General features: G+C 44.5%; 1 protein-coding gene across 7 annotated transcripts; it reads left to right on the plus strand.

Moving 5' to 3' along the window:
- The first annotated feature begins 7,274 nt into the window (after positions 1 to 7,274).
- On the plus strand, positions 7,275 to 104,816 carry LOC143343663 (uncharacterized). Of its 7 annotated transcripts, XM_076768781.1 has the most exons (8): positions 7,283 to 7,356; positions 7,460 to 7,572; positions 15,015 to 15,382; positions 64,129 to 64,203; positions 97,841 to 98,134; positions 98,755 to 101,847; positions 102,571 to 102,914; positions 103,098 to 104,816. In XM_076768781.1, exons 3-8 carry the CDS (start codon positions 15,379 to 15,381, stop codon positions 103,638 to 103,640), a joined length of 4,353 nt encoding a protein of 1,450 aa, XP_076624896.1. In that variant the 5' UTR covers positions 7,283 to 7,356; positions 7,460 to 7,572; positions 15,015 to 15,378; the 3' UTR covers positions 103,641 to 104,816. The 7 variants fall into 7 exon arrangements, with proteins under 7 accessions (XP_076624892.1, XP_076624897.1, XP_076624896.1 ...); XM_076768777.1 differs by having other exon boundaries at positions 7,275 to 7,572; XM_076768779.1 differs by lacking the exons at positions 7,283 to 7,356; positions 7,460 to 7,572 and adding an exon at positions 7,693 to 7,832.
- The last annotated feature ends 32,913 nt before the right edge of the window (positions 104,817 to 137,729 follow it).

The following is a 137,729-nucleotide window of genomic DNA, read 5'->3' on the forward strand; positions in this document are numbered from 1 at the left end:
CATTTTAAGAGTCATCACTGTAGTCCCCTAACGAATGCTTCTACTTTTCCAGCCTGTGGCACGTCGAGTGTCCTGCTGCCATTTTCCGGAAACCGTGGGAGGCGGTGGAAAGACGCTCGCGGGGCAGAGAATCGGGATTAAATCTCGACGGTATCGTCGTCGCATGTTTGCTAGCGCGGGCCCGGCATGGCAGGCCGGCGCTCAATCGCAATTCGCCCGAAAGCGAGCTTTGTGCCTGCCACGTTTCCGGCAAACTTCGCCTCGTTCTCACGCGAACGTTGGAACTCGTGCGGAGTCATAGGCGTTCCAGGAAATTTCGAACAGCGGTTGTAGTCGGCCATGATAAGCCGCCCTCCGGGCGAGACGACCCGGCTGAGCAAAGGAACTTGCCAAACGAGGAGCCAGCGCACTATCTGCCGCCACGATCCAACGTAATATTACGGCCCGGGCTCCTGCTACTCCGCTGCTTATTATTCGGCCCTCTAGTGTGCACACAGAGTGCAGAAGTAGCTTCAAAACGGAAAGGAACCACCGCCATCGCCGCCCTAACTCTCCGCCTCTGTATTTCCCCTTTATGGGCGTCTGACGCATTCAAGGGATCACCGAACACCGCTCGTGAATCGATCCCGGTTCCTTGGCCGTCAGGATCTCCTGGATCTCGCTGGAACAGACTCTCGAGAGCGAACCGGAGGATCAATTGATGCGCGAGGGAAGGCATTCACGCGTTGCATGTACTTAACTCTCGCGTTTGTCTTCGGAGATGAAGCCTACAACGGAGGACACGGTACTATTTCGAGACGTCCAACTTTTCTCAACTTTGGCAAACTATGATTATCAACAGTACCGCGTCTCCCGGGTACACCCCATGATAATATCCGAGTCTCTATCTTCACATTGGTTCGAAACAAAAATTCCTACCCGTTCGAGAGTTTATATCGAAATACATAACCCTAGAAAGACAAATAAAATGGAGTGACGCAGGAGTAGGACACCTGTAAGAGTTTGAACAGTTGGTCTCAGCGGTGCAAAAAGCTAACAAAGCAAATTTATTACGAAAATTTCTTGGTCTTTCTAGAGTTAGCATTAACCGAAGTATTACGAACTCTCCGTTGGTACGCCAGGCGATCGACCCCGCAGGCGTTCGATGACTGAAAGCGGTCGTTCATTTCATAATGGTTCCCCGCGTGCTAGCGCCGATCATTTGTTTTTCCACTTGTCATCCCCTCCCACGTTTCGAAAGGTATCTTGGTCTACGGCTGAAATTTCAATGGTCGGTTCGATCGCGCTCGCCTACGTGCATGAATTGCAAAACATTGTCACGCCGTGTCGGTACACCTCCCATGGGCTTTCGGCCGGTGTGAAACAATGTTACGCCCGATATTCGATTGACTGGTTTGTTTGCGCTCGCAACGACGCCGGGGCACGGCCAGCCGCGGAATATCGACGTCGAAATTCATCCGTGGAAAGTGGCCGGCGAAAGTATCGCGCCAGTTCGTATTCACGAGAAGACGCGTAAACGCAATACAGCCGCGAAACAATCCGCATTGTTCCCCGGCTGCAGCTGCGCGCCACTAAAACGTGCAGCAAATTTTCTTCGATCCCGCGAATTTTCGACGCGTCTTTCGTCGCACGGAGACGCGATTTTTACTTGATTTCAGTTTGCAAATCTTCTACGAAACCCAGTATAATTTCAGATCGAAAAATCCTTGGTATAACATTATATCAAAAGCCCCTTTCTTGAAAACGAATTATTTCGCGTGGAGAGGTTTGGAGATGTTTGAACGTCCCGCAATCTGTTCACCTATCAAACGGCTTCAAACTGCTTCAAACGGTTTCAAACCCGTCAGAGGATCGAAGATTCTGCCTCCGAATGCTAGTCTTTCACCTTCCATTCGGATGTACGACGACTATTTTGTGATCTAAATATAGATTCGTGAAAAATGTCTGTGTTTGTTTTTGTGGAACGTAGTTCACTATCATGCTCTCGAAATCGCGTAGTTCTTCCCTCGTTCCGGCGGTTTCAACGCATCTCGTCGCCGCTGGAGAACACCTGGCGAGTACCCTCGGTCGAGATTTGTCGCGCTACGCTCCGGATTTATAGACGCCAGTGTCGAGTATATGCTGCCCGTTCATTGTTATTCATTGGCCGACGTAAATAACATCTAGAAGCAGCCGTTATATCTCGTTAAACAAAGCGAGAAAGGGAAAATTGCCGGCTACTGGAATATTCATACGGATAACCTCTGTCTCTTCGCTTCCTGGCTATTCTCTTTTCGCTTCTATGAGATGGTCGCGATTCATGCGCATCTATCGAACTAATAAATATTCATGCTTCGGCTTAAGTGTACTACTGATTCTGGGTGGCCTTCTTGCAACGGTCTCAAACGCAAACCTTGCCGGTTTTAATAAAACTTGACAGAGTGATAAATTAACATCTGCAATAAGTCAGCCAATTCGCATCACCCAATCAAATTTCAGCAAAAGCGAGATCCACGTCCGAGGCTTCCTTTGTTTCGGCTATGGCATTGCGATCTTGTTAATATTGTATCGGTATGAGACGAGGAATATCTATCATGGTCCAAAATTATCCACAACAGCTAATTGGAATTCAAACAAGAGAGACTAATTGGGGACGTCGAGTAGACACGGTGTCTATAATGTCCATATAATGATCCTCCTCTGAATGACCTAATTCGACTTTGATAGACGTACGCAGACACGTCGTGTTTCTAGTCGAACATTTTTAGACGTACGATACACGAGAATATTAGATATTACAAAAAAAATACACCGCGTAAGACTTGAAAGAATCGAGTGGACGGTGACGTGGCAACTACTGGTCGACGATACGCAATTTTTAATGCGATTCATAATTGATGGTGTCATCCATCGCCAATAGATCCGTGGTTCTGTACACCGTAAGTGTAACTAAATTTAGCTCGACTCGCGAGTTTGTACACCGTCGATGCTCTCCCTCCTTTCGTCGGCGATTTTCTCCGCCTCGACCTCTTCCCCCATTCCCAACCCGCCATACATTCGACGACGTGCAATCGTATTTCACCCGATGTCCGGCACTTCCGGTCCAACGGAGCTCGCAAGCACGACGGACGACTTTTTGTCCGAGCGTCACGTACGCGACGACAACGTAGAGAGTGGGAGGAGGGGATAAAGTGAACGCGGTTTTATATCGACGGATCGACGCGTACGACGTCTGCATAATCGTCGGCTGTCCCGCGGCTCGATGCTCCGTTCGACGCGTCATAAACACGTTCCGCTGAATCGGGGAACGCTTTTGTGAGGAGCTCCTCCCGCCAGACCGGAAATATTCTTGTTGAAGCTTCGGGGTTGGAAATGTCGAAGGATGTTGATACGTTGCGGTTGAACTCGGATTAACACGAGAATATAGATCTCGTATATAGGACGTGATACTTGGTTGTTTAGAATCCCCCAACATTGGAGCACTCGAGGCTCGGTTGCTTCTTATCGCTTTACAAGTCTTGAACAATTGGAGACTGATGATTCCAAAGCAATTGCTTTGTTAGTTGAGTGTGGCTCGAGCGTTTCTGAGCATTTTAGGTGTATTTTTAAGGATGTTCCCACTTGGTTCCTCTTTTCGAAGACTTTCCTTGCTTGCAGTCCTGTGCAACAGTCTGAAATCATGGTACCTTAGGGCTCACCATGTTGTATATGTGTCTAACCAGTCGACGGGGATGAAATTAGGCACAACGAGCTCACTTTTAGGGATGTTCCCACTTGGTCATCGGTTCTCCAAGATTTTTCGTAGGTACAGTACGGTGCAGAAGTCTGGGGTCGTCTACCGAGAGAAAATGCAGACGCTGGGTATCATTTGAACTCGTGTAGTATCCCTGTAGAGTGCTTAGCGAGGACGATGGCTTGAAACAGTGAGAAGCCCGAAACTCGCCTGTTCTTTGAAAGGGTCCGTGTCCCACCGCGTTGATTCCCTCTATTTGAGGCTAGAATCTTTCTCGGACTTTAACCCAGAAAATTTGATATTAACCTGGGCGTCGGAGACGCTGTAGTTTGAAAGACTGGCGCGGAAATTGCCAGCTGACCTAATCTCAGCAGAGCTTTTCAGCCAGCCCACGTAAAATTTGAAGCTTGCGGCTCACCGTGGCGTCCTTGTCTTTGAAGGGTGTCGGTGTGCTCGGGGACGACGGGGACCCACACAGTCGCGTGTCGTGCGTCTGGTGCGCGCCACTTCCTAAAAGCTTCTCCACCCAAATCGACCTAGTGCGCGAGCTGTCTCCTCGGCGTCGGGCAGGCTTTCGGGGTTCCCGGGGGAGAAGAATCGCGCGTTTCGAGCGTGCCGGCTCTGTTTGCCTCGAGCAGAGCTGTTTCATTAATTCCACGTATTTGTTTGCAGCGGAGTTGGGTCTTGATTGGACGACGGGGGCGGATTCACGGAGTGGGAGACATCCTATTTTGGTTAGAAAATGCAGCGAGCGACGCCACTTGTTAAATTACATTCGGGTGCGTTGCGTTCGCATGCTATCTTCCATTCTTTTGGCGTATCAAACAAAATGTAACCAAATATTTATAATTGAATTTTTCTGCGATACAACGCCGTGTTTTTCTAAAACTGATGTGTCGAAATAGTTCCTCGTTGCCGGAAAAATAAATTTCCGGTCTGGTAAATGGAACAGATACCAGCAGTGACTTGATTTATTTGAATATACATTGAAAATTACCGCAGAGTAGTCGATAATAGGAGAGTGTTAATTATACGAGTATGCGTACCAACCACATAGTTTACCAACGAATACCTGGATACTGGGACTGTATCAACAACTTCTACAGGCAACACAACCTCTGCTCCCACAAACTCTACGCTAACAAGCGATCGTTTTGTACAGATCGTCTAACCTGACCTTAAATCTTCGTCCGCGGTACCGCTCTATTAGACATCAACTGCAGCTCATTTCCGCAAAACACTTTCTACTCAGTTATTATTTTCACCTCTTCGTTGTGTATTCTTCAGTGACTGTCGTGTGTCTGTGTCAAATAAAAGAGTACTATTATCGACTCCGGGAAGCCCAATTCTTCAAACAACGGTAACCCAAAATTTAATTCCTCGAGTACACTTTCACAGAGCGTGCGATTGAAGCAGGAACCTCAACAACGAACGCAAACAACGCCGCGGCGCTTTGCGCCGGAATCGTTACCCCTAACCTCGACACCTTTGTCGCGTTTTCAAAGAGCAACTCGTGTTCACGATCGCGCGAATCGCGGGATACTCATTCCGCTGCCGAGCAACTACTGCGCCTACCGGAAAAGAAGGCTACGCTGTGCTGACATCCCCACTCTAGATAGTAGATCTAGCAGGCAGGTACTAGAGTGGAGATGTCAACGCAACCTAACCTTCTTTCCGCGTAAACACAACACTTAATACTTTTAACTCGAGCATCGATAGTCTATGACGAGTTAGTTATTCTGCAATCGGTTGGGTAAAAGATAATCGAGCATATAATATTCGAATACTACCAGAATGGAGAAGAATATTCCTCCTATCGTTATCCGTGCCACGAAGACATAGGTTCGGGGGATGCGCCATATTTTAGTTGGTGTAAGGATATCTTCCCTCGGGCCATTTTTGCTATTGAAGTCTAATACGACTACTCCAGGGACAGAACCCTCGTAGCAGGGGGATAAAAGATTCGCGCGTAGCTCGACAGCTGAAGGCCGCTTCGAAGATTACACAGTCTTGCGAAGTTTCGTAAAATATCGGGTATCGGCGCGAACGTGTGCCGCGGTTCCAAACTTCGCTAGCCTGCCATTGGTTTAAGACACGTTTAGCCGCGATCATAAAATTCCCGGATACCGTCCCGGCAACCGTCACGTTTTAGGTACACGACAAGACGCCCAAGCACGCCACCGCCTCCAGTTCTCTGGGAGAACTACGTCTACGTGATCCCTATTAAATCATGACGCTTTATAAAGTCTCGTAGACTTCGCGGAATCATCCGAGGATCTGCTGTTTACATTGAATGCAGACTCGAGGTTTACGACTAGAATAGCGAATTTAGAGGCGAGTCTGAATCTGGAAACATCGTTTCACGTTGAACCGAATTAATTCGTGATATTATTATTGTTCGAACGTAGCTGAAAATTTAAAATAGAGTATCCAATCTCTGGCGTTACAGTAATGATTCTTAAAATGAACACTACTCTGGAGTTGGTGTGTTCATCTTGCGTACAGCGGAGGCGAAATTTGACACCAGTCTTTCACGCTTCGCTGGGCCCAAGGGGGATCCCCCTAGTTGGAAAGAATAGAAATGTTCATTCTAAGAATCACTGCTGTGTTTCAGGAACGAATTGTTCGTCGCCACCGTGAAACTGTACCGATAAACTGCCACTGCCGGGAAAACGCGTCGAAGGGGAAACGAGCAAGAAAGGAAACGCATTAAAGGGCGAGAAGGGAAGGGTGAGTCGCGCCCGCGCGAGTGGAAACGCAGGAAAGAAAGTGGGAGTCACGAGAGGGTAGGGACGCGTCGAAAACGATGGAAAAGAGAGAAAGACCCTCTCTTTCCGTTTTCAAATGTTATTTCTATCCGTCCTCGTCGCGCTCGGTTTATGCATCACATTTTTTTGCCCTTTTCCGTTTCCCTCATCTCTGCGCCGTGTTTCCCGCTAGTGATGGACTCAAGATGCTCCGAACGCGTAAAATTAGAACGCCGTGACGTCCGTGGACGACCTGTCTCCATTCCTTTTAATCTATTTAGGCCTAGAAGTAACGTTACACTTGTGTGAATGCATTTCCAACTTATGAATCGAGATTTTTAAATTCGAATCAAGACATTCAAATGGTACGTGTGCCCTGTTCGCAGTCATCCTGCAGAAAGATCTTTAGATCAAGAACGATCCCAACCAGCCATAATCATCAAAGGCACGCTCAAGATGCTCCATACGCTTAAGACCCTTCAGTAGACTGAAATTGGTAGCGACTGCGATCCTCGATTCGACCAAATCGCTCGAAAACTTGTGACACAGGGAATCGAATGCCCATCGCTACTCACCCTGTCCCTTTTCCATCTGCCTCTCTCCGTCTGTTCCAGGGACCACCGTGCCCGTTCTCTTCGTCCAACGCCGCCCACGCCTCCCCAGACTCCTCGTCCAGCGTTCAATCGAGCCTTCTCCCTCCATCTGGACTATCTCGCTCTCACCCGCGCTCCCTCTTCCTGTCGCGACCCTCCTCGCTTCTCGCGGCGCCTCCACTGCTCCCATCTCGTCGGAGGCTCGCAGTCCGCCGGCGACTCTTCAATGAGAACGACGGCTGCGTGGCTGGCGAGCGTTCTCACCGGGTGTCACGTTTCCGTCGACGGAAATAAATGCGACGAAGTGCGTGTCCCGTAGCCTACAGCGTCCCTCGTGGTTCGCCGAACGTAGTCGCGGAGTGAGAGTTTTTCCCTCGCGCGGACCTTTGACAAGTTTCGATTTACAGAAGCGTCACCTGACCAAGGATCGCGCTCGTGTTTGCCTCACGCGCGTCACACGAGAACCGGGATGAATGGAGAACGCGAATCGGTCCTGTGACCGGTAATCGGGATTCCCCCGGTACGAAATCGTTCACTGTTTTCGACGTCTTCGACTAGTTGCTCGAGGGGGGGGGATTCAGATGATGGGATAAGTGGAGGGAACCGGAGCCGCAAATTCGCGGTGATCGTTGACGGGGGAAAGGGTTGATCGATGAAGATGTCGAGGATCTAATACTTTGCACAGTGGGGTTGTGCTTGGAGATTTTAGATCAAGTGGATCTTAAGGATTCGCGCGTGTTGTACTTGGGGTTTACTTAAATTGTGCAACATCGACTGGAGGTAAATTGGTCACAGATGTTGTGCAGACAAAGTGGATTCTCTTTTGGACTAACTAAATTATTGAGACTTTAACATTCGATGTGCGTTGTACCCGTTCAGTCTAGGCTACAGGCAAATGCAATAGTTCATCGACTGGTACCGTGTAGACACAGTGAATCTTAGGGATTTACACGATTAGAGGCAAACTCAATAGGTCAGTATTTGGACTAAGATTGTTCGAGACTGCAAGTCGATACAATTGGTCGTACAGGCCTTGATGCTCTTCGTACTTCTTTTGGACTAGGTAAACTGTTGCAGCTTGAGGCAAATGCAATAGAGCAATACCATGTAGTCAAAGTGTACCCCCAGGATTTGTATTGCCTGTTCTTGGCTAAACGTAATGCAATAGGTCATCCAGTCTTTTGTTCCCCGTAGACAAAGTAGATCCCATCAGTATTTTTACGTGCTACACTTGCCACGGTAAATCGACATAGTTCAGACTTGGCAAGCGACAAATGCGATAGGTCACCGAGTCTCTGGTACCTTGTAGAATGTAGTTTCAGGATTTAAATGCATTCTACCCATCGTGGCTAGGTACAGAAGCGATAGATCATTGAGTCTTTCAAACATTTTATGCAAAGTAAAACTATTATTATTCTACACAAGAGCAACTTTTGCATTTATATGTCAACTATAATAGGCTAGCGAGTCTTTCACTCTGATTTATGTGTATTCTGTCTACTTTAAACTTCTGCCTACGTGGCTCAGAATTGTCTAGAAGTAACAGATCGGTATCGCGAAGAGTTCGATGACCTAAAAATCACGGAGTCACTAGAAATCAGAAAGTAGATTGATCCCATCGTGTCTAGCGTACTTTTTACTGAGACCTGTCCTCGATTATGATCGCGCTAAGCTTTCAAAACACACTACGTACAATCTCACGTATGACTTTCCACAGTCATCAAAAATCACGGACGTAATTGGCTAATGGGGTACTTGAGCAATCGTACAATTACTTAAATATCTAAAAATCTAAGCTACCCCCATTCTTTGGTAAAGTAACGAAATTAAAGAATTCGGGTGTCGCGGCCAACGACAAACTCGAGCGTCGTAAAGCATTCCCCCGTCGGTTAGTCTCGAAAAAGAGGGACGAGAGATCGGAGACCTCTGAAATACTCTCGACGGCCGGAGACACAGCAAACCGGTAGTTCAATCTAAATTTAAAGTGCGCAGAGTCACGTTTCAAAAACGTTTGAACCTCGTTTACCTCCGAGGGTACAGGCAACGGCGAGCAAGTTTAATAAAGGATCGGAGCGGAGGGTGGGAGGCGAGGGGGGATGTGGAAGGCGGCTGGGAGGGTGTAGTTCGCGATGAATCTAACTTTCTTGCCGGAGACTTTTAATCTTGTGATCCGTCGGTCCGTATCAGTCTCGAGGAGAGGAGCGTCTCTGTGCGTCGCGCGAGGATGCTCGCGTCCGAGGGTGAGTCTCGTGCGTCAACCCTTCGGCCAACGTGGGGCGACGTGCACGCGCCCTAATTAAATTGCTTCCGCTGCGTTTAAATCGCGAACGCGCGCCTCGCCAACCGTGAAAAATTACGCGACTTTGATTCCTCGCTCTTGCGAGTCCTGGCGCGCTTGGCGTCTTTGAATCTCGATTATCTTTATTTACGAGCAACAGGGAGGAGGGGGCGGTTCCAGGAACATCTCACTCTTCAGCACCCAAGTTTCGACGATCTCAGAAATCTCTTTTATGCCCTTTTAACGAATCAGTGAACGGTGACGATTAGAAAGTGAAACGAAATTTAATCGAAGTTCTGTGGAATTTGGTTTTTTGGGTTTGCGACAGTGTTCGAAGTGAAGTGACTGAAGGGTGAGACGTTCTTGTGAATTCTTCCTCGAAATATGTGGATTCGCGAACGCTGGAAGAATCGTTCGAGAGCTCGAGGAAACGAACGTAAGTGCGAATAAAGAAAACGAAGTATTACGGTAAACGAAGACGTCGATTTTATGTTAAAATGTATACAAAGAGTTCGATGGAAAAGGAAATATCCATTGGCGCCTAGTCACGATTTATGAAATAAAATCCCGTGGTACGCTTTTCGATCAATCGTCGCGTGCATTCGTTTCGATTAAGAAAGCTGCGGCTCGGTCGTAGCACTCGTTATATGCATTTCTTCGAGTGGAAATGACGGGAAATGACAAATGAGGCGCGGAAAGTTCCAAACCAGTTGCCTCTACTATTGACAAAAGCTCGTGCTTTGCATTCTTCTTGGCAGCAACTTTTTCAAATATATTAGGTGGGAATTCTGTTCTAGAAAATTCAGAAATTCGATTTTCTAATCAATAGTTTTCATGAGGGCCTCTAAAATAAAATTCGTAAAGTTAGCAAAGCTATAGATTTGTAGATTTAGTGGTTCTGAAGTTTAGAGTGGTTTATTAAAAGTACGTACGTTTATACGTTACAAAAGTTCATTCGTTAGTTATGAACATTCAAGCAATTCATCATTTACAATAAAATGTATTTACCGTTGAAAAGCTAATGATACGTAAAAATTACTTCGAACAAAAACATTATCGATTGTTACAGAGTGGAGCAATCGAAATTGTATTATTTTCATGGAAACAAATTTATAGTGGTTTATTGTCAACTTTTCTTCTGTTTTATCAGCCATCGATGTACTTGTTGCTGAAATGTTTCTACAATTAATTGAAACATGAATATTTGCAATACGATATTTACATTCAGTATTTTAACTTTAAATGATTCGTGTTCTATACTTTCTGACTTTATAATTTATGAACGTAGCTTCACAAATAGTAGTCTATATTAGAATAATTATTATTTATTGAAGATTCACTGTGCTGCAGCGAAGAAATTTAATTCGATAAAATTAAAAGTGAATAATTACTAGAATCTTTAACAGAAATTAGTCAACCCTCGGTTGATGGCACGATAAATAATACTACCGTATTCAAGACATAAAAAGGTTCTCGCGACATTTAGAAAAATATTTTGGAAGACGAGTTGTTTTAGATGCATACCAAGTGGAACATCCTTTTCTTTTTTGCTCGTCGTTGGAACATCTGTGACCGTGTCGCTGTTACCATTCCCTTCGTTCTGTTTCTGAAGGTTTTGAAATTTTCGGTGCAAAGTCTCGCGCACACCTGTACTGATATGATTGCTTTTTTATTTGTCCCGACACTCTTCGCGTTACAAGCTTCCTAATAAAATGAAAATAGAATACCCGAGAATACGGGTGTCAAACGCGTAAAAATAAAATGAAAATTACCACGATTTACAAAAAAATCTATTCAAATCCAGAAACCGATAACCGAACAAATGAAATATTTCAATTCTCCTAGAAATAAATCTTTGTATACTCCTGTCCATCATCGAAGTGTCACGTGTTACGAATCACCCTGTGTATCGAGGAAGCAATAAGTCACCGATCAGTCAGAAAATGATTTGAAGTAACGCCGCGTCGGGCGTCTATCAGTGTCAAAAGAATGCCAACGGAAGTTTCCGTGTCGTTTCGTAGGGGGTGTAAATATTTATACGCATTATTTGCATCCCAAACGCGGAGGCGTTGCGACCAATCTTTGTCAAACCGATATCGGTACGATCGTCGAGAACGCGACCGATACTCGAACCGACGCGGCGACGTCAGGAGGATTCCGCCGGACGGAGCGGTATCAGGCTATCAGCACCCGAGCGAGGACTGCATGTTGAGCGTGCCTGCCTTCCCTTTGCGTTTTTAATAATGTATGCGCCAGCATGCGCCAGCGGACATCAACCGAGCGCGATGCACCGACGTTAATGCATTCTTCTGACAGACCGACGCATCTCTCTCAGTTAGGTTAGGTATCCTAAAAAGATCGAGACTCTTTCGAGGCTCGTGTTCCTCAAAAGACCGAGACACCTCTTCTAGGTTCAACGTTTCTGAAAAGATTGAGACTCCTTTGGGGCATATCCAAGTTGCAAAGTTCTTAACCCTGGAATACTATAGTGGGTCACGGTGGAAGTTTGTTTATCCGGACCACAGACTCACAGAGGCAGACACCACGCGTTCAACGAGTGGCGTCGCAGAATCCCTGCCCTTGTCTACGAGTGCTCTTGGTGGGGACAAGTGTTTACAGTTACAGTTGTCTCATTCATATTCGTACACCGGTAATGGTCATTCGATAAAAATAATAAGAACCATATTTTGAAAGAATCGACGAGATCGGTATGACATCGTTTGATACCTAAAATACTATAAAACACAAATCTGAAGCAGGGTTTCCTTTACTATTGACCCACAAATTTGAAGTGGTTTGAGCATGTTTGAAGCGGTTGTTTTATTGGTTGACACACCACGCACCCCGTTACAGTGTCCACGAGATTATGTATATGTGTACTATTGTAGGATTAAGACCGAAAACGTCCGGACCACGATCGTTTGAATTCAATCAGGATGATTGAGGAAAAGGCAAAAGCAATTCGACGGATACTGTGGGGACGGGATGCAACGGACATTGATGATCGACTATTACATGGTTATACTTCATCACATGAGACATTCAAATGGGGTGGTTGTCAGAAGACATCAAGTTTGTCTCCAAGTACCTACTTCCTCGGATCAATCAGCGGCATTTGGAAATAACAGTTTGCATAGAATCAGTTATGAATTTACGTCCTACTGCTCGAAATATACGATGTTCCTAATCAAAAAATGATCGAAACAACCGAGAGCCAAACTAGTCGGTAACAAGGGATCATCGTCTCGGACTAATCCAGGCCTCTAACCCAGATCGGTTCCTAGATTTACGTTTGCGATCGGTTCGCTAAATCCCGAACGAAGATGGCGAATAGCACTCAACTTAGTCACCTCTCTAATCAAAGAATAATCCGTCCGAGCCACGATATCCAAACTAGTTCGTAACGAGGAGTCATCGTACCAAACGAAACCGACGCAGACATCGAGACTCCATAATCCTATCAAACTTCTCGGGTGCTCCCTCGGACGTAGCGAATTTCATATTTTCCATGCGAAAGCGGCCAATGTATTGCACCTAGGACGATCAACGATCGGAACTATAAAACCGCGCCGACGGGATGGGTTGGAGTGTAGGATGGCGGGTACTTTCCCGCCGTTTTATGACTTCATTAAGGCTCCGTTACGGAGTGGATACCGGTGGCCGAACAAAGTGAGCGAACGGCGCCGCGATAAACCGCGCCGATTTATGAATACCGTGAGAGCCTTAACGGCCGTTGCTAATCATTTCTAGAACGTTGGTGTACCTCTACCCGGCCGCGATTACTGGGCGAATTCGAGAACGCCGGGATAATGACGGGAACGATGGAATTTTAGCCACCGCGCCGGGACTCGATAACGGAAGAAACGGGGGCGAATAAAACTGACGAGTCCGTCTATTGGTGCTTCTAGAAGCGCATTAGCCTACTGGACCAATACAGGGGCTGGCCACCGTCGTTAAACGAGATAACTGGGATCGCGTGAGACCGAGATTGAGGGAACTGAAGGTTGTAGAACTCTGGAAGCTCCAGCGATCAAGGTTCTTTGGTCCATGATGGACTTCTTGCGTCTTACTGATTAGTGATCAATTTTATGGTCTTGACCCTCGGTTTTTGCATCTATTCAAGCACAGAGGTTGTCGGGAACGTTTTAAATTCGTTTCTACCAACAGTGTATCGCTCAAAACTGTGACTCGTAGGGGTTAAGGTGCCCGCTTTCGAGTGAATAAAGTAGAACCGCGCGTGCCTCGATAGGCGTTCGAATTTCGAGTCAGGGATCTGTCGTGCGCGCGCACGCCAACTTCAATTAGCGGTCGCTGGCAATTAACAATGTACACGGTACTCGTTCGCCAGGACTGAAAATTCGGATACGCCGCGAATTAACGATTAAACCGATCGAATTCCACCCCTGGCACACCTCGTTTTCTCTCTTGTTCGGCCGGGCTCGCGTCGCCGATTTATCTTCGTTCGTTTTTCTCCTTGCGCGGCGGCTTCGTCGGATTCGCGGTTTGAAAAATGGCGCGAAACCTGATCGTTACACGCCGCGAGGAATTCCCGGGAATGTTCTCGGTTCTGAAATCCAGTTCCACGATTGATTGGTCGGCGAATGCGTGAGCTCTGGCTGTTTTCTCGCGTGAGATTGAGTCCTCCATCAATTCTCTGACAAATGGTCTCGCGAACCGAGGTAAAGTAGCATGGAAGAGCCTCCCGCCGAGAAACAATTTTACGCTGAAATCTATTTGCTTCGGTTTTTCCGTTCGCAACTTCTCTATGATGAAATCTCGATAAGAACGTCCCGAACACGGTTCGACTAAACTTTTAACGACAAAGAGAAACTTGCCTCCGACGGACTGATTAGGATTCGTCGAATTCAGTCGATTTTTCTGTCCGCGCCCAATGAATTCTTCACGTGACTTTTAACGAGTTCCATACTCGCTCCTTCCCGATCCCGGAATCACTGAATTCTTTATCGCGCAGGGAGAGCCGAGAGGAGCCACGAGGTCCTCGCGGCAATCATCTGAGGAATTCGAGGGATCTCCCGGCTGGAAAGAGCAAGGGAATTGGGAAATAGCTGGGTCAAGCAGTCACCAGCGAAGAGGGGAACCAAGTACAATCGATGCGTCGGAAATTGACGCGTTCGGTGGCTTCCGGGCACGTGTGGAAGGTATACTTGTTGAAACAAATATAAGCAAAATCGGAAAGGATGTAGGGAGCGAGGAGGGTAGAGCTCTTCAGCGCGTGGCGTTAATAGTACGGGGACCTGAACCGATTCCCTTTTAGGTGCTACCACTTTAGGGGTCCAATGAGCACTAGTGATGCCAAGACAACAAGTTGAGGGTGTTCTACTGATCTCTACAAATCGATTTGATGTTGTTCTTAGGAATCCTAGACGATGGGACTTGTAACTTGTGTCTAGACACTATCTGCTAGGCTAGAGAGCTGAATAAATTCTTTCAAAATCGATGTAAATTAAAAATAAAATAGTAACAAAGGCTAATACTGTTTTCGCCTGCAGCCATTGACTGAACTCGTGCCAGAGAATCGATAGGTTACTCGGTCAAACGTCGACAGTGGAGGGAATAATTCCGTTGCTTGAACACGGGGTGAAAATTGGGTCTTATAAGCGGAGAATACTGTATCGAACAACGTAAACTCGTCAACGATCCAGATAGACGTCTTTTTATTACAGAAAGATATATCTATCGATACATCTGTACTATGAGAACTCCCACGGAACAGACCGGAAGCTAGGTACGATGAAAATCGCGAGAACGTTTAGTTTGCGCGTAAGTGGGCCGAAGTAGAGGATGGTTGGACGTATTTTCGCAAAGTGACGTTCCACGTGGGAATCGATCGAACAACCCGGAAGGGTCATCCCTGAGCGATTATGCAGATCAAGCTGGAGGACTGTCATTAAAGGAAACAACGATGGTCCGTCGCAGCACGCGGTCGAAGACGATTGATCTTGGTGCTCGCGCGTGCTAGTGACTTGACAGTGTCAAAGTGGAATTAAGTGTGTAACGAGTCTGCCAGCCTGCCACCCGCTTCCGCTTATGGGTAAGTCTTTCCTTCGTTGCTTTCTAATAGAGGAAATTGTGAGTGAATATCCGATCCAGGATCGTTCATCCAGAGTGTCTGGACCATTCTAAAATTAGGGAGGATCAAGGATTACGAGGGCCTTGTGTACTTGTTCAGTCTAAGACCAGATCACGAGGGAACACGTTCGAATTAATTCCTTCGTATCAGGAATCATTAGTTAGCAAACTTTGATAAGACTAATCCGAGATAACTCAACATCGCAACGAATTCAATTTGTTAAAAGGACTTGACCCGATCGAGACATCGAATGTCAAAGGATTAGCGTGTTTCGATTCAGTTGAAAAGCATTCGGTCTATCGAATACTATGGCCTACGTCTACCTCCTACATACGTCTATGGTCGAACGACTCCCTTCTGTTTTTCTGACGTATTTTGCTTTGATGGAGTTTAATCCGCTTATATCCGCGAGGTCTAGTCCTGACTACCGAAAGAGTGCCGGCTGAAAATTTTCAATCAACGGATCGAGTATCCATTTGCCGGATAACTTGTTTTACCTTTGTTTGCGAACTCGGAATTCTCTGCGCGCTCGACGGCCAAAATAAGGCTGAAACCTCGTTGCTCCCGGCCGCAATTTTTGTTTCGCTATTTTCCCTAAAGGTTTCGAGCGGATAGAATTCACGTTCTACGGCAGATTTCGAACTGTGCGACGTGTTGGCGTCAAGATTAAGAAATTTCAAAATGTTCAGTTCGTCTCTATCGTTTAAAAGAAGATTCGAAATTTTATCGCGAATAGTTTACCAAAGATCCTGGAATAAAATCACCAAGTGAAAGTTTTGAGGTTATGTTTTTACTCTGTCTTTGAGACCAAGGAAATTGTTTTATTATTATTGCGTCTAGAATAATAAAAGTTTCTATAATATAAATTTGTCCCAGTGAGATGCACAATTTAATTAGCCAATTTACGAGGTTTCATACAAATACTTGTGTCTAATTTGTCGATTCAATTCGGAGTCAGGCAATAATGAACTTCGTTAAAGTTAAAGTGGATACACGAAGAAACCGAAATTAGAACTTTGAATGTTTACGCGTGCAATTAAAAGACAACACAATCAAGCGTCTTTCAAACGAATTGGCATCGCGTGCAGCATCTGTCGATGTTCAAGAGGAGAGAGAGTGCACGTGCACCAGGGTGTGGGAAATTGTTTTACATTCTACGTGCTCGCGGATCACACGATGCATTCGACCGACTGAGAGCGCGTAATGATACTTCACGAGCGTGACAAGCACTATTCGTCTTCATTTTCCCTCCTACCACGAATGCACAAACATGTACGAACTCTTTTAACGCGAATGTGTCTGTTCCGTATATTTTATAAAGCAGTATTTTAATAAATGGAACAAGCAATTTTTACACAAATCTATTTTAAATTATTTTAACGCAACATAAAACTAGTTTTATTAGCCTAAACCTGGCTATACTTCTAACTTGAGGAATCGAGTGAATTATTCCTGGTATTTAAAAATCACACGATACTCCAGTAAATTTTAATACCGGTAATAAAAGCTTCTGCGAACATCCTGTGAATAGAACTCCAGTACTTAATGGGTTAAATATAATCGTAATTGTCTCCTATATCAATGTAAAGTATAAAATATTCAAATCCACTGTTCGACGGAAAAATATAAAACCGGTGCCAGAAAAACCATTAAATCATCGCGGAGGATTTCGCCGGACGCGAAACGTTGCACGAAATTAATATTAATAATGATTATTTGTTTTGTTCCGCGCCTGTCAGTTGCAGACGCGAGAACCCGTGAACGAGCGTTTTCATCAAAAATCGCAAATGAATTAATGATTCGCCGAGTCTCCTGAGAGTAATTAATTTCCGCAGATTACATCATTAAATAATACGTTCGAGTATAAAACAATAACCATTGTCCAGTGTAAATACATTTCGCGAGGCCGGTGTGAAAATTGCCAAGCTCGAATTTCGACTGTTCGTTTGTTTGTCGTCAGGGCATCGATAGAAGCATCGCGATAAAATCAACGCTCACTGCGCGGCGTAAAACAAATATCTAATTAAATTTTTTCGCAGCGACAAATGGTGTCATAAACATTGGAATTTTCTTTTACGCGAACGTGTTAAAGGATTATGCCGGGTGTTCGACTGCTAACGGTAATCCGTTTAGGGGTTCATTCTACAGTCCAAAATAAATGTATCAGTGTCGAACAAAAAAAAAACTGTACTTTATTCGATAGACAAAATTTCGAAACAGTGAAAAGAAAATACGATCGTATGCTTTGACAAAAATGATTTACACACGACTATTTCGATAATGTTCAGACATGATCGAAACGTGGTAATACGGAATCCAGCTATTTATTTCCCTAATGAAGCGAATGGGCGCAAAGAGAACAAATTACGAACAACTTCCTGCATTCCGAATAAATAATTGACTGTCGTCAATATTTGAAAGTCCGCATTGGTAAATTTGGTTCTACGATTAATTGAATTAATTGCCATCGCGTAGCGAAGAATTGTTTGCCGACGTTCCGATGTCAGCCAGCAAGATGGTATTTGCTGGCCACTCGAAAGTGCACGGAGCTTTTGGTACGCAGCCAAAGGAACTTTGCAAAGCAAGACATCCACCATTTCGATGCGCCACCGTATAATTTATCTACGGATGCCGCAGATTTATGTACGTTGCACTGTGCATTACGAAATATGAGCTTACATTGTGCCCGCTTCCTGTATCATTTGACCCGAGTGCCAAAAAACTTTCCACTTTCCCCCTCTGGGCTACGCAATCGCCATTCAGCTTTTTCAAACTTTGAACGAGCATTCGAGTATCCAATATTTTCGTAGCAACGCTAAACGGTGTATCTGAACTACAGTCGATAATAAACAGCACAATTAACGTGATTACGCGCAAAATTAAGTGGAATTCCATCAGGTACAGTAATGATTCGTAAAATGAACATCGCTCCAAGGTTGGTAAGTTTGTGGCGTCGCCTCCCATGCTCGCCACCAGAGGGGTCGCGCTCTCACAAGCGCTTGACCGACCCCTCCGTTGCTATACAGGGTGTTCGGCCAAAATTTGAAATTTTTTTTCCGTCGAAAAATTTAGGCACCTACTCGAATTTTTTTCTTGAAAGTGGGTAGGATTTCGAGGGTATGTCTAATGACCAAAAATGATTGTAATTGACCCCCACAACTGACAATAATTTTTCGAGAATGTTTTGAGATTTTTCAATTTAATTTTTTAATAACTTTTTAATGAAGCCTCAATCAAGAAATTGGTATTCTTCATTTTCGTCTTATTTTGACCTCTAGAATCCTCTATTAGAATTTTTCCCAGGGGTGGCCGAACACCCTGTATATACACTCCTCGAACGACTTCCCAATATCCCAGTCGTCTGAGGCAGGGACTGCTAGGAAGCCTTACTGACTCCTTTCCTTTTCTGTCCTCCTACGTGATTCTCAGCGCCACACGTTCATTTTATATACAGGGGAGGAGGGATCCCTCACGTTGGGAGAGATAGAAACGTTCATTTTAAGAATCATTACTGTAGATCCAGCGCACCAGGGCCGAAATTTTAAACGATCGTAGAGTTTGTCGTCTAATAGATATTTCAAGTAAATCAAAGGGACTTTGATCGAAAAGGGGGATCGTTTGAAAGTGGAACTATTCAATTTCCAAGATATATTTTCACTCTCTTTCCAATGGCAGTGCAGAGTCTTTTGTAAAGTACGATCAAGAGAATTCTTGAGACGTTCGTAGACCTCCGGGCCTCGAGCCTCTGAACTCCTTTTAATGACACTCTTCTGCATACGAAACGGTTCCAGGGAATTACCGAAGCGAAACTGTCAGACGTCTGATCTCCCTAAGGGAATAGAGAGCAACGCGATGGTAATTGCGAAAGATCGTTGTTAAACGGTGCTCCAAGGGGTTTCCGTGCATTCCTCGGCGACCACAAGCATTACCGTTTCGACCGAATCTGAGCTCGAGAAAGCACCAGCAAAATTTACGCGCCTACCGCTGTGCAACCCACATTTAACCCGTACCTTAACGCGGATCTAGCACAGATCTGACCCGATTCATTCCCCTTAATATACAGTTAAAAATAATAAAAACAGTCGTCCAATCGGGTATATGCCCTTAGGGTATTAATTTTTGCAGTTACCCAGTCAACGTAGAATGAAAATGCGAGTAGAATATTCCACGAATTTTGCGCTACCGGTATGCGCGGTGCGAGGCGATGGCAAACAATACCGTAGCGACAGGAATTTCGAACTCTCAACAAGCATTGTTTCCCGCTACTGTACGAAACTAATTACTAAACTGCTAACGAATATAAGTTACATTTTAACAAAGTGATCTTGATGTGCTCGTTAGAGTATCGCTCGCGGTACGAAATTAACGTCCGTTCCTGATTGCCTGCTGCTTCTTGACTCATTGTTCGATTATTAACGATCTTAGTAACTGTTTGCGAACGCTTAACGGAGTATCCGGTGGCCGCAAACGTCGCAAAACCTCTTTACGCGCAGTCGATCACTCAAGTCGGTCGCACACTTGTCAGAATCGAACGCCTTTCAACCGATTTGAACAGAATCGAATTGGAGACGAAGGTTCGACCCGAGAAACCTATATCTCTCACGAACTGGAACTGATCAATTGTTTGCCTCGACTTTAACTGGCATCCTCAACTTCTAGGAAGAAAATGCGCTTTCTGTGTAACGTCGCGACGCCGTAACGTCATCGCGAGTTCAGTGTCTACACGATCTGGCCCATCATTCTTATGTGCCAACAGTTTTAAAAGAAATTGTGTCAAGGGTCGGAGGGACCCGACACTCTGAGACCAGCTCAAACAAGTCTCAAACCAAACCGAACATCAGCAATTCAGGTCCTCTAACATGGCATAGGAGTTCTACACTTGGAAGAATCGAAGCACTTGCTAGAGGCAATAATTAGACACTCTGAGACTGACTCAAATGACTCTCAACCGAGCTAAACATCAGCAATTCAAGTCCTCTAACATGGCATAGGAGTTCTACGTTTGGAAGAATCGAAGCACTTGCTAGAGACAATAATTAGACACTCTGAGGCTGATTCAAATGACTCTCAACCGAGCTAAACATCAACAATTCAGGTCCTCTAACATGGCATAGGAGTTCTACGTTTGGAAGAATCGAAGCACTTGCTAGAGACAATAATTAGACACTCTGAGACTGACTCAAATGACTCTCAGCCGAGCTAAACATCAGCGATTCAGGTCCTCTAACATGGCATAGGAGTTTTACACTTGGAAGAATCGAAGCACCTGCTAGAGGCAATAATTAGACACTCTGAGACTGACTCAAATGACTCTCAACCGAGCTAAACATCAACAATTCAGGTCCTCTAACGTGGCATAGGAGTTCTACACTTGGAATAGTCGAAGCAGCTGCTAGAGGCAATAATTAGTCAGGTCTTTTAAGACACTCAGACAGTTAATAGATCATAGATTGCTTTGACAGCGCAGTTGGTCTGATTAAACAACACCGCATCAAACTACACTCGTATTAGCTCTCTTTGATCGAGATCAATCGGTCTAGGGTTGCCTTTGCCGAACGTTTTACCGATTCCGAGACCAAAGCACGTACAGACTAAGGTTCGACATAGCCAAAGCTAGAGGTGGATTTCGGTGATTAGCAATCAGGTCGATAGGGTAAAAGATAGTCCAATAATTCATCCGGCTGGAGTTCGAATCGACCGGATCGGAACGACAACGCGGCAGTAGGTCTGCGTCTGACACCTGCAAGGCAAATTAATTCGCGACAGCTGTCTCGGTCGTCAGTCCAATTAAGTGCTGGGTGGAGCCGAGCGGTCGTGTAACAAATTAGCTCCGACCCACGTTGACTGGTTCGTACGTCGGTTATGCGCGCGGAACAGCGTGGAGAAATCGTGATCGCGGCTCGTCGGAAGCCGCGTTTTAGTCCGGGAGGATAACCTGACCGCTCTCCGATAAGCGAACTCTACGGTCGTGGGTTCATTATCGCGCGACAACGGGGTCAGATCGCCGCGATTCCTGCCCCCCGGAACGACGCTACGATCCATCGACACGATTCTGATAAAGTGTACCAGGGAGTTTTATAATCGCTAGGAACACCCGCTATCTCGAATCGTTCGGTTTCGATAATGCGCGCAATCGAGCGTGTGGCCAATCTCGGTGTTCGCAGATGTACCGATTTTTTTTTGCGTGCGTTCTCCTCCGCACCGCGATTCGCGCGAAAATAGACAGAAGGAAAATGCAGTAGAAGAAACGTTAATGGAAGCGCGACATTGTAACAACGAGATCGATTTTAATTAACTGTCATTGGCAGGTTACACTGTTGGTTAGATCGAACTTGGTCACAGCGTGCGATGGAGAATTAATGAGACGTTCATTATTGACAAGTATATAATAATTGCTGAAATAGATTAGGTAATTTTAGTCTGGGTTAGATTAGATGTGAGAAGTAACGGGGCTAATTACTATCACTCTTAACGACAAGTGAGATTGAGAAAAGGAAATTATGTTAGGTCATGCGTTATATAAGATTATGTTAATCTAAGAAACGAGACTCATTACCCTCAATGTTGACGATAATGTTTAAATAAGAAGAAAGACTCCTCCAGTAGTGTTCATTTTGTCCAGTTAAATGTTGAATTCAATCAGGTTATTTTGGGTTAAGTGTCGTTCAATTAGCCCAGATTGTCAAGTGTGAACCGTGCAAGTTCATGCCTTGCTAGACTAGCTTTAACCAGACCCAGATTTCGAGAGGTGATTTATCGTAGGTCTATGTTACTGCAAAGCAGAACTAAATTATTAATTTCTCGATTTACACGTATTTGCATAACGCAAAAAAGCACAAATAAATCGCTGTATATAATATTGTCGAACACGTGCTGAACACGACGAAACGTAACAATATTTAACTTACAAAGGCAAATACGAAGGCCAGCATTATATTCTGATACGATTCGATAATCGATAACGAACAAATAGAGCGTTAACCCGTTTACATAATACATCGATAAGATTGTTATACTGAAACTGATCGGTAAACTATAATAAAATCGTCGCGATAGAGTAGCAAAGTGGCAAGATAGCTCCTGGACAGACTCGCGAAAGTAAAGAATAGCGCATGATGAAGAATTATTCGTGGCTAGCGCAATATCATCCACAAACGCGCGAGAACAAGCGGTTCCTAGTTAACTTCGCGTTTCCCATACGACAAACAGGAATAATATTATAGTCAAAATTGTTCGTCCCATTTTTAGCGGTCCGCAATTATTGTTCCCTGGCACGGGAACGCAGATTTTCTGTCCGATTACGCGCGATTATACGCTAGAAACCTACCGTCACCGTATTTTCGCAATCACGCCTACTGTTGTTCGGGATTTCCATTTCAATGAAAATCATCGATATTGTTATTATGCAGAGGGTGGCAGGAACGTATTTTCGGAACGTCTCTTATGAAAACGGATTAAATGCACTTTACGAGCGGCTAGAATTATTCGCGATGCTAGGCGCGCGATTGCACGGTTAACGCGTGCCCGACAAACGCCGACGAATGGTGGAAAAAATTACTGCGTGAGTGCAATCAATCGTTTCAACTGGGACACGGTGAATTTAGCCGATGGGACGCGTAATATTCGGCACATTGTTTCTATATTGTCGTGCTTGAAGATTGAAAACGACGAGTTAAAGAAAGTGTATCGCAGAAAAGTTCTGGATGAACCACGGAAAATCTGGTGTGCCCCACAGAAAGTATATAGGGACCCACGGAAAATGCATAGCGCCCCACGGAAAACGCATGGTGGCCCACGGAAAATGCATGCCCCACAAGAACCGCGTAGTGCCCCACGGAAAATGCAGAGCGCCCCACGGGAAATGTATGGTGCCCCACGGAAAACGCATGGCGCCCCACGGGAAATCCAATTATTTGTGGATAGCGCATCGGCGGCTCTCAATCGCTGTCTCGTGAAAATGCGTACCTAACGCGGAAGTGTGCATCATAAAACACATTCGTGAAAACCGTAAAAATTTTGCATTCATCGCCAGTAACAAAGAAGATATAATAAAGTTCCGACAATGAATTCGCTGTCCGCGTTTGCGTTGATCCTGCGAACGAAAAATTCTAAACGCGAGACCGACAACTTAACCGCGACCCAGCCACAATTTCCCGCGTGAAATCAGCGGAGCAGAATTCTTTCATCGACTGCGGCGAACGAGTTTATTTTTCCGCACGAGATGAAGCAATGGAATTTAAATCCGAATAGGAAGAAGCCATGTTTGCTGAAACTGCGTTTCTATTGTGTGCTCTTTCGAAATGTCTTCATTAACTTAGGAAATAAACTTAACAGCCTTCTATTCGATTCAAACAATAAATTCCAAATGTGTTTGGAATGGGACGCTTTCAAAACTTGAACCGGGTTCTGATTAGTTTCACTGGCACGAAAAATAACCAAAATAATTTGGAACAAATTGTGATATTTACTTAAAACAACATGATCATTCTGCACTCGAGGTATATTCTCGATGAAAATGTTTAATTGAAAATCAATATACTTCTGTAATTTCAGTCAACGAGTACAAAATTCCAAATAAGCAAAATGTAACGTAAATTGAAATGTGTAATTGCAGCGTGTCTTGTTTCGCTGAAATACGTAGTTCCTCTTCCCTGTAATCACAAATTTGCGCGAGTTTGTCGCGAATGGAAGACCAAATAATTTGAAAATTAGTTGTAACAGCGAGAATAATGGAACCTCGAATAATTTATTGATACGTGATGTGTACGTGGAAAAAACATAAATTTGTTAGAAAGTTTATATCTAGTTATTCAAGCGCCACTAAATTTAACAATCTCTAGAGAGAAATAAAGAGTAATTCAGGGAGAAAATGTAAATTCGATATTGAAACTAGCTTTTAGTGAAAAGGCGTGAAAAAGGGTTGTACCATCGGTCTAACGGCCCACCAACTAAAATATCTCATAAATTATTAGTCGCCGGCACCCGAAACGAGCTATCATTAGCTCCACCTTTCCAAGCTCTATCACCGTGCAAAAGCTCATAAAAAAATCAGAGTTACACTTCGTGACCCTTCCTTGTGAGCAGCAGTTTGCGTTCCACAGGTGGTAGGCGTGATTCAAAAACGTCAAAATTTTTAAGGAGGATAATTGCCCTTCCAGAGTTTAAAAATTTGAAAAATTAGAACCGTTCCGTAGGGCGTCGTCCTGTATATTTTCATAATAATCGTCTTAGACCCCCCGCCGGTGAATCGCGCGAACGAAATAATCTCCGAAGAGGCGGTACGCATTTATTTTCGCGAGAACGGGCCCGGTTAATTAATTAGAAGCGCTATAGGGGTTACTTCGGGGTAATTACCCACCGGTACAGCGATACGCAGGTTACGCTCGATGCAACATCGGCCATTAATTTTATGAAAGTGCGGCAGGGTGAGGGAGCGCGCAATAGAAAAAGCAATAAGTTCTTTTCCTCTAAATAAAATGATATTCAGAAATTAGAGACTCAATGGCGGGAGGCTTGTTCGTTTTTTACGGGGACTAAGTAATTGTATTCCTCGTTTTATCGCGGTACGTCGCCCAACGTTCTCTTCCTTCCCCTTTGCCTCGGAGAACTGAAAAAGATCCTGATAAAACGGCACTCGCGGAGATAAGCGCCGGTTTGTCCCGTGGAAATTTTCTAGAACGTCGCGTTTCGATGCTCGCATTTCATCGGTCGATTGGTCTCTCATTGATGACGCGCGCGCGCCTTCATCGCGACCCTTTGAAACTCGTAGCTCTTACTTCCCCATTTTTCACTCTCTTTTTCCATTTATTTATCCCGCCTTTTTTACGAGCACTCGAAACGAAGAATGCCACCTCTCGTCGAGTCGCTTCGGCTAGAATAAATTTGAACGCTCGCAGTCAAACTCCGCCGCGAAATGAATGCGTCCATTCAACGCGCGCCATCGACGATGGCAAGGCCTGCGTTTGTTTCCGCCGCGTAAAAAGTTATATCGGTACGCGGAAATCGGTACCAGCGCGTCGACGTTTCCGGAAATTTCATCGAATCCTTCGGAAACAGACGATCGATCGCGCAGAAATGAGCAGAGTCTCAAATTAACTATTTAGTATCGTAGAACGAAGATATTTAAATAATTTTACCGAGGAGAATTATATATTTTAATCCCCGTGAACCGTATTCCATTAACTCGAACATATTGCGTAAACCTTTTCCCACGCCTTTCGTGTTAACATTGTAAAACGAAAATTCCGGGCTTGGCTTACCTAAAAACATATCTTTTAATCTTTACAAACCATTTACGTGAGCGTTTCGTGGCGCCCTCTCTGCTAATGTAATATAAAGAGTAGATTAGTCCAGATAAAATATATTTTAATCTTCATAAACTACATTCCCTCAGTGTAAACATTTCCTACACTCTCCGTACTTGCATTATAAAACGACGATTCCTAGATTAAACTAAACGCAACGTATCTTGTAATTTTTATCACCCATGTTCTACCGCCCTGATCTTGCCTTACAATTAACTCAATATTAATACATACTTTCAAATTTTCAAATACAAGTACAAAAGGTACTATCTGCAGACACCAGAGACTCGATTCTACATTCCCTATACTTCCACGGATGTATAGCACGTACCGACGAGTCGAAGACTCCATCTGGTTACTTTTTAATTCCCTAGATACGCTGATCGGATGAAACTAGTCGTTACGGTATAACCATCGCAAAATCCATAACCGAGTTCCATTGGATCTTTAAACCGCGTGCCATATTGTGCGTAATATTGGAACTGCGGTGAAGGGTGGTCTGGGCAACGGGGTCTCCATCAATCCTCTCCGCGCCGCGGTTTGATCGAGTGTCGACGGAGACCTGTCAACGGGAGGCCAGCATAATATCTCGCGTGTGATAATCGAGTCTCGAATTCGGGAGAATGGTGATCGAGGACTACAGATGATCGGTCCTTCGAATTACAGTACCGAGGCTTCACCCTTACCGGGGCTAGACAGTCCTCGTGCAAGGGGGATGATTTCCATCGTGTTCCCGCGCGTAGACTGTCTCTTAACGCTTTGATGGACGACCCGGTTCAAGGAAATACAATGTGTCGCGTCTACCGAAATTCCTGTCGATTCATGGACGAAGCGTCCACTGCTCGAAACACCATCGAAACGAAATTCGTCCGAAGTAATCTGGTGTCGAATATTTAGAACACAAACCATAACGTAGTCCACGAGGATTTATGGACACGTTACGTACTCGTGGCAGACGTGTCTAACGATTGGCCGGAACATGTAAATACGAGGTGTCTCTTGCTTTGAGACACAGAATGGCGAGATAGGCGAAGTTCGCTTCGTCAAGAGAAAGTTGCCAACTAGTGAATATTGAAGTGTGAGTGATGAGGTATAGAACGCCCCCCCCCCCCCATAGCCCACGAGGATTATATCCTGGGAGTTTCCTGAACAAAGTGGACGCGAGCAGTATCTTGCTTTGGGATACAGCGGAACAAAGCTCGTCGAGTTCACTTCGCCCAGGAAGAAGTTACTAACTGATGAATATTGAAGTTTGGCTAGTGAGATACAGGGACGTCCCGCATAGACCGTAAGAATTAACATCGAAGACACACGCAGCGAATGCCCTGAATAAACTAACCCTATATATCTTTTTAATGTAACGACTAGGTCTATAAGTGTGCAAAGTTTCAATAAAATCGGTGACCTCGGGTGTTTGGACCTCTTGCAAATAATGAGCACACAACATGTCCTACGAAAGCTATTACCAAACATGACCCTAAATGCACTATAATGCCGAAGGTCCAGTAAAATATATTTTCGGTTCCACGAATTGTGTGTTTATGCTTTGAAGAGTCCCCGACAGATTGAACACTTTGACGGGCAACAAAGCGATCCAAATCGAGTAAGCGATCCGTGCATCGTTTAAAACGTTGTGTCTACGGTCACGGGTATCGCACCGGGCTTCGACCGAAGGAGTCTCACGAATAGTCGCGCTTGTCGAGCAAAGTACCCTTTATACGTGTTCCTTTACAGCGTTGGCTTTTCAGCCAGCCACCCTCGAACCGGCGCGGCTGCCTTTCCAGCAGGTTACCTCATACGCCGTTTGATTAACACCGTGGAGAGTGTGGACGGCGTGGTTTCGGCATACTGCGCGTGACACTACGGGCCTACCATCCATTATTCCGTCCTCTCTTCGCGCCGCGAGTCTCGCATTCTCTTCGCCGGCTTAAACTGATTTTCACCGGTGCTCGCCGCGCCCGGTCCTCTTTCTTCCTTTCAACGTGCCAGCCCCCTTTATAATGCCGTTACTAATCGAGACGGCGAACTCGTCGCTTTTACTGTCGGTTTTCGCGACGACGTACTTGGTTTCATTCGCCGAAAACGTTGCCCGATTACCAACCGCCCTTTGTCGACGATTCTCACCCTTGACAATTTCCACGAACGATGTAATTAATCCGATGTGGTGTACAAATTAAATTTAGCGAGCCTATTTTCAACAGCAAAAGTTGAAATATCGAGAAGACAAAATAAACAATCCTTGCTCGTCGTGACGTTTTCCTTTACGAAACGACGAAAAAACGAATGAAATATTTAAGGTGGTCGTATTGGTTTTTCGTTCCACCGACTATAAGCTCCCAGCAACGGTATAATGAATATTTGAGAACGTCGTTTGTAATGTTAGGTGGGCCCGCGTTCAGTGAACTGGATCGTTTCGAAACAAGCGAAAGAAGCGTAAGCCACGGTATTCGAGCTTGTGCACAGGATCAACGGGCTTCCAGAATATTTTCCACCGAAGTACATGTTGAACACTTTTTTCGTCACGTTTCATCTCGCTGATTTTGAAACAGGTTTTAAAAGAGCTTCGCTTTCAATCCCTCAACCCGCGATAATTAATTCGACGATGCTTGAAGCCCGTACGTTGGAGGACAATGGCTGGGCTCTTTCAAATGGTTTCGACGGGCTTCGGGCGAAATAACGAAGCTCTATCTTGAATTCTTGACGTCCTTTGAGGGATGGCTCACTTACCGCTGGAAAGTAACTTATCCGAGTTAATGATGTTATCATAAATCCGGTCATTCACCTCTTTCCACGAACGCTCGGTAAAAACTGAATGAACGTTTGTGTGTAAAATTTTAATTAAAATAAAGACAACTACGGAAACCTAATAGACTACTGCGAAATCGGTGCAATTTTTCATCGCGATGAAGCATCTACTATATGTCGGAGACGGGCAAAATTTTTAATTTCTACGCTTATTTAACGAGTAATATATTTGACATTTTTATCTAGAATTTCGCTCGTCTTTGCTGACTGCAAATAATACTTCACAGTGATCAATATGAATATTTAGTTTCCCAATGTCGTCCCGAAGCTCAGGAGACCAGAAAAATTTGAAAGCTTATCGGTACAGGCTTTCGCTTGCTTTCAATGATCTTGAGGTCCTTATTAGGTTAAAACATTAACGTTTGAAAGTAGTTTATGCTGCTAAAGTTTCAGTTCTATCCCCAAAGTGGTTTGTAATCGCTTCTTGAACAATATTAGTGCCTTAATGTTCCTCTGAGAGAAGTTGTAATGGACGATTTACTTCTCGAAGTTAGTCCAATTTTAGGAATAATTACAGAGTATATTTAGTTACCTTTGTAAAATTAATCTAAATTAGGCTAGATTAAATTATGATCTGGTATATATGTAGGCCACGTCAGATTAGATATCGTTAAATTAATTTATATGGGCTCCAACTACATTGTGGCTACTAATGGCGACACCTATTGCACTCACCGCCAGATGGCCATCCAACCTTTACCTCTCTCACAAGTTTTCGACCTATAGTAGATCGATTAGATTTTGTTAAGTTAATCGTTGTTAAGTCTTGGTTAGACTAGATTGGTTTACGTTTGCTTGAATTTTTCACCATTATACGATCTCTAGTATAATTAAAACGTTAAGACAGACTCAGCTACCACGAATAACTTCTCGATCCCTGCTTTTGTCTGGGAATTAACTCTTGGCTACTTTCTTCTTACGGACGTTTATTTAGCGAAGGCTCAAGGGTGGAACTGCATAAACATAATAAACTCCGGACCGTTCTAGCGATTGCAACTGCAGACGCCGCTAAATCCGCCTTTTGCACCCCCGTTTTCATTATCCCTGTTCCTCCTTTCGTTTATGTTTGCTGTCTTCTCTTTTCTCCTCCGACAATTTATATGTACGAAGCTAATGAAGCAAACTCATCGCCAGATGCCAAAGAAGAAAAAGAACTGGCCGCGGCGATCTCTAAAAATAACGAAGTACCTGTGGAGTGCCGCGAGAGAGTAAACGCATCTTGCCCGTGGCGGCGGTTTTTTGATTTTGATGGATAACACTCCACCCGCGACGATCTTTCAAACTTCCTTCCTTCCTTCCCTGCTTTATTTATCGTCCGATGTTAGAGCGAAGCGAATGTCTCCGATGACAATGATGGACGCGAAATCGTTGAGCTGCTTGGATTTTTAACAGCTCCGCTGGAGGTGCTCTCGTAAATCTGCGAGTCTGAAACCTTTCAGCGCGGTATAATTTCAAAAATTTGTCACCGCACGGTTTGGAGGGCTCGTCGACAACGCACTACACGTCTCCTTTCTGAGGAATCGAATACCGGGCGAGTATTAAAACGAAAACGGTGCTCCGGCTTCGATGAAACGAAAATTGGATTGTTGATTGCAATTACCGCAGGTGCGATTCGTGATTCGATTAATGTCAAACGCAATTCTACGGTAAACAGGCTCCAAACAATTCCCAGCGCGACATAATTCTAACTTCGTTTTAGTTAATTGGATTAAATGACGCGTGTAATTATTTACGTTACTTTTAATTATCGAAAGTTGAAACAAAATATATTTGTACATATATTTTAGTCTAACTAAAACTAAGTCAGGTTTATACTTCGATCGTCATATATATTTCACAACGTGAACTTGTGGCTCCTTCTATCTAGGATTAATTCCCAACTCTCAAATTATTAATTCCCTAGGTACGCCGATCGGACTAGTAACCAGAGTTCATAGAAGTTCATAGTCCCTGTAATACAACATTTGTTTATCCACGATGTACATTTTAGACCTAAAGCAACAGTGTAGTGTTCTAATCAACACATTTCAGTACGAATACCGTGACCCATGCCTCGTTAGCCTTTTCCAACACCTAGTTCACAGGTGATTTACGGGTGACCCACGTTACCTTGAAGTGTCCCACTACTATGATTCATGTAGCCCTTTGTAAGGGAAGTACCCTGATCCACATTAGCCTGCAGTAGCGTATCACTGTGATCCAGGCGGTCGTGTGACTCCAGTACCGTGACCCACTGTTAACCCGGGTGGAACGTGCTAACGAATACAAGCTAGAACGGTTCGTTTCGTTGCTGGTGTAGAAGAAGGAGGGAGGGTGCCGTGTACGTGCGTCGGAACAGCTGTTTCCGCGCGATACGCTTTCACACATGACGTGAAGCATGCGCTATCTATCGGATATTCTTCCGTTGTCGCGAATTTTCACCTCTTGCTGCGCGTCCCGTCCTGTCACACCTGCCTGGCTCTATGTTCCGTCTCCATTCCGTGGAACCGGAATATCAACTAGAACGAAACTTTTCGTTCGAATTGACGGATGCTGAACTTTAGCTCGGGGGAAAAAGAACGACGAGAACAGAGTTTAGGGGGATGAACGTTGAGAATGCTAATGTGTTCCTCGGCAAGACTGTCCAACAAAGTTATTCTCAACCTAATGATTCTAGCTCAGGCCTAGCGCATCTAATATTCTTCGCTCCAAATACATAGTAATCAAGCAAGATCGATGTGCAATCTCCTAATTACGTTCACTTCTATTTGTCGGGATGCTAAATAATTTAGACGGTTCGACTAATCATAATGGAAGCTTGCATTATTTCAACGTTGTCACAGGTGAAAATGCAAAATGTCTTGTTCAATAGTGACAAATCGTTGGTCAATAAGTCACTATATCGAGTACTTTATAGTGTGATGGTGTGTAGGGATCGGTTAACTGTTCCTCTAGCGGCGAGCGTGACAATTATCGATATAGAATACACCCATGGTGGCGCCACTGCTAGTGCATCGGTATCGGGAATACCCAACACCCGAATCGTAAACAGAAAAAAGCGGACAATGGAAACGAAGCAGACTGAAATATCAATAACGAATGAAAAATAGACAGAGCCAGGCTTCCCGGCGTGATCCTAACAAACACCGTTTGATACACGTTTACGGTGAAACCTGCTAATTTCCAATCTATAGACGAACAGGGAAACGTCTCTAAGGTTTACTAACGAATATTCAAAACTTTTAAGTACTTCAAAATATTGTTGCGATATTGTAAAAAGAATTACAACGTTGCAACAATATTCCTGTAATGTACGATCTTGTATGGGATGTTTTAGTGCCTTCCCGGGATTAGCCCTCAAAGCCACGTCGACTTTCCGCCATTCTCCGGCCCTAAAAACACTTTGATCGACGCTTTTAACACAACCGTCGACTGGAAACCCCTCCAAAGAAACTTAAATCACGGCGGATTAAGATCCTTTTCACGGGTGACAGTGTTCTTGCCGCGACCTGGTCTCAAAGCACCGAAAAATGCGACGAACTTTATCACCAGGCGCATCTTCCACCCGGTTCTCCGACTTAACACGTTCCCCGCGGGTTTTTCACGGTCGCGCGCATTTTTCACCCGGTACGTTCATGCATTTAAATTGGTCGGGAGCTTTTATAAATCCCGCGGAGCCGTAACCGGACGCGTATCACCGCGAAGGAACTGGGAACCCAAGAGCCTGGCCACTTCCGTCATTCTCTTCCTTCTATGGGTTGGTTCAGTTACTCCATGTTGAATTATATGTTGATGAATTAGCCTGCTAGGCTAGACTAGGTCATACCAAAGTTTTGCATAAAATTAATTTCTATTAGAGTAGACTATGGTATGCCAATTTCGTTTGGATGGTACTATATTTCACGAATCCGTAACCGTGCGCGTATCACCGCGAAAGGATACGATTTGGTAGCGGGGAGCGGGAGATGTCTGTCATTCTGGCCGTTCTCTTCTTCCTGTGGCCCCGATTAAATCGTCCGGAGTGAAATTTTCACGAGCTACGCCCCTTGCCCCGACGCCCGAACTTCGGCCGCAACCCCGTCGCCCGTCAGTGCCGCCACTGAGAGCAGATACCGCGAGAACGCCGTGTGTTTTGCAGTCTATCGGGCAGCTCGATTGGCCGAAGAAGTCTTGGAACGGCGCCAGCAGTTTCCCGAGGCCGTGAGCTTTGGCTGACCTCGACTCATCCGTCCCGAAGAGATGGATTTTTGCTCCCCCGAGACCTTTGTCCCCGCGAAGTAACTCTGCGCCCGTGGCACGGTACATTCTTCGACGATCCCCGACTCCGTGCACACTTAAGTGCACCTCTGCTACGAACTTCAGGAATTTTCTTGGGTGTCCCCGACATAAACCTCTTTCAACTTTTTTACTAGTACCGTTCCACAATGACTGTAACAGTTTATGGGGTCCCGCGTAGCATCGAGTTCCTGTTTTCCGCTTGCTTTTCTAGCCTAGGATGCCCTGTCGTTTCTACTACGAAGCAGAGATTGCTTTCTGGATAAGGTTCGTATCAAATTTTCCACAGCCAAGCACGACGGCGTATCGGTAAATGAATAACTGAATAGATTAGCAACGAAGTTTCGAGAGATACTCCATTGCGATAAGTTATTTCTCATAGGGGCGTAAAGCCTGAAAAACGAGCCAACACGATTTACGAATTATCTGGAATTACGTTTTGCGCTGTTTCTTCGGTATACAAGCGGTTCGAGAGTTCACGAGTCGAACGGGTAATTCAGCCGCAACGGTGACCACGCGTAAAGTTCGAGCGCCGGGTATCTCTCGCTACTTCGGCTTGGTCTAAATTAGCGACAGATACTGGCCCCGGAAGTTCCCAGGTTTCCATTTACCATCGCGCGCGGAAACTTCGTGGGACGTTCCCTCGCCGCTATACGCGTTCTATTAGAAGCTTACAAGCGAGGGTTGATTAAACGCCGGTCATATTTTAATAGAAACTGCACCACGGGGCTGCTCCGTATTTTTCAAAGGGAACGCTTCTTTGGATCTAAATCTTCCTATCGCGTTATTTCGCCCACAGACGCGCAAGAACTCTCAATAAACTCGTGATAAATGACGTCAATTCCTTTCACAATAAATTATTCGAGCACGGTCCGATCGAGGAGTGACCAATTTGCAGGCGGTACACGAGACTGCACGGAATTTCAATTTAATCCGATTTACAGGGTACCTGGTGCGACTGACATGACCGCTTGTCAACTAATTTAACAAGACACGTGTTTTGCACTGTTCCTCGACAAGAACGTCAACGCTCGAACCATTAAATAATCGATAAAGTGAATAGAATCTCAAACGGATCAAGTTGGGTTACTACTTCGACGACATTTTCTGAATTATCCTTGCACGATCTTAACGATAATATCACTGCATCAACTTTTGCCGTTTTATTGAACAAAACAAGATACCAAACATCTCGATTGGTTCACTGAGAGGGAAAATATAGCAAAAGTATTTGTCGAAGCGATGATATCTGTTGTCCTACAGGTGGCAGCCATTATTAGTGTTAGATCTAGCGCCATCTGTCGACCGTCTTTTGTAATAAACAACGAAGTTTGAGAAACACTGCTCTATGCAATTTTCGAGCGACCTTTCCGAAAGAAACCTGACACTGGACTTAAATTTACCACAGTGCTCGACAGGGACAGATTGCGTTCTCTATCCACGTGCCACGGCCACGATCCCGCGAGCAATTTGACGCGTGACGCGCGAGGATAGGTGGGTGTCCCCGACGACGAAATTTCGGTTAACTGCGCCAGTCGTCGAAAGTAGCGTCGACGGACAAAACGCCGTAATTAGAGTAGTAATTGCCACGGCAAAAGGAGCAGAAACTAGAGAGAGAGAGAGAGAAGGGAGGAAGGGGGCGAAGCGAAATCAGGCAGGGTAGCGAGGCAATCATGGTAATTACTCGCGAGCATGTTCATTACAGCGACGCTGTACGCGGCTGAAGGAGCGGCTAGGAGCGGCTAGATTTCGTCCCGCCTCATTGCATCCTGTATCCTATTTTACCTTTGTCCCTGCTTGGCAAAACGAAGATCGAGAATTTATGGCGACGTTGCGGTTGGGACTCACTGGGGACAAGAATACAATTCGCACGCGTGTGTGCGTAATTTAACTCGAATGGCACGACAACGAGTGTGCGAGAGTAATTAGACGATGCAACAGTCCGTTAAATTCTCGCGACAATTGTACACGGTACCCTACAATGGGAAGTACTATTGAGATGGGGGCGATGATTGCACGCGAAAAAACAAATCGAAAACATTTCTTTCGGACGATGTTTCATTGTCGAGGAAATCGTACCGGCCAGGGACAATGTAGAGGACTTGGCACTCTATTTTTGTTCATTAATACAAGTGCGTACCAACGAGCCCTATAAGTATTCGTATAAATTTAACTAGGTACGCGAGATCGTACCAAAAATTGAAACAAGTACTCGACGAATCGTTGTGCTAATGGAAATGCCTCACATTTGATTTGATATCGCAACGCAGGGTCGGACGAAAGTAGGTGATTCCTCGTCGGTGATGTATGTCGTGACATCTCTATTAAATTTACATGAGAATCGCGTATCCGACGGGAATGGATAAAGAAATCAATAATACACGCAGCCTAGTTCCACTTTTAAACATCACAATAGCGCGCTAGCTACCCTAGCCGAAATAAAAGCTTCTCCGATCGGGGAATGACACAAAAGAACGCCCCCGGATACACCCGTCGAACGATTCCAGCGATTCGGCGAACGTGTTATTCCAGGTCGGGATGAAAAGTCTTCGAAGAAATACAAAAGGTAATTCACCGTTAATAATTCAGAAATATCCCGGCGTGCCCCACGGGGCCTCCAGCCAGACTACGCTTCTACAAACTTGTCCCGGCGGTAGTAATTTCCTGGTTGAAAGTCGAAACAGAGGTTCTCGCGTTGCTGAAAGTACCGTCGTTATTATCCCTGGCCGTGTAACGCGCCGCTCGCGGGGAACAAGGAGATACGTCATAATAGACGATGTTAGTTTTTAATTACACATTAAACATTTGCACAGCCGCGGGAATTCGTGTCGTTCCCACGGACGCTTCCACAACCAGTCCGTGCTCTCGAAACGCGCCCCTTGTCCGCGCTTCGATTCCTCGCAATTTTCGCCCTTGTTTACATCCTCTAGACGGTTATCGCGTTCCTCGTAATTTTTCCCGTTACCCCCCCTTCGTTCTGCGTGTATGTGTGCAGAGTCCGCCCCGCTGTCGATATTCGCTTTCGCCCAGCACCCCATCGAAACCAGCTCCACGGTTCACTGAACCGGGACTCGCTGGAACGCAGCTTTAGAAATGGAATAGTGGATGATACTGCGAGATTCTTTGCATTAGTGACGCGAGTTGTTGACACGGTTGCTATAATGCGAGTCATCGGGGAATTGTTTCATTGTGCCAGGGCAGAATTGCACTAGCTGTGCTAACTCGGTCGTAATGGGTCGCTGACAGCCGATGATACAGCTCTAACGAAACGGCTATAGCATTATTCCGACAGCATAAAACAATGTAGGTTTTGCTACAAAGTGCAACATCGTTTGTCCTGGAATCCATTAGCTGGATTCATTCGTAAGGCTTATCTCAAACCCTGCTATAAACGCGACGCTATTAATCACTTCAACAGTCTGTTCAAACAATTTATGTACTAATAAAGTACCCATTAATTAGAGACTGTTACAACGATTTATAGTGTTACGTCTAAGGATCTGCTAGATAAGCCTGCCCGACGTGTCCCGCTAACAGATGTAGACAGAAACGCAATTGCTCTTCGAAAAGTGTTATTTACGAGACGAGAAACGCATCAGGATAAATATAACCTAATCCCTGGGGGACGATTTTCAATATATTTCAACGAAGAGAATTTTCCATTCATCGAATAACAATACAGCTGCCACGTTGTTTCATTAAAATGTGGCCCAAAGTTTCCCGGTGCCCGCGTTCGGTCAACTTAACGATGACAGCAAGCGTAAAGAAACCGCAATGGTGGAACGAATACGTCATGGTAACTTTTATTAGAAAAGTTCGCGACGTCGCAACGAGTTATGCAGACGATGATCCCCGTCTTCGATAGCGAGGCTTTCGAGACAGAAGCCTCGGGATGACCCTTCAAATATTTCGCTAAGAGTTTAAGTATCGGTACTTTGACGTATGGAAATAGTTCAGAACTTCATTGGCATCGTCTTATTGTGGTCTGCGAAGCGGAAGCCAGATAAAATGAATAGCACAGATATCATGAATGTTCCATTCAGATAGTTTTGTCGCTTTTGTTTTATGGTAACTCTTGCGGCGATTGTCACGGTTCGACGCCGACAGAGGACAGAGGTCGCTGTCAATAGTTCGCACTGCCCACCGCCAGAGGTCTTCTACCTCCTACTGTTTCTCGCTAGTCCTCGTTTTCTCTCTTATTTTCACACATAATTCCAAATTTATCCTCTCGTCAATTAAGTTCTAAGACAGAGGTCATCTGCTTTGGCTCTACTAAGTCTTCTTGCCACTTCCAGCTCCCTTCCCTTTCCCCGAGCGTGCCCCACATGTTCCATATCATATTAACCCGACCCTAGGGGCACCATACCCTCGTGCGTTAATAAATTCAATTGCATCGATCAAAAGATTTTAAGTGTTCCGGATCTTACGTGCCCAAAGTTCCAGCGTCCTGTGCATCTTAACAATGGACTTCGTAATCTGGAATACGTTTCCTTGTTCTACGCGAAGGTAATTGCGCCATAAAACCTGATTACTAATCGACCCGTCCGTGCTTCTACGAAGCTCAAGTGCGATGCCGATTAGCCTGGATCTCCCAAAGGTCGCGGGCAAATCGTTTCCGGACGCGTTCCCCGTAACGACGCAATTACAGCGAGTCCGCACTCGTCGGGCGCGATTAAATTTCACACGCGCATCGGTTCGACGTTCGCGCAACAAGTCCTCTCCGTGGGGAATCGATTGGAAGCGAAACCGTCGTCGGCGTGCATCGACGGGAAAGTGCGTGGTCGAGTCCGCAGTCGGCGTATAAATCCAAGCTTAAACGACGCTCGCCGCCATTTATAAAGCGGTACCTCTGTCGCCTCGAAGTGCTTGCGCGTCGATTAATGGAATTCCTCGGCGACGTGCCGGGCGTTCGTGCGAATAAATTCACGAAGGGTCGTCGGAGACCTCGGGGGAAATGCGGAGAGAGAGTCCTACCCTCCTCCGACGCCCTGGTCGAAGCTGGTCGTTAATGGGTCTTCGACGGAAATTGATTCCGCGGAAGAGGATGGATTCGACATTTAGCGACGTTCGATCGCCGCTCGAGCATTCACGATACATTAATTCCCGCTTTCGAGTGACAATGTCGGAAGTGGCAATTCATTTAAAGGCAACTCGGTGATTTTATCTTGATCCGAGCGCAGCGTAGGGTTAAATCTCGTGCTTATGAATTCGGTGAAGCTTTCACGAAGAGTAAACAGAAAACATTCACCAAGGTAAACACTTACGAGCGCGAGGAAAACTTTTATCGAGGCTTACCGGCGTGGACAGTGGCCGTTTGGATTTGTTGACGCTCCTAGTTTAATTGTTTAGGACGGTAGACCGGTAAGCAGACTTAGATTCGATCTAAACTCTCAGCCCCAGAAAAATATTAATCGTTTCAAATATACAGATAACAAATTTGGGGGGTTGCAGATGGCCAATTTTATAGTACGGCGAACACGGAAACGAGATTTTTACAAAGTTCACCTTCTGATATTAGCACACCCTGAATCTCGATACATAAATAAATTTCTTAGGCCCTTGCCACTGATTGCCAGATAAATTACCATAATGTAACCTTGAGGGGTTTTTAAATTAGGGAATCATGAGGGGAGATATGTCAAGTGAAATTGGGAAATCGGTTGGTCTGCATCGTTAAGCAGTAAGTGGCAATCATGAACGTAGAACGATATCAATTATCTTGGTGAAAGAAACTGGTCTCGGAGCGTCCAAGTGTCCACGAGCTTCGCTAAGGCCATACATCGTGAATCAGGCCGAGAGAAAAGGCCGCGGAAAAGAGTTAAGCGATCAACCAGCAAAAAATGCACAAGGCGAAGGCTCGAAGCTGGGCGAAGCCAAATTTCTTGCTGGGTTCTCGCAAAGTCGGCCGCCACCGTCAAAGAGAGCGGAATTCCTGTTGCAATTAGCGACGCCCGGCGTGCACCGATAAAGTCAATTAACCAATCGACTTAATGAAATACTCGCTGACGATTAGCCCTCGTTTCCTTGCGCGGCGTGCATCGAGCTGGCTGATAAAGGAATATACGTGACTCAAATCCCCCATTGGCCCGACGTTATTTCTTCGTTTCCGCGGAATTAAAATGTTTCTCGCGCGCGTACGAAGATTATGGAGTCCCGTCTTATCTCTCGGTTTAACGACTACTTTGTACGTCTATCGTTGAAGTGGAAACAGTGCAGTCGATGGTAATCGCGGTGTTGCGAGAGAATTAATATTTGTAGCGACGTGAATTTTCTATTAATGTGCCAGTATCGCTCAGAACGGAATCGTGAATTAGGATAACGTCACCCAACGCGAAACAGGTTTAAATATCATTAGATACTTTCGAAATTAGCGAACTCGAGACAAGAAAATTTCAATCGTCGTGGTTAAACTTGAAATTTCCATGCTACGCTTCCGCCGGTGAAGTCATGCAAGAATTTCCCACTGAAACGCCTAATAACTTCGGAAAGTATTCGAGTAATTATGGAGCGAGGTTAGTATCCAGTATAGCTGTTGGGGAGTTAATTGCTTGTGGGAGGTCGGAGCTATCGAAACAAAATACTCTCCTGTTTTCCTATTACGTTCTAAGCTATTAACTCTCAATTAATCGACAATTATTCGAACTCGCAAAATTGATCTAAAATAGTCCAGTTTAATAAGGAAACAATACACCACGTTAGAGGCGATTGAACTAGTTCGGATGCTAGCTACGACATTGCATATACAAAAATACAAATTGTTAACAAAAATGTGGATATTTGAGTTAGAATCCATTCCTCGTGCTAATATAAAACGAAAAGTCCTTTTCCATTTTTCAATACGAAGCTTAGTTACCGAGATACAAACAGTTAAAGTTTACCGCAATGATCACGCGCTTGCGCAGTCACGCGCTCACGTTCGGGGAACACCCGCCCACGCGCTCGCACGAAAACTTTGACTGCCTGTATCTCGATAACGAAGCCTCGGATCGCAAAATGGAAAAGGACTTTTCGATTTATAATGACACAAGGAATTAAGCTTCCACATTTTCAATTTGTTCCTCTCACATTTGAGTCAACCTGTATACGATCAGTCGCCGGATCCAATAATACCTGAAACTATTCGGTACAAAAAAGCTAACAAATATAAATCAAATCGTCGTCGACATCCATCGCGATCCTCTCGATCATCGAATGGAACCGAGTGTCCCAAGACAACGAGACTGAACAGTTCGTGGGACGAGGATCTCCGCGGAACGAGAAACGCTTGTAGAAGCCACGAAAAACTCGGAGCGTGTTGCAATGTTGGTCGAAAGACGGTGAGTGCAGTGCCCTCGGGCGCGTCATCGAGTCTGCGACAGGGACGGTGCACTCTCCGCGACGAGCATCGTGTTGTCTCGGCCGAAGAGATATTCATAGAAGAGAGGGCTTCAGGGAACTTACGAGCTATTCGTGGTTTACCATAAAGGTCGACAGACGGAAGGGAGATCAACGCTGATGGAGGAAGCATCACTTTATTTTTGACGCGCGAAAATAGTGAGCCACGGATTGGAATAGGACCGTTTCACCTGCAGCGGCCATGTTCTGCTCAAGACTGACGCACATTTCCGTCACTGATAATTTCAGTCAACGACAATCGCTAGTAGGACGTCTCTATGAATTTTCTATTACGTAAGAGCGAGGTTAGGTCATAAAACTGAACCTAACAATATGGGTAAAGTAACAATAGCACAGCGCGTACCGTTGAAGGAAGGAACTCGGATCTCCTGAAACGGAGTCGAAAGCCATTACCATCTTGAGAGGTTAAACACAGTCGGCTCGAGCGCCGTGTTTCCCGCCCGGACCAATGTTTTAAATTTCCATCGTACTCGAGTCGCCAGCAAACGTGACGCCGCGATAAACTTTCTTACGAGCTGTTATCAGAGGGCCTCGCGTATTCGCTCAAACAAGTTTTCGCATGCAGAACATGTCGCGTCAGGCAGCCACGAATCCAAGCCGTTATCCGGGGAACAGTAGCGAGGCAGGCCGAGTTAGTGTACGTCCGGTGTGTCTACGCCTGGCACTTGACACTGCGTCAGAGGACTGAAAGCGGGCATTTATATAACGAGGCAACTTTATGAAATGCTAACTGCGAGCTGTGTCGCGAGAGCTCGTCGCCGGGGCTCCTTCAGCTGTTCGCAGGAGCGGCTGAGAATGTCGCGACTTCTTCCAGCCTCCTTACTAATCAACTCCTCCGGCTAAACAGTCTTCCTCTCTCTTATTTAGTAGGACTACTCGCTTCTCGAGTGGAATTACGATTTTACGTGTAGCGAAACTCTCTACTCGCTCAAAATCGTCGAACTCTTTGAAGAGTGTGTGTTTAGGTAGGCTGATGATTAGGAACATGAAATACCGTAGTTCCTAGTCGACGTTTGAAGAAGAAAATTGTTTTAATTAAAATCGGTAAGCGTCGTATCTTAAACAATCAGTGTAAACAGTGAATCCTGTCTAAATATTGTCACATGACACTGGAAATTGGTGAGCTGTTTATCGATTAATGAACAACACCGCCAATAAACTTTGATTCTATAATCGATTGACTACAATAATTCCTTGTATTTACTTTTAATAATTCGATACAATACCGTAATAAATTATTGTCGCGTCAGTGTCGGGTTGCAGATATTGCAGTAATTACCATCATCGCATCAAATCAGCAATATTATTATCTTGCATTCATCAACAATATCATTTGTGCTTGTAGTTGCGTTGCTAAATTCCCTGTTAATTACAGTTACGATCATGCGTTTCGAGTCATTCTCTCGAATTTCGCGTCTACTGTAATTATCCTGCAACAGTTGCTGAAATAATTATTCTGTTTTCATGTTTCGCGTTGCCTTCGACTTATTAACGTGTACTTTAATAATCGTTACGATTCCATTTCATTTTACTTACGCGAGCGGAACGAAATTTCAGTATAATTGGGACATGCTGCGAGCCGACGCTGGAGGGAGAACGAAGACGCAATCTCTACCCTTTGAATCGTTCCCGAAATTCCTTGGCAACAGAAATATCACGAGGTCAGGGATTATTCTGACGCGGTATTAAATGAGGAATCCTGAGATCACGAAATTGAACCGAGAAAACTCGAATCTTAAAATAGTGTTGTCGCACGGCGTATTATTTGTGAGGCTGTGCGTATTATGGGAATTCGTTTGAGCAAACCTGTATAGTTGTTTTTTTTCAATTCTATATTTGGAATTTGATAGCACTCTAAGTGCCTGGACAATATTTTTGGAGCACTCAATGCGGTGGCCATTCTTTTACGGCGCCCTTAGTGTATCGACAATAGTTTCACAGCACTCTCAGCTCTCGAACAATATTTTTACAGCATTCAATGCGGCGACCATTCCTTTACAGCACCCGTAGTATATCGACAATATTTTTACGGCACTTGGTAAGGCGATCATTCTTTTACGGTGCTCTTAGTGTATCGACAATAATTTCACAGCACTCTCAGTGTCCGAACAATACTTCTGCAGCACTCAATGCGGCGACTATTCTTTTACAGCGCCCTTGGTGTATCGACAATAATTTTACAGCACTCTTAAGAGCCTCAGCAATACTTTTACGGCACTTGGTGAGGCGACCATTCTTTTACGGCGTCTTTAGCGCATCGACAGTAATTTTACATCATTCTTAGTGTTCGAGCAATATTTTTACGGCACCCTTAGTGTATCGACATTACTATTCCGACGCTTTCTAATCAGTGAATAAAAGCCAAAAGAAAACCGCGATCAGGGTACAGTTTAATTATAAATTGAGAGTGTAAGATAAAAAATAATATATCAACATTGATAAAATCCCATATTCCCCAATTGTAATTTCCTTTTCATTTCCATAATTCGTCTCTCATTTTCAGGATTTTATATCACAGGATAGCTTCTTTGATTCCACGAGACTAGTCGTTTTCCACCTATTTCCACGTTCCCGGTAATTTCCGCAGAATCGTTAATTAACCCTGTGATTAAAAATCGTCCGTTCCACGCGAGAAAGGGATCCAATAAATTTCCGCAAACGAACGAAGCGCTTTCCTCTAGCCAAGTAATTAGAATGAAACGAACCACGGCCAACGAACACCTGACAGAAAGAAAAACCGAGAAATCGACGCTGGCAATCTCATCCTAGCGATCTCTAGCGCAGACACCGTCGTAGGTGTCGGGATCGAAGCCAGGATGGAACTATCGGGGAATATAAAATATAAAATCAGCAGTAGGTACACGGAACGCCACTCAGAAGTCACAGAGGGTCGCGAAGCGTCGAGGAACTGTCAAAAGAGACGTCACAATAATGTCCACGTGAAAGGGTCCAGGTTGATTCCGACGGTCGTCTATGGAAAAAGGAAGAGACCTCTTCTCGGCCCGCTCTTGAAAGAACCGAAAGCGAGGTCACATCCGACTTTTTGTTACCGGCTCGCGACAGTAATACTCGTTAATACCTGACCTGCGTGTTTCAGCGTATCAAGCGCGATTCCGTGACATTCCGAGGCCCGCTTTTGATGTCTCGCCCCTGATGATAAGCATAAAGGGGAACGAATGTGCGCGTGCACCGAGTCGCATTTGGGTCGAGGCGCCCGGAGCGACAGCCCAGCGAGGAAAGGCTCGTTCCTTACCCTCCTCGTTAGCGGCGTCGCGTTATTAAGGATTCATTATTCCGTACGCTGGCATTGACCGCCTGAATCGGCAGCGAGTAAGCTTCGTTATTTACGCGGGCAACTTTGATCGCTTTTAGAGCCATCCGGAGTCGTCGAGGAAATTAAACACACGTTCCTACGAAACACTTGGGTGGTCTGATCATCATTAAGAGCGCTCGCCTTTGTGCGGGATTTTCTAGGCTGCAGGGTTCACGGTTCTCAATTACGTTGTCGTCGAACGATCCTCGCGATATAAAGTCTCATAACTTGCAGCATCGAGAGAAAAATACGTAAACTTGTGCAGAAGTGTTAGGAATCTGGGCCCAATTGAGGATCAATGGTCCTTTTGATAAGAAAAGCAGACGATATCTGAACTAGCGAATATTTTTAAGAATAATCCAGCAAATACAACGGATCAATAACCGCTCGATGGAATTTTGGACTTTAATTTTGGGCTAGTGTATATCGAACGCTTTAATTTCATTTCAACGCCATCAATCGACCGAGCCAGTGACAAAGCAATCGGTCCAACCTTCGCCAAATGAATTTCGAGATCAAGCAAATCAGAGAGCAACCTGTACATGTGTTTGAAGTTAGTCCTCTCAAACAAAAGGGGTTACGAGTGACACAGGACGCCATTTCACAATACCCTGCGGCCACAAACGGTACCATTGGCGATCGTACATCGAGGCATAAACAAGATACAAGGGGAAAGGGGACTTTGCTCTGAGAGTAAATACGAGTAACAGTTACCTAACTCAACGAAGAGATACGGGGGACACTTATGAAACAAAGTAACGTCGCATTAAGTCCCCTCCGGCTTCGCGGCTCCCTTTGTCTGGGTTAGGGCGAACCCACCATTCCCTTTCGTCTGTTCATCAACGACTCCCGCATTATCTCGCGAGGGAACTGCTCCCGGAGAACGTTTGCGAATCGTACGTACGATAAGTGACGACAAAGCCTCTGGAAAGGTTAAAAGCTTCAAGGATTGAAAAGAACTTTCACTCTGAAAGTTGAGTGTGCTACGATTTTATCAGGTTACCGGATGTTGGAAGAAGTCTCCATATTGGCACATATTTACAGAGTGTTAACCCCACAGTCCTGTTTCTCGCATGAGATCTAATGATTTATTTACCTCAAAGGTTAATCTCAATTGACCTATAGTATTCATTGAAAGAAGTTAAAACGCCGAGTCTAATTAAAACAGCTGCTACTTGGAGATAATAACTAAATGGCAGGAGCATCGCGTGGCCTTAGAACTGAACGTAAGAGAGTCCTTTGTAACCCGAAAATTCTTACAATAATTATTGTGATTCTTATTGATACTTATACATCAGTATATTTTTATCTAAGAGAATCTTTTCGAGCTACATCTGATAGATAATAACAACGAACGTAGAATAAAATTATTTCATCTCCGTAAGAATGTTGAGGTTATCGTCCTTTGAGACAGATGGAAAGACATTTCCTTGGCTTTATTCCGCCCACAGGAAAGAAATATCTACTACAGCAAGATAATAGAAAATGGAAATGGAGAAAGAGAGAAACGAGATGCTTCTGCCATAATAGTAACCGTTGGATCATGCGTTATGCCATATCAGAAAATCTATCACACCCAGTTAAACTTCTAGGTGTTTCTTTTACAATAAACGATAATATCTTGGAAATCATCTTTTGACCCAGACACAGTGAATATTCTTCGGATCCTGAACCTGTTTTCTAACGTCTAGCGAACACATTTTACAACGTTGACGAGAAGAAGCTACTATTATATTCCAACTGTATTCAAGTATGCAAGGTCTTTCGCGAAGAAAATCATACTAATTGCAACAGCGAGAGGAATTAAGCGAGCGAAAGAAATTCAATTAAAAAGCTGAGAAATCATATTGCTCCTTGCTCGCATTTATCTTACTTCGACGATGGAGAGGAAAAAAAATTCTCCCACCTTTTTCTCCTGTTCCTTCTCGTCGTGAAACTAGCTATTTCTCGAAACTTGGAAACGCTGCAAAGACGATCCCCATTAAGCCGTCGCCAGTTTATTGGAATCAAATTAACCGGAGCTCTTTTAAAAGGAGCGATGGCGACAAGTCTTTTTACCATTCGTGTTCCATTTCCTAGGGACATGGTTCTCCTATGCATTAGTTTATCTTTTACCTGTTCTTCTACTCTTTAACCTCATCAACGCCATTGTGCGACGTAGATATATGAATTATCAAATGCTTGTAATGGTACATGCATGTGTAAAATGTCATATACACAGGTAGTGTATTATCCCTAAAGGCATTCACAATTCATTCCTCCGTCACTGGTAGAAAATAAATGATGAATTTAATAGTACTAAAGCAAGGGATTATTACGATATAAATCATAGAACGTAATGATCAAATGTGCTAATTGAATGTACGAGATAATTAAATACCCGCTGGTATCAAACAATACCATTATTTCAAATAGGACCAACTTATCTTGGCTATTTAAATGCCCCAAAGTTTCATGGTTCAGCAATTAGGAATATTAAAATTTCAGAAAACGTAAAAAAAAATTCTGAACAATTAAAAATATAGGAATTTAATAAGAAATAAAAACGATTCGACGCAGGGAACTGTATGCCCTGTCGAGATGCATTGCATCGAGGGATACATATTAAAAAATTCCAATGGAAGAATAACAGAGACGTCGAACGTTCTCCAGGGTATTCCCGGGACAACGTCGTTAGCTCGCCAAACGGGAAACGCGAAAAGTCCGCCAGAATCGCTGGAGAGAAGCTTCTCGTGGCGGTGTTTGCCGACTCATCGATACGTTGGCTTTGCATGATCAAATATCGTAATGAAGTGGCGAAAGCAGCCAACGGCGCATACCCAGGGAACGCGAATCAGCGCCCGCGATGTTATGGTCGCGTCGAAACGGCGCGCCGTATTCGCGATCTCACGGATCGTGCGCGAGATCGACGGGATTTCGTTGCACAGGGGCAAACGGCGTGAACGTATGACGTTTCCGCGCGTTCGATCGGAAGGAACGCCGACGTTCCTCGGGGTTTACGTGCGCGTGTAATCGAATGACGGAGCTGATGATGTTGGTGAAGGGAAATTGAAGACCAGAGAACCGGAGTTTGGGTAAATAGCGATAGTTTCGAGGGAAGAAATAGTAACGTCATAGCGTGTCATCTACCGACAGTGACACATTTAAGTGGGAACCGAGTCGTGAAACAATTTTAGTCTCGAACAATCCCCTACTAAAGCGATCTCCCACTGATAAATAAATATGTTTGAGAACCCCTGAGCCCGTAGACTCATCGATAACGCAGTGACCCCGGTCTACCTATGCCTATGATTTACAAACTCTAGCATTCAATATCGCGAACAAGCATGCAGACCTCCGGGCACGTATAAGAACGATCGACCTAAAAAGATCTTCACGGTTCTTCCATCATCCCCACGCTCGCAGGCCCTGATGACTGGATCATCGGCCCGCGATGTAACGAGCTGGTCATCACGAGTAGCTAATTATTTCCGATCTCGATTCTACCCTGATTTCCATGGCGAGCCGGCTGCAAGAGTAATTAACAGGCCCTCGGCTCTCATCAGATATCGCGCGTTCTATTAACGACGTATCGTTACATATGCCTCCGCAAGCTCGCGTACGCGTTATTACTGGCGCACAGCCTTTCCATTCACCGAGGAGGACCAAGACGAAGGAGGCGCGGGTGGAAAAAGAGGAGTCTCGTTTTGTACTTGCAGGCGAGGTTCGTGCCGCCGCCAATCTCCGGCGATACAAAAACTTAATGCTCGCGAGCTTCCTGCTCTTCCGACGCAGTTTTTCCGACGAGATGGCACGGTCGACGCTCTGCTCGTCGTTTTCCTTTTATCTTTTCTCCTCTTTCTTCGCGGAAGGGGGCAGAGAGAGAGTGATCCCCGAATCGACGCGACACCTTTTCTACTAGATAGTATTTAATTGAAAAATACGCGAATCATTGTCGGGACGCGAGAGGATCGGCCATTTGCATTTTCATAGCCTCCGAGTGGTTTTTCTTCGGTTTTTGTTCGCGACGCGCGTGGCGGAGACGTTTCAATGCTCGCTGCGCCGTTTCCCGCGGTTTTTCTGCAGCGGACATTTAAACCGTTTGATATATTTATGGTCGGAAAGCCCTTGGTAAACCGGAAAGTGTATTTCGTAGGGGCACGACCGAATTTACTCGAGATTTTCTTTGCTTTTACCAGACCTTTTTTTTAAATTAATTAATAGACTTTTCCTCTCTTCCATTTCACCTTTTTGAAAAGTCATCCACAGTTTTTCATTCGAACACTCTTCTGTTGTTTTCCCCCCTGTACGTGGTGAATTTCGTGTACACGGAGTTTTCGTTTTTCACAGAATTCCTTTTTCGTTTTCAAGTGAGTTTGGAGTGGTTTGTTTTTGTAGTGTACAGCGGGTTCTAACCGCGAAAACGAGAAAAATTATTCTACATTTATCTCTGGGGAATCGAACCCTGATCGTTTCGGTGGAAAGCAATTACCTCAACCATCGTGCCGTGCAGGCTTATAATTTTATTCCTACTTTATGTCGTACAATAAGCATCATACTATATTATTAATTGTCAGAAATATTCCAGAAGGGCGTAAAATTGCATCATCCTGCGATCAAGTATGATAAATATTTAGCAACAGACAAATTACCGGAAGTGTTTGAATAATTTGAGCTATTTCGCTTCAACCAAATTATTAGACGAAGGAATTCTCGTTATTTTGCAAGGAGAGTCGAAGAAGTACGCCAAAGATAGGACGTAGCAGTAACGCGCAGAGAAATGATATCTCGAAAGACATTAATCACGGTGAAAATATTGACCAAGGAACCGTTAAGATGCGGCTCTTTGTCTTTTTGCGAAAAAAGTATGAAATTTGACAAACGATCCAGTTTAAAATATCGTCGTTGCGACCGTTACGCGCAATGGTACACCGTAATACATTACGTTATTACATAACGATTAAGCATGATTTCCCATGCAAATGGCGCCCCGGAACTTTCAGTTCGTTGGACGAATTCAATGCGTCGCACCTTGGGGAGCAACTTCGCATACACCACAAACATATTATTTTTGATCATTGCGACGGACGAATGGAAATTGGTAGAACCGAGTCTGCTTAAACATTTAGTATCTATTTCTCCATTCTGTTATAACTTTAAATTTTGTTAGCGATTTTCATATTATTTTGACACGTCCAGCGCGTATCCAGACTTCCACTGAAATAATGGAGAGGAACAACCCTCTTTAAGCTCGGAATCAAATTGCACGGATCCTCGTACGCGAACCAGGGAGAATCCCCGAAGCTAGTCGATCGGCTACGACTGCTGTGTAAATTTCAATTCTGTCGAGCAGCCTTTATCCCCGGATATAAATTATCGTCCGCCATCGGACGTGATACTGTTTTATGGGCCCGAGAGCTCGCGCACATGGCGCATGCCAGGGAATTATTTTAATGCGCGAAATACAAGGGCCAGAGAGTGCCTGTCAGTGTCATTTGAAGGGTTTCAACTCGCGCGATCCGGATATTGGGAAAACCCAAGTCGAAACAAGTACTCGAATACAGGGTGAGCCAGGAACGAAACAATCGACTGGACTACTTCAACACCGAAAGTACAACGAAATGTTCCGCGTACAATATTAAATAATATCCAAAATGTTATATTATTTAATATTATAGGGATTTAAAGTGACCTTCCTCAGTTTTCCGATCTATTGTTTATATGAAACAAATACGAAATCTGATTACTATTTGCAATAAAGAATCTATTTCTCGTTGCGTTTTCTTTATTTTACGTAGTTCCGGTTTGCAGGTTATGAACCTGAATGTGTGTCTTCGATATATTGCAACGTCGAGGAAGTAAATCGATTCACTTCCTTTTCTTTTCTCTTGATACCGACAAAGCAGAGTAAAAATGTTTCCTTCATTGCGCCATAAACGTTCAAGTTTTTAAGAAGACAACCTTATTCCCATGTAAAATCTATCTCCACAGGCTCACCGGATATGCAGACGCGAATTTCTCTGGAGAGGATGTTTCTCTGCTCATAAATTCTGTACAAAATTGGTTTGCTTGTTCTGTAGCTGAGAGACAGAACCGTCAGCGAAATAAAAATTGCACGCGTTAGCATACGCATTCATCACGCGTGACGTTTTGGTTAACTGCGAGCCGACGCCATTTTAGAAAAAGCGAGATAATTCGTTCGATAATCCGAGGAAGATACAATATATTTACGTTAAAAATACTAGTTCAGACTTTTAAAACGCAATTTAAAATCGCAACCGGTAACAGAAGAGTTATTTACAATGTGTTATTGTAAATTTAAATTCTCAAACCCACCTAACAATAAACTATATCGAACGTTCGTTTCATGCCACCGATAGAATTCACAAACAACAAACAATGTATAGCTGCGTTTCAGAAAACATTTTTAAACGGCTCGCAACAATTCAGAGAATATTTCTGCAAATAAGTTTCACAGCACTTTTAGTGTTCGAACAATATTTTTACGGCGACAACAATACTTTTTTTAAAATGAAAGTTTTTTCTGCTTCGATTATACGAAAGAGCACGTCAAACTACGGGTCGAAATGTTTATGTGTAAATGAATAATGGTTGCGAGAGCTGCGTATTTTATCCTTTTTTGTTTCAATATAACAAGTAAAACATACTATATGGAACATTTCCGCGCAGCAAGTGGATCGGTGCCAAATTTTCCTTTTTTAATTATTTTATTTATGAAATAAAGGAGGATCGATACGTGCCTTTTATAATTTGAAGATAAAAATTGCACAGGAAATGCAGTATTTTATTAGCCCGATACGGATTAATTCAGAAACGCGTTTTGTGTACCAACCCTCTCTGCGAGCTTTGATTAACAACATTTCACGACAAGTGTACGCAAAACTAAGTTTTATCAAACAGAGTAATTCGGATTATTTCGGAGAGGAATTTTACCGAGGAAATATTTTCGCGTCGCAAGAATACCGATGCCAAATTATTGTTTAAAATAATTTTCTTCTCGCAATGAAAAAGCACCAATACTTTTAGAAGTTTGGCGATAAAAATTGTACACGAAACGCAGTGTCCGATTAATTTGACCTAGATTCGTTCAGGAACTACCTTCGTTGGTAAAGTACTCTGCAAGTTTTGAGTAAGAATATCTCGAGTATCGATTAGAAACTTGCATTTAACGAAGTTGCGATGTTTCCAAACTAATTGCCTTCCCTCGTTTAATACGCGCGAAATAATAATATAGTTTTTTAACTTATTAAAAGAATTATCTAGCGTTTTCTAAATATAGAGTCGAAAAATGTGGCGGAATCGCAATAGTATTTGATTAATGCGGCCTGGATTAATCCAGGAACTCGTTTCGTTTGGGAAACTTCTCCGTAAGTTTTGATTAACAACGTTTCGCTACAATTCTCTGCATCGTTTCGACTAATAATTTGTTCGCAGCTGCACCGGGGGGAATCGCGCCGCTGCCGTACTGCATTAAAATTATTTTCCAAAATAAATAGAACGTTCGAAGAGGGTAGACGAAATTATACAAACTACCCTCAGACGTAAATAGTACCGGGTGTTAAAGTTCAGAAGAAGTTTTGCACTTAATTACTCCCGCATTAATTATGTTTCTTTGATATTTCGGGTCCAAGTTTCGCGTGGCGACCGAAATATTTCGAATATATTCCCGTGATACTATAAAGCACTCTTTGAACCATCGGTGAAGGTAATTAATAATATTGATAATTCGTTTTCGTTGCATCCAGGTTATTTACACGCCAGAGCAATGGACTTATCGTAAGGTGTAAAAGTCTATCGATTGGTGGAACGATATTGGCGTCTTTTGGTATTTTCCGTAAAATATTTATGAAATGCAACGCACAGCAAATAAACATTAATTTTGAAAACGATAATAATTCGAAATTTCATGGGTCGACGTCCTTTTTATAACGAACGTTCCAAAACAATAATCAGAGAACAACGAGGCTCCTGCGAATCGTTATAGTTTCGCGTATCTCGATAGTCGCTCGCGACGCGCGAGAAACGGGGGCCTCCAGAAATTCTCAGTGAAATAAACAGACTGAAAACGCCAGACAATATCCTCGCAGTCGCGAACGTTTCAATTAGCCCAGCATTGGGATATTTCCTCGTTGTAAATTAACAAATTAATCGATAGCGCGAGGCGCGCTGGCAGTCTTTTTCTCTTCGCGCAGTAATTTAAAACTGCGTTTAATTAAGTTAACAGCATGATTCACGGTCGACGGGGTGATCTGCCTTTAATTCTATCTCTGCCTCCGGGAACCGATGAATAGAACGAGAGCCGTGTCCGTGCATTCTTGACGTGCGTTGATTGGATTTTACCTTCTTTCCTTTTTCATTCTTTCTGATAGATACAAAAAGAAATTTAGCAGTGAAATTAAATGAAATTAGATTCAGCCTTATCAAGCAAGGAATAGCTAAATATTACTGTTATTTAACAAAATCGAAGAAAGTACGAACCATTAACCATTTAACAACGTTATACAGGATATTCCAGTAATTATGGTACAACCTGGAAGGATTGTTTCTACGCGAAAAAATAAGTCGAAAATGCAGAATACATTTTTTTCGTACAATGCTTCGTTTTCGTGGTAATTGTATTTGATATTTGCCGAATACGCGAGCGATTGAATACGATTTGTCTGCCGCGTCTGTTCATTAGTCGCTGTTTCTACTTGCGCTGATGTCCAAATCATACGCTATTGCACCGGTGCCCCACGAATCTTCCAAGTCGATTTTCTCGAAAACAAAGCCCTGCACAGAAAAATTGTACTCTACGTCCTCGACTGATTTTTTCGCGTAGATTCAGCCCCCTCCTGTTTCCTTCGCACATTTATTAATTCCAATCAAATTTAAGAACGTTTCTAGGTGACTAGGTGACAATAGCTTTATTTCAGCCAGGAAAATTTCAAACAGCTTTTCCTAGTGAGCTATAAAATATTATCCCAGAGTGACGATAAATAAATACGAATCAAAACGAAATTCTTTGCACGTTCCCTTTAGCGGAGCCCTCCATTTTCTACGGCGCGATTGTTACGTCCCTACAATGGGACCTTTCGACCGATGGGGGTTAATTTTTAGTCGCATTCCCGTCGTGAAATACCTAGGTACGCCGCTGGTCCGTTTCATCGAGTATCGTAACGCGCGACGCAATCGTTATTATATTCCCGAGCGTGGCGACAATCGCCGAATGGAAACGCCCGGCTGTCGAAAGTATTGCACAAATCTGCCCCGCGCCTCGGCTATTACCGCGATAAAGGGACTGAATTCTCGCGGCAGCGTTCGATACGTCGAGCGCCGCAATCATCCGCCGCATTGTGTGTTATTTCATAGGAACTCGTTCGCGCTACGTGCACCACCCAGCACTCGAATCGAGTCGAGCCTTCTCGCGGAACGCGTTAAAGGCGGAATCGTAGCCTGATCGGTCCATTAATCGCGGGGAACGATCGCGAATGGGGAAAACCAGCACTGCACCGACGCAATATCATTAGAAACTGTTGGTTTCCCGCTTATTATTGGATTTTACAGCGAGCATCGTATTGTGAACGCTGGGTCAAAAGATCGTCGAGTCCCTTCTGGATGCGGAATCGTTATCGTTCGATCAATGGAACACTTGATAGCGAACGGCGATAAAAACAGATCTGTAAATTAATGATTCTTCAGATACAAAGGAAGGTATATGTTGGCGATTCTAGAATCTAGGCCGGCCTATAGCGTCTCCTGAAGTGGAGGTACAGTTAAATGTCGCACGATCAATGATCAGATTTCTTCTATAAAATTGTTTTTACTTTGGCCGGGGAGGGGGGGGGGGGTGATTCTACGCGAAAAAGTAAGTCGAAAATGTGGTATGAAATTTGTTCGTACGAGGCATCGTTCGTAAGAAAATCGACATTGAAACAGGAAAAGTCGCGGCGGAATCAATTGGCCGCTCAAGGCCACTTAGCAGGTACCCCCACCACCACTGGGTTTCTTACTTGACGCTGGTTCTTATTTCCCGCGCTTTGGCCGCGTTCGCCGACCCTACAAACAGCTATCGGCGAAGTATTATTGAGGATTCCTTCGAAGCCATGTCGTTACCACTAATGAGGAACACCAACGCGAGAGTACAATAGGAAAATCTCCTTATAAACGTAATTCGTGGGTAAGAAATCTTGGAAATTATTGTCCGCGAAGAAAAGCATGGAAAGTCGAAGAAACTCTGGAATAATACAATAGTTGTGAACAGAAAAGCCCAAAGACGCTCTCGGACAACAAACTTCCATTGAAGGTATTTTCGCGGAAATAACAAATACTCCACTGCCCCCCTCCGCTGCATTGTAACGCAGACGCACGCACTTGGATACGAAAGCGAATGGTCGAACGCTCAATGAGTCTTCCTTTCATATCGGAATTGTTTCGAATGAAAACACCGGGTCGAACGAAGAAAACGCAAATCTACGCGGCGCTTATTAATTATGAAATATCGTGTAGACAATGAGAAACTAAGCGCGGGAGTTCCCTCGCTGTTTCGACGGTCGAAAAACCGTGGCAGTATTTTCTGCGCTAATTAACGCTGCGACTCTGACCTCTCCGCTTCCTCCCCTCCAAAGCCACTTTTCATCTTTATTTCACGGAGCAATTTCAGAGAGCCGATTTCCTGGACCGTACGCTGCGAGTGCGAGCAACAATCGAGGCTAGGCGGCCCTTCACAGTGGCGCAGTCGATAAATTTTTGGCCTCCAGAGCCGGTGAAACGGTCGAGGAGAAGTTCTGTTATAAATTGTTCTATTTTATTGCGTCGAGAGGACCGCCACGGTCGCGACGAAACCATTAATCGTTAAATTTCGGTACCGACGTTAGCTTAGGAATATATTTTCGCGCGTCTGGTTAAATTACTGGACTTAATTTAATATGAACCCCCCGACGCGACAACGTTTCTTCCGATGGTTTACCGAGCGCACATCGCGCGAACGTGTCGTCGGTTTGAGTCCGAGAGTTTGGCCAAATGGCAATTATAAAAGTGGTTTGCAACGATCGATATTTCATTTCGGTAAAACGGGTGGTGTCGTTTCAATGCGATGGAACAATTCTTGAAAATCTTAGTAATCGCGAGAATGGATGGTTATTTATATTTAGGGGGTGTGTAGTGCCTATTTGTAGAGTTGGCCAACGACTTCTCAACCCGTGACCTCACCCATACCGAGCATGTCCTAAATTATAGCCGCCTTGAACCCTTGTTTTGACATCTACCTACCACTCGTAGGTTTTTGTACTAACCCATGCTGCACACCCCTAGACCCTTGTCCTAATTTACCCCCAACATTTACGGCCCCTTCGACCTACCCTGTAACACTCACTTCCAGGACTCGTGTGCCATGTATTGTGGAACACTTTTTACCAGACCCCTGCGCTGAACTATGCTCGATACATCTAGTCCTTTGACCTACTCCATAACAAAGAGTTCTAGCCTAACCTAGTCTAACTAAAGTCTTAGGCTCGTGTCTTAACCCATACACCCTTCTGAATCCTGGACCTACACTAAACACGTCTGGTCTCTTTCAAAGGCCTGCACCATAACTTTCATTACGCGAACCATTACCCGGCAACCATGACTGCATTAACGACAGCCTTGGGCCAGGGGCCTTTTTCGTCTGAGCCGTCCAAAGATGGGGATCATGAAAAGTATTGAATCTGTCATAACCATTCGTGACTTCTATACTATGAAAAGATATACGCGCGCGGCCGGGTGATGAAAGAGAGCTTTGAGAGGGGTTTGGGTAACTTATCGTATCACGAAGAAAGCCTTGCATCGTGAGACGAGGCAAGTTGACGGCGGGGGAACCTTCGGGATCCACTATAAATATGCGCAACAAACGTTTCTCTTACGGGTAGAGGGTGCCTTTGACGCGCAGACGAAGCGTATGGAACGGAAATTTTCGCGAGAGAAAAGGGGGACCTGGTCTGATTGCGCGCGAAAAGCGGCGCGTTCTACCTAGGACAGCCTTCAGTGACGCGACTGGTACATTATTTTCAAGATTACTAGATTCCCTGTGATCTCTGTAATTCAAGGTTGTTCATCTGCCGCTAAAAGTGCTCGAACGTTCAGTCAGGAATTAACAGATTCGATATCTCTTCCCAGACCGACGGTGGATGATCGAATTCCGCACGTATTCGGTTAACGATTAATTATAGACTGATCCTTTCCTGAAGTTGGCGGTACGTACGAGGATCAGAACTGCGTATTTGAGTGATTTATTCGACAGGGATTCACGAGACGTGAGCGAAATCTATAAAATTGATAGCTAGTTATGAGTTATGTAATCCCAACTTTGCAAAAATCTCTTAAACGAATGGCCACTGACTCTGGACATTAATCGCAAAGGAAATGTTCAATTGGGATTTGTTTCTAGAAAACAGAAAATTCCATAGAAGTTCCAGTGGATTCTAACTCATATCCAACGCTTCTGGACTTTTGTCCTAACCTATAAAAAACACTTTGGCCCCCTGTCCTAACCTATACCGTACCTAGACTTTCGACGTTGCAAGTAAGCACACCGCCATTTCCCCTCTAAAGCGAAGACTTACCCAGTAACTACTTTTATTTTCCGCGCTTCAACTTCGTGCTACAGAATGCATGACCTCGTAAAAAATAGTGGTGAAATGGCCACAGTTTTTACGACGAAGCTCTGGCGAGCTTTGCGTGCTTCCGGTCACCTGGAGTTTCAAGTTTTTTATTCGTTCGAATTCGGGAACGAACATACCCAACAACGTTCTAATCCTCTCGAAAAGGACTCCGTAGTTCTTCTTTCGAAAAAACATCGCTAGTAGTTATAAATGTAACTAAAAAACCAGGCACTACATCTAGTTACTATTTTGACTGAGACCTTGTCCGCAATTTACCCAATTTCAGATGGCGCTGACGGCGCAGCCTAACGGGGACGACCGCGTAGTATGGTTAGGGCTCTCGAATTAATCCTTGCCTGGCACATTCTACGGTGTCCCCAAATATCTAAAAAAAATGCCGTGTCCGGCCGGTAATCGAGGCCAATACGCAGGGAATTGGAAATTCCGACGGTCGTTGTACGCGTTTTCAACTCCCTTTTCTCGAACTTCGTTGATACCGTCGGCCACACGATGAAAAAAGAAAAAGAAAAATAAAACTCGTGAATTGTGCCACGCTCGATGGAACCCAGAAAAATTGTCCACGAAAATGGAGCAGCTGTAAAAGCTCGCAGGCGATGACGATCGTTTGCGACGTTTTTTCAGCCATTTCGTTTCGACTGTTTCGCGACACTAGGTCCTGTTGAAGCTAGGGTGTCGACGGGAGGAGTTAAAAAAACCGTCGCGTTCGATTCCGAACGACAATTATATTTCAAAGACTCGGACGTAGCAAGTGTTACACTTTTCACGAGTATCTTTCGACTTGGGGATTACAATCTTTCATTTTACTAACCCGAGTACGTACTTCCATGCTCACCCTCCGTCTATAAATAACGATTTTAGTGCCACGGCGGGTTTTAAAGGAGGTTTATTGCAAAAATAAACGACGCGAATAACGCGGCAATTCCGTAAGACAATTTCGCGCGTGCGTAGCTCGTCTTTCGCAAGTTCTCCTGAGAATCGTCACCGTGGAAGGGCAAGGACGGAGGGCAGAGTCCGCGCGGAATTGTTCTGACCGCGAAGAAACACCGCCAGGCTAGTCTCCCGGGCGCGATAATTTATTTCCTTTACAGTTCTGTCAGTACAATGCGCGAGTTAAAATATCGCTGGACCTTTGTAACAGCGCATCCCCCGCGCTTCTGTCTGTCTCCGGCGAGACAGAGGTCGCGCGTGTTCGTCCTGCTCAACCTATCCTCGCATCGCGATTGTGTTCTGCTTAAACGCGCCGTAGGGCAGCAAGGTCGTAAATTAACCGCGACGCTGAGAAGGACGAACGAAGGTGGACAAAAAGAATCGAACGACCAACTTTAAGGACGGTTCAAGATACAAGGATACGGTTTTTTCTTTGGACCAATCTTGCATCCAGTGACTCGAGTTCTCGGAACTTTGTATCGTACAGAATTTAATGAGATTTTATTAATAAATATCTAGCGCGAGAAGCTCGTTCGCGTAGCGTGAATACGGGCAAAAAATTAATTAATAAGAGAAACGACCTCGATGAAACGGCAGTAGGATCCTCGACTACGAGAACACGTGGCCTCGAGATCGCATCCCCGGGTACGCCGAAATGAATTTTTCTTCCCTTTTCTACTACTGAACGTTCTCGTACAGAAAAAATTGTTTCAAGCGATGAAACACATTTACACGCTCAGCGACAAAGCTCCCCGTTTCGGTGCAAGAGCCGCCATGTTCAATTCAAGCGTCTGAATATCCTCGAACAAAGACATCCTCCGCGCGTGGCGAGAACGTGTTACCTACAAATTAATCCTCCCGGTGTGAGAAACGTATATCATTCCCCTTTCATTCGTTTTTCATTTCCGCGACGAGATGAACGATGAATTTGGAAGACTCGGTTTCTGAGCGACGTTGTTTACACCTATCGTTGTTTCCACCTCAAATAAGGCACAATCTAAGACGCGACAGGGTGCAACTGGACCCTTCAAATCGAGAGAAGGGGTTCAAGATGATGATTATGATAGTTTGACTCCAAGAAACTTGACAGGACGTACAACTCATCGTTTACTGCTATCACCCCAAGCGAATGTAGCATAACAAACAGCTTGGACCTCTGCACCATGAAAAGGAATCCAAACGTCTAGGATAATTAGAATACGTACAACAGTGGGTGCTTGTACCTTCCTATTGCGACCCGTGTTCTTTGTTCTCTGGCGTTCTGTCATGATACTAGTAGGTGTCTCGCTGTTGTTGTTTACTTAATAAATGAATATCTACCATGCGAAACTGGTTCGCATAACGCGTATACAGGAAAATTATTTTCCGAGGGAAATGACCTCGATGGCACGACAGCGTGGTGCCCGACTACGAACTGTGCCCGCGTCCCGGTCTGTATTTTTCTTCGTTTTTTTTCAACTCAACATTTTCACAGTAATAAACGAAAAATTATTCAAGTTGATACCACATTTACATTTCCAGCGAAGAAACTCCCGTTTCAACACGAGAGCCACTATGTTCAATTCCAGCGCCGCGGAAATTCTTGAAATAAGGTATCGTCTGGACGCAGCTAGAACGTGTTGCGTCCGAATTAATTCTCTTGGTACGCAGAATGTACAACGAGGCGTTTGTTACGCGCACAAGTTACTAGAGAACGAAATCTACATGCGCTTTACATTCCGCGGGAGGCCGTAACTAAATGATTAATATGGCACACGCTCGCGGAAACTTGTTTCGTTCTTCGAGCGGAAAGAGAGACAAAAGGTATCGTCTAGAAGTATGAATGGCACGCAATAGCTTCTCGCAAACCGTATTCAATCATGCGTAAAAACCTGACGATCAGAAGTTTACGGAGATTCCACGACGGCGGTGGCGCGTTTGAAAGTGTGCCTTGGGGCGTCGTTTCGCGTAACTTTGTACCGCCTTTCAAGAGAAACCGAGACCAAAGGGAGGATCGTAGGATAAAAGAGCATATTGCGGACAAAACTTGACCAAACTTTCCGTAAGTCACTCTGTCTGGCCTATTAATGCGAAAAGAGGCGATGCTGCCGCATTGTCCCCGACGTCTACCAGTCTAGAAGTATTGTTCCAACCCCCCCGGTAATACCAGAAGCTACCCCAGGGACAAGGTAGACGCACAAACGAGAGGAAGAATGAAACGTCTTCCATCAACGAGGCAGGGATTTCTTCGCTTACATTTCAGAAACATGCCCCGTAAGATGGAAGCGAGCAGGTGATCATTCCCATGTGTTTGTTCTTTATTTCCACAACGAGGTCAGCGATGGATTTGGAAAATTCGCTATTCGAGTGATGGAACTTGTCGAGGTACACAACCTATCCTTCACGCCTTTCACCCTAAGCAGTATAACACAAGGCACGTGGGATTGAGACCTCCAGGCCAAGAAAGGGAGTCTGGAGAACCAGGATAATTAGGGTTGGGCTTGCAGTTTGAGTGATGGGACGTGTCAGAGTACGTAATCTATCCTTCGCTGTTATCACTTCCACTGAGCGTAGCCTAACGTAAGACGCAAGGGTTTGGGATCTCTATATTAAAAGACAACGAGTTCGGATGATCGAGATAATTAATTCTAGTGGATATTACCGAGGGTTTACAGGAATTACGTCTCCTTAAGGAATGACATTCTCACGTTGCCCCAAGATGTGTTCCCTAAATCTATTATTCGTCACGTATCGTTGTGCGCTTCTTATTCGCGATGCTTCCCGCGCTCGCCGCCAGAGGGTAGCCAATCTTTCTCACAAGTGCTCGACCCACCCCACCATTTAAAGCTTGCCAGGTTGCCTTACCGATAAGTCCACTATTTTTGAAGATGGTAACGATATCGAGAATTCTGTCCAAATATTGGAATATTTGAGAATAGAGTATAAAAATCTAATAACGATGTTGGAGTAGCGAGAATCGACAGGTCGTAGCCCTCTGATGGTGATCGTTTCATTCTCCCAGGCGGAGGGAGTGTGGGAACGATCATGGGCGTAATCTCTGCATAGAAGAGGGAGATAAACGTGAAATAACGGCGCAGCCTGTTGTTACGCGATATAATGCGGCCAGAGAGGCACGGAATAGGGGAGCTGCAGTTTCGTTTGGCTCTAAATGCAAACGGCGCGGGCCAAGCGTGACGGGCGGGTAATCCGATGCGCCCGGAGAATGTCGTTTCGCACATTATTTTTCTCTGTCTCCGGGAAATTTCGAACTGGCTGCGCCACGGAGAGAAATCTCGCCCCGGCAACCGGTGCGACGAAGCGAATTCACTCTGCTCGCAGGTTCCATTTTTAAGAAACTCGACCGTATGGTTTCGTGCCTTTCAATAGCAGACCACTCTATGTGACTTGCATAGAATCAATTTTCGAAAGGTTATTACCATTGTGTTTTATAGTGCAAAGAAGAAATTCCCTAGAATAATTCACTAACGTTCTTTCATTGGTCGGTCAGACTTCGCGAGATTTATGTCAACTACTGCGCGTTATGATTGTCTCAAAAATGTAGGTGCTTGTTAGAGGTTAGGTATTCGTCTTTTCCAATGTAATTTCGAAAGCAATGATTTGTTTAACCCCCTCCCCGCCCCCAAAAAAATAACACGGAGGCTGTAAATAAGTATTCCCCGTCGTCGTTACTTTAAACCTTATCTTTCAAAGCACCCGTAAAATTGATGGTTTCCCGTTCTCGCCAACGGGTTCCGTGAATTTTGAACGGTACTCGCCGACCAAGTAAGAATGCGCTCGATAATGATAACGCGAAGTTATCGTGAGCAACGGACGGGAGGAGATGAAAACGGAGATGGAAGCCTTAAAACGGAGATTGTTTCACCGCTAGGCAAAGTATCGCGTGTACAGACGCCGTAGAAACTTTCGTTGACTTCTCAGGGTGAAAGCACTCTGTTCTATCGTGCCCGACGATTTCATTTTCTAAAGATTTCCCCCGGCTACAAAGTTGCGGAAGCCGGGCTCCCGAATGGCACGGTTCTACCGCAACATTTTAGCGGTTTCTTAACAGCGAAACACGCGAAAGCATGACAACCGGCTTTAACAAAAAATGTCGACTTCTAACCTTTTCGATTTCGAGAAAACAAATCGCGGTGAAGGAGGAGTATGAATAATATACTGAAATAGACCTCGGATCTTAAAAGCCAGGAAACTGCGAATATCTTTCAAGTTGTCGCTAGATTGGGATCCAGCTGTTGCAACCTGAAAGAGAGTACTGAAAGATCCCCGGGTCTCGGAAAAATCAGTTTCCTGGAAATTTTGATTGATCACGACCGAAGTGGCAGCATTAATTCTGCCCTTCGAGGGGTGAAAAATTACGTCAAATAATGATTCCTTGGAGGGGCAAAGAAGTTTTCTAACGAAGCCACTTGAACGATAAACCCGACCTCCTATTCAAGCAACCGAACAATGGAGCTTGCGAACCAGAGACTATAGAATCAATCAAATCCCATTGGTCATCAATCCTCAGCCGCCCTCCGGCAATTGCACCCAGAAATTCCGATTGCACGGGATTAATTTTTTTCTCGGTTGCGGTAATCAGCGGAATTCGCGGAAACCCGTGGAGCTTAATATTCACGGGACATCGGATCGAGTAATTATTTTTCTAATTCGCTTTCAGGGGGAAGCGTCGCGCCAGCGACGATCATTAGCGTCGTTAATTTCGCACGGGCCTTCCCCGCTGCGAGGAGGGCGTGTTTTCACGTGAATCGCGCGCGCGCCGCGAGGAAAATAGGATGATGCGACGTAGCCACTTCAGCCCGGTTATTTCGTAGCGATGGTTGTTCAAGGGGTGGTTTTCCCCTGGTTGTTTTGCAACACGCTACGCCCTAGCCCCAGTCGTTCCGAGCAATTCCGTGCCCCCGTGGAGCCTAGGACACAAAACGGGGTCGACAATTTCTTGCAAAAATAATTCCAACGGATTAAGGCAGAAACGCAGTGTTTTTCAACCAATTACGACCATCCATGTAAACGTTTTCATTCGGAAGTCTAAAGCTGTTGAGTGGCTTTTGCCGTTCATTGGTTTGACCTAACCTCTCAAGTTCGAGTTGGGCGCACAGCGTGTCCAATATTGATTCTAAATTGTTAGGTTATGAGGCTCTGAAACTACTAGGGAATTTCTTGGCTGAATGGACCATCGTACGAAGCCCTTGTTACGGGAGGACTTTGCTCAACTTTTCGAAAATGGATAAACACGTGCTTGTATGTAAAGTACACGTGCACATTGTTTTACTTTTAGCTAAGAAACGATTGTTTTACATAGAAAGGGAATCGCATGCTTATGTTGTTTCAATTCCACGAATAAAGTGCCCTCTTTGTTATATTATATAAGGGAATAAATGCAGTTAATTAAAGAAAGGCGTTGTGCAACTAATTAGCACGACACGGGTGAGCGTGTTTACTGTGCGTCTGGGTTAATATTGAGTGGCTCTCTTTATTTTATGCCATAATTGAAATCTCTAGACCGCATGTACATTCGATCGAATTCGAAAGAATTTTTAAATATTTTTTGCAGTTTATAAACTAGTGATATCCCGAGGAAATACCCAGTATTTTTCAAAAGCTACTGTTACCCTCTAAAACTGAAACCAAAATAAATATAAAAGTAGGTAGCAATATGATCCGAAACCCAGTGCAAACTAACAAAAATCCAGGAATACCAGAACTGTTGGTTCGCCAAAGTTCTCTCACGAAAGTTTGCCGAATATTCCCGTGAATTTAAAAATATTAAAATTTGTTCTTTGAGGCGGGGGAAAAAGAGAATAAACTAAACAAAGCTAAATTGATATGAATGTTAATTTTTATTAAAACGTTGACCGAAAGAAATTCCGACGGACTTTGGAAAATTTTAAAAGATATCGTTAATGTCAGGGAATGCGTAAATAATACCACAAAATGTTAGAAAATAGGTCATGTAAAAAGGGGTCGGTTTAACCGTGGATAATTTTCATAATTTTGAAGACAGGGAGAAATTTTTCACCTAGACATTGTCGTCCGCTGCATTTTTAATTTTCTCTCTCTCTCTCTCTCTTCCTCCCTCTATTCTATGGAAGTGGCGCCGGGGAGGAATAACATTTTGCAACTGAAAGCCGTGGCCACAGAGGTCGAGGTAAAAATTTGCAAAGCTCAAAGCACAACGAATAGAGTTTTCAATATGAAACGCCATCTGAGAAAAAACATATCGTGGAATTTCAATTTATTTCGCGTTGGTTTCTTGATTAGACAGCTCAATAGCGAGTCGATATTAAATCGAAACCGTTTTGACCAAAGTTTATTGCGAAACGGAGGCAAAATTTTGATATTTTATAAAAACCTTATTCTGTTGGTTCTATCAGTAGTTTTCTCACTAAGTCTTCAGTGTGTGTTTCGTAAAATGTGTCGTTGAATTAGCAAAGTGTTTGACAGTATTGAAATTTATTAAAAAACGTGTGACAGTTTCGAAAATTGTTCGCAGAATGCGTATTGTACATCCACGCTATAAACTGTGAATGTTACCTATTCTGTCCGTGATTAAATTGGTCTGTCAGGTGTAAAATTGTTATAAAATTTGTATTTTGATGAGAATAAAAGTTGCGAAATCACGCACAGAGTGTCGAACTAGCAATATTATTTTACAGTTGTGTTTACGATAAAAAATAATAGTACGACTACGTACGTATCAAAACTACGATAGTCAAAGTTAGATTACTTCTACACCCTGGGAATCCCATGGAATCAGGAAACTTGGGCAATTGAAACGCTAGGTGGCACTACGAACGTAACATAGAATCTTCCGAAAACCCTAACCTCAACGCGTCCCTTAATTAAACATTATGTGGAAACCATATTATCAGTCGAAGAGTTATCTGAAGATCTTCTTATAAAAAGAACGCAGCCATTAGCTCATATCATTTGCTATGTAATTAAACAATAATTGATAATAACGAGGAAATATCAACAGGTTAGAAATACGTACTTCGTATTCGGCTTGTCTGTGGTAGAAGTACGGATAGGTTTCGGTTCTTCATTATTTTATCACGAAATTTATTTCAGGAAGAAGCATGCAACTTCGGAGGAAACCCTCTCAAATCTCAAGCGAGACGCCGCAAGTCCAGCCGCGCGGGAGACGTGAGTATGCTATTTTGTTTCTCGAATCGAATCTCTCAGCCGTTTTCACGGACAAACGGAAAGCAATTTCGTTGCCAGTTGAATTTTAGACGCGGCGGGCAGGAAATATAAAATTGATCGTGTCGCGGCGCATCGGGGACGCGTTTTTCGGGCCGCGTTTAATTTTCAATTCGCAATTTCCTTCTAGCGCGCTTGTTAACGAAACGATTCTGCGTTTGTCAGCGTTCCACCGCCACGTTGCACGAATTTTTCGCGACGTCGCGATATTCGGATCAAATTCGCCCCCGAAATTCGTCAGGCCGTGGAAACAGTAATAACAAGTGCCGTACGAGGTCAGCCGTGTACTGCGATACACGTTTGGACGGCTGTGCTTAGCCAGAGAAACGAATTTACAACGCGTATCCCTTTCACGATTTGAAATTCGCGCGCTTTCATCGACGTAACGCGAGTATGATGGGCTTAGCTCGGACAATTCCGAATATGGTTCTATAGAACTGCGTCTAAGCCAGATATGCATACGCGGGGTGTGAAACACGAGGGTAGGACGGGGGAAAGGTCTAATTATGTTATTTTACCTTAAGTAATATTATACAATTATGTAATTATGCGTTTGCTTCTGTCTTCTTTAATTCTGGTCGAGCTTGATCTTCATGAACACTTCACAGCCACTTGGTCACCCACTATTCGCTTACCACTCACTCTTTCGCACTCTGTACCCTGCAGTACAGAGCCCCAGGGGCCCCAACGAGGAGGTGAGGTGAGTGGATTTGGTCAGAATGAGCCCACCAACTTCGTCGAAGTTCACCGCACCGTGATGGCTGTTGGTGAACATCAACTAAATCGGGGTTTTCGACCTGCCCAAGCACAGGAAGACCCATTCCAACCTCTTGCCCCCGTTTTCTAATGGACAGTAATAGTCCAGAGACTATTTCTACATCTAGACACGCTCGTTATACCCATATTTCATAACAGCGCTACGTCCAACCGTCGCGACGGTTCCCGGAGCGACGCGTCGCGCGCTATTACACGAAGAAAAAGGTCCATTCGGACCAGAAGTTCCGAACTGAAATGACCTCTGATACCTGCCTCGTTGAAAAACAGCGGGTTGGGTCGTTCAGTGATTTCCTTTTCCCGCGTAAATTCGATCTAGCCGGCGACGATATTAACTTACCCTTCCCTGGGGGCGGAGGAACAGCCGCGGTAGCCCGTTCGAAACTCTGCTTAGTTCACTTTAACATCCGCCATGCGCCAGATAATAAACCAGTTTTGGCCGGTTGTTACTAGCATTATTAGCCCAGTACGATCATTAATCCGACCGATATCGGAGCCGCTCGTTACGAATTACGTCGTTTCCCTCCTTTTTCGTGGTGCTAATCAATCCCACCCACGCCGAAGAGTGTCGAAATTCATTTCTCCGGGGCTAGAATAATGGAACCAAGCCAGTCGAGCCGCTTTAATTGCGACTCGTCGACGACGTACAGGGGGCGTAGAGTGGCGGTTACGTAATTATCGAGTCTGAGGGGTTTCGAATAATTTCCCTGCGTCGAAGCAAGTAGTTTTTCCTGCGACGGAACACGGTGAGCTGAGATGATATTCGGGTAATTGCGAATCAAGTGGGGCAATTAAAGACAGCAGAGGAGGAGGGTAGTCAGCCGTGTAATTACTGAACTTGGGACGACCGAGGGTGTTCGTTTGGTAGTTGGGAGTGGCACCAGTCGCGAAATTGTTCGATCTATTATGTTGCCATTGTTACTCACGCAGAGAGCAGTCCGTGGGTACCGCGTTGTCAACGCAAGGGACGCTTTAACCGCGACGACAACGCGGATGTCTTTTTCGTCATGTCTCCTCGTGACGTTTCTATAAGGAGTATCGGAGTAACGTGACGTCTCGCCAAGCTTCAAAGATTATTACAACAGGTTGGAATGCTACATTTTCAAACGGTGTCGCTAGTAGCTGCACGGCTTATCCGACACGATCGCTCGTCACGTCGAGGAAAGTACACGGTGCTTACATTCCCGAGTACACGAGGAACACCGAGGCGTAGCTGCAAAGCTCGTAAGAGATACCTGCTGGTTGTAATGAATTGTATGGATGAGCCGTAAAAGTCCCTGGATCCTGAATGTCCTTATTATCCTTTGCAGGATCGTGATACTGAATTTCGTCCTTGTTTCAGCCCCGCTGAAGACCGCGCGACCAGCTTAATTTTCGGGCCAAGGATAAATTAATATTCAACGAAGCATAGGAAATCCAGCGCGCGTTCGAAATGCCGAAATGCTCTCCGGACTCTAGCTCACCGTGTCGGTATAAATTCGCCGCCGTCCCATAAGTGCACGTCACGTGATCGAATTTGATACTCGATGCACAGCAGTCCCTCGTTAACGTTCGCTACTTTTCCCCTCGATATTGTTCGCGGAGTCAACTCCCTCGATAACGTTCGCGTCGCAGACTGGGGCTAGCGAACGTTAACGAGGGATCGCTTCTCGTGAATTCGTGAAAGTTGTCTCTCGCTTGGCACCCGTTTTCCCCGTAAACGTTGAACTTGTTAAGACTTTAGACAAAGCTAAGACAGTCGTTTGGGATCTATACATTGCAGTATCTGATTCCATTCGAACAGAAGGTATCCTATCCCTCTACTAAGAGGTCCTATAACCAGACATCCGGACAGCCAGCAAAGTATCACCGGGCTATAGGAAAAAGCTGCTTTTCCCGGGGTGTTAGTCAGGTCGAGATGCCTTTTCCATTCGGACCGTCCATTTCCACGTACGCTGGCGTATGTATAATACATAGCTGAAAGCCGTAGACGTCGCCACAGATTGCGGGTCATTCCATTCTTAGCTCTCGGCCACTCCGCCGGCAGAACGGAACGTGGAACTCCTCTTTCCGCAGCATTATCAAGACTTTTCCCATAAAGTACACAACCGAGCCGCGCAGAAACGCCGGTCTGTGCTTTTCAGCAACGGAGTCGTTGCACGACGTCTGCGAACCGCCCCGTCGAGCGTCCCAAAAATATCCAAACTCCCGAGTTTCCGGTCGTGAGGTGGCTGTAGACTCTGTAGCGTAACGAGACTTGGCGAAATCGTCTTGCGTATCGCGTGCAACTTTGAAACCGAACGAGTTGGGGACGATTGTGCCGCGTTCCAGGCTCCCAAGCTCTTGCGAACCCATTCCCCCGATGGGGCGTTGCCTTCCTACGAATGCGAGCAGTTTACTCGTTTGCGTATCGATGTCGTAGCTCGGTGGTTGCTTCGAGACGATTCGTTGGGATCCTTTGTGCAAGTTGTTTCTTGAACCTGATGGGATATTCGATGGTTCCCTGGAAATGGCTAGAGGTTAGGTCTGGATTACGAGGATTCTACAGAGACTGACAAAGGATTCGCGCGATACGCTATTCGACAATCTTCGCGGAACTTGACGCTGTTGTTCCGCTGTTTCTAGAATCGGTGGTAAATGGAAAATTTACTTAACCTCGATATATTCTTTTTTAACGTTCTGATAAGAGCAAGTAACAACACCAAGACAGATACAAGGCTCCGTAAATAACGCAAGGACACCGTAGCCGTAGCTAGCAACCGCGTTTCCAAAATTTTCGCAAGTTAATACAGATCTCGGGCGTCCTAAAGCGACGTAATGCGGAACTGCATCTGCATAACGCGCGGAACACAATGGTGCAATAGCGGGCTGCAGAGCATAAGGTCGGGCGTCGGTAATGAAATCGCGCGTTGCTCGGCCGTAATGACGACCCCGGGGCGTCGCGACGCTTACCGTTTTCGCGATAACGATGTAGAGAAACGAAGCGAGGCCGCGGCCGCTTAAAATGCACGAAAACCGAGCCGTAATGAAATTTTCGCTCTTTCGAACGACGCAAGTGCACGGCCATCGCGAAAGAATCTCGAGAACATCTCGATCGAGATCGAACCGACGACAATTAAATCGTTCCACCTCGAACGACGAAGCGGTTAACGTATTTTTATTCCTGTTTTCTCGATTCCAATTGTATCGAATAAAATTTTTTCACGTCCAAGCCAAAGCTAGATACTTAGCTACGATAGACTATTATACAATAAATATGATTGTTTATATATTTTATGTTGTTAGGCCTGGCTCTTTTTACCAGAGACACGTGGTTTTGTTTACACAAAGTCCTTCTTTATGGTGTACATGGTATAATAGAATAATTTATTACGTCTATTATTAAATGCATATCTCAAGCGTATATTTTCATAAATGCTAATGTATCTCTGCGATCTCGTATAATTTTCCATACATTTACTTTGTTTCGTATGTAAACTTTTTTCACTATTACTTTATTTTATGCTTTCATAAACTTTCACGTTTATAAGCTATTATATTTATCCGAAACGTAAATAGAAAATAGCTTGCTTAAGCAAACAAATTAGTGAGACTTTATTTATCATATCTGGGGATGTTCTATGTATCTGGCTACTATTCTAAGCACGTACACCGTGTTATATCTTGTACGCCATATCACCAAATACCACAAAACCATTTATTGTGGATTTAGGCATTGTATACAAACAAGCACGTGCATTCTACAAGAGAAAACAAATTTCGTTCCTTCATTATTTCACACGTTCTTACCCGTACCAACCCACCAGCGGTGCCAACGTAACATATTAATACTTCAACAATATCGACTTTTAATACTTTAATAATTGCTCATTAAGTTGAAATTTTTACTCGTTTACTTGACGTTCTTATTACTTCAAATTAAGGGCATAAATTCAACTATGTAAAAGCAAATAAAATATAAGGGCTTAAGTGGTATGCAAATTGCTGTCATTACCAGCCTAACTCCAAATACATTTTGCGTCGAAAACTCCTCGATGTTGTCGGTATTCCAATATTCTGAACCAATTAGATCCTATAAAAAGGATTCGGTGTTCCAAAACAGAATAAACATATCATGCGTTCGAATCCAATTTTCATAATTGGTAATTTCTCTAATAACGATGTCGATTTTTTATTGTTGGTGATGTTTATATATGTAGACGCTACGTGATCTCTGTCGTGCTCGACTTGCATAACTTTTCCTCCTTGCGTTTCGGATATTTCTTTATTACCAGACAGTGTCTTTTAACTTGGTAGACGTAGCGGTGCTTAAAGCGTCGTTTGACAACGGTATAAATTCCGAGCTGTTTTCGCAAAGAATTGGCCCCGTCACGGTAACTCTGAACTTTGCTACGCTGGTCACGCCGATCGTTGGACTTCCTCATTACGATTCCGCCGGCGTCAGCAATTGCAGTAAGTTGCAGCGGGTGTATATCGCGATACTTTATTGCTGTTTGGTCTCTGCGCCCGTGTAGCACCGACATTTTTACTGTCTAGCCTCGCCGCGAACGCCACGTCCCCATTAGCTGTGAGAAAATCGAACGTTGATCGGTTCTTTTTATAGGAAATCGAAGAACATTTATCGGGAGATTGAAAACCCATCAGCGAATCAAAATGAGATGCAAAAGGTGCGGGCACACAAATATATTTAAAACTCTTAAGAGATTCACCTCGTATAGAGTCCTAAACTTCACTGACGTTTATGTATATATTTACTTGGGTGTTTCCAGAGGGTAAGAATTTACCTTTAAATGTTAAAATTTGATCAGAGTCTCGTGAATATCACTCTTGGTCTTTCTCGAGTTAGTGCTTAAATAAAGCAGATAAATCGCTTTTGCATAAAAGTAACCACCCGGATTGTGCTCGAGTCTTCTCCGCAAATGGGAAGCTTAAGCGCCACGAAATCGGGTTTCAACCGCTCGAAGCTCCTTCAATTCTCTTTAAATAATATCTAGCGTCGGAGAAGTAGAAATTATTTCCAAGCCTCGTTCAACCAAATTTCTCCTCGCGCGAAAAAATGTTTCCGGCAAAAAGATTCTGTGAAAACAGTTTCCACGTCTTTGCAGCTAGCTGCGAGGTTGATCTGCATCTCGTTACCTACACCTTTTCATACCGGCAACCTCAGAAAATTCCACTTGAATTTCTGCAAGCGAGCAGTTTCGAAGTAACCAATATACAGTGTACATACACGGCCAACAAAATACGTCCAACGTGGACGCCGAACGAGAACAAAAGATGATGACAAATTGTGGTCAGCAAAGGTATCCTAAGCGCCTGGTGTGTTGCTCTTTTAATGGCGCGTCAAGCTTCGGGTGTCTGCAACGCTATTTTATGCATTTCTATGGTGGTTGCATTCCCGAAAATCTTAAGCATACCCCGCTCATATTGGCTTGCCGGATTCTTGCTGGATCCGCGGTTGTTATAATACCTGGGGCTGCAGACTCTGGATATAGCCATTGTCGGCGGAAAACGTTGGAGCACAATGGAATACCGACGATAGCGTTGCTATCGTACACGGAAGTATCAGTTTGCCCGCGAATCGGTGAAAACGACGTGGCGAACTTCGCGACGTTCGTGTCACGTTTATCTACGACCGGTTGAAGCATCTGTGACTCTCTAAAGTGGCGCTGTTACAACGGAAAACTGCGACGAGCGGAGACCGGAAAAAGCATTCTAAACACGTTCGAGAATTCTCTGGGAACGTAGACACTAGCCAATTCCTATCTGCTGGCGAGGGTGAACTTCGATGTTGCTCTAAAAAATATTGTTGAAAAGACAACGTCCGTACCTCCTGATAAATTGACAAGGAGGATAAACTGACTACCACCGTCTTAGGACAACGGAAGGAAATCCTTAATTCGATTCAAAATAAAAATAGTTTTAGTTTGGAAGAAACATTAGTTGATTAGGACTGATGTATCTACAAGGAAGGGTTAAGATCTATGAAGATTCAAAGCAATCTGTAGACGTCATCAAGAAAGATGACTTCTACAAACTGATACTTCAATCCCATAATAGTTATATTTGATACGAAAACGATTGAGAACTTCTGCCTCAGAGGTTAGCTCCGGACTCCAACAAGTTGGTGGTTAGTTACCTTCGGAGACATCAACTCCAGCAATACTGATAACTGTTTCTTAGACTATATGTTCTAACCCACGCGTGGCTAAACCCAGCCAAGCTTTCTCAAACATCAGAATTCACATCTGAGGCGAATTTCGAATAACTAGTCTAGATAGTTTCTTAAGATTGATCTTCCGGTGCAATCGTCGACGATGACGAATGCTTCACAAAGATTTCGACCAGGCGATTAGGACCCTCGTGACTGGCCTTGACATCAATTTTACGACTGCTCGAGCAGATTGGTGCGGAAGAGATCGATTCAGCCACTCGAAACAATTTGTCGACCGTCGAATAGGCTTCCTGATCAGTCGATTCTGAGCAGACAGGCGTGGCAACAATTCGTCAAGTACTGACGCACGTGTAATATGCATCAGTGGGCGTAGTACTTGTATTTGCATCTTGGGATAGCGGACACGATTGGATGGACGAACCGGAACACTACAATTCGTTGTATTTTCTTACTTATTTTTCCCTTTAACGATTCTCAAACGATGGAATTTAGCGAAGACTTCTTGGGGTTTTTATCGATCGAAGCGTTTAGTTAATAGCTCTAGAAACGTTCTTTACTTTCGCGAACTGGTTCGAAAATATTTTCAAACCATGAAGCGTTAGAACTTTTCAAAATATTCAAGTTTATTCCATCGTTCGTTTCTCCGTAGCGAAAATGAATTTCGTGTTTGTTGAATAAACCTTGATTGCCGCGTAAAAGGACCGATTGCAGTAACGATATTCTCTCCAGGAAAATGAGGTTTCAAATTTTTAAACGAATTCCAATTCCCCCGCTAACAATTTGCCCGTGGAACAGCATCTCCGCGCGAGATAACAGAATTTTCTATTCCCTGAAACATTAAGCGAATTATTACTCGTGCCAACGTCCCGTAATTTTTACGTTTACCACGGAACAACGTACCGCGCCAAATAATAATATTTAAACATCAAATATCTGCAAAACTCCGGTACCATTAAACAAAATTAATAATAACTTGAAACCTTTCTCAAACGCTCGCAAACCAACTCATTCGATAAACCTTTCAGACGCCCACTTAACCCATATTCGTAGTTCACGCTAGTAAACAAACGAAGTATATACTTAAGTAATGAATATAAGAGGTATGGGCCTGACATATCAAATAGGCACCTAACCTACAAACACACGAATTACGCACCCAACCTATAAATATAAGGAGTATGCATCTAATCCATCAAGTATGCGCATAACCTACAAGCAATCAAAGTATGCAATTAACCTAAAAACAGTCAAAGCCTGCAAGCAACCTACAAACGTTCAAGGTATGCGCCTAACCTATCAAGTATGCACCTATCGACTTACATATTCATGAAGACCCACCTTCCGATCCGATCGCGACACAATGGACCGCACAGTGTGTGCAAATGACATACACGGTGCACATAACGCCTTGCCTGGATATAGTTGCATCTCGTGCGGTTCGTTATCGATCGCCAGACACGCGTTTTATTCTCGTTTTCGTATCCCAGGAACAGCATCCGATGGTTTCGCTTTACGGAAGCAGCATTGGCCGCGATTACCCGCGATATACGGGGGTACAGGATGGAAAGGGTGGGGTAGGGCGGTCTAATGTCTCGGTTTTCTGCGTTTCATTACGAGCATCGGAAAACGTCTTTCTGCCCGAGGGCATCATTACTAACTCTACGAACAATGTGGTTCTCGGAGCAGTTTTTCGTTCGTGCGTGCGAGAATCGAGGCTCGAGAGCTAATTGCGAAACGGCTGATGCCGTGGCAGAAACCAAGAAACGAAACAAAATGGCCGGCGCGCGTGTCTCGCGTTTCGTTACCGCGACTAGATGCGAACCACGCAACAGGAAACCTTTTATCCATTGATTCTATGTATGTAGCACGAAAACTGCGGGGCGACATACAGGGTGTTCGCCACCCCTCAGAAAAATTTTAATGGGAGATTCTAGAGGCCAAAATAAGACGAAAATCAAGAATGCCAATTTGTTGATGAAGGCTTCGTTAAACAGTTATTAACGTTTAAAGTTCCGACCGTACTGAATTTTTTTCTCGAATATGGGTAGGATTTCGAGTGTGTGTCTATTAACCAAAAATGATTGTAATTGACCTCTGCAACTAAAAATAATTTTTCGAGAACGATTTGAAATTTTTGAATTTATTCTTGATTTTCATCTTATTTTGGCCTCTGAAATCTTCTATTAGAATTTTTCCCAGGGGTGGCCGAACACCCTGTATACGCTGCACTTATCCTAACGGAGAATTCTCGCTAAACGAAACGTTGCAGTACTGGAAATAATTACCAAGTTCACGCTGAATATTTTGGCCGCTCGAGGCTATTAAGAGACAACCATAGTGTCTACTAGGTTCTCGTGTCTTTGCTCCGCTCTATTGTTCGCTGCAAAATCAACACGAAGGGGACCGCAGACGTCAAGGCAAATAGATTCCATTGACAGTAAATGTATGTTCTGTGCTTAGTGCTCAGGAGTGCTCAAGTTCGATCGTATAACATCCTCGAACATGTTAGCATCAACGTCTTTTATTCGCGGTTGGGAAAGCGACCTTGAGTGGCCAAAACATTTAGCACTGACGGTAATGGACTCGCAAGTTTGGACAATAGTCGTTTCTTTCCGCTCCAGATCTTCGATCCTCGAAGTTGATGAAATTACATAACCTTTAGAATCTCTGGAACCTTGACAATTGTTTTGACAAATTGACCTTGAAATTTAAACGATAGTTTTGAAAATAAAAACATGGATAACCCAATTGGAATATTCGGAAAGTTGGAACATTCCGCGTCGACTAGAATAAGATTATTAAGATATCGAAAGGCCTGTCTTCCAGGGCTCCGCGACGGGGACGAGGGTGGTGAGATGGAAGGGGTCAAGTCCAATAAATTTTCAATGCTCCGGCTGGGGTTCTTTGGCTAGCGGATGGAGCTGGTAAACCGAAGAATCGAAGGAGCCTCAGCACTGATTACCATCGTATTAGGTTTTCGATTGGACCCTTTCTCCATCCCTTGAAAAATTCCCTACCTCGACCTAGCAAGTAATGAAACTTCTTTCATGAAACAACTGTTCGAACATTCTTGGAATTTCTAAATATTCTTCGCCAAAATACGCGTTGTTTGCATTTTGAAACATTAAAATCCTCCAATCCGTACGGGAGTTATGATTTTTTAAGCATACGCATGACATTTCAGGGGAATTGGTCAGACATTGGTCAGACATTGTATTTTCGGTAAGGAATTTTTTTCTCGAAAGTGCGTAGGAATTCGGGGGTATGTCTATTCACTAAAAATGATTGTAATTGACCACTGCAATCAAAAATAATTTTTTCAGAATGATTTGAAATTTTTGAAAATCCATAAGGTGTAAGGTCCACTCGTATACCTCGTCTGTGGTTAGTCTGAACAATATTATTGTATATAGAACGAATATAAAAGTCATGCGTTTCAGTAATTACATGGAAAATTGTTCCGTGCAGAACTGCAGCTATTTACAAGAATTTATCGTAAAAAATGTTGAAATTTTCGTCCATCGATCGAGTTGGAAAAATTGACAAGCGATGAGGCTCTCGACAACCGGTTGGCTCTCGTTGCTCGTTTCCCCGTTCGCGTGTCCGTACATCTATTAAAAACATTTATCACGTTTTGCTCGCTGCTTTCGCAGTTACACGGGGCGACGATCGCTTGTCGCGCAATAGACTCGTGCCCGTGTCAACAACAGCGCGAGCGCGAATATCCGTTTGTTCCGCTTGTAACATTCAAATTTTTTCTCAAATAACCCCGAAAATCCGTGTTTCATGGAAAACAACGTACACCTGCTGCGCTCCACTGTTTGCTCGATACCGGGGGAAAACTATCCGCGATTGCAAATTCCCTGCAACTACCGATGGGCCTGAGGAGAAAGTCAGTAGTAAGGGACGCTGATTTAAATAAAATTGGCACTGGACGGTACACTCCGCGATAAAATGACAGAGTACCTCTGGAATAGTTAGTATCTTATGTCGTAGCGATGTACAAAAGTTATTCTTAAGGTTTTTTCGCGTAAACGCAGAAAACTTCAAATAATTTATAATACATAAGTGTTTACTCACACGATTATAGCTATTGAGGGGAAGTCCCGTATATCTGCTGCTAAGTCCACTGGCGGCGCTAGTAGTAAGGACAAATGGATCTCTGTATCTATAGTAGTATGTCATCCTCTGCGTTGTTGGCAAGCAAATAATTTGAAGAATCTGAAAACAGAAACAATGACACGTTACATTACGCCAGGGGAACTCGACGGTGGTGTAACCAGAGAAAATTTCTCGAAATTTGTTCTCGCCAGTCGTTCTTTGTTCGTTTTCGGCACAAAGCTCCGCGGACAATGCCAACAGGAAGTAAATTCGCATCGCGCATTACACGCGCGTCGCCATAAAATTCCCCCTACTTTTCCGGCGAGCTTTTTGCATGCGACAAAACCGCTCGAAATTCACGAGCCTCCTGGTAACCTTGTCAAATAAATCCGTTTGCTTGCAAAATGGCTTCAAATGGGACGCGAAAGGTTAGCCGGCCCAATGCGCTCGTACCGAAAGAATGTCTGAGCTGGGTACCTTAAATATTACCGAATCTGCCCAATGCTTTTCGACCCATTTCGTGGCTAAATGATCATGCAGTTTTCCTCGTTTAAAAATTTTTACTTTCCTCACGGGTCGAGCAACTTCTTCCAAGCTGAAAGCTTTCGATAACAAGGGAACACTGAAAACGTCTTCCAGAAGTATATCAGTTTTAAAAATCTGGATTCTTATGATTACATCGGCAAATTATATTATTTAAGACCGCGGGTGACTTTCAAGACTACTCAATTTTTGCATAACGAAGTTTTCTCTATCCCTTCGTTCGAATACTTTTTATTACTGGATAAATTCACACTTTGAACAGCAATGAATTTAAATTCTTCTTGTAGAAATCTTTACGGTTCGAAGATTTTGGGTTAGGGTCTCAATGTCTCCCGAAGATCTTAGAATCCAACTGTTCATACGTTCGACCGAAATGCGAATCGAAACGAAAACGTTTATCCGGCGTAGTCGGTGCCCAATTATTTGCCACGTGGAACGTATTCGTACCCGATTGGAAACTCGATTTCGATTCAACTCGATTCGGTTTTGCTCAAGGAACCGGCTCTGCGGTCTCTGCGGATTAGACGTCTCTCGAAGAGCACTTCGCTTCCGTTCGGATCTCAGCTGGCAATAACGTACCGAGCGGTAACGCGCCCAGTCCGCTGGTATTCCAGAACGCGACGCCCGTGCATTTGCCTGCGAGTAAAGGATCCGATTGAAAGCGTCGACGTTGAGCCCGAAAGACGAGGAAATAGACAGAACAGAGGCGGGAGAAAGAACCTACGCTCTTTCGCCGATACGTCGACACGAGCAGCGCTAAAACGGATAAGCGGGATGCTGGGTCACGTATCTCCCCAACTACTCGACTGCACTTCCGGCGCCGCGTCAAAAGCCGAATGACACGTGTGCGTCGTTTTTGAATCGTGTTTCCTCGGTTGTTCCAACGGAATGACGATAGGCAGAGAGAATGGCCAGAGCGTCGCGAAATTCTGAATACGGCAAGAGCCTCCATTTTCTTTATCGGAGTCGTATCGAATATCGAGAACGTAGATGGCGTTCGAGTCGCTGCTACCACTGGACAATAACCTCGTAATAAACATGAGAATGTTGTCATCTTCTAAAAGAAACGACTGAACATAATTTTACAGAACGACGAAAATATATAGAATGGAAATTAATTAATGTTTCTTAACTAAAAAGTTAAATGACGTTGTCGCGGCACGTCATGGCAAGGAATTTCGGTTCTTGTTGTGCAAGTCACCGTGAACATAATTGCTTATTTATGAAACGTTAATAGGACCTCTATTAATGATAAGTAAAGTTTCGTAAAACCGTTTTCCTTCAATTATTTGAAAGAAAAGTAAATGCTCTTTTATGACGTACCGCGTTTTACGTTCATAGCCGTTTCTTACTCTTCCGCCAACGTGGAAACAAATTATTACGCAAGTTTCAGTCGCTTCGTGTACATTTGTAGCCATCTCTCCGCCCTTCCTTCCTTTTCGTTATTCATTATCATTACCGCAGAAACTTATTCTCTTGAAACTTGGTTCGCCTGTTAGCCCAACAATTTAGTTGAAAATTCTGAGGGAAAATTAATAACGTACTAACGGTACGTCGATATTTTCAACTTCAAAAGGCAGTAATAATATCTCTCATTAAAACAACGGAAACGGTAATAGTAACGCTAACTGAAGGAAAGAACATCTCAGTGGATAACGAATCAAGAACGAAAAGGGTAATATCGATTGCAGTAATGATAACAAAATAGAATATCGGGTAACGATAATATCGCTAATGGAACCTGGTGAAAATATCTAATAATAATAATAATAATAGCAATTACAAGATATAATAATGGTAGCAACCATCGTCCCAGCAGACGAAATAATTTTTGATAATAGTGCCACAATAGCGAGGCAGACGCCACCCGATAATAATATCGAAAAATAACAGCAAAAAATAATATTTGGTAATAATGGCAAGGATGAGAAGTAACGATAACGTTTTTAAGGGCGTATGAAAGTAATATGGAATAAAAGTACCAGCAATAATAGGAAATAATATGGCACACGGTAGGAACAGCATTTTCTTGCGAGAAGGAAATCTCGCCCAATTCTCTCTACACGAGACTTGGTGATGATCTCAAGTTGACCAGGACTTCTAAATCTAAATTCCAGAATTCCAAGTGGTAGTTCCAATCGTGAAACTTCAAGTAGCGCGACGCCAAAAAAGGATCTTCTTCGGCGAGAGGCTCTCGTGTAACAGCAAACAACCGCCGTTAACAGGAACAGGACCAGGGGAAATTGCTAAGCTCTTGCAAGGTATAACGCGACTCCCTCGCTGTTCCTCGGCGGGAAGTTCGCGACGTGACGCATCATTTACAGCCTTCCCTCTAATTTCAGATTGTATTTCAGGCAGGTTAATTCCCCTACCCTCGTCCTTACGGTAACTGCAGGGAATCCGGCGTCTGCGTAAACTCCGTGCCGATCTGGAACCATGGATGCGCTGGGCGTTAACGTCCTTACCGCGAAGAAACTTGTAAATGTAATTTATACGGGCGGTGAGTCTCGCACCTCGCGGATTAACTTCTCCGTTTACTTCCTCGCAAGGAGCGGGCCAAAGGAACCCGGCAGACACGACTAATCGCGACTACGCTAAAGAGACATCCAGTTACCCGCTTTACTGCGACTCATCGACCGGATTCCCGCCAATTGCTGACAAACTATCTTCTTACTTCCACCTGTCTCTTTCGGAGTTAGACCTGGCAGAACGGATGTTGAAATGGAATTGCACAAGGATCGATTCACGAAGGTCCTAAAAACTATCACTAGTCAGCTAAGAGTCCTCTTCTTAGCCAGATGAAACGTCATGGTGATGGGCTCTGAAGCCAGAACGAAACAGAATTGACTGATCTGGATGATCCATTAGTGGACACTTCTAGAGTTCTTGGCTCGTAGTCTGCTGTATTCGAGCATAATAAACCATGAGCTTTAGGGTACTTTATAGTTAGATTCCTCTTCTTGAATCGTTGAAATCAGAACGATGTTGGCGCATGAAACGATCAATCAGACTACTATCGATTCCGTTTATGATACAACTCCTTGACTCATGGTAGTAAGCTATGTACGAATCGATCCTCTTCTCGGATTAATGAGATCGAAACGTTTGTTAGTAGGCGCTTCACTGGTTGTTGGTTTATAGTCTTTTCTCTGTTCCCTTCACTGGCAATTGTAATTGGCGTTGAGACTTCGGTTTAGTTTATGGTGAAACTAGTTCAGGGGACTGAGGATCAATAGTGGGCTAGATATAACCCGCTTGGATCTCCGAAATCCGGGACTTTCGTTAGTGAAAGCTCTGTTGGGATTCTATTTGGTAATTTAGCACTTCTTCCTGCGTGTGTTTGTACGATATTGTAGGACACATCTGGGTTAGGTCAGGGTTAATCTCATTAACTCCAATGTAGGTAGATCAACAATGAAGGTGGTACCAACTCGAAGTTCAAATCTCTCAGGTGGCTACGGGGCTAAGAAAAGAGGAACAATGCCTTACGACAGGAGACGAGTCGATAATGCAACTTGAGAAGTATGAGTCCCCTAAGGACGACCTATCCTTCCCAGTAACAGACCCCCAAATAGACCTTCCATACCCTAGGGGCACTGGTCCCTCTTTACAACGTTGTGTACCCTGCGTTGTATTTGTTAAAATGTTATAAAGGTTGAACTTACTCCCGCACTCGACCAATGAAATATTTCAAACAATTTTGATTTGGGGATTGCGCGAGAAACTCGGAGATTTATGCAAATCCTTGAGACCTCCACGGGTTAACACGTTCTGCTGGGTACGTAATTTCATTATTATCCGAGCTTCAATCTTAATTCGAGCATTATAAGTTTTAGCAAAGTTACCGATATCCAAGCCCCGAAAGTTATAGTTCCCGAACTGGTCTACCCAGTTCCGAAGTTGTGCTGTGTGGCAGTAACCGCAACTCGCGACTCCGGAAACTAGATATAATTAATGGAAAAATTTAAAGGGATGATTTGTAGGTCAAAGTTACGTATCACGGCGTATTATGTTCTCCCGAGGTAACCGAAACTTCGAGCCAATAGGGCGCGCTTCAGCTTTCGGAGGCGCTGTTAAAATGTATTATTAAGCAAAATTTGCTCGACGTATTGTCGATGTATTCTTAATTTTTATCGTTTTATTTAATAAAATTGAGAACATGAAGAATGTAGGGGCGTCGGGTATAGCGGTTAGGGATAAACGATCCGGCAACTAGTTTGAGGGAGGTATAGGTTTATAGAAGTTTCGTACACTGATGGAAAGAGAATTGTAATAGTGAGCAGCTGTATAGGAAACGGGGACTTGAAAGTTGGAGGTATGATGGACTGGGGCAGATAGTTGGGATCGTGTGGGATGGGTTAGTGGAATGGTACGAGAGGTAAATCGTACTCGCATTGAATAAACTCGTTTCTTAGATTGCAATATTGAAACTTGGAAGCGGTTTCCGCAATTCTTTCCCATTGCTGTGCTAGACGCGAAAGGAACACGTGAAAAGAATTAAGTGGCCAGTGAGATTGCGCGTAAGTGAACTGAAAAGAAGAAAATGGAAAGAGTAAGCCATGGTAAAAGCGCAACCCGAGAACAGCTTTGGGTCTGGTAGTCTTTGTCACCCCGTTCCACCTCTCGAAGCGCTTATCTTTCGATAATCTACCCAGCGAGACAAGCCTTGAAAGAGACCATGGTGGATGTTAAATATTCAAGCCTCATATGCAGTATCTCTTCGTAGATATTCTGTGATACCGAATTCTCGAATCGATATTCCACCATGTTCGTGAGCTGCTCAGTTTCGGTGCTACAACATCGAATAAACTAGCTTCTTCCTTAAAATACAGTAATGCTCGCGTAACTGCAATGAATTTACCTCGGGTAATCGAATATATTGTAAATTTGCCGATACGAATCGTTGCTTACCAATGGAAGTCAGAAAGGAGAGACTTACAGTATTGCCTCGCTTCTTGCACGAATCTGTGTTAGGGATACTTGCCATTGGCGAGGTTTTTTCCCCCATCAAAGACTGTTTTCTGAACGACTGCCAACTAAGTACATTTAAAAATAGTCCGAACACAGCTTTGTTTGGTCTCGTTTTCATCCAGGGAACCGTACCGATCGATTAATAATAGTGTCATGAGGATAGATTGAGAAATACAAAAGTTTTTCGTTTGCACGAGTGGTTGCCGCGCCGATAGGCACGCGGTATCGCTTTGAACTTCAGCGACCGAGCGTATGTAATACGAGACGCTCTCGCTGTTACACTCACTCTCGGTGTATCTCGTTCGTTCTCTTCGTTAAACGGTTCACGCACAGCTGGGTCTCAGCCCGAGATACGAAAGGTCGATTCCTGGAATGAAAACGCCAACCCCGACTAAGTGAAATGTTACTGTCTCAATTTCATTGCAGTTATCCGAGTATTACCGTTAACAGACAGCTGAAGTTGGAGAATGTTACGATAGTCTTCTGGTAAGAAAATTACGTGGAATCGACCGCTTATGTTTAACATACATTTCTTGCGCAGGTCTGTAGCATCGAAGTCTCCAATTTTATCAGTTTACTATGATCTTATCGCTCTACGAGCAACAGTTTTGAAGCTTGAGATAACTTTCTACGACGAGTAATTCCGTCTGTCATCATCCGCTGTCGATTACCGTACCTCTAAACTCTAACGTCAAAATTAGAGGATCGTTATATAAAATTCGAACAGTAGATTTATCAGAAGCTCTCCGATCGAACGTGAAAATTACCGAAGCCCGCTACTAGCGCTTATCCAATCAACTAATTTTATAAAAATTCTCGAGGGCAGACCACCGATCCACTCAATCAAGCAACTCCGGACGAATTTACGTAGCAGACCGCTCATCCGTCCGATCAACCGAATTCGCCAAAATTCGCGGCCAGCTCAGCAGCTCGTTCCGCCGGCCAAATTAAAGCTCGATGCCTCTCTTCTGCGAATGAAATCGATCTCGCGCCTCGGCGCGCACTTTTATCTCTTGAAATTTGCGACTTTGACGATTCGGTCTGGTAATGGGGGAACCAAATCCCTACCCTCCTTCGAAACGCGACGCAATCGATAGCGAAGCACCCCATTCTTTTCGCTCCTTCATTATCGACGATTTCACAAAGGATCGGACGTGTCATTAACATCGAAACAAGACAAGTTCCATGAATAAATTCCGCAACGAGCCGTCCTCCTTCGTACCTCGCCAGAGTCTGGCAAGCGTCTCTGTTGAGTCTACGTGACCCTGTTCACTGTCACTCTTGACGCGCCATTTCAAACGAAAAAATTAACAAAAATTTAACAACTCTGGCGATCTGATTAAGAATCTTCGCTATATCCTTTGAATTTCGATTGCGCTAAATCTGTTCCACTTTGCGCTGTGAACGCGTTATGTGTTGCCTTGTCCGCGTCTCGCGAATCTCTAGCCCTTACAGGAGAAAAGATGTTCTTGATGCGCTTATGAATTTTTTAAGCGAAACGTTTTTCCGAGAGCGATGCGCCGGGAATATTTTTGCCTGATAAATACGCGAGACTGAAGAAAGGGACGGGATTTTATCATTCGAGACTTCTTGTTCGTAGAATTTGTAAGTTTCTCGTGCGGAATCTTCGCAATTGTTTTTACTGACGATAAAATTTCTCGTCGAGTAGTTTGGGCATAATTTTTTAGATTAATTGATTTAGCCAATTTGTCTTTCGCGTATTCATACGTAGAATATTATTTCGTCGCGTGATTTGAGCAGATAAGTATTATTTGTTCGAGAGAAGTTAAATATTTTACATCCGTTTCAATGAAATATCATTTTGCATCCTGTCAATACACCGATAAGATGTCATCTTTCCGATATTTCCGATGACATCGAATAATCCGTGCATTTACATTCTCGGGGCGCCATTGACGCTCTCAGGCGTCTTCCAGTTATATTTTTCTTCCTGCAGATGACTCTACGAGCATCGCGACACGACATAAAACCCTCCCATGTGTGGAAAGTTCACGAGAAAACGGAAATATTTTCGCGACTTTGTTACGGAAATTGTACTTGGTCACCGTTATTCACTGTATTCTCAGCCTCATTCGCATTTTAGTACCGCCAATATCCCTCTACTTTTCTTTTGATAGTGATTCGTTCCACGAGTTCCACTCCTCCTGCGGATTTCTCCATGCAAGGAGAATTCTCCAGGATCTTCCTCGGAAATCGAACTTTAGCCAACCTCATCGTAAAGAGCAGTCGTGTTTCCCTGTTTCTTCGTTCGTAATACGCGTAGATCCACGGGTTTTTTCTTGAAGGAGGTGTTCATACGACTTTTGGAAATCGAAATTCAATATGCGAGAAATATCCGTCGAATCGATGCTTTTTCATCTTTTTACGAGAAATACCTTTTTCCTTCGACTCGCCATTTTGCAGGAGTCAACCTCAAAATGATACGAGAACTTACGTTTCGAAAATAATTAACCATTAGCCGAGAATTTCGTGAACGATTCATATTTAAAAGACTTCCTATTCAGTTTGCCTATATTGCTTCTTGAAAATGCATGGACGAAGCTGATTAGTACGCCGAAGAACCGTAGGAAAGAGAATTTATATTCATCTTAATGAAACCTCCACGTCAAAGAGCACGAATATTTTCAATCTGTGAACGTTTACGTTGCCTACATCATAAATACGTTGTTTTCCGCAAATATTAACTTCGATTCGATGACGGTGGAGGCAATAAAAATTGTTGAAAGATGATTCACGGGGATGTTTCGTAAATAAGTTTTGTAAACTCCACTTGGCACGCACGAAATTTACACGATTATGGCATGAATAATCCAGCAGGCAATAAATCACCGGATGACAGAAGGAATTACGTAATTTTGATGCAAATAGAGAGATAAAAAGAACAAAAATACCAACGTCGACCGGATGAACGTTTCGCGCGGACACATTTTGACGTATTTCATGAGACATTTGCTTCACGCCCAGCAATTTACTGCTAACAGTGGTCCCGGCATTTTCCGTGCGTTCATTCAATTTATCAGATCAGCCACGAATGTGTTCGATTCATTTATTAAATTCTTCGTGAGTGGCGTTCGACGCTTTAGCACGAAAACTCGAGGCTCGACGCTGCGCGACACGCCTAGACGCAAATTTCAGCCGGTAATTTCATTAACCCTTATCAAATTAACGATCCCGCACTGATGGCCAGAATTCCATCCAGAATATTTTTCAGAGAAAATTGGGAAACGCCTGGCCCCCGGGAAATACGTGAACTTTTGTAGAATGTAAAAATTTATTGCCTTCTAACCTAACTTTTATCAAAAATAAAAATGTTTGCTACTTCTCGATGAACGCGCTTACAGAAAACAGACCGTGTCGATGCAGTTTGACTTTAATAATAGGATGAGAACCTATGCTTCCTTCTTGGCACGGTCATTGATGCTTTCAATGCCTATAGAGCGTTTGTTTGGAGAGAGAAGGTGACCCCGCGGGCATTGGACAGAGATGAAGTTAGAAACTCGAGATGGTTCTTCAAGGCAACGGACCGTGGAGGGGCAGGGCACGCGACTCACGATATTATTTTTCTAGGCGTGCTCAGTCAGTCAGACGGTTCTCAACGCTGCACGTATTTCATACTTTATATTTCTTAACTCCTCGCACGTCTTTTCTTCGAGCCTGTCCTCCCGAGTTACGATAAACGTTTGTACTCCTTCCACGCGTTTCGTTTACAACAAGATCACAAGCTTTCGTAGACAACGCAAAGCACGAAGCAACGGTAAAATTATAAAGTAAATGTAAAGAAACACAACGCAAAGTTAATTACTTAAAATATTTGCACGAACTTTGGTACGTTCTTTTATCCTCGGCCCTTTTGTGCATTATCTGCTTAAAATTATAAAAATTCACCCGCAGACTCTGCGAGCGTGCACGAAGAACAAGCGTGGACTATTTATTTTTCTGACACGGCTTAGATTCTTTTAACTTGTACAATTTCCAAGACTTTCACGACTTTCGAACATATTCATGACATTCAATGGCCAAGAATTTTAACACCTCCGAGAGTTTCCAAACTTCTTGAACTTACAAAAACGTCCGACTTTGAATAACAGTAGAAACTTTTCGCATACTTTTCGAGTAATTTGCATGTACATCAAAAAATAAATTCTTGTACTAATTTTAAAGAAGAAATTGTTCCCTTTCACGAAGGGACAAGCAGTCAAGAAAGCGTGGAACGAAGTAAAATGTACCGACGTAAAGCATTTCGACTCGATCGCTATTCCTACTTAATGGACTCGACTCGCTCTTTGCATTTACCCTTCCCGCTTATTTCCAGAACTTATTTCGTTGCTACCAACGATCACGGCTTCCCCCTGCAGTCATATTCAGAGTTTCTGCACCGGTCATGCCGGAGAAAGACCTTAATTCCCTCGTATAATGTGACAAAAGGGGAAGACAGAGGGGCAATGGCAGTTAGGGCGAACGAAGTTGAAGGTGAAAGGAATTAAAGAGTCCGCACAGAGACCTCGATGGAAAAACGAAAGGGAGCAAGGTGCGGCGGAAAGATCTGGCTGAGACCAAACGAACCCCGTGAATTCTAATTATAAAAGCGTCGATAATAACATTATGCCTGCTGGATTTCCGATAGCGCCACATGGTTCGGATTAACGACACCATGGAAACGATGGCGGTGGTACTCGAGGGAGACGGTTAATTAAAAATAATATTCTCCGCGTCTGCTGCGTGGACGGCCATTGGCCGGCTGCGTAAGTGTACCGGCTGCTTCGGATGTCCTGTCATCAACCTATCGAGAGACCAAGTCCTCTTTTGGTCTCTATTCGTCGGGACAAAACAGTTACTAGAACAGAAGCGTCGCTTATCACATCGTATTCACTGTTAATCAGCAGTTTAAGGTAATTACTGTGATTATCGTCCTCGAATCCGAGCAAGAGTTCCGTGGCAAAAACAGACTAGTAACAGAAACAGACTATGCATCTCACGGTGTACGTTGGAGTGCTCAGGGGAAGGATGATTTTAACCCTTGGGTACCGTAGGGGTCTGAGATGTTTGCCCCCGAGGGATACTATGAGTTATGGAGACTGCTTTCCAAGCGATGCCTGTCTTAGTCGCGCGTACATGATACTTTCTGTAGATCCTGTTTAACTGCAAGATACAGCGTTAACAGTTCTGACGAATAAGACTTGCATTTATTCTAGAGGCAAACATTTTGGTTCTGGATGAGTACGACAGAGTTTGTACGAATAAAACGTTGAAATAGGAGATAGGAATTCAACAGGGTACAAATTTAAGTCCAGTTTGACCTAGATAACGAGGCTACGAGCAAGATTATAAAGTTGGAGTTAAGACTACACTATTTCTAGATTTGTCGACTTTCAAATTACTCTGGACTTTAAAGCTCGCCGGGTCCCCGGTGACACTCCGAATTATTCGAAGCTTTCGTCACATTTCGAAACCCGCGCTAGCTGCAATTTAAACCCGGGGTACGGAGAAATTCACTGCGCTTCAGGGAGTCTCGGGACGAGCTAGGAAACACTGCAATTAGACCTCGAAAGCGGCAAGCCGGCAGATAAATTTGCAACCTTTCACCGTGTCAAGGCTACTTCCGTTGTTTCGCGCATTCCCTGCATTCATGTCTGTACTCCTTTTACCTGGGAATGCAACGAAATGGCTTGTTAATTCCCCGAAACGGCATGGTCCAACGTTCTTCTGTCATCGTTCGACCGTGTACGGAGAAGACACAGTCTTTTTTTTCTGGCAATTTATAAAACTTAAATGAAAAACGAAGATCCGCCGTGCGACGCAACAGAAATTAATTTCGAGATTGACGGTTTTCGCGCGCGAAAAATTGGACGCCATTTTGCTCGTTTTTCAGCGACGCCAAATATTGTCATTTTCACACGAGACTTCGCGCGGTGGCCTGTTTTCCATCTCGACATTTTGCAATCACTTTTTTGGCTCCCCTCATTTTCCAATCTGTACGATTCGTTTGAATTACGCTGCACCTTGGACCTTGTTCGAAAATTAATTAATCGTTATTTGAATTAAATATCAGTGGAGGCTATTTTTTGTACCTTTTATTAATACTACTTTCTATATATAATTTTCTGTTGACTAGTATTAAATAAAACATTTACACAGTTCCAAGACACGATCAATCGAATCGTTCGGTCTCATCGATCTTTTTCGGCTGAATTTTAAATCGAGGAAAAGTTCGCCTCGAAGATCGGAGGATCGTTTCAGGGGAAATGGATCGGAATAAGAGTCGCGAGGAGGCTGCGACAAGGTATACGACTGTTTGATCAGCAATACGTAAGAGTTTCAAGCTAAGCGAAATCGTCCGTTTCCCGGGCCATCCACTTTTACCCCCCTACGGGCTCTCTATGTGCAACAAATATATCGTAAAACCTCGTGATCGCCGCTATTTGGCGTGCGCTACTCGACGATAAATATTTCCCCCCCCAATTGTTCCAGCGAGCGAGGAAAAGGCCGTTGCTTCTTATTTACGAAGAACTTGGTCTAATTTATATGGAAACTTCGGCGCGGGACTTTTAAAGCGCCGTCCGTTATGATCCAAGGCAAACTTTCGAAACAGCTACTAATTTATATAGCCAGTTACGTACACTCTTCCAGCTTGTTTAACAAGTACAGAGTTGAATCGCGAAACCTGCGTGCTCGTCGATCTTAATCTCCATGTTCTTAGAATTTTTACGTCTTCTAAAAGTTATTTTACTTGCAAAAATGAATCGGAAACATGTAATACAATTTTTTAATAGGAAGCCTTATTTCCGAGAACATCGACGTTGAAACTGTTCGGGGCACGCGCGCGTAATGTATGCACATTTAAACGCGATTTTCTCGAGAACCAAGGGCCCGTACAAAAAACTGTATTCTACATTTCTATTCTATTTTTGAACGTATAATTCATTGTACGTATTTTTGTAAATTACAAAAGTTTGTAAGGAAAATATTCTTGGGACTTTTGTGGAAAATTTATACTTCCATATTTGCATATGGTGCATCGTAAGTAGAGGAATGAAGTCCACATCATTTTCCAGATTATTCTCTTCCAAAAAACCGAAGATACGACCCCCTTCGCCACGTTTTCACGCATGGCTCCAGAAAACTGCATGCAGATCGAGTCGTGTCAGTCCATCTGCCTGCCGCGCGCATTACGATTCAACGATCCCTCGGTGAATTTTGATAAAAATTCTGTTTGAACCTGGCCCGCCAGTTCCAGTTTGTACCTCGCGTTGATTTAATAAAAGGAACTTTACGTTGCAATTGCCCGAAAGGAACGTTTAAAATAAGGGTTCCAGGATAAGAGGTGTGGTCACTGTCGAGTGCTTAAATATGATTCGGGATTTCTTCGAGGATCCTTCTTTCTTCCATCGGCGTAAAAAGGAGATTCTAAAATTCTGACGACGCGCCCCCGATGATAAATTGAACGCAGACCGTCATGGCGCTACTAGTGGGGATCAAGATTAGGATTTCACCGTATTAAAGCTCAAGATACTTTGTTCGCGCAAATGGTGGAGCAGCAGTTCGACAAACAAAAGGATTTGGTTCAAGTTCCGAGTCCGATAATCCGTCGGTTCTCATTTTGCCCGCGGGGCAACTGTGCTCTTCACCGGTCGTCACGTATTCTGAAGTAGAAATCGTCGGCTGGACTCGCAGGAATAAACAACGGGGCACCGATTAAAACCATGGGGAATCGATTAAACTGTCCGCGGAGAATAAACGAGCAACGGAATTGCAGCCGCTGCGAGGAGCGCGCGGAGCTGGCTGGCGGAAGACTTAAAACGGGTTAGGCGTGGATGCGCGGCACCCGAATCGATATTCAGTCATTCTTTTATTCGCATCCGGCCACCACTACACGCGTTCTCCATCTCCCTCTATCGATGTTTCTCCTTCGCTGGCTCTCTTTGCGCCACGGTTCTTCAGCGGCCCTCCTATCTCCCGGACGATATTTCTTTGAAAGCGCTGAGCTGCCCCGGCTCTTTGTACTACGCCATACTTTAACCCGTCCGCGGGGATTCTTTATTCCCTCGCCCCTCTTGTTCCTGCCTTCAAGACGGAACGAAGTGCAAGACGAAGAAAAAGCGACTCTGAAACGAACTCGACCCCTCGACGTCGACGAACGACTAACCAGGACGTGGTTGGATTCAGTCTCTAATAAACGCGACGATTCCCCGCGATGCTGTGACAAAGTACGAGTCATTTTACAGGATTCACCTCTTTCCTTTACGCCTGGGCTTGCCCAAGCAACAACGATAACGAAGAGGAATAGAGGTGACGCGTCCAGTAAATGCAATAACATTTTCTGGATACCCAGCGATCCTAATTATAATAAAAACATTGGAGAAAACGATGCGTTTTATTCGAAATTCTCACGCAACGTCCAACGAACCCTCCCGTAGCCCGGGAAGAGAATCCCCCGTTTCTCCGGCTCGTAAACCCGAAAACCCAGGATAACCGTGAGGGTCGATCGAACCGAGACCCTGGCTGGTCGCAAAAATTTTTCGATCGCCTGAAATGTCCGGGCCAGGAAATCACCCATCGGTACCCAGCCCCAAACCAACGGACAACCGCCGTCCAAGGAAGATATATAGCTGGAATCCATTACGGCATCCTTTAAACTTCTCAGGATTTATCACGGGCCGATAGTTATTCGACCGTTCTCTCAACGGACTAACCGTCGTTTGCCCGACCGAAATCCTGAATCCCAACCACGAAATGGGTGACGTAGCCTGACGCTTCCGCTGATTTTTCGAGGCGCGACGCAAGCCGCCAACGGCACAGCCGCATGCATCGGGGTTTGATCGATTGTGGTTGTCGCGTCGTTGGCCGCGAATCAATCAGAGTTACTCGCTCGGAGTCCTCGAGGCGATGGGTTGGGGAAGAGTAGTGATAGGAACGAAGGTGCGAAGCCTGCAAATAGAGTGAAAACGAAGGAATAATGGAATCAGTGATGGATCTTTCATAAGATTTATGGAAATGTTCTCGTCAGACCTCGTGGCATATCATAGATACTCTTCCACTACTCGAAACATCTATTTCTCACCTGGTGGCATCTGAAACGCCGTTTGCAATGCGTAGACACGATAAATGTTAACGCACTAGCATTCTGGTCTACCTTGAGCGACAAAAGATAGGAACTAGGCCCACAACGATGTCTGCAAAGGACCAATAAAGCCTAGTGGTGCCTCTGCGATCAATTTCAGTAGACCGAACGATCGCAACAGATAGAAAAGCTAGTTGCATTGCCAGATAAAGAGAGAACTCGTTTCTTGGAGGCATGCAATTATACTGGACACTCCTTCCATCAACGATCGTCGTCCACGAGGGTGGTAGCCAGTTCTGCTGAACCAGTTTCCAACAATCGACCGTGTCACGGTTCTCATCTCGACGGAGAAATCCGTCCGGTCGTCAAAGAGAAGAACGTATCCGAGTGATCGCCGGAAAGAGGGGTCGAAGTAACTCTCGAATCGGGCGAACTTTAAATCGTCGGGCCGCCAAGTGTGTTTCCTGCCCGACCCTCCCCCGTCCTCGTCCTTACCCTTAAGTTACTGCACGTACGACGAGGGCAGTAAATTCTCGAGAGCTATCGCACGAAAGCACGGCGAAACTATTCCACGTAAGGAGGCAGCGGGTTTGGTAAAGGACGTTCGATGGAACGCTCGTTCGTAGATCAGCGATTTCCGGAAACGAGACCGAAAGGAGGTTACGTATGTGCCAATACTCGCGGAATCCGGCGGACCGGTCGTTTCCACCCTCGCCTCGGCCATCCCGAGACTTTTCGTTGATCGACCGCTCCCACTTTCCGCCGGAATATCTGGCATTTGTTTCCGCCTTGGCCGACCTGCCCTCCCCCGGAACTTACGCTCTCGGCTTGACGAACGTATTCAATATTCAACCCCATTGGATCGTCGCGAGGGCCGTTCCAAGGGGGCACGCTTCTTCCCGATGATCTTCGAGCCCGGAAAGGGTTGTTTGCGGTAGGAAACGTTCAACGAATTTTGATCGCGGTAGGTGGTTCTATATTCGGAACCGTCTAGGAACGAAACGTGAGCAGAAGGAGGACTCGTCGTCGAGTATCGCATCACGTTATCGTTCAACTGCTCGTCAGTTTCCACTTAACGGCACTTTGATCGCACGATAGAGTACCACCAAACTAGATTACAATGCCATTCATCGCGTTTAATCGAACTTTCTTATGCGTTACACGATACCAGATATCTATGCCTACCCCATCAGGATGATGTATCCAGAGTATGTTAAAAGGAAGCAGTGCGCGTGAAAAACACACACAGGAAGCACGAAGGACCTGCAAATAATTCATGGCATGTCAGCCACGCTGAAAACTGCTCCACCCCCTCCCCTAGCCGGCATCGGTGCCTGAAATATTCAAATCACGTTTGCACTCATCCTGGCTCCCCTGAATCGAGATATTCCGAGCGGATGTTGCGTCCTCTGACGGAAGGAGCACCTGGAACGCCTCTCGTCTCGGCCAATTTGAGCAACGGCATTCCCCACGGCCGGTTCATTTCGTTCGACAGCTGCTGTCGAAATCAGAAAGGCGCTTTAATCTGAGAGACGACCGAGTTAATGGCCACCCGGGTGGAACAGAAGGATTTCTGAGCACAGGGAATTGATATCTCCGGGGCTCGACAGAATTAAAATGGACAGGATCAATCCGTTTCATATCAAGTCCAACTAAAACGACCGTTTGATGCAGATTGATAACGATGGCGTTTAGAGGTAAACCAGAAATAATGTAAATTTGAAAGGATTGGCAGACGTCAAACGATGATTTTGACCCAGTATAAGCCACCTTCGTAACTGTAATAAGACATACGACGCCATTAGTTTTCAGTTTCCTCAGTTTATTTCGGGGACCGCGGTCTCTGATATACTCTGACGAACTCTAAAGTCCTCGAACTCTTTAACTCTGCACTCTGCCTAATTAATCCTCATGCTCTGTGGCTCTGGCCTTTTCGATCATGCATGCGCACGTACACTCATTTCTATCTTATTGCGTCTAAAACTCCAGGTGCACTCGGTGAACTCGCCCCTACTTAAGCGCACGTGCACTCTGCGAACTCCGACAATCTTTCGTTCGCTCGGCCCGACCCAAGCTTTCGCAAACAGTACTCGTCCTCGTGCGGACCGTGAAACGTATTCCAAACGTTGGCAGGTTCCATCATATAAACAAGGGCACAAACAAAATGCTTTTTTAATTAACCCCAAACTTGGTCGGCTCTTTCAGTTTTAAGATTAGAGAAGATCCGTGTGGAGTTTGCGATAGCAACCGGCGGGCAAGAAACTTCACTCCGTTCTGATTATTTCTAGCTCGAAAGGGTTGTAATATTTTATCTATAATCGAATCAGCGTAACTCCGTCCGATGGTACTAGACTTCTATGTTTGTTCTCAAAATCGTGTGTCAGCTGTGAACTGTTGACCTACGTAGCAAATGGAAGCTGGAACGTATTCAGCAACGTCGATGCCTTCATCCTAAATCTAATGTTCGTATAACTGCCCCGAATCTTTACTTTATAGCTCGATACGGTCCTACGAGAGTCTGGAAACTCGATAGATACTCAATGTAGATATCGCAAGTTTCTTTCCGGAAGTGCTTCACGATCGGGAGCAACGTTATCCCTATAGTTCGAAATCCGTGTGGAAGAAAGACTCGGGCGAAACGATCACTGTTCAGAATCCAAAACGAATTCTTGCCCCTGTTAGTCGACGCGAAGGGCGAAATTGGGAGGTGGTAATCTGAACCAACGCACCTCGAATTCACTCGAACTCGGTCTCAGAGTCTTCGGAGTTACTGCCGAGAAAGATCCCCGAAGTGAAAACGTTTGAAAGAGGATAGGCGTCGCGGAAATTGGATGCTTCTGCGGGGCTGCTGGGCTTTGCCCTCCTCTCCCGCGAGAACAAGGTAAACCGGTTAAAAGGCGATGCACCGAAAAGCAATATCCGCGGGAAGTCGATCTATCCTAGATCCTAGCCAAGAGAACGAGAATTTGGTTCGGTCAGAAAAGCGAAAAAATGGCGCCTCGATCGGATGGGGGAAATGAAACGTAGCTTTGCGCGGCCGGGGCAACACGTTGCTCCGTGACATTTGTGATTTTATTGAATCTAACCCCTCTGAACCCACTGATTGGGAGCCTGTTTTCGAGTAAAGTTATGAGCACCACGGCATCGCGACAGAAAAACGAACAATAGAAAGGCTTTAAGGGGTTGGGGGTGTAACGTACCACGAGCACAAACTACGATTTTACGACACCACTCTATCTGCATATCCCGTGGTGGTTCTGGCTGGGGTCGTGTATTTCGTAAATTATGTGCAGTTTACGAGGAACCCACGATGCAATAATAGACCGCTCTCGCCGTAAAAACCTTGTTGAGTCGTTCAATTTCGGTACATACAACTACCATCCGGAAAATGAATACACCAGTCTCGGGAGCAGCCTAGAAACTGCTGAGCAACGAATGTCGAAATTATGGCGTTATATATTTGCCCGTAATATATTTACTTTTAGTCGCGTTTAAGGCTACCTTTATGTACATGCTCTAGAAACAACTCCACAATCAACCACGTTTTTCTCTGCGAAACATTTCCTCTCGATCGTTACGCGGTCTTCGTCGCGTTCGATTCAATACGCTCGTCGAGGCTGATGTCTCTTTTTAATTCAGATCCATTCGGGGCGTTGATTGCGGCCGGACAAAACAAATATGAGATAAAAGCACTATTTCATTTCGCGGTATGAAAGCGGAATTAACCGAATTGTCGCGAATTTCGTTGATGAAAGGATCCGTCATTATTGGTTACAGTGATTTCAACGTTCAAGTGACGAAATCGGGACCACAAATTCACAGTAGATAGCAATGGCGATCTCGTAACGAGGCCCATTAGACTAGCACCATGTAAACGTAAACAGTAATTGAGGGTGATAGTTATCAAGTTTGTAACTAACTTTTGCTCCTGTTTACATTTGTGGGCTATTGGTCAATCATGGTGAATTGTGGGCCGATTGGAAAATCACTTCTCTTCTCATTCGTTTCCCGTCTCTTTTCCACCTTGCAACCTTTTCAGTAGTCGCCAGCCTCCGTAAGAATTCAGGAAACGTCCAATAGGGTGCAAAAAGGATAGGCTCGTAGCGAGACGATGGAGAGACGTTTAAGAAACGATGGCTCCGGGGGATTCAAGCGTCACTCGTCAGCCAGTCGTACGAAGATTAATGTTTAAATTGAAAACGCTCCCCGAATCCCAAGTGAAATCCGACCTTAATCGGTCGCCCTCACCCTTTCGCCGAAATGCCTCGAGAGTTACAGTGGAACGTTCGACCGATAGTAAACAGAAAATCATCCCAGGGAGGTTTACCCTGGCTCGGTTCTATTCCACACCTACGTGTCTGTGTGTATGTGCACGCGAATCTGTGTACGTATGTCTATTCGATGCGTGACAGCTCGCGCATCCGGTGACGGGCATTCATCGAGGCTCCGTTCAAAATTTTCAATCGCACCCGGCCATTATCCTCGATCTTACGGTACATCGTTTGGAATTTTGACGAACTATATTCGATAGTATTGGGAAAACAATAGACCACCGTATTGTTCTTATCTACTTATAAACTTATCTAGGCTTCCCACCCAAATCTAGTGATGTCAAAAGACTGTGGAGGACCATGTACCCCTAAGTAAGACCTTAGATTTGATATCAAAGGCAGATTCCGTGAAATTACGTAGGGTACGTCCGCTTAACGACCTGTCTACCGTTGTACAGACACCTGGTAGCACTTTCGTAAGACCCAGCGGTAGTAAGTCCGTCGTGAGAACAGTTCCCTTTGCACTGACTTTTTCTCTACCGTACGAATATAACCGGTGATCGCGAAACGAGGTCGGTACTATGGGGGGTAGTATAACAAAGTTGGACCGCTTTGTGGGCCACTCACGTGGCACGCAAAAACGCGGTCGTCTTTTCGCGAGAGCGACTTTTATGGGATTACAACCACAGCGCAGTTCGCCTTTCTCCGGGAACTAATACAGCCGCCATTGAAAAACCCGCGCGCCAACGAAACAACGTCCCCAACGACGGGAATTCGTGATGCTATTGTGGCCACCGCGAGTGAAGATATCGTGAGAGATCAAAAGGACTTTCTCTATCGATTACACGACCTGTCTCCCAAAATGTCCCCTCAGAAAACACTAGTCAAGCCATACGAAAGATGAACGTACAAACCCCGTACGTAGTTACTGGTTATCATTATTCAACGACCCAATAACAACTTAACGAAGAGATCACCGGTCTTGACCGTTATGCAAACCGCGAAATAAACGGTTACCGTTTTTATGCAGCTGGAAGTTTGAATGGTTCCGTCCGCCTTCTACATTCCGACCGCACGAAGCTCCACAGAACACGGGTAGGCCATTTAGCGCGCTAAGTGGTTAGGGGTTAGTACCGTGTCGAAAGCGCGGTACACGGCATACAGATCGTGGAAAAGTGGTCCCTCGTATGGTCCCTGTTTCCCTTTTACAGCCGTTAATGGTGTCTTTTTCGCTGTGGTCCGCGAACACGGAGGCCCACAAATTTTATCAAATAGCGGAAAGTACATTTCCATGTGACGGTAACGGGGATCTGCGCGCGATCAACGCGTTGCCTTTTCCCTTTCTACTTAAGCTCCCGGATGTACATTTATAATTTAAACATAAACCAAACTTCGCGGCTGCCCTATGGTCTAGATTCGGTGGCTGGTGTCTCAGATCTCAAGTTACCTAACTGATAGCTTAAGAAGTAAACTTGTTGGCTGGTGCATTAGAGTTTGAACCCACTGGCTCGCGGCTTGAGGTCTAAAGTAACCAATTAGTAAGTTTCCAGCTATACTTATCTTACGCTTGTTACCTACTCAAGTTGACTTTGGACCCACTAGTATCTAAGGACACTATTTTCGCATATGATAGTGATGCTTCCAAGTACAAGTCTCCTTGTTTCCTATCAACAACTTTGATCAAAATCTGATTTGTGGACCGTTGCAGTTAAAGGTGGAGAACCTCCCATAAACAAGACAGCCGACGAGAGGGCTTCTAAATCAATTCTTTTGCTCGTCGTACCTCATTTGTATTCATGAAGGATAATTGATTACGTTTGACAGTTACTATACGCAGACGTATGGACTTCTCTTTGCGCGTCGGAAGTGTTACCGATAGCCGCAGATATATCGAGCACCAGTTGGCCCGCAGATTACACCGATGATCCATACGATGGTGTGACAGATGCAACGGGGACGAGGCTCGAGTCCGTACCCTACGTAGTCGGCATACATAATTCCACGATTGTTATTGCAGGAAATCGCTGCATTCAGAATGTGTCTCGCACGGAAACCCGCGTATCCCGGCTACGCAGCGCGCCGGAAGATCACTATTTATGCGACGCATTAACAGCCTCGGGTCGTCTCTAACCGGCAACTCATCCGCGAAAAACAGAAATTATTTCACCGCGGCTGTTGAAGCAAGGGAAATCCTGTTTACGAGCCGGTCTGATTAACGAATGGGAAGTGACGAATGGTGAGCCATAATTGGGGCACAAAAGCGCTAACCGTGACCTAGATAAAATTCCAGGAGAAGCGCAATTTAAATGTTGCGCCAAGTCTATTCTAAAGAAATTATTCATACAACGCTCAAACTAAATAAATGGATAGCAACACCAAGGTTGGATTTCAGTAGAAATAATAGGTAATAAAGGTAAAATAAGATGTTACTACTAACCTGATTCCCTATTAAACACAATGATCGCACTTATACGTAAAACTTCTTTAAATGATTTCTTATATATGAAATCTGCTCCGCAAACTTACTAACGAGAAACAGAACCTACCCGTGGACGCCTAGCGGCGAATATTCGAACTATTTTTCGACCGACAGCTTCTGATCGTGTTCATACATGACTAGGTGTTTAGAAAATTCGTTACTGGCTGCTAGCAGAATCTGTATGCACGCGTGAAAAATAATAATGGCAGCGAACTATGCGAAGGAGGCGAAAGAAGGGAAAACAAGCAACGCGTGGACTGAATCGTGCGTTTCCGGTATATCAAAGCCGGACGCCACACAGACGGGAACTCATTAGGAATCATCGACAACGACGCCGCGGGTGACTATTTAACTGATCCTCTTGATAGGATGTTTCCTTGCAAAATTATTAGCAACGGATCGAGCCGGCGTGCGCCCAGCGGAAACGCGTGTTAAGATCACGCGGTGGCACTCCCGTTCTCTCTTCCGGCTTTGCTCATGATCCACCCTGCATCGTCTAAGTAATGTTTAATTACCAGAGGCTAGGGTGTACAATACCATAACTAAATATTCTCCATTTTCTGTTATGATCTAATGTTATACGATTGAAAGGGCATCGGTTGTTTACGTTGCTTCACCGCGAGAACAATTATAGTTACTGACTCAACGTGACAAACTGGAACATTTCACGCTACTCCAAAGATTCGTAATTTCCGAAGATGTCAAGGAACAGATAAGGACTGACGTTATCGTTGAGCTAACAAGAAGATTATTAAATCGCAGCCGCGTTGCGCAGGCGTCCGGCCTCGTTATAATTAAAAGATGGAGGGCCAAGACGTCGTAATGACAGTTCCTCGAATCTTCTTAATGTTTTCCGCTTCGATGACGGTAACGAAGCCAGATAAGAAAGAAGTAAAAAATGTCGTGGAAGAAGTAGACAGTACTCTCATTACGCAGAGAGGAGGGATTCATTATAATCTGAATTGCTGCATCGATCGTTATAATTGACCAACTGCGAGACATTTCGCGGATCCCTCCACTTAAAAATATAACGCGTATCGGCGTCTAAGTAACGTCATCTCTTAAATCAAATTCACCGCGCTGCATTAACATTTTCATTTTGACGATGCGACATCAATAGACGCAGAAATGAAAATGTTGATGACCAAGCAGATCGTAATAAATTATATTTAAAAGAATTTACGAATTGGTTACTCGTTCTATTGTTTCAGCGGGATCTACCCTCACCACAGACGGTTGTAGCGACGAATGCAGTGCCAAGATGACGCGAGCGTTGGAGCGATGGCGAAGACGGTCTCAGGCCGCGACGCAACACACCTTCAGGCTGATCTTACAAATTCTACTGATACAGAATTTCGCTGCCGCTCAAATAGCCAAGTGTCCGCCCCCCGAGACTATTCCAGGCTGTCCTTGTTACAATATTGAGGATGGTTTTTTCCTAGAATGCGCTGGCGCCACGGAAGAGACCCTGAGGACCACTCTGGAGGGCGTTCTGAGAGTAGGCGGTGAGTACGCGAGCTCCGAACGTAATGCAAACGCCGAGTTGTCGACATAAGGATAATGCAACTTTCGTCGTGGAAAAAACTTTTTCGATACAACGTCGCGGCGTCCAATTTTCATTTATTAACGAAACGATCCACCGAGTTGCGCTAGAATACGGTAATAACGGAGAGATTGTTATTATAATCAGGATAACGGCACCATATTTGTTTGAACGCGTAGAATGGAAAATTAATTAGCGTTTAATGGATCGCTTTGGAGCGAGGACGGATAAACGTTTCTCGTTCTTAACGAGATAGCGTGGATCAGGGAAATGTCACTCAACAAATTGAACGCGTTTGATTAAGCTTCGAACAAAATAGCATATTAAAAGTGTAGTAATGCGCGGTCTCGTTAGCGGCCTAATGGTTCCGTCAATAATACTAACTCCGTCGGAGTGTTATATAATTCTCAAATCAGCTTCGTAACATTTAGACGCGGCTAGCCTCTTCCAAGAATTCATTATCTTTTACGTCCACTATAAAATCCACGACGAGCATTCGGTCGACCGACGCAGCGAAATCTAAGCTTCGCGTTATCGCAGCTTAATGAAATTAATGGCCGTGCCCTTTACGACCGTTTTCAGGGGCTGGTACAATCGTGCAGTCGTTGAGCGTTTACGAGCTGGACAAAACCGTGGAGGAATTGAAAGACGGCTGTTTTCCGCGGGGCTCTCAAATCAGACACCTACAAATATCCCATTCGTCCCTGCGCGAAATAAGCGAGGGCGCGTTCGTGAATCTCAAGGACAGTTTGGAATCGTTGGCTCTGGTATCCAGCCGTTTGTCGCACGTGCCGCAGAAGTCGTTGGCCGATCTGCGAAACCTGGCCGCGCTGAATCTCGAGGCCAACTTGATACAAGACCTCTCGTCGTTTTGCTTTTACGGTCTGAAGCTTATGAAGCTGACGCTCAAGGGCAATCAAATATCAAAAATCTCGGAATACGCGTTCGCTGGCTTGGAGAATAGCCTTAGCAATTTGGACCTGGCCGAGAACAAGCTCAAAATGTTCCCGATGGCGCCGCTGAGAAGACTAGACATCTTAGCGTCGCTGAGGCTCGCCTGGAACGAAATATCAGAACTGCCGGATGACAAGTATAGCCTGCTGACCTCGTTGCTGATCCTGGACTTGAGTAGCAATAACTTCGAGAAATTAGCCGAGGATTGCTTCAGGTCTTGTCCCATTTTACACACGCTCTCGCTTTATTACAACTCGATAGAGACCGTCCATAAGGACGCGTTCGTATCTCTCAAAGACCTGGAGTCTATCGATCTCAGCAACAATAAGATTGTGTTTCTCGATATAGCCACGTTCAAGGGGAACGAAAGACTGCGCACCATCGAATTGAGTCACAATCACATCCACTACATCGGCGGCGTTTTCGCGAGGCTGCCAGAGCTCAGGGAACTGTACCTGGCGGAGAACAATATTCTGGAAATCCCCGGAGACGCATTTATTGGTAGCGTCAGCCTGGCGGTCGTCTACCTTCAGCAGAATGCCATTAGAAGAATCGATGGGAAGGGTCTGACTAGTCTCACGCAATTGGCCCAATTGTACCTTAGCAACAATTACATCGAAAAGGTGCCGCGGGAGTTCCTCGAGCATTGCGAGAATCTCTCTTCCCTGTCCCTAGACGGCAACAAGATCCGCGAGCTTCAACCGGGCACTTTCCTGAAATTGCATCAACTGAGGGAGCTGCGTCTCCAAGACAATCACATCATCGAGGTGAAACGCGGTGTTTTTTCGCCGCTACCGTCGTTGCTGGAACTCCATTTGCAGAACAACGCCATCACCGACATGGAGACTGGCGCGTTGAGGACGCTCAACAGCCTCCAGCACGTTAATTTACAAGGCAATCAGCTGACTGTTTTGGGCGACGTGTTCCAATTGTCAACTTCCGAGTCGTCTTCCGGTGGCAGTTCTTTGGTGTCCATTCAACTGGACAGCAACGGGTTGGCGGTGTTACACAACGACTCTCTGCGCGGGCAGGCTTCCGTCAGGATCATGTGGCTAGGTCACAACAAACTGACGCATCTGCAGGCGCCACTCTTCAGGGACTTGCTTCTGGTAGAGCGGCTCTATTTGACCAACAACTCGATATCCAGGATCGAGGATGGTGCCTTTCAGCCGATGCAGGCTCTCAAGTTTCTGGAGCTGAGCATGAACAAACTCAGTCACATCACCGCGAGGACGTTCTCCAAGTTACATAAACTCGAAGAACTGTATTTGCAGAATAATGGTTTGAGACGATTGGACCCATACGCTCTGACAGCCCTGAAGAAACTCAAAGTGCTGGACCTGGCCAACAATCAGCTGACCGTCTTGCACGACGCCATGTTTCAAGAAGATCTGCCGATCGAAACGCTAAACCTGAAGAACTGCTCCATCGTGAGCGTAGAGAGCAGCGCTTTCCGTGGGCTGAGCAATCTGTCGAACCTGAACCTGGACGATAATCTTCTTACAGCGTCTGCCTTATTGTATCTACATATTCCTGGGCTTAGCACTCTTGCCGCATCCGGTAACAACTTCAGCCAAATCTCCGAGCACAGTTTAAACGGACTGCCGTCCTTGCAGGAGCTGTTATTGGACCAGGCACAGATTTCTCAGCTGCCGGAGACCATCTTCGTCCTTAATCGGAACTTGGCGCGCCTGCATCTGAACAATAACTATCTTCGTAGCCTCCCGCCGGGTATCTTCGACAGGCTGTTGTCTCTTTCGAAAATTCGATTGGACTATAATCGGTTTCTGGACATCCCGTACTCCGCGCTGGCCAGTGCTCTCAATCTGGAGATCCTCACTCTGTCCCACAACGAAATCGCGAACGTGGACGTGGCCAGTTTCGCCAGTTTAAAATATATGAAGGAGTTAGACCTCAGTCACAATCGAATAGAGACGATGTCCGGCTTCGCCATGGCGAATCTGTCGCGTTTGATCTCCGTGGACCTGAGTCACAATCATCTAAATGCCCTTCCGGCTAATTTCTTTGCCCACTCGTCCATGTTGCACAAGGTGGACTTGTCCGAAAACAAGTTCAGACAGATCCCAGCTGTGGCGTTGTCCGGCCAAAACCTTCCCGCGTTGCGCTGGTTGAACCTGACGAGAAATCCACTCAACAGAATCCACGATCTTGCCTCGGAGGCTATGTACCCTATCCTTCAAGAAGTCCACATATCTGGCACCAACTTGAGTATAGTTACGTCTCAGGACTTTGAAGCATTTCCAGCTTTGCTGCATCTGTTTTTGGGTCAGAATGGCATCCTGAGGGTGTCGCCAGGAGCATTCAGAAGCTTGCCCAATCTTTTGACGCTGCATCTTGGAATGAACAGCTTGGAGATCCTACCCAAGGAGAGACTACAGGGCATGGAGCACTTAAGGATTCTGAACCTCACCCATAATCGACTGAAAGAGCTCGAAGAATTCCCCGAAGACCTAAAATCGCTTCAAATACTGGATCTTTCGTACAATCAGATCGGGATCGTGGACAAGGTGACGTTCAAGAACTTGGTTAGCCTGGTGGAATTGCATCTCTACGGGAATTGGATTAACGCCATCTCTAGCGAAGCGTTCAGACCCTTGAAAAAGCTACGACTATTAGATCTGAGTAGAAATTACCTGGAAAACCTGCCACTGAACGCGTTTCGACCCCTGGAGACACAGATACGGAGCTTACGCGCTGAAGGTAATGTTTCCTAATTTATTTACTCCTTGGATGTAGTATAAACACGCCGAGGGGTTGAATTTACTTTAAAACGGCAAATGTGGAAAGCGACGCGCGTCGAAAATCGTGAAGTCATTTTGAAACATCGTCGGAAGGAACGTATGCAGCAAAGAGAAAAGCAGGGATTTTGATTAATGTAGTATCAATGTTTCGTTTGCTCGTGTGACTTTTATTCAACGAGCACGCGAGGTAGAGAGAATAACAGTGTATGTATCGAAGCTATCGATCCAAATGGAGTTACTGCTGCTGGAAATCCAATCATATCACTGGTCACGTACAATCGTCTCGAATCGATACTCAACATCGGCACAATCAAACACGCTCTGCCATTCTGTCTCATCCTCTCCTCTCGAGTCTGCAAACTAGTCCCTTACGAAAGTATAATGTCCGCCACCTGCTACCCTTAATCTGCCCCAAAAGATTTTCAAATTCAGTAAAGGACACCGTGGACACGCGTCGCTGTCCATGTCCTGCTTTCTATATCAATGTTTCAATGGCTTCAGATTTTAATAGCGTACGATTAAACTTTGTTAAATTAATTCCGTGTGAAATAACGAACGAGTAAGCGTCCAATCAATTAATTTTAGAGCAGGCGCCCTAGTATTTTCTCATCCAGGCTATCGATTACATCAACAGGGAAAACTACAACCCTCTCTAACTCGATCGTTCCGTCAATGTTCACAGAGAATCCGTTACACTGCGGCTGCGAGTCGCAAGAACTCTGGGAATGGTTGAGAGACCATCAGAAGCTGGTTAGCGGAGTAGGTGGTGGTCGCGGTCGCGGAAGAAACGGCGTCGGGGTTGGAGATGTCGAGGGCGGTCTACTAAGATGCGAGCAGCCGCCGGAGCTTCGGGGTCTGGTTTTCCTCGATCTCGACCCTCACGCTTTCTGCTCTGCTCCGCTGGTCCTGAAACTCGCGATTCAGGACATCCAGCCGTTTTCTGTACTCGTGTCCTGGCAGAGCAGAAACCATTCCGGTCTACATGGCTACCAAGTGGCCTACCATGCGCTGGACAATGTCGACGAGGTGGGTCCTTCGATAAAATCAACTCTTAGAAATGGCTAATTGGTCGGATAATGCAATTAGAGTAGTCTTAATAGTAATTCGTAAGTTGAACATTTAGTCCCTCGTGAAAGACGATGTTCGAAAAAATGTTAAGTATCTGCTGGTGTACAAAATTCATGTTAAGTTACGTTGTCTACGTTTCAGGTACGAGGCAAGCTACTTGACCCGAAGGCACGTTCGGTGAGACTGACAAAATTGGCCTCGGACACCCGGTACTTGATTTGCGTTCTCGGTCTGGGCAGCTGGGGCACGCCAATCCCGGAGGACATCGGTTCTTGGCAATGGAACGCCTCTCACGACGACGTGATCGAGGGCTCTGCCCTTCCCGTGATGGTCAATTCACCCACGAGCCTATGTACGGAGGTCAGAACCCTGGACGCGCCGGACTCGATAGTGGGGGACGGAACGATGAGCGATAGAGGAGGTTTGGCCAGCATCCTGACGAGGAGGTTGGGCCTAATAGTCGGCAGTTGCATGGGCTTTGTCGTGTTCGTGGTCCTGATCTCTGTGTTGGGCTACATGAAGATGAAGAAACAGAGGTCCACCGAGAAGAGGGATCAGCCTCTAGCCTCGAACCCGCAGACCTACATGACCTACAGACACTACTCGCTGCAGAGCGGCGACAGGGCGGACAACGCTTGCCCCAGTTTCATCAGCAACATCGGCACCACGCCTCTGAACTCGTAGCACAAACCGAAAGAGTCTCGCAAAGAGGCTGATCATCGTAGTATCGAGATGAAGAGCGCTCCCGGCTGCGTGGGTATCTTTGGATGAGGATCCGGACCAGCGAACACGCCGAAGAACGTCAACAACTGAGGCCCCGTTGTCACGTGCCAGGTTTCGTTTCGTTCTTCGAGATTCACCCTGGAGGTGCGGGTGTCCAGTCCTGGCGATAGACTGATTTCACTTGTAGAGGTAGCTAGGACGAACGATTTCAGAATGAATTCTAACGTTAACGAATCGACGCTGGTTTTGATTAAGTGCCAAAAACTGATACGCGTAGATCTTGACCAGGACACAGCGAACTAGTTTGATCCGTCGATCTGCCTGAACGGTAGGTTCCAAGTGTCAGTGAAAGACAAAAGCCATTACTCGCGTGCCAAAAGTTCTACAGACTCGATTCACAGAGTCAAAAAGTCCACGAAGGGACTCGACGGTATTGCTCAGTCGACCGATTGTTGTCTGTTATCGAACAGATCCTCCGACCATTTACGAGAACCGAACAACGACATAAACGACCCCTTTTTGGAACAATTCGAATCTACTCCTACGAAGACTGATTTTTTAATGCCGTTTTCCCCTCATAATTTCGACGCTCATATTGTATGTACGATACCGTCACACACTTTCTTTGTAAATAATAGCGTACGGAAGCTGTCGCGACTTAACGATGTTCGTATTGACGCTCGTATATTCTGAGAGGAAACTCGACCTCTTAATAGTGCTGCGCAAGCAATATTACACTTACTCGTATCGATAGTCCCAAAACGATCAGCACTAAACTTAATTAAGAAGTGGTCTTTTAGAAGACTCGATGTTTCTTTCTTTTTTTTTCTCTCACACTCTCTCTTTATCTTTCTCTATCTCTCTATTTCACTCTCTGTAAGCGACCACGACCGAAAGATCCGGAAGCTGCGGTCTCGTCTTTGTACCGGAAACCGCCGTGTCCGATCATCCGGGAACCAGAACTTCTCGAATCGCGACTGATTAACGCGTGACTCCTGCCAAGAAATGAGAACAGAGAATCGATTTCGAGTTGCCAAATGTTACACGGTGACGTTGTGGAAGATGGATTTATTGTATATAGATAGAAGATATGTATACACATAGCATTCTTTATTATAGCCTAGGATTTCGGTTAATAAAAATACACCAAAGCTACGAATCCATTGTCTCCTTTGTTGCTCCACGAGTTTTCTTCCCCGTTTTCAAGGTGCAAGATATTTTTTTAAGACCTCCACTACGTCAACGCTGGTCATTGGATAACGCACGGTAAGAAATGATTCTAATTTTATGTACTTGATAACTCATTCGGCGCGAGATTCGAAGCTTACACGGTCAATTACTCTATGTAAATTCCTTGATTACATTTAAGCTATGGAACCTGGCTTGACAGGTTCAAAGACACCTGACGCTGAGGCTTGATTTACATTAGCGGTTCAATTATATTGTTGACAGCCCGAACACGGCTCAATCAGATGATACTCGACTATCCGGAATGTTCGAAAGGTTATGCAAACTCTATGTGACATATTCAACTGAAACGCGATTTTATTCGGCAAGTTAGCTTCTGTATCGATTTATCGATCACTGGTAAAAACACCTAAATAGTAGAGTTAAAGTTGATAGTAAAAGATTTCCTGAAAATCCACTCTTCGTATCGCGCAACACGAATACCAATCCGACCGATATTCAAACCGAATGGAACTTCCGAGGGCGTATCGTAGACGATCCATTAAGTCACATCCCATACGACTAATTAATTAATTATAATGGCGAGTCGGCCCAGGCAGCTTAGAGCGAGCTTGCGGTTCGCTTAGGTTCCGTAATTAACTCCGGGTCAGGCCGAGTATATCCCAGAGCGTCAATCAGTTCTGATCTGGCACGTCGAAACCAAAACAACCCGCTCCGGGGATATATCGAATAGCTCGCTTCCAATAATGCTCGCTTGGATGCGCATTCGCTCCGCAACGATGCTACGCTGAATGATTCAACCCGCATGCGATTAGCTAACCAGGAAAACAGAGAAAACTGGGAATCGAAAACCTACTCTAATCTAATCTAATAAAAAATATCACAAATATGTCGCTAGCAAAAGGTCTCGAACGATAAAAGGCTCTGTAGGTGTAGCAAATTTTTCAAAATTTAAACGATTATGACCCATGTTGTCTACTCTACAGTGACAGTAATAAGTTACGATGAAACTTGAAAGAAATCCCAAGTTTTGAAAATATTGAGCAATGCTCGAATCAATATTGGGTCTGGGTTAGAAATATAATTAGCCACGAAATATTGCTAATAAATATTGTTCTGCGTTCGTTGTTCTTTGAGATAGGTAGTGCTGTGAATAATGAAAAGACGAGTTGACACATTCTGATTGAATTTTGTCGAAAAGCACGCCCGCGGCATTGTCGATTGAATTAACCCGAGCTGCGTCGACGAAGAACCGGCCACCGTGCCAGTATATGGGATTAGCATGAAAGCAGCCTTGATTCAAAGCTCGCGAGAAAAGATCCTGGCAAAACCTGTCCATTAATAGAGCCCCCGGACTCGGCTCGCAATTACGCTTCGTAATTAACTCCGAGAGTTCGCGTAGCCGCCATATGTCAGATATCTCCGCTTCGCGGATCTGTTGCAAACATAAATAATAACGTTTACAGAAAAAGTAATTCGTAACTCGAGTTAAACATCGCGAATAGCGACGTAATACCGTGTACTTTATCATAAATCTGCTACTTTTAGAAAGATTTTTCATTGAAGATGAGACTCTAACCGTGCGTCACGTATTACGCATGGTTTCTTTTTCTATGCTATAATAATACAATGATATGTCTGAAATCTCAATGACCGAAGCAAATTCCAGACTAGGCACAGCAATCTCTGCCGAACATCGAATTGTAAATCGCTCTCTATGTTATGGAAGACCCCAAACTCTGTTATCAGCCTTCACGCCCTCTCATTATACTATTCCATCTGGTACCTATTGGTAAACCCTACAGAATACTAGGTGCTACAAGGGGCCTTCGAATTCTAAGCACGGCTATTAATAAGGAGCTATCCGCTGCGAGGACCGGTTACGTACAGTAAGCACCGCCACCAGCGGCTTATAACTGTGTTCGAATAAATTGGACTCCCGCGAGGGAGGGTAAACTGTATTACAAATGTCTGACAAAACAAATTTAAGGTCAGAGAATTAGTCTCGCCGATTCTTTGATCCGTAACCTCCCTCGTAGATCGAATAAAATTGAAAATTTAAAAAAAATTAATACATGAACCTATCAATTGCATATATCCGAACGCACGCTGCTGCAAGAAGCGAGGCAATACTGCACGCGCTCGTGCAACTTGCGAACACCGTCGGTCCAGAAGCGTGATTGGGGTCAGAAATGTGTAACTAATTCGCCTGATTGATTACTCACTGATCGAAATTGTGGAAATCTAACAACGATGTCGCGAACAACATCTTTGAGATTTACGATCACGCGAGCCCGCTGAACGCCACGGTGCCGTGCATTTTCATGCTCGGCGTTAATAAACGATAGAACGATTTACTTGCCAGCTCTGGCCATTCCTCGGTTCAAGCGACGCGTTATAAATAATGGCCGCATCCATTGAGCCCTCTCCTCCGTTCCGGCCGCAGCTCGTGCAGCCCCATTGTTAACCTTTCGCTCCGTAGACCGGCCCAGCGGCGTGCAGTTTCCAAGTGCACCTATTAATAAGGAGCGCAGCACGCCGTTAGAGCGTGCAGTGTAACTGCACTCCTAGCAAGATACCAGGCCAGCTACGAACACCGCCAGAGAGAAAAGGCTTGGGCTCTATAGCAACGACGCAGTGGGTAACGCTGCACTCTCGAGGAACTTGCTACAGAAGCAATTGTATTAGACTCCGTATCCACGTCTCGCCGCACGGGGCACAACGTACAGTATCCTTTTTCTCATCTTCCGCTACCCCATCACCCCTTCCTCGCCCATGTTTCGCCCCTATCTTTTCCTTGCTTCCATTGTTTCCTCGATTCCCTTGCTTGTTCAAAAGCAAGAAGCTCTGTGTTGAATGTGTAAACGTCTCGGAGCGAGACGCTGAAGAATTGGGATTTCTCGCCTTCCTGGCATTTGATAATTCACTAATCCAATTATCATTTTTGGTACTGGCAACGAACATTTGCGAAGACCCCACGCCGAGTTTCCATGAAACTTCGCAGGCTTGTGTAACAAGTAAGAATAAATGTTACGTATTTCTTTAAGGGTGATTATTCGAGCCTAGGGAATGGGACTACCCTCCAAAGTTTTAAACTTTCGATGAAAAATTTGTTCACCTGGTCGCTCAAACTGCAGGAACATAAATATTCACTCGTTACGTTATATCGAGGGACGAATACGACGTTTTAACGAGGGAATACTGTATTTCGTCCAAAATCGGCTAGTTGGACTATTCGATATCGTTTCTTTAGCAGGCAATTACTTGTTCAGACTGTGTCGAAAACTTTTGAATATTCCGGTTAAAAAATGCACCATAAAGAGGGGGAAAACTCGAGGACATGTTTACGCGCAATTGCGTGAGAAATTGAACGCGTAACCCAATATGGTGCGCACCGCACGCAAGGCCCGTGAAAATTAATGCGTCGCGCATTATTTTCACAAAGCCCTGTAAAAGCGAATAACCTACACGTCGTCCAACCAATAACAGATAATTAATATTTATTCACTATCTGCTGGAAAATAAACATGCCCCGCGGCGTGGCGTTTACAAAGTCGCCATACGTGTTCCGAGGTGCAATTTCGATATCGTCGGACTCGTTGCTTTTCATGGCCCAAAATAATTTTTCATCGTAGTCTATTAAATATTTCCTTATGTATTTGGACATGAGATTTTTCTATTAGTACCGATGATTATTTGTCAATGAAAAATTCGCAACGAATCGTGGCTAAAAATACGGTTATTGAGCCTAACTTCTGTGATAAAACGTAACCCCCACCTTTACGATAATATGGGCCATGTAGACCGTATTCGTTAAAAAAGATTTAAGGAAATTGGTCGTTTTAGAAGATCGTTTCACAACTTTTCGAGACATTTAGATAAGCTGGCAATTATATTCGAAATGGAATTGGCGGTACGGTCGTTTCAGCGGATCAAAGACCAACCTAAAAGGACCGAGACAAACGTTCCCGGAATTCACGCTCTTTGTGAGAGTTAAAATTCCTTCGGTCGCGATTAAACGTTGATCTGTAATGGCAATTGACCAGAGTCCGGAGCAGCGTAATGCCCGTTGACTACCGTAATCCCCTTTCCTACAATACGTCAAACATCGATAACGTTAATCGCGCTCTTCGAAAGGTAATCGCGCTACAACCGATAACTGCTGCGAACGTTTCGATAGTCTAATTTTACGGTCGGCCCGATCTCGTTAGAATAATGCCCGGTAGGCAGCGCGATAAATCCACCCGTGCGTATTATAATGGATTAATATAATTCAATAAAATGGACCGGGGGCACGGCTACCGATTAATGCAGCCCGTTGACATTCCCATGCGTTACGATGACTGCGCGCGCCTCGGATAACGACGAATAACGCCGTAGCGCGCCGCGACCACTCGTTACAATAACTCCATTATGCGCCGCCAATATACAGCGTTGTTCGAGCTCATTTCGACGCACTGGGAAGGGACGTTTCAGGGACAACCAACAATGAAGATATACGCGCGCTACCAATAATAATGTTACTGCCTCGGATAATTGCATCCACGGTGCTTGTTGGCTTGATTTTTTACCCAACTTTGGTTACCTTGTACATCATTGTCATCAAAACCATCCAGATATACTATCTGTCCACGATTTTCTGAATTTGCAAAGCATTAAATCTTCCGAAAGTCACCATAAAATTTTTACGGTTTTCAAGAATGTGTTTCGTGATGCACGCTTCAGCGTTAGGTACACATTTTCACGAGACAGCGATTGAGAGCCACCGATGCCCTATCCACAAATAATTGGACTCTCCGTGGACCGCCATGCGTAGCTTTCCGTGGGGCACCATGCATTTTCCGTGGGGCACCATGCGTTTTCCATGAAGCGCCATGCATTTGGCGTGGGGCGCTATGCATTTTTCCGTGAGGCACTGCGCGTTTCCCGTGGGTCCCTATATACTTTCTGTGGGGCACACCAGATTTTCCGTGGTTCATCCAGAACTTTTCTGCGATACACTTTCTTTAACTCGTCGTTTTCAATCCTCAAGCACGACAATATAGAAACAATGTGCCGAAAATTACGCGTCCCATCGGCTAAATTCACCGTGTCCCAGTTGAAACGATTGATTGCACTCACGCAGTCATTTTTTTCTACCATTCGTCCGCGTTTGTCAGGCACGCGTTAACCGTGCAATCGCGCACCTAGCATCGCGAATAATTCTAGCCGCTCGCGAAGTGCATTTAATCCATTTTCATAAGCGACGTTCCGAAAATACGTCTCCCCCACCCTCTGCATAATAACAATATCGATGATTTTCATTGAAATGGAAATCCCGGACAACAGTAGGCGTAATTGCGAAAATACGGTGACGACAGGTTTCTAGCGTATAATCGCGCGTAATCGGACAGAAAATCTGCGTTCCCGTGCCAGGGAACAATAATTGCGGACCGCTAAAAATGGGACGAACACTTTTGATTATAATCTTATTCTGTTTGTCGTATGGGAAACACGAAGTTAACTAAGAACCGCTTGTTCTCGCGCGTTTGTGGAAAAGAAAAGAAAAATTCCGATTGTTTGACCAAACGAGAAACAGCATCCCAAACTAGCGATTCTGTTCCCATTTCGTCGTTTTTATTTTTTCCGACCGTACGTACACGTCGCGTCGTTTCCCGAACTCGTTGGAAATTGTTTTTCAAACGAAACACATTGTGGTTCGCGATGGTCTTTATTATCACCCTTCGTTCGCGGTTGGTTCGACGCGCGCTAATTATAAAATTCTGAATGAACGTGTAGAATTCAAATACACACACGGCAAACGAGCCTACCCAGCACCGCTGACCATGTTTCTCAACATGTTGCCAAAACTGTATAGCAATTAAATTGCAAACTCGATTCCGCGTGCCGACTAGAGGCAAAATTGAGACTGGCAGAAATTGCGTTCGCCACGTACTGAAACCGCGGCGACGCGGAGAATATCGTTTCCGCGTTTTTAACAAGACCACCGTGTCACGGAGGGAGGAACAACCGCAGATCTACCTCCTATTTCCGAGACGTTTTAACGAGGCCGCAAACCGAACAATAAAAAGCGACGATAATCCGAGCGGAACGTCACAAAGTTCCACGAACGAGCGTCCGATCCTTTAAGATCGTTCATCATCCGCCTATTCTTAATGTATGCACGACCAATATCTCCAACAACAGACTTTAACGAGACCAACCCCCTTTTGTGCACGAGGACTCTCAGACATCGTCTCCGTGGCCCTCTTATTGTTGTGCCTTCCAAGCGGTGTGGAACAAGGAAAGTGGAGTGGGAGTCAGCCACGTTCCACGGCAGACACTGAACATCCCCCGACACCGGCACCAGGGACTCGCGACAAAACCCTGAGGAAGCATTTGGGATTTAGGTCACGCGCCAGTTCTCCGGCGGAATGAAAGAGAGAGTATGACACGTACAATGCTCTCCTGATCCATTGACGAATCTCTCTTTTATAGAGCTTGTGCTGTGAGACCAGTTCTGAGCATGTGCGAACGATTAGACCTGGATTTTACAGCATCCAAGATCACCAAGGGGTCTAAAGATCGTTACCTCTGACGCTCGATGACATAAAACACTTTTTTTTGCTTTAAACTGCAGATTAACCTAATACAGATTCACCTCACCTATCATTGGGTAGTTCAAATTATCGTTGAATACATAGTGGGATGAAAGAGTCTATGCCGCGGAGAATAATTACTTGATTCTTTAACGAATTCCTCTTTTACTTGGCGCGTGTTGCGAACATCAGAGGTTCGTTCCTCCGCAACAATTTTGCAATCTATGGTCCTCGATTTTTTTACGGTAAAAAGACTACTGCGACTGGATATACTCGGCCATCGATAGCACTTTTCATCAATTACCGCCAACAGCGGAGGGATTAATGGTCACTCTTGCTCTAAAAGGCACAACAGGATGCTCGTATCCTTCTATAAATTAATTGACGTATTAAATTGACGATTCGGGAAACGAAGTTTCGAAAATTCAACGATTTTAAATTAGAATTTGCGGTGTATCTTACGGTTCGAAGTACGTCCGATCGACAACGCAAAAAGTTCAGACGGCGAATCACCATCGGGAATCTGGAAATATGATTATAAGGCTCGCAGAATCTCCACCCACTCACGATTCTCTAAACTACTCGGCGGGAAATGGGAATCGATTCGCATGAAAAGGGAACAGGACAACCTCTGGATTGCGCGATAAACGCGCAATAGCTTTATCTCTTCCGTCCTGCCACTCTTCCGAAGACTTCTCGAAATTCTGAGAACAGAATGCACGGTTCCGACGATTGGTAGATTCCCGAGTCGCTCCACATTTTCGCAAAACTGTGATTCTCTTATCGTCGAATACGATTCGTTTTGACACGTACTAGAATGCGAAAGAAATCATGGCGTAAGACTGCAAACCGCCAGATTGAATCGATCAACCCTACTTTACTTCCACGAGAAGCTAAATATTATAGATAAGTACAATAGCTCTCTCTTTCAACAAACAAAATCGGTGATCGCCAATTCAATTGAAAGCAAACATTGGAGCTCCTGCGAGACGACTCGGGCCTCCACTCGAGAAACTAATTCAAACTGAAAGACAGGACGCTGAGAACACAGACTAACCAAATGCTTAAAACGAATAAATACAAATCCAGATAAGAAAATAAACGGCGAATAAGAGTAGCACAGGTAAACAGCCTGCCTTCCGAGGCTCTACGATAAAGACAATTTAAACCACTTTGGGTTTGCTTCAAGACTGCGCTTTTCATCGCGTTTGCGTCGTAAATTAAAAGAAATATGCTCGTGAAATGAAAGAAACGCAAGGAACATTTTCATGAGGATCACGTTTCAACTCGTCTGCCTCGATCCTATAACCTAAACCACCTGACATTAATGTTTACGATCTTAAGTGTTCTCTAGAAACAGTAATACGAAAAGAAGAAACAGAGGGGAGCTGGAAAGAGAGTATTAAAAGCTTACTCTGATGGGTATCAGCGATACCCAACAGATTCTACAGCTTATCTACCGTAAGTCCATCATCTGAATCACCTAACATCAACTTTCACGACGTTAACTGTTCTTTCTTAAGCGGTAATGAGTGAAACATAAAGGAACTTCATTTTGGGACTGCTGGTGAACAGTGTGATTATATATCGTTCAGCTTCTCGAGCGCACAAACGCGAGCTGTTGCCGTTCCGAAGCTTTCGCCTATACCAGCAGGTGGACTTTTATTCTAGATTCTTATCTCATCTAAGAACCAATGATTCCCATTCCAAGACTGTATTCGACCCATACTCAGAGCCAGAGCCTCATTAGCCGGCAACGCCGTTTCCCAGCGTCCACCGCGTGGAGGTGAGGTTGGCTCATGCTGTGGAGACCGGCGGGAGGTGCAATACCTTCTCCACAGCTTTGGACAGCCACTGCTGGTGAACAGAGAAACAAGGATAATACATAAGAATCGGAGGTGATCGAGTACTTGCGAGAATGGTAAACGTTGGGTGCCCCTCTAGTGGCGAGCGCTGGAGATACTGGAGGACAACGGGACATACGTATTCGTAATACTCGTACGTTAATCGAAGAAAGTTGGGATTCTCTGTTGCATTAGACACGACTGGTTCGGCCAAGGAACGCGTAAAAGCGATTCAAAGTAACCGGAACCGAAAGAACATTTACGCGGCATCGAACGATACGGGGTCTCGCGTCCCCGGCACAGAGAGTGAGACCTTTGCTATGCAGGAAATTCAATGAGCCTCGAACAAACATTTCCGGTTCCGTAACGACGCATTCGGGAAAGCAGACGGCGCATGCAAAGTCGAGCATTCCGTGAAATGGGGAATAGGGGGGGAGGTGGCGGCTTTGTGCCTGGCACAAAGAGAATCCCGGAGCTGCGAGATTACGTAAAACGACACGTGTCTGTCTCGTTCCTCGATCGTAACTGCCTGCCGTTGAACTCTTTCTCGCGAAATATTCGCCCGCTCTTTGCTTTCCCATTTTCACCGCGGCGAAACGGAGGAACACGGGCGAACATTTTTCTTCGTTCGGATTCTAGACCCCTCCCACGAGCCCACAACCACCTCTCTATTCAACCGAACCGCCGTGTTCCCCCGAGCGAACGAAAAGACGCGCTCGGATATTGTTTCTGCCCGTGGCTGAGACGAACGACGACTCCACGAATATTGTCGCGAACCTTAAACGCGGATTTAATAGAATTTGTTTTCTAGTTTGGTTCCTCGTAACTTTGGAAATTCGTAGCGTTTTACCACGATTTTTAATCGCCAAGAACGATTTGGGAATCGCTGCATCGAATACGTTTCGCTACTTGTAGTAAAGTTGCAAATTGAAAAAATTATTTTTCCGCGCTAAACGATCGTTTCCCCTGATTTCGGTATAAATTTAGCCGATAGAGTGTGTCGTGGTTTTATGAGAAATAAACGTGGCCAGTAAACGAGGGATGATTTCCCATGGTGCACGCGAAATTTTCGATTCCATAAATTCTGCTGGGAAATGGCGCGCCTCGAAACGTTACATTACGTCGTCGCTTGTTATAATTTGCGTACGCGTCCGTCAAAATTACAGCCCGGCAACACTTGCGCATTGCATTACGAAGATTGAGCGGCGGGAATTTATGCGCGCCGCGTTGCTCCAATAAAATAAGTTAGTTTGCCGTTATTTTACCGCGTATCATTTCCACTGATCGCGTTAATTTCTAGTTTCGCCAAATTTTACAGCCTCCGAACTGTATCCGTGTTTATAACTCTATGTCGCCATCTTGCGAGTTCACCGCCAGAGGGCAACTGTGTCTCGATCAGCACATAACCTCAAGAAATGCAACTTTTACTTAAAAAATTATCAGTATAAACGATATAGTAGCGATGCCTTGCTACGATGCCCGAATTGAATACCCCTAATTAACACTTGCCTCGGCCGCCTTCGCAGTCAATAAAGCGCCAAAGTAAGGTACAACTTCCTACGGAACGAAGGGGTTCATAAACCGCTTGATCAAATAGGGGCAACTTTCCAATCGGAAGTGCTCTCCAAGCGGGCGCTGGCTGCGTCAAGGGTGAAACACAATCCGCCTTTCCAAGAAGTCGTCGAAAGTTGGACTTTTTTATCGCTGAGCAGCAAGTTCCCGCGCGTTGCATCGCGCAGTGATTAAATCCAGGCCGGAGGAATTGAAACAACGGTGCCGCGGCGCAGAAACTTCCTAATTGATATTCACCTGGCCCACCTCTACGAAAAAATAAAGGAAAAAAGCCGGTGGTTCCGTTCCGTCCCAGACCCGGGGATTTTCATTGTCCAATTCCGTGGGTCGAATCATTGCCCTGGGATGGAAAATTACAGTTTAATTCGCGGCCGCACGCTATCGAAAGCGCGAGCCAGCTACGAGAACTCTCATTACCTTAATACCCCGCTTCGACCCGGAATACGCCCGACGAAATTACTACGAGGCTTAACGGTAACACCCCGCTGAAACTACTGGCAAAAGGAAAGGGGAAAGGGAAGAGGTTAGGCGAATCTCACTCTCTGAACGTAAGATTGAGTTAGACTGCCGGACGGGGTTCGCGTATCGCGTTCTTCCTCGCCTCCGCGTTGGCTTAGCCTGATGGCATGTTTCTTCCATCCTCCAACAATATGCTGCTTTGTAGCTCTTTGTTGTTTTCGCTCACGGCAGATTAATCCCGTGGATCGTGAACGAGGGTCGACGGAAATTCGTTGGGGCTTGTGTTTCGAGGTGAAGATCAGGGTCTTTGTAGGCAAATAGAACTCCGCGGAAAATTTGGTTAGGGATGGGTTAGATCTTGCATCCTGCACGAAACTAGAGGGTGTTCTACGATCGTTTATTAATTAGTGAGAAGTTGTATGAACTGGTATTGCCCAATTAATCTATTCGAAGCTTCTTATAATAACCTAATCTTCACCCGGCTCATTTGTTAAAGATAATTAGAAAAACGTGCTTCTCTGTGAGTTACGCAAGCAACCTCACCGAGGACAATGAAAGGAACAAGTGAGCGGAACGTTCTTTGTCGCGAAGTTTATTGTTAGAATTTCCGGTAGGTCACGGAAGGGGAAACGAGGAGACACGATAGAAGACGGCGTTATTTCGGTGAAAATTCCTCAAATAAATATTTTCGTCTCGCGCCAACCAATTTCCTCCCCTTCGGTTCGACAGCGTCCCGTTTCCGGTCCGGATTCGACGTTCCGTGGATGAACGGGAAGTAGCCATAGTGGAATTCGTGAGAATCTGGGTCGGCCAGGCATTGTTGGTCACCGGGCCGACGATAACCGACTTTTCTCCAAAGATTCTGCAAATCGAATCGCGAATCGACTGTGCCCGGCCGTCTGGAAATGTGACGGGGCCAAATCTCGCGGCGAATTCGGGACGAGGAGAAACCCTCCACGGGCGAAACGTTCCGGTTCTTTACTCCCTTTTCCCTTGTACTCGACGCAGTCGCCCGTAATGGATACGGAGATAGATAGCTGCGTCCACACAGGGTCGATGACCGTACAGGTTTTAAACATCCGTCGAACTGTTGCAGCACACCGCTGACTGGTGCAGAAATCTCTCGAAGCTTGTTCTATCGCGTAGGCTGGGACCTCCATTTTTCTATTAGTTCCTCATTTTTTTCCGGAGATTTAGCGCGGACAAAAGCCTCCTGTTGCTGGCCATGTCAAACGCTGTGTGGAAACTATCAGGGCCACGGCTATTCGAAAACTGATAGCTGCGTTTACTTCAACCAGTGCCCAATATTAAAATTGGAAATACTGTTAACGTGGGCTTGTATAATCAATGGCAAGTACTGGTGCTTTGTTAAAAACAGATATTCTAATGCTTTCAAGCAGTAGGGTATGTACTAAAGCGAAGGATGAATTAACTTGCGGGAATGGGATCGGTCGAATAGCCCTCTAGCGGCGATTGCGGAAGTTAGCACCGCAATGAATCAACGCCCACACGCGATTCTCTGCAACAACACCGCCATTTAATGTGAGACCGGAAGTATCCCCCAACAGAGCGTATGAATAACATTTCATATCCCTGCGATGGCCACAAAACCCAATAAATTCGAAACAGTTTCCAATATTAGAACGGCTGCGTGCGAACAGCTCGAATTTCTCGATATCCATCGGGTTTATTGTAGTTGACCAACTAAATTATCCATGGACGTTAATTGGTTAAATTTTATCAGCCGGAAAAAGCTGGTCGATCGGTCTTGCCTTTGCCACCGTCCTTACCGCATCTGCACCAACTGTCCTATAACCGTTGATTCCTCGTTGTTTCTGTTCTTCTATTTTTTTGTGTTTTTTGTTTTTCCTTCGTTCCGTTTCCCTCGCACTTTTTTCCTCCGGTTCGCCTGGAAAGCGGCAATTTTGTTGTAGCAGACTCCTTCCTGCCCAATACCGTCCGGCCATCCAGTGGTTTATTTTATTTTTACGCCGGCTGGTGTGGACACACCTCGGAGAAAGCGAAAAAGTAGAAAACGAAGCGGCGAGTAAATAGCCGGCTGCTTTTCGTTACAGAATTTCCCAAGTAAGGGGTTCGAGGGCGGTCGACGAGGCGAGCTGAATACGAAACAGACCACGCTAAAGTCGCGTCGCATTTTTCAAGCGACGAATAACGGACTTAAGGTCCTAACTACTATGCTACTAAGGATAGGTTCATTTTAAATAATTTACAAATATCCGTCGCGGATAGTTTGCCTGGGAAACATGAAATTTTTTGTAATAATAGATTCATGAAGGCAAACCCTTTAAGATCAGAGATTTTCACCTTGAACTATCCATGTCAAACATTTATAGTCTACTGAATAGTCTGTCCTTTGGTGTACGCCACAAAAAGCATATGTTCAACTACGGCGAGTATATGCACTTTAGAACAACGGAGCGTACTCGTCGTGCAGTGTCCTTCGTTAATACACCAAGTCAATAATATAAACTTCCAACTAGGTCGGTCCTGATGCAATGCGTGTGCAGATGGACTTCAACTTAGTTATCAATTGCTGCAAAGTTAGGCAAAGTTGCTCGAACCATATTTTGTCGAATAATTCAGTTAAACGTTGTTCCTTATTTTTTATCTAGAAACATCCTTCGACTCTTCAGCATACTTTCAATTTAGAAAGTACTCTTCTCTTAAAACGTTTCCGATTAATCGCAGATTTGACTTCCTCCGCAATTTTTGTCGTACACTTGTCCTCTTTTCTCGCGGAGCTTCGACTCCTTATCTATTGTTCCCTCCTCGAACACGAGCGACAATTTTAATTTACGAACAATCGTTAGGTACTCTCTTGTTTGCCTGCGAAGTTCGCGGGACCAACATCGATCGTAGGAAGCTGAACCGATCACGACTGTAATTAATTAATCGTGAAAATTCGCAATGCTCCGTACCAACGTCAGACGAACGATCAAACTTCTGAGATGCTTGTTGTTACGGGAGTGCAGGTGTCTGCGAATCGGTCCGTGCTCCAAGTAAACTATGATTTGCTGGAGACCGAGGCGAGAACAAGCTGTAATTAGGACGAAGAGGCAGGCTCGCGTGGCGACGTAAGAAGATTTCTTGGGCAGTTTCAGAAATAAAAAGATCAACGTGATCTTAGAACAGACGAAGTATGTTGTAACTACGGTAAGTTCTTCATCGCCTCTTCTTGATCACCTTGGAGGCTCTACGGTAAATACTTCATCATCTTTTCTTGATTACCTTAGAGAAAATTACTTGTCTCGCGAAGTGATCAAGATGCTCTGATTTTGTTCTACAGGTCGTTCAGAAATGCAACAACTTTCTTGAGGCTATGTCTAAACATTACAATTCTCTCTTGAACTCTCGAAGCTGTGAAATTCGACGGATTGGCAGCGTTATTGAGCTTTGTTATCGAGGACCAAAGAAGCTTTTGTCGAGAGCTTGTGGCTCGTGTGCAAGTATCTCTGCGACGAGCAAAGGACACTGTCAAGAAGGACACTTTTCCACGCGATGGTGTATGTCCCTGCTCGAGTGGAGACTTGATTGTGCAGAGAAAAGTCTTTTGGAACGTCAGCCACGGACAAAATTGTCGTTCCGCGCGAAAGAAAGCGCAGACGTGTCAAAGAGCGTCACCATCTTACAGAGAGCTAAACTCACTACTCGCGGCACAATGGAACAAACTTCTGTCTTCGAACATCCTAGAGGAGCCCGGAAAGTAGAAATAATGACAGTTGGTTCGAGCAATTAGGAAACATCGATTCATCTTCCGCGATAGCACGTCGCAAAGAGAGAGCTAATAACAAGCTCGGAAAAAAGGTCCAAGTTGTTGCCACTGGGAAGGATCACGCCTCATCCATTTCTGAAATTGATTTCCTCTTTCGCCGTGTTTGGTCTCGTCGTCTCGTCCCTCTATCCCTGTCTCTCGTGTTCCTCTTTTATCGCCGACAAACTCTATCAGCCGCAGCTGATGAGAACTGGCCTGCTTCGCACCACTCGTTTCGAGCGTCGAGGACCGAGAAAACAGAGGCTCGATGCGTCGACGGAGTCGATACTAGTAAATGGTGGATTTTCAAGGAGTTTCTTCGTGGTCTCGCTGTATCAGCTCTCAAGAGAGAAAGGCTAACTTTTCGAAACTACGCGTAACATCTTGTTAAGGGTGGTGATAAGAGTTTGAAAACGTACAACACCTTGTTAAAGGGGCTCTGTCCTTTAAACGACGGTAAAATAATTTGTTTCAGCTGTGATCCATCTCTAACGTTCGCGCACGTATGTGAAAACGTATGCTAATAGCTCGTAACTCGTAAAGTGGGCGTTCAATAGTCAGATTGTAATAACTTTCTGCAATTTGGAGCCCCAAAAACACGCATGGTTCCACAATTTCGAGCTCCGAAGTCTCCTTGTACAAGATCCCGAGGGCAGATCCCGAAACAAGTTACGAACACGCTGAAGCGGCGCGTGTTTACGCCAGGATGTAACATTGAATGAAGCCGCTAAACTCTAATTAAACTGACGGCGGCGCGATGCCCCGGAAAACTTCCCGACTCCATCGGCGGAAAACAAGCGTCTAGCAGCGTGATAATCTTGACGCAGAAGCGCTCACAGTGGCGAGCACCGACGCGCGATCCCGCCGAGTGAATTTTAACGCAACCGTGAAATCGGCGCACGAATTAAGCCATGAGTTAAGAACGACAAATTAAACGGGTAAACTTTAACGAGCACCATCGAGAAGCTACTTCTTCGTCCAACGTTGACAAATGAGTCGTCTTGACGCCGTCCCTCTGTAACCGACGCTAGTCGGCTCGCGCCTCGAAGGGAACTTAAAACCCTCGGTGGTTGACTGATCGTAAGACGATACGAGCTTAACTTAATCTTATAGTTAATTAATGCCTGTAACTGATACTATCAGTTTCAACTTCGGCTACAAAGAGTTCTAAACAACCTCTTTATACCCTGATTTGATTCATGACATTATTAGACGTATTGTCAATACTTAAAAGCGTATTCTCGAAAGATTTGCAAGTATCCGTAACGCAGATGGAGGCGACGAGTGTCCTACAATAACTTAATCAAGGTGTCAGATTGTAGGGAATACAGTTAAGTTACTATCCACTTTAAACTAACGAGGAATATAATACGAAAGGTCCTCTTAATTACTGTTTGTCCATCCGGGGAGATACCATCCTGATACCTAATTGACTCGTGTTTACAGAACGACGAAAAACAAACGTTGAGGGTGATTTAATTGCAAGTATCGCTAATGGAAATTGTAGCAAGAAACGAAGCGGTACTGCACAGTTCGTGTTTCAGAGATTTACCAGACTTGTTGGGCAGAAAAAATCGTCCAAGTGTAGCGCAACCAGAATTCCAGGAAAAAACTGGCCCGGAATGCGCGAATTGAATCGTCGATTAATTGCGTCGAAACGGCAGTTCGTCGCGCGACAGTCGATTTTAGGATAGGTGTGTTAACACATGTAAATTGCGACCGGTGTCGGTACACCGATAATCAGCACAATAGTGTGGCGGTGTGTGTTTCAACGGGCAGGGTGGCCCACTCGAAAAACATTTTCACCCAACGAACCCGAGATTTCCTTTGATCCTCGCCGATTGACGCACGACAGCACACGCGTGAATTTGTTTATTTTGTATTTTCCGTGCAACCGTCAGCGAAAAGGGACATCCGGCTAACCGTGGGCCATGGAATCCCAGCAGGTCGACACCAATGGCACCAATCAATTGCCGAGACTCTAAACGCAACTGGTATTCGAAATCGAGATCTATTTTCGGGGCGGTGTTATTTTTAAGAATCGAATTTGAAACCGACGGACGGAAGACTTTGGAAAATTCAAATTTTATTCGGGCAGATCGCCTCATGTCTCGTTTGCCAGTGGCATGCATTGCGACCGAGTCAGATTATTAAAACCCTTGTTAAAATTCAAAGGCACGACGATGGAATTACACAGAGTTTCATTGTTAATTCTAATAATTAAAAGATTCCCGTGTTTCAACGGGGAGGGATTCCAACGAACATTATACCATGTGTTTGTCCGAATTTGTTCTTCGCCGGAATATATTTATAAACGCGAATTGAAATTGTTCGTTTATTCAAGGTGGGGGGAAAAACTGAAGGAATGAAGATTTTGATCAAATATTTTGCGCGTATCTTCGTATGGCAGTGATTTAGCGGGAGTGTATCAATTAAACAGTCGTTCTCTCGTAAATCTTTTCACGTTGTCTTCGTCAATTTATGTGGATTTATTCCCATTAGCGATGCAGTTGGGGTGTTTACGCGCAATTATTCCATCAGAGCGTTCTATTATTTTTAAAATCAATAAAGCAGCCGATCCTCTCCGTACTGTTAAGCAGAGTCCAGCAACGACTCGTTAATCACGCAGTGCTCGCGTATCGATATGTACGCTGCCTCAACTTTCGCAATATTTATGCATTAATTAACGTTGCGCGGCCGGATTGCTGTTCCCGATGGAAGGAAACCCTTCGTTAACTGCTTTTATTTGCGCTTACTATATATCATTTCCGTCGACCGACCGCAGCCTTCACCCAGCGAAGAGGCGAAATTGCATTGAATTTTTAAACGAGTCGACGGATAATCCGCGTAGTTAATAAATTTTGCGCTTGCTTCAAGAAATGCTGTAAAATATTACTATTCGAATCGGAAACTGTGTAAATAATTCAGGGTTTACCGTGACTTATAGTCTAGGGGATTCTAGGGAAGTTTTTTTTACAGAACAGCTTACCGTTTGAACTTAGACGTGATTAACAGTATTTCTAACTGTGCCCCATCTTTCATTTACCCGTGTAAATTCTATTCTACTCGCTTTATATTTATATTTAGGGACATTTATTGTAGAGCAACTTGCAGTTTAAGGTTAAATCATTTCGATCCTGAATATTTTACTTTGGATACAAAAATTCTCTTCGCGTGCCTCGAGTTATTAATTCAACAAGTGTAATTGAAATTTAATAATTGCAATGCATTCGAGAATTTTAATAATTACAATGCATACCTGAATTTTAATAGTCACCATGCATACGTGAATTTTAATTAGTGCAATATATGCATATAGACGTGAATTTTAATAATTATAATGATAATTAGTAGCCGTATATAATATTTGTGCATAACCAAATACGATTCAGATACGATGAATTAGAATTTTTTAGAGGTCAACCTTCTCCTAGTGTTATTTTTACCTAAAATAAAATATATCCACGATACCAACTAAAATACGCGTTAACCAAATTCCTGTACTAAAGTTTCAGACTATTTCTCGCGGGAAGAATAACCGAATCAAAGAATCAATACGAAGTTAAATTCCAAACACGTCAGTGATGCGCTTACTTTTCATTCGACTGAATCCTCAACTGTTCTCGTAAACCACCTTTCCTTGAAACATGAAGGTTTTCTTTTCGCGTATTATTATTCTTCGTCTCCTCCCCCTCCCTCTCGAGAAGACAATACAAATTTTACCGATGCGCTCGTAGTGCCGACGGAAAATCTAGTTGCAAGATATTGCATCAGCCAACCGTTCCTGGCACTTGTAGCAGTAGAACTCCTACTCTGTCTCTGGATCCACAGGCACCACTATTACAGCTGATCTGGGATTTCCCAGGAACGACAACGACGGTGGAGAAGCTCCCACGGCCTCTCCGTATCGTCGCCACTATTGGTGAATACGATAACTTTCTGGGTTTCTCTAACCTTACTTCTGGCGAATGTGTTACGCGGAATAACAATGACAAGTGGCCTGCCGCTGCCCGTGAATATTTATGAGCCACTTTATGGAACGTTTCGACGTTTGTTACAAGGCACAGTGCCGTTTGAAGCACGAATAACAATGTTGGAGCAAGGCCATATTACGGTCCAACTTCTGGGGTGCATTTATAGGTCCAGCGGCTAAGGGCGTAATTTTTTAAAATTGGCCGGACTCCTACGGTTACTCTGAATCTGTAATTTACGTTGTGTCATTTAAGCTACGTTAAACGCGTACGAGAACTAGGCAAACGAATTCATAAAGGACAGTTGTGAAAAGTCCTTTCACGATAGAAACCCTTTAGGCAGAAAGTATGTCTGTTGAGATCGCATACGAATCCCTTTGAAACAGAGAAAAACGACAGGCTTACAGACTGTCGAAAACAGTAAATACGCGTTTTTTGTTCCAATTGTAAAACGATTTAAAGGGACGTAAAGCCCTTCATCCCTGCGGCGGTCCCGGTATCTTTCGGTTCGATCGAATATCGTTGCATTCAAGGAGAGAAATATTGCAAAAAGCAATCAAGACCAGTCTCTGGTTTTACAATGAAATGTCGCCATCGATGAACCAGAGTCGCGGCTTTGAGAAAGGATTATGCCACAAAATCACAATACCAAGTTGAGGTACTATTTTGCGCGTATCCGCGCCGCGAGAATTATAAATAATTTTTATAATATCGAACCGATTATTTCCGATCTCTATAAATTCTTTTTATTGTCACGCGGACCCAAGAGACGGAAGAAAAATGGTCCCCAGAGCTGAGATTTCAGCGAGCAAAGCAGAGAATTGGATATCTGACGAATCTCCGGGTCAAGCCTCCCTTTCATCAATTTCTTTATGGTGAAAGGATCGTGAACTTTATAGTGGTCGCTCGAAGGAACGATGATAGGAAAGCAGTCCACTGGCGGAAAATAACGGCAGCAAGGAAACGAGCTTCCAGCATGCCCTGAGTGCAGAAAATTCTTCTGCTCGGGGATTTCCTGCTTTCCAGGAAAGATCGCGGCTGAGTTCTGTTGTTGTCGCGCGTCAGAACAATTCTCCAACTATCGAGAATATCGGGGACCCGATAGCTTCCCGAAATTGAAAAGCAATGGGTGTGAAATTTATTTTACATCGCCTGTGTACGAAACGTTAGATATTAACCGATGAGAGTCCAGAACTACCCTGAATCTTCCCTTAAGGGTCTGGGGTGTCCATGATGTTTTTCTCCGGATAAAAAGGAAGAGAAAAGTCCTTTACCGTGTTGCGATACGAGGTCCCGTTTTCGATATACGAGCGTACAAATTTCGGCGCGCGCTCAGGTGCCCGCCATAAATCACACGCCCCGAACGTCACAATCTCGAAGTCTATTTTTATTTATATCTCGAAAACGGAGCATCAGAATGCAAAACAGTAAAGAGCTCTTCGATTTATTTTTCCCTCCCCAATATAAAACTACAGGAATAAAATCTATCTGTCGAGTACACGTCTATTAACCCCTTTGAGCCTAGTATTTTAATGATCCTCGTAATAATAACGTTATTATTATTCGTTATTTTCTTCGCGTTTCCTAAAGCTTTCTCAACGAAATCGGAGTATCGGTTTCATATAGCTAGAAAACGAAACCTCAAGGGGGAAACTCGATTTTTTACGACGCCTTAAAATGTACAAAATGAGCATGCCTGCAGTAAAACATATCTGAAAGTCTTTCCGCTAGGGTCACGTTATAAATTACACTCGCCGGGTGGTCAGAGGGCTGGCATGTTGGACACACACCGCGTCTCAAGTTCCAACAGTGGAACTTTATTCGTTCTCGCACCACAAAGCCAGCATCGCTGAAAGTTCGGATCGAAAGTGGGGAACCAATCAAGTAAAGAATCGCGAGAACTTCGCTCTATTCGCCTTGGAGAAACTATATGGAACTTCAGGGGCGACAATATTAACACGTTGCTGCTGAAAAACTTGCACGACGTCGAAGTTGAAAGCCATTGTCACGTATTGACTGCAAGGCCGTAAATCAAAGGAACAAAATGGTTCTTCCCCACTCTGATTGGCTAACTGGAATGGCGCTTTATGCTCTGCACATATGGCAACATAACCACGAAATTTATTAATTCTCTTTCATAGCCCCACCTTGCGCGGAACAGTGGTTCTGTTTTCTTTATTAAATTGGTAACCGGTTTTCTAAATGCATTTATAACTAGATTTCAGGAATTTTTTCTGCCATGCTAATGGATTTGCGATAAATCCTTTTCCCCTAAACTTTGCTGCTTTTGAATTCGCGTAACCCATTCGCGTCAACGTTCTAATCGTGTTAAATGCGCAACGAAGCTGTCTGGGCGCGTACTCCAAGCTTAAAAACTTTACTCCTCTGTCGAGAGTAATTCGAGACGTGCATCGGCGAATCAGATTAACAAACGAATCCCAGGAACGCACTTGGAACAAAGCGAAATGTTCCTTTCTGCCCGGGTTACACAGCGGGATTGTGTATGTGTGGAGTGGTGATGCAGGGTACCTCTAAAATCCATTCTCGTCGCGGTCTGCTAAATCATACCCGACGAGCGAAACGGTCGTCATGGTTTCGTTTGCGGCTCGCGACCATTATTTCGAATTGATATCGCGCGCTTCCTAAACACAATTACGCAAATTGCGCGCGTACACTTTCCGTAAATCGCATCGACGGGACGGTTTGGCCTCATTTTTTCCGGGTAGATGCTTTGAAATATGGCGCTCCGAAGATAATATTCTGAGTGGGGAAACGCTGATACAAACTACTACTCCCACTAAGCCTCTCCAGAGAGTCGGTTCCCCCTTAAAACTGTTGATACTTATTAAGCAGTTAATATCAATTTTCGTGACAAAGCATTTGTTATACAGGGTGTTCGGCCACCCCTGGGAAAAATTTTAATGAAAGATTCTAGAGGCCAAAATAAGACAAAAATCAATGAATTGGTATTCTTGATTTTCATCTTATTTTGCCCTCTAGAATCTCCCATTAAAATTTTTCCCAGGGGTGGCCGAATACCCTGTATATCTGTAGCTTTGTTACCATGTCATAGGGACAAGAATAATACTTTATAGAGTATAAAATGACGTTCGATGTCGCTACGTGACTGTACGCCTAGTCGCCTATTTTACCCACCACAAACAGAACAGTCTCTCGATGATCTCTAACGAGGGAGGTTCAGCAAAATTGATATGAAAAAATGTAGTTTGTAGAGTACTTCTAGAAGAATTTGCATGTTTTTGCTTGCATGCAATTCAGACGCTGCTAACTTTTCTTGCGAGCCATCTAGCAGCCCCAGAATGAAACGTACCCCCGTTTCATTTCCTTCTCCCATCCCTCTTCCGCCTTCCTCGCGCCATGCCCCAACGGATCATTTTGTTTCTTGGGGCAAGGAAAATGGGTTGCTTTGTCTCTGAAAAGATGGTTTGTTTCGGAATGAGGAAAAGTGGATCTTCATGTTGTCTCGAAGAGAAGACTAGACGTTACCTCGCTGGGAAAAAGAAGACAGCTGGGGTATCTTTGTTTGTTTGAAAATAGCAGGAGCTACTTATGTTGTTCCTGGAGCGGCAGGGAGGTTAGATTGTCCCTCGGTAAGACAACCGACCAACGCTCTTTGTTCTGTTCGGTAGAAGACAACACCGTTTCCCAGAGAGAAATGAAAGTGGGTTATTTTGTTCGCGATAGGGGTGAACGGGTTTACTTTCGTATCTCATAATAGAAGGAAAGCTTGTTACTTTTTGTCCTTTGTACCGCGGAAGAGAGTTACTTTGTTCTTTGTGGAATTGACGGGGATTACATTGTTCCGCGAGGCCGGGGGAAACAAGTCATTGTGTTCCACGCGGAACGAAAGAGTGAGAGTTACTTTATCCCCCACTGGTTTAAAAGCAGATTACGCTGTATTCCTCCTTTCTGAAAAAAGGAACGGTTACTACATGCTTCCAAGAGTGAAGTTTGCGATCCTAAATTAATTACTTTGTTCGCCTATGAACCGCCTGTCATGAAACCAACGTAATTCCGAATCGTTCGTCGGCCCGTCAGAACATTTCTACACATAGAAAACTAATGTTGCAGCGTACTAAATATTTATTTTGAGGAACTCTAGTCCATTTATTGTTCAATTACATTCAATTCCATTTATCGTTTAATTACAGTTAATCAAATAATACAAAAAATTGATGGTGCCTTAAAACAAAATACGAATAAACTTTCTAAAAAAATTGAAACAGCGACGCGCGGTCGCGCTGGCTAGAAGCAACCAAGAGAAAAAAGTCGACCGCGTTGCATAGCGAAGAGGTGCTTTTAATAGAATGAAACGGGACGGTGTTACGTGTTGCTTCATTAAATTTTCGCATTGGCCGCCGCTCCTTGAACGGAATATTTGTACGAAGCGGTGAAAATGTTTTCCTATGTTTGTTCGCGTAAAATGGCGAGCTTCGATGAACGAAAAAGGAAGAGGGGAGGACAGGTGAATAATAAGAAAAAAATTCGATGCATCCGGTACACAAAACAACGTTCCCCGTGATATTAAAAACCTGCATCTGCTTCGATACAGTCGGGAATAAGGATTTTAGGACTAAAAGAAAGAGCGTAAATAAGATATTCAGGAATAGTCAGGGCTGACGTTAAGGGGGACCACCAGACTAATAGCGAGGGCAGTGTAACTCCCCCATTTTAGTTTTGAGAGGTGAACTGCTCGACTTCATGCGATTTAGAATGAAAAGAAACGTTTAACAGTAAAGGGGACATCTTTGTGACAATCTGAGATGCAGGTACGTGAAATTTGATCTCCGTTATCTCTTCGAGTAGCTTTATAGAACACTGAGAGAAGGAACAAAGAGAAGTGAGATACAGTTAACCGGAAAAGGGAAGAATTCTTTGACCATCTGAGACACTACCGTAGAAAGATAATGGCGGTGCAGGTGGATGGGGGCAGAATGAAAAAGGAAACGAGAGTAGGAGTGTTTCAAATACAGAATACGATAATTTGTAACGCAAATTGGGACTGAGTGCCCATATATCTTCCACGGTAATAAGCCTTCCGCGAGCCTGATCGGTAAATCTTCCAGCATCCATGGCGCAAAATCCGCGAGTTCCGCTTAACCGAGGAGATTTATCATCGCGGAATATTCGTCGGAAGTAACGCGATTCGATGTACGCGTCGCGGAGCGTCTGAAATGGATTCCTCGTAAACAAGAAACACCATTATCCGCTGGCCAAGAAAACGCGGCCGCGCGAGGAGGCGCTAAACGGCCTGGCCGAATTTCTTTCCCTTTTGCGAGGTCTTCAATTTTCCTCGACCTGGCAGCCGGGCAGAAAAACGCCGTAACGACGCCGGAAGTGCTTCTTCTTCGGGCGCGGTACGTGATCGTTAGTCGGATTTGTCGGACCGACGTACCAGAACGATTGTTTCGAATTTCCTTGAAAAATAACGCGATGATCTGTTACTTTAACGAAGGACTCGTCTTCTCATTAACACTAGCAAATAAGATACACCATTCGTTTTGCATCAAAGATATTTGGATTTGCGTACACCGTAGTTTGTAGGTGGAATGAATGTTTTAAATTATCGAGAACGTTTTACACTCAAGCCAGGTTTAAATGCATGAATGTATAAAGGATTCCTGGACTCGATTAAGCGCAATTTAAACATGTACGTACATGCATCGTGTTATTAAGAAGCGTAACTAAAGCGGTTGTTTAATCGGCCTCCCATGACGAAAGCATCGAAAATTGCGTGGAATAATTTACGACCGGTTTTGCATATTTCATGAACTCGTCCATCACTCGGGAACGAACGGGCGTGGCGAGTAAATACAGTCGTTCGCGGCGGGTGCGATCCATACTTTGATGTTTAATGCCAGGCCGATCAACGACGAGCGATACAGCCGCCAGGTAATACAATACTTGAAATTAGATTTCCATTTAAATCCGTACCCCAGCGCGCTTAATTCTGTCCTATCGATGGCTTTCGCGTCCCGTAACGGCTGCAAACTTCGCTAAATTGGGCATAAATCCGCGAACCAAGTGATTCCGGGATCCAGAAATCGCTCGAACGATCGAGCGAACGCCACAGAGCGAATTCGGTGCGTCAAACTAGAACCATTCGCTTCAATTTCGGTTCGTTATTTAGATGCTTCCATTAAAACGTAAATAAATGAATATTGTGTATAGGATGAGAATTAATGCTTGTGTCAAAGGTTTCTGGGCACAGAAGTCGGATCAAACAATTTGAAATGTATTCGTCTCTATGGGTTCTGGGATTTAAATTCAATAATTTAAAAACTTTTGCTACCATGTGTTCGATTTTACGATTTTTATAAAAATGATATATGAGCTAGTTCTTAGGAAAATACTGGACACGTATTTTTCATTTATCTGCGATATTCCATATCCGTGATGTAGATAGAACATGAAAACAACCCTCAAAATTGGAAATGAATATCGAAAACTATTCAGACTAGAAAAAATATTGTATACTTTTTCAGTGCAAATTTGGTTAGGCAAGCAGTTTAAAGAAACTATATTAATACATATTCATTGCGTAGTTGTTTGTTTTACAAAAAAACACAGATCAATACCAAAAATATGTATACTTCGAAATTGTTTATTCCATCCCTCCAATTCACGTTATTTTTTTTCTTTTTTGTGTTTTGATTGAATAGTTTTCGAGATATTGAGAAAAATGTTTCTCATCCTCAGCTTTCGAGACTGTTTTCACCCCCTAGATATGGACAAATATAAAGGATATTTTATACTATTTTCTGTTTTCTAATTTACTATGCTACAACGTAAAAAATTTCTCAAAAAATATCAGACGTCGCCCAACTTTTAAGGCTCTAAACTAGGCTCCTTAAATTCAATTACGAAAGCTCAAGGATCGCCATAATTGCATCGTACCGATGTGTTTCGCGCCGATAACCATTCGTGAGTCTCCGTAAATCGAGAGTAAATCTCTGGCGAACGGTCCCGCAAAGCCGGAAAAGGTTATCCGCAGCCAACGACTGGTATTAATCTTAAAATACAGCGGACCGTGTTTCGCGTAGCCTTTCGCGCGGGTTCGACCAAAGACCCGTTCGATTCTCTTCTGCGAAACACCCTCTGATCGTAAAAAGAAGTTAATATTGCCGGATATTTAGAGATTACTTTATAGCCCTCGCAAATTCCCGACTTAAAAATCTCTACGCGCGCGATGAATTCTCATTCACAATCTCCGGCTTTTCCTCTTTTCAAAATTAATGAAGCGTATAATAACATTATAAGAGTGCACGGAAAAATTAGGGAACACTGCATTTTATTATTATTATTATATATATACGTATTCATCATTTTAAGTAATACGCGTGGAACACATTAAACTCTGAAAAATGGAAGCTATTTCCTATTCTCATTGTTTCAATGTACAACTCAAATTTTCATAATTGTAAAACACAGGAAAACTTTTAATTAGCAATGTGACATGGCCAGTGATAAAGAGTACAAGCATACGAAAAAATGTTAAATCTAAAATTCATTAAAATTGGTATTCCCTCTTTACCCAGCGAACATTTGCACTCCACGGAAATTGATAAAAGCCCGCGGCCACTTAATTTTCAAAGGCCCGAACCCTCTTTTAGAAATCCCTAGTGTATTTTTAAAAAATCTCCATTTTCTGCAATAAACAACATTCGTAGCACAAAGGTAAATATTACTGAATTTCATTACATACACACTAATTGGATTCCATTACTAACAAGGGAACATCGTCAACTCGAAAATTTTTTAAAATTGTGTGCACGTAGTGTAGTCTATTCGTAACTCAAAACTATTTTTCGTTCGTGCAGAAATTCGCTTCCAGAGGGTGAAATCGCCCCTTGACAAAAATGCAAATTTTCCTTTCTCGTGGAGCATATTCAGAAGGGTGAGAGATATCGAAAAACAGTTTACATTTTTAGTATTTCAAATTGTTTCAAATTCTAGGAATTGATCATTTATATACATATTGCTAAAATAAATTTCGTAAAAATATCTTTTACTATTTAACATGAAACCTCCATTCCTGCGCTTGCACCATCCAAGTTAAAATTAATTTCCTATCCTTGTTTTTCATCATTGTACTCATTTATTCGCAGTGCCACTGTATTACCAACTAATTTACAACACAGCCCAGAGTAAATTGCATTCTTTATCATTGGCCTTTTCACTCGAATACCTCCACAATGTAATTAGTTGCCATTCGATCAGACGATACCAACAGTTCCCTCGCAAACAGACGTGGTCGAAGAATACTGTTCTCCTTTCGTTTGTATTTCTAGATAACCACAGGAGCGCTGAGAATTTCTCTCGCAAGGAAATGTTCATCAGACCGTTGCAGTTTACACGCGAAAGCATCGACCCCGTCTTCTTGCATCAGGTTCGAATAGATCCTGTTCCCTTACGACCCCGCCGGGGCATGACGATAGTGCCTACATTCCCAGAATGGCGTTATCGAGATTGCAGGATGTTGAAAATTAAATTTGCAGTTGAATCTCCACCGAGAGCATTATACGGGTATATCTCGCTCGGTCATTTCGATACACGTGGCAACAAAATAAGAATCAATCGGATGTGACGCTCCAATAAAAAGTAATCGCGTTGTGTTGTTCGATCCAAATTGGATCGAGTAATTCGACGCGACACGGAAACGCGAGGTCTGCCGCATGTTTCAGCCGTTCAAGGTTACTATCCCCACTACGATTCGCGTGCAATACGATTCCTGCTTTTATCGAAACGATCCAAATTCTCCTTCTAACACTTCGTATGGAAAAGAACAGAATTATTGAAGGTTATTCTGGCGAACATAGAACGAAACGCCCTGTAGCCTTTCTCTTTTTCTTTCTCGAAGGGTGGGGATGGCCGATCGGATGACCTTGACGGCCAAAGCTTAGTGCCTGTACGCCCGTAGTCACCGAGAATGCGCGGGAATCCTGGAAGTGGACGCACGGACTCGTAAAAAAAGATAATCTCGTTCCGCTTCCATTTCCCATAGAAATCGACCGAAACACAGAGGCACAGAGAGACGTAAACTTTGCTCTATTCACAAAATCGCATACACTCATCGACCACATAGCCCTGTCCCCCTTACGCCAACAAGTATCAATATCTTTTACGACGAGACACTAAAGCGTCGAACCGAGCGGGTAACAGACGTTGTCTCCTATTTTATGCGAAAACCTGCGCGCCATATTTCTCAATGCCGCCCATATGCCGCCCACGTTTCGCTCCCCACACCACGTTCCGGACGACGAACGGTCAAACCCTTGTCCACTCCGGTCACCGTATCCTTTTCGGTGCCGCTTAAACGGACGAAGGCATGCGAGACTATTCCCGATAGGAAGATTTATCTCGCACGCATCGTGGAGCGCGACAATGGAAGCACTGCTGGCCAGCTTTCCGTGGTGATATACTTTTATTATTTCACGGTGTAAGAAGCTGAAAGAACGCGTCTGACTTCTTACTTTTCGACCAACTGTCTTCCGTGGTTCTCTGCACGAAATACTATTATTTTGTGACGCTTAAACATCGAGTTCGATATGGCCCAACTATTATCGATCGGATCTGACCCAACTAGCTCTAACGCCAGAATAAGGCAAGGTTTGGGAAACACTGTTCCGGTATATAATTCAGGATTTGTGACGCAGAAGTGAAACGATGCAGTCAGGTACAAATTGAATGACGCAGGGAAAGAGCTTGGCCGGGAATGAAAATGTTTACGTACGAGCAATAGGTACACATGGCTCACATCGATCACTGGTCCATCGCTAATGATGAACCAACGATGAATATAATAATGAACCAGGGATCGTTCCCGAAACTCCGCTTTCAAAGTCCGATGTCTTCGTTGCTCGTTAATTCTTTTCTGTCCCTAACACTCGTCATAATTCCATGGTTGGCGGAACGAGCCGGCATTCGACAAACCGTTCGGTTCGGAAAAGCAACGCTCAAAGCCCCGATAAATATTTAACGAGCAGCTTGGACTAGGTCCAAGCTCGAAAGGGAAGGCAAACTGCCACTTTCCAGGCTCCATTGATCATCCGGGACGCGCGTGTATCGAGGGCCAGCAGAAATTCGCGAAGAGGCCTGACCCGCGTTGAAAAGAACCAGACGGTCCCTTAAATGGAATCGAAGCAAATCGAGAGACGTCTCTTTTTTTTTATTCTTTTTCGAGGTTCGGAGACGAAGTCGCTCTCCGGGCGCCACTTCATCTCTTAACGGCAATATGGCTCAAAAAGTTCAACGCGATCGCCGAGGCAGTCGCTCTTGTCACAATCGATCCCCGTTTACTTAACTGCCACTCGAAGCAGCGTCTCAAGGAAACCGTTTCCTGCCGTCTGCGAACTCGTTTTCTAGAACGAGGGGCAGGGAAATAGCGCCGCCGCTCACGGAGACACCCGATCCGGGATGCTTCGGGTTATGTTTGGCGAAGGAATGATGAGGAAGCGACAGGAAAGACAAACGTTCCGATATACTGCGACTTTCTGATACGGGGATTTTCCTCTACACAAACGGTTATCGCATCTTTTCGCGCATATATCGAAGCCCTATGTTTCTGATTTGTATGTTGGATCACGTAACTTGATCCCATTCCTGCTGCAGTTACCGTATACGACTCTCACCGATTTCAATAAAATTTGGCATAATTATGATCACCCAATTTTAAGAAAAATATGCACGTGTAATATACGTGTGTACCGGCGTTAATAAGAATTTTTCCAAGAGACGTATCAAATGGTTTCCGATCGCTTTGCATTTGCTGTGTTCTTTTTCAACTTTTCACAATCAGTTTTCAATAATTTTTCAATCTTTCCGGGTGACTCGGCGAAAACGCACTGAAATACCTCGAAATAGCTGAATCTATATTTTATGATTCTGCGAGGAACGCTGTGAAATGGCTTTGCCTGTCGATATTGGATTCTTCGTCAATCTTTTTATACGTTTGCAAACATTGTGCCTCGAAAAAATTGCAGAAACGTTATAAATAAAATGGACGAACAAGTGAGAACGTAATTTAATATTTTAGTGATGGATTATTCCTCGCGTTTCCAATCGCAGTGCGTGCCGAACCGAACAGCACACTTATACTATTGTGCATGACAGGCTGCGACTAGCAATGTTGTTTACTTCGATGTATAAATCAAGATTGAAAGTTCCTGATTTATTTAGTCGCATACTTATTCAGACTCAACGCCTCTGTATCTGGAAACTTAAATTCGTGGCAACAGGTCTCGATTAAAATAGGACTGCTCGGTTTAAAGAGCTTTCTATTAATAGCCCTAGTTGTAAGATCTTAATTTCGGCTAGCCTTGCATTATTAACTGCGGTTCCTGAGTCTCTTGATTACTGATTCTTGACCACCAACAGGAGAAGCTAAATTCGCGTGTAGAGCAGCACGCGGGCAGGAAGGAAGAGACAGAATACGTCTCGGACGTTCCGAAAACCGCACGGGGATTGTAAAGGTTAAATGCATCCAAACTGGCTTAGTTGACATTCAAAACGCGCGCCCATCGTTGCGTCGCGACCACAACCGCGAGGCCAAAATGGTCCTCGTACCTTACGACCAGAAGCGGCGCTGGATTACGAGGATGACATCATGTTTCCGGACCACGCGTCACGTGGCCCGCCTCCATGCACGACGTCACGTGACCCTGCCCGTATACGAGTCCCGGCAACGCCAGCGGCTGCAATTAACCCCGCTGCGTTCTCGTTGGCGAGAAACCGGGCTTAAGCCCGCGGTGCGTGATCCAGAATACGCCTTTAATATGTGACGCGATTCGGATAATCCGGAATTTTCGTTGTTCCTGAATTCTCTTTGGTTGCTCCTTCATACCGGGAAAACGGTAACCGCGCTACTTCCGCGAAAATATCACATAATTTACTCGAGAGACTCGGATAAGGTCAGTCCGGTTCTATTCTAGAGTTTAAAATAGATCAAAAGTCAGCCCCATTCGTGGTTATATATTATCCACCCTTAGAATTTGTCAAGTTCAACCGCTTCCTCTTTCTGCATGTATCAAGCAATTCCAAATGGCTGGTCCCGCGACAAGGAATGCAAAATTCATCGCAGTTGAATGCGCGATAAAGTGAAATTAAGCATTCGTCCCAAGAGCGCCGAAGAACCTCGGCGATTTGTCTCCATAATTTCGATGTTTTCGCTTGTTTTGTAGAGATTACGGCAACCCACGAGGGAGCTATCGGTCTTACTTCATACATACAAAAATGCCTATGCAGTGCTAAAACGGAAATGGAGAGAAAGAACAGTGAAGGATCATAAATAAAGGAGAGGAGTTGTTTTAAAATATTACAGTAGAGTTCTCCGAAACAAATTTAAATCGCTGATCTCATCTTGAGATAATAGTCGCTACCACCACGTTTTCAAGTGATTTCGCAAAAATAACGCCATGTCAGGGAAATTAGTCGAGAAACAAAACATTTTTCCCCGTATCGAGGGGAAAAATTGCGCGACTTCAGCCTTCCTCGCATGGCTTTCACGGCGTTATCCTTTAAAACATCAGTGAACTTGGTGACAAACCATCTGTCGAATAGTCGCGGCTGCGATAAGAAGAGTTCTCCCCCGGCCTGGTTTCGCTAATCCGAGTTTCAGCGCGAATTTTCCGCCGTTAAACTTCCCCGACGGCCAAAGTCAATGACGATTGAAACTCTCCAGCCAGGATGAAAGCTTCTTATCGGGGATTTGTCTGATTTTAATGCGCGTCAAAGGCAGCTCTCGCAATATTTCAGCGTTCTCTTAGCCAGCGGGAAATCGGAAAAGTTCCGCGCCTTTTTTTTCACCTCGCGTTCCGAAACACGTAATTCCGCGCGATCCGTCGAGAATTTTGGTGTTCCATCCTGCTCCCTATAGAGCAGCCATGTCCAAGCTAAGCTCCGGAGCTTAGGCACCTTCCCCCACTCTACCCCGTTACTATGGCACCACGACGCTAGCCGATGTCGCGCTCCACGATGACCGTCCAATGCGAACGACTCCCGCGAGAATTAACGTATCGCTCTTCTCTTTTATGAACGATATAACGAGCACTTGCAGGATCGAACACTACGCTTACAACTATTTTGAACGCATTCGAAGCAGTCATCGTTGGATTGTTGTTTAATTACAAAACTTACTTAAATTTGTCTTGCTGTAGCTTTTAATAATTAATAAGTAGTGCTTGTAATTTGAGATAGTCTTGGTCGTCCACTCAATTGATGTTTATTAACAGTATTAGAGATATACTGGGCCTAGAAGTAGCTGCTTCTCGTACTACTAGCGCCACTCGCAGCTTCATCGTTTCATTACTGGTGGCGCTAGTAGTACTGGGATTCCCAGGGTCCCCCCAACATGACTGAGGCAGATCCCCTGGAGTATGTAGGCGTTTCAAAGTATTAAACAGTCCAGAATTTTTCGGTAGAATACCTTCGAATCGCGCCAACGTTATTCTCTGGCGCGAACGAAGGATATGCATAATTCGTCGTTTTCGCATCACATGGTTTCGTCTCGACGAACGTTACAAATGATTACGAATAGGAAACTCGACGATTTTCCGTGTTCGTTCTGGCGAAAAACTAACCACTTCGTGCGCTGTTTCTGCGAGTGTATAAGTGTGTGTGTCAACTTTATCATATCTGCCGGTTTCTGGGTCAGATTGTAGCGGCACGTTCGCTGCGAATCTGGCGAAGAACTGAAGAAGTATGTTGATCGTCGAGTTCACACGTGGCGAACTGTGCCGGGAAGCAAAGTTAGGCGGAACATACACACACGTACACGCGAGCAGGCACGCACGCACACAGCGCCGAGATCGAAATCAGGTCTCCGAAACGAAATGCAAATACGGCACGATTCGCGACCGAGCACCGAACAGAACGGATTTGAAAATGCCACGCGTTTGAGAATCAGCGGCGACGTCGACTCTGAGAGTTTCTACGTATCTGCGCGTAGATACGCTTTATCTGCAATCGATGATCACAGTGTCATTGATAAAAAGAAATAGGTTTTGCCTTAAAGAATAGAAAAATGCAAAGTTTTTCCCTAGGATAACTATTAAACAGAATGTGGAACGTTTAAAAGTTGCAAAATGGCGGAGTTATAGAACGTCGGACACTCTGACGATCTTTCCTATCATCGAAAAGAAATGAGATATTTAATGTGCTCGAGTTAGATAGGAAACCCTATAGCAGGCATAATTGAAATTGAATCCCGTTGAAGCGAGAAAAACTATTAAAGTTGGAGATATCGCGCAAGCGACAGCGAACAGTCTGCAATCGGATACGCTTGACAACCAATACAACCAATATCTCCCTGCCACTTTCGTCGCGCGATCGTTCCGATCCTGTTTAATATTCGTACCGACGGCGTTCTGAAGACGTATCCGTAGACAATTGAGTACGAAACGTCGTTTGTCGTAAACGGCCAGGGGAAGCCCCAATGTCTCCCGTTATGCCACCTCGATTCGATAAGAGTTTATCGTTGTAAAATCGACGGGACGAGACGCTGCAGTCAGTTTTACCACTTTATCCTGCCGATCGTAAAAGTCACGACGCTGTTCTCACGTATTCCGGGGCCCTTATTTCCGTAACACCGAAGCCTATCAGCCAGGTGCTTCTGAACATCTTCCGCCAGTGAACGTATAACCGTGAAA

The sequence above is a fragment of the Colletes latitarsis genome, chromosome 7, assembly GCF_051014445.1.
Source record: "Colletes latitarsis isolate SP2378_abdomen chromosome 7, iyColLati1, whole genome shotgun sequence".
NCBI classification, from domain to species: domain Eukaryota; kingdom Metazoa; phylum Arthropoda; class Insecta; order Hymenoptera; family Colletidae; genus Colletes; species Colletes latitarsis.

What these genes read in the sequence shown, in the direction of transcription:
- LOC143343663 (XM_076768777.1), top strand. An exon ending in ACGGAGCTTACGCGCTGAAG is followed by an intron (nt 101,848 to 102,570) that starts GTAATGTTTCCT and finishes CAATGTTCACAG; the next exon opens with AGAATCCGTTACACTGCGGC. An exon ending in CGCTGGACAATGTCGACGAG is followed by an intron (nt 102,915 to 103,097) that starts GTGGGTCCTTCG and finishes TCTACGTTTCAG; the next exon opens with GTACGAGGCAAGCTACTTGA.